This window comes from Phyllobates terribilis, unplaced genomic scaffold, assembly GCF_046119375.1.
Source record: "Phyllobates terribilis strain yellow unplaced genomic scaffold, ASM4611937v1 Scaffold_8__6_contigs__length_399053987, whole genome shotgun sequence".
In the NCBI taxonomy this organism is placed as follows: Eukaryota; Metazoa; Chordata; class Amphibia; order Anura; family Dendrobatidae; genus Phyllobates; species Phyllobates terribilis.
In genome coordinates, this window is record NW_027362768.1 from 51,381,709 (window position 1) to 51,525,887 (window position 144,179).

General features: G+C 45.4%; 1 protein-coding gene across 7 annotated transcripts; it reads right to left on the bottom strand.

Annotated features, from left to right (window-relative positions):
- Nucleotides 1-7,256: 7,256 nt before the first annotated feature.
- Nucleotides 7,257-51,978, bottom strand: IVNS1ABP (influenza virus NS1A binding protein). Of its 7 annotated transcripts, none has more exons than XM_073642947.1 (15): nt 51,865-51,978; nt 35,633-35,751; nt 30,836-30,961; nt 30,501-30,670; nt 28,478-28,553; nt 24,450-24,623; nt 18,028-18,153; nt 15,210-15,317; nt 12,691-12,817; nt 11,225-11,452; nt 11,027-11,148; nt 10,688-10,814; nt 9,877-10,008; nt 9,052-9,225; nt 7,257-8,224 (listed from the first exon to the last, which is right to left on the bottom strand). In XM_073642947.1, exons 3-15 carry the CDS (start codon nt 30,944-30,946, stop codon nt 7,971-7,973), a joined length of 1,929 nt encoding a protein of 642 aa, XP_073499048.1. In that variant the 5' UTR covers nt 30,947-30,961; nt 35,633-35,751; nt 51,865-51,978; the 3' UTR covers nt 7,257-7,970. The 7 variants fall into 7 exon arrangements, with proteins under 7 accessions (XP_073499048.1, XP_073499047.1, XP_073499051.1 ...); XM_073642946.1 differs by having other exon boundaries at nt 51,834-51,966; XM_073642950.1 differs by lacking the exon at nt 51,865-51,978 and adding an exon at nt 44,209-44,350.
- Between the last annotated feature and the right edge of the window lie 92,201 nt (nt 51,979-144,179).

A 144,179-nucleotide genomic window follows, 5' to 3' on the forward strand; every position in this document is an offset into this window, starting at 1 on the left:
AGAGGCATTCAAGAGATTAAAACAGGAAAACAGCAAGGAGGCACTAATGTGTTACAAGGAAAAAACGAGAACCTGCAAAAAAACAAATAAAAATAGCAAAGGAGGAAACAGAGAGATGTATTGCTAGGGAAAGTAGATCAAATCCCAAACTGTTCTTTACGTATATAAATAGTAAAAGGATTAAATCGAATAATATTGGACCGATAAAAAGTGATGAAGGCAAAATCATAGAGAAAGATGAGGATAAAGCTAATCTATTAAATACATTTTTTTCGTCAACTTTCACAAAGGAAAAAGAACTAACAGGCGAAATGAGAAGTGACAAACTTAATCCTCCACTAAGTATGACAAATCTAACCCAAGCTGGGGTACAGAAACGCCTCAGTAACATTAAAATAAACAAATCACCAGGACCTGATGGCATACACCCACGGGTACTAAGGGAACTAAGTAATGTGATAGACAGACCGTTATATCTTATATTTAAGGACTCTGTTGAGACTGGGTCTGTATTGGCGACAGGCGAATGTAGTGCCAATATTCAAAAAGGGAGCAAAAAGTAACACCGGAAACTATCGGCCGGTGAGTCTGACGTCCGTTGTGGGCAAAATTTTTGAAGGCTTTATTAATGAGGCAATCATGGAGCATCTTGATGCTAATAATCTATTAACCCCGAACCAACATGGATTCATGAGGAATCGCTCCTGCCAAACAAACCTGATTGACTTCTACGAGGAGGTTAGCTCTCGAGTAGATCAGGGGGAACCAGTGGATGTCGTGTATCTCGACTTCTCAAAAGCGTTCGATAGCGTGCCACATAATAGGTTGGTATACAAAATGAGAATGATGGGGCTGGGGGAAAATGTCTGCAAGTGGGTAGCTAACTGGCTAAAGGATAGAAGGCAGAGGGTGGTTATAAATGGAATATACTCAGATTGGGTAAGCGTCACTAGTGGGGTACCACAGGGGTCTGTACTAGGCCCAATGTTATTTAATATCTTTATTAACGACATAGTCAACGGGATAAATCGTAAAATATCAATATTTGCAGATGACACAAAGTTATGTAAAACAATTAATACAAAAGAGGATAGTGAAGACCTACAGAGGGATTTGGATAAGCTGGGTAGGTGGAGCATTAAATGGCAAATGAGGTTTAACGAGGAGAAATGTAAGGTCATACATATGGGAAGGAAAAATGGAAGTCACCAGTACTCACTGAATGGGAAACCATTGGGGAATTCAGAGATGGAGAAGGACTTGGGCATCTTGATTGATAGCAAACTAAATTGGAGTGCCCAAAGTCAGGCCGCTGCTGTAAGGGCAAACAGGGTAATGGGATGTATCAGAAGAGGTATAGCTGCAAAGGATGAGAACATTGTTCTTCCACTGTACAAAGCACTGGTCAGACCACACTTGGAATACTGTGCTCAGTTATGGGCCCCAATATATAGAAAGGATATAAATGAGCTTGAAAAGGTACAAAGGAGGGCAACAAAATTAATAAGGGGAATGGAGGGACTGCAATACCCAGAGAAGTTGGCAAAACTAGGACTATTCAGCCTGGAAAAGAGAAGGTTGAGGGGGGACATAATAAATGTGTACAAATATGTTAGGGGACAGTATAGAGACCTTGCCTGGGATTTGTTCAAAAGGAGGGATATTACGGTAACAAGAGGGCACTCACTAAGACTGGAAGAGAAAAGGTTTCAGCACCAGCATAGGAAGGGGTTCTTTACGGTAAGAGCAGTGAGAATATGGAATTCACTGAGTGAGGAGACGGTAATGTCGGATTCACTAAATCAGTTCAAGCGGGGACTGGATGCTTTTCTAGATACCAGGCAGATTTCTGCATATACTTAAAAATAGAATAAAATAGTAGGTTGATACAGGGATTTATTCTGACTGCTGGTTTCAGAGTCGGGAGGGAATTTTTCCTCAGGTGAAGATTGGCTAAATCATTTGGGGTTTTTGCCCTCCTCTGGATCAACTTTAGCAATTACAGAACTAACAGGTCGAACTTGATGGACGCAAGTCTTTATTCGGCTTTACTAACTATGTAACCACCTCCTCATCTCGCCCCCTATCTGTCGGTGTCCCCCAAGGTTCAGTTCTAGGACCTCTGCTCTTCTCCATCTACACCTTTGGCCTGGGACAGCTCATAGAGTCTCACGGTTTTCAGTATCACCTCTATGCTGACGACACACAGATCTACCTCTCTGGACCCGATATCTCCTCCCTACTAACCAGAATCCCACAATGTCTGTCCGCCATCTCATCCTTCTTCTCCGACAGATTTCTAAAACTCAACATGGATAAAACAGAGTTCATCATCTTTCCACCCTCTCATCCACATCCCCCATCCGACCTATCCATCAACGTCAATGGCTGTTCACTCTCCCCAGTCCCACAAGCTCACTGCCTTGGAGTAACCCTGGACTCTGATCTCTCCTTCAAGCCACATATCCAAGCCCTTTCCACCTCCTGCCGACTCCAACTCAAAAACATCTCCCGGATCCGTGCATTCCTCCGCAAAGACTCTGCAAAAACACTAGTGCATGCCCTCATCATATCCCGCCTCGACTACTGCAACCTCCTGCTCCATGGCCTCCCTTCCAACACTCTTGCGCCTCTCCAATCTATCCTAAACTCTGCTGCTCGACTAATCCACCTGTCCCCCCGCTATTCCCCGGCCTCTCCTCTCTGTCAATCCCTTCACTGGCTCCCCATTGCCCAGAGAATTCAGTTCAAAACCCTAACCATGGCATACAAAGCCATCCACAACCTGTCTCCCCCATACATCTGTGACCTAGTCTCCCGGTACTTACCTGCACGCAACCTCCGATCCTCACAAGACCTCCTTCTCTACTCCCCTCTTATCTCATCCTCCCACAATCGTATACAAGATTTCTCCCGTGATTCCCCCCTACTCTGGAACTCTCTACCCCAACATATCAGACTCTCACCGACCGTGGAAACCTTCAAAAGGAACCTGAAGACCTACCTCTTCCGACAAGCCTACAACCTGCAGTAAACACCACTGCACGACCAGCTCTACCCTCACCTACTGTATCCTCACCCATCCCTTCTAGAATGTGAGCCCTCACGGGCAGGGTCCTTGCTCCTCCTGTACCAGTCGCTGACTCGTTTTGTTAAGATTATGTAAATGCTTTTGTTATGTATATCCCTATCACATGTAAAGCGCCATGGAATAAATGGCGCTATAATAATAATAATACTGCCTAAAGCTTCTTTAAGTTAGAGGAATCGGATCTTTAGAGGCAGACCACAGGTGTGTACCTGTGACCATGCTACTACTGGAATGTAGGAGATTAGAGTTATTAACAGCAATATTGCCTTGTTCAGAGTTATGGCAAGACTGCTTATTAATTTTGACATATAGCAGGACTCCTTATTCTACCTTGGGAGACCACAACTCTTACTCACTGCCCAGTGAGGTTTGCAGTGCTCGATGGATCTGCTCATAATCCCGAAATAGTTGAGGTAAACTATTGTCAATGCCTCTTCCCTCGATATGAGAGTTGTCCCAACTACTATAATTCTCCATAAAGTCTTAAGGCTCATTAACATCTGAATGGAAGGACACAAACTGAAAGCCCAAATCCTCGTTTTATGCCAATAACTATTCTCAGGAAATTTTATGTTTCATGTGAATTGGAACCCGATTGTATACCTCCTTAAACACCTATACTGCTAGCAAGATGGATAGCAAGATGGAACTGCAGATTTAATAGCAGATCTTAGAGAGTCCATTTCCAATGATCTAACTCTCAGGAATCTGTACAGCCCCTTCGGGTTGTAGCAAACCCAGGTGGGCCTGGGTTAAATAATAGCTTTACAGGTTTTGATTAGGGCACCTGGAGAGCTAAGCACCAGAGCAGGCTAGGCATTCACCTTAATCAGACTGCTGGACAGCAGAGCAGACTGTATGTGTCTTGGAGCTAATCAGACACAGGCCAGATGCCACCTCAGCTGAGTCTGCAAGTATCAGTGGTTGCCCTAGATAAATATTGTTTTGTTTGATCAAGCTGAGTTAGCTGTGCTGTATATGAGTAGTCAGAGTCTGTCCTATTTAGTCAGAGCTTGGACAAGACCATAAATGTTAATGTTTATGACTTCTGTGCAACCAGTAAGAAGCAATAAAACTGCGCTTGATTAGACCAAACCCACAATGGATGTATGAGCACTACGTGATGCCTACTACCTTTAAGAGTGAAACCCTACAAGGTTTATTATTAACCTGCAAAACTAAGGAAGCGCTCTTATTGTCACTAGCCTCCAACAGGCATTCCACCAAGCCAGCTGAGCACCAGTCAGGAATACTGCCACCCTCTGTCTCAAAATAGAGGCTAGGATATTTTTCCCCCTGAATTCGGTAAGCTTGCTATGCACACTTTACAGTCGCTTAACTTGGTTTTGTCAGACAAACTTAGTTGTGCAACCAGTACCTTTACAAAGAGGGACTATGAGGCACAGGGGCGCTACAAGGCACAGAGCCAGCCTGACCGAGAAACACTATTAAGCCCCATGAGGTACTAACAGTACCTCATAGAACTTCACAGTGCCCAACAGGCGCTATACGGCACTATGAATGCACCATAAGGCACTATATGTTATGCCACGAGGCGCTATGAAGTGCTATTATGTGCTATGAAGCGCTATGAGACACTATTATGTGCTATGAAGCGCTATGAGACACTATTATGTGCTATGAAGCGCTGAAGCACTATTATGTGCTATGAAGCACTATTATGTGCGATGAAGTACTATTATGTGCTATGAAGCGCTATGAGACACTATGAAGCGCTATGAGACACTATTATGTGCTATGAAGGGCTATGAAGCACTATTATGTGCTATGAAGCGCTATGAGACACTATTATGTGCTATGAAGCGCTGAAGCACTATTATGTGCTATGAAGCACTATTATGTGCGATGAAGCGCTATGAGACACTATGAAGCGCTATGAGACACTATTATGTGCTATGAAGGGCTATGAGACACTATTATGTGCTATGAAGGGCTATGAAGCACTATTATGTGCCACGAGGCGCAAGAATGTGCCACGAGGCGCAAGAATGTGCCACGAGGCGCAAGAATGTGCCACGAGGCGCAAGAATGTGCCACGAGGCGCAAGAATGTGCCACGAGGCGCAAGAATGTGCCACGAGGCGCAAGAATGTGCCACGAGGCGCAAGAATGTGCCACGAGGCGCAAGAATGTGCCACGAGATGCTGTGCCATTAGGCGCTATGAAATGACGCACTATGATGTGCCATGAGGCACTATGATGTGCCATAAAGCGCTATGCTATGAAGCACTATGATGTGCTCTTTGTGAAGCGCAAAGAGGCTTTATGATGCACTGCGCTCAGATTTTTATTTAAAAGAGTAATTCATCTGAATGAAGGATAAACCTTTCCTTTGGATGGTAAATCTCAATTGTCAGACTAGCCCCACCCGAAGGAACCAACTGATGAGACACAGCTGGACAGCAGACCTTCACAAAGACCATGTGCTGTATTAACACCATGTGCCGCCCTATGGATGGAGTAAACAGACTGGAGGACAACAGTAAAAAACTGAGTGTTACTTTAACATTTACTGAGCAGACAGAGGCTCATTTTTGTGGTAAATTCTGAAGCCCAATCATGAGGCTCTGTGAGGCCCAGACATGTGGCTAACTTTAGCCTAGAGATCTAAGGTCCAGCTTCCGTCCTGAAGCCAAATTTCAAGCATGAGGCCCTTAGCCCAGATGGGGTCTTGCAGAGTGCGCACCCACCCATTTTTGAGTTTTGCGCCAACGTCCTTCAGCCTTTCCTAGTAACCATAACAAGGAAAGGGCCCCATAAACAAGGTAAACATTCACGAAAATCACTCACCATCAGCTGTATGGATTCGGAGGCTGGATCAAGTCACAGGCCTGTTCCTCTCCATCCAGCCATGCCTGAGCAATACTGGGGTGGTCAACCCCAGGAAGGGATGCCTCCAATAGTGTGCCGATCAAAGCTGGAGCTGCTGAGCCCAGGCAGGGGTGCAGTTCCACAGGTGCTTCCGTTGATGTGCAGAGCTGGAGCTGCTGACCCCAGGCAGGAGCGCAGTTCCACAGCTGCTGTCTCACTGACATGCAGAGCTGGAGCTGCTGACCCCAGACAGTGGCGCCGCTCCACAGTAGCTTCTCCACTGATGCACAGAGCTGGAGCTGCCGACCCCAGGCAGGGGCGCCGCTCAGTCATATTCAGATCTTCAACAGGTAAACCTGTCTAAGGTTCTCCCATCAAGGAACCTGCGGTACGCTCGTCATCAGGGCCGCAGGCTGGTACAAAACAGTAGCCGGAAACATGTTAGAAGACATGGGTCTCCGCTACTTCTTTTTTCACCGGCGTGTGTCTTAGGGAGCGATTTCCTGGATAGCGTCCTGCGCAACTGGGATGCGCAGCTGCCAGGCCACCATAAGGTAATGGTGCGGCTGCTGCTCGCGCCCGTCCGACGGGACAGGCCCCCTTGGACCCACCATGGCGCTTCCAGGTCCCTGGTGCCGGCCGCAGCAGAGACTGCACCCTGTTGGAAACCGACCGGCCCAAGTCTGGGAATAATCTTCTCTTCTTTCTTCTGCCACAGTTTTAACAAGGTTCCCCCTCAAGGACAGGAAACCAACTGAGGTGGTAGAGAGGCGCCGCCCTTTTATTCTGTAGGTTTCCTGTCCTGGAAGGGCGGATCCCCTCTCTCATTGTGGTGCTGTCATGGGTGATAGGAAAAAATGGACTTATTATTCAGATCAGACTTTCATTACAGTGTGTGATCAGTGTCCATTTTTTTTTATTGTACATAGTCAGAAAAAAAAAAAAAAAAAACACCTCCTTTCTGACACACCGTGAAAATTGGACTGCACTTGGATGTCATCTGAATACAATCAGATTTTTTCATGGACCCATAGACTTGCATCGCTGATTTTCATCTGACACTCAGATCAAAATAGAACATGTCTCCAACATTTCCCCCAGACCACTCAGTCTGAAGTAAAGAAAAAAAAATTGAACATGTGCACAGCCCTATAGAATATCATACGTACGAGTGCTTCTGTGAAAACCACAGATAGCACTTGTATGAGAAAATCGGATGCATGAACGAGCCCCTTGGGTTGATCATTTTTTTCCTCCGAATCCATCAGGTTTTAAAAATTGTTGCCAGGTCATTTTTACTACAGAAAGAAGGCTGTAATAATCGAAAAAAAACATTTTGTGAAATGTCCATTTTATTTAAAGAACAATATACATTAGCAGCGATAGAAAAGTTATTCATATTACAGAACATACAGAAAACATTTGGCTTTTAGGACACTCTAAAATGAATATTGCCAGGTGAACCTGCTGGATTTTACACAAGACACTTGCTGTGTTCCAGAAAATATCTCATAATGAAGAAGCTGCCAAAGAATAAATAGCCTATTTTCTAAAATAGTGGAAATATTCTTGATGAAACACCCCACAAATCTACAGAACACAGTTACACATCATATTAAATATACAGTATCTAAAGTACAGATTGGAACAGATTCAAAAGGAAAAGCTCCTGCGGCATAAGGTTAGTTCTGCCTTTGTTTCAAGTTTACAAAAAGTAATAAAAAGGCAATCTGAAGATAATGTTTGGCATTCCCACACCTTAGCAGTTTTGTATGAGATTTTGTAAGGCTCTTAAAGCATATTCTGTATCAAGGGAAACAATTTTCAGAAAGTTAAAAAAACATCAAATTTTAGAAATTTTGTTCAGAAAATCCACTCTACATTTCAGTGCAAGAGCAGAATGAAATATACACAGGAAGAAAAATAATCTACCTCGAAGAGAACTACAAGATCTCCAAGCTAAAGAAAGTATTTACAGTCCAATGTACACTACCAAACTGCTGGTGTAAGAACGCAAAATCTGAGGAGAGAGGCCAGATCCGGCACTTCTAGGACCTGCACATTTTGGTATATGGGCTCCATTCATCTACACTGGAGCTATAAATTTCAATAGTGTTCAGAAATTCATTGCCATCGAATCCCCCAGCAGCAAATATATGATTTCCAACAGCTACCACACCAGCATTGCTTCTTGGAGACAACATGCTTGCCACCATTTTCCACTCATTTTTGGCAGGGTCGTAGGATTCCACACAGCTTAAAGCATGAGAGCCATCAAAACCACCTCCTACATAGATTTTACCTGTGAAGAGAAAATACAGATAAAGAGTTAATAAGATTGTCCATGCAGTGTCCCTCACCTAGAAGGCAGTCTATTCCAAAGCTTTTTTTCCTCCTTTGCTCATACACACGTTGTCTGGTTTGGATAAACCACTAGTACAAAGCAGGCCCCCTGAATATGGTCCGAGTGCTCAGGACACAGGTGTATTTGCAGCCAATAATGAAATACAAGTATGATTTTGAGGAGGGAAGTAGGAAAAACCTACAAGTTATCGTTACCAGACAGATCCTCTCTGCTAAGGAGTAGTGTTGAACAAATTTTTTCGGATTTCAAATTCGGGTTCGTGTTTGGGGTTTCCGGCTTGTTCGCGACAAAAAAAAAAAAAATCGGTTCCGCCCATGAACATCCCCGATTTGCCACGCTGTCACGCAGATAACATCTGCCAAACAAATTCGCTCAACACTACTAAGGAGTACTGGCACTCTGACAATTCATATTGGCATTTTGCTGAACTATCACAATAGTGATGCACAACTTAGATTTACAGTTAAGTACTTACAAGTGAAGGTGTTTATTCTAAAGAAGAAACTAACATTTTGGCCCCAATTCATCAAGACGTTTTGCACATCAGTCTTGATGAACAGTGCACTGGAGCAAGATGTGCCAAAATTATTAAAAGGCTCCACCCACTTGAAAAAGTTAGCAAAGCCTCCAGGATAGGTTTACAGATGCAAACGGTTGGAGAATTTCTCTGTAACATTTTAAGCAGATTTACACCAGAAGCACACATTACATGGCTTGTTGAATCAGGGGCTTTAATCTTTATATAATCAAAGTAGTGATCTCACCATTAAACACGGCGACGCCAGCCCCACGCCGAGCTACATTCATAGGCGCCACCACAGTCCAGGTGTCATTTTCAGGATTATAGCGCTCCACCGAATTCAAGCAGTTCCAGGATTCTGCTCCTCCAATGATGTACATATGATTGTCCAACTCACAGACCGCAGGCTGGTGCCTCCCTGCAAGAAAACAGACTCTTCACAATAAGTCTTTTCCTTCTGCAAAAAACACATGCCAGGAAATCTCCAGACGAATACAACGGACAATACGACTCCCATCCTCTGGTTATGTAAAAACATACATTGCACTGCATACTTTTTTACTGTACGGAATAGTCTGCTACACTATTCCATACAACCAAAAAAGGAAGATCTGATTCATACTGCCAAAGGGTACAGTCGGTATGGGTACAATCTAGAAGCTTCCCAGCGATGATAAACAGAATTGACCTCAACACAAATGTATTAACCAATTTGTTTTAGATCATCATCAGAATGGTCAGTGTGCAGGCAGACTATTAATGTTGCCTGTTTTACCCACTATTTTAGATACAGTAGGCAATTGGAGTCTTACTTCTATGTCTGAGCACTACTAACCCAACAGATTCCATAGAAACAATATTAGGACTACTTATGCTCTGCTTACATGACAGAGCCACCATTGAATGTATTTGCCCCCTACATGTCTGTTAAATGGCACATTTGTTAATTTGGTTTTCAAAACCCCATCCTCCTGTATTTCCTTGCACAATGAAAACCCCCAGTGTTTCTGCAACGTCTAGACGTGAACTTCACGAATAACAAACATGTATATATGACCAAGATACTCACGAATATTTAGGGGCGCACAACTTTTCCATGACTTAGTTAACGGTTCAAACATATCAAAGTTTTTGAGACCCTTCTGGCCATAAGGATCAGAGCCTCCAACAACGTACAGTTTTCCATTAAGGGCGCAAACGCCTTAAAAAAAAAAAAGAATAAAACATGTATATATAAAGACTTTTTAAGCTGTGCTTTGACTGTATTTCATCTGTAACGCAAGGCCACTAACAGGTCTTAAAGGGAATCTGTCAGCAGGTTTTTGCTATTTATTCTGAAAGCACATAAATTTGTAAAATGTGAGTTGGAAATATATAATTAAAAGTTATGTGCTAATTATTGAAATAGTTGCAGAAGCATTTAGTCCACAAATAATTAAGTAAAATCGTCTAGCAAGAAGACAAACCAACGAAAATCAATGCTTATTATACAAAAAGTGCCCACTATTGTAGTCCAAATAGAAATAAGCAAAAGCATCTATTTGTCTACATGGATCATAGGTGACTGACAGTGATCGGTTTTAAATAGGTGGTCCACAAACGAAAAACCCACCCAAATTATTAGGAAGACAATACACGAACAGTGCTCTTATGTGGTCTTACAAAATCAGGGATGTGGGCAGGGTCATACACAGCCCCGCATTCTGACCACTGCTACATCTAAAGCAGAGAAAACAAGGATTCCAGAAAAATTACAGCAAGTAGCCCAGTAAGTGATACACCGCTGAAATAAGGCTCTCTGCCCCTACATCATGGTCTGAGATCATATAGCAAAAAATCTGGTGGCAGATGCTTTTTATATACAAAAAAAGTCAGGCTACCTGCATTGCAACGATTTGTTCGGAGCTCAGGAACAGGGGTCCATGTGTTGGCTTTAGGGTCGTACTTTTCACCACAGCTTAGATCATCGGAATGACCATTCGATCCTCCAACAACATATAACTCACCCTGCAAAGTTGACCATAATGACATCAATTCATGGTTTTTGTATTAAAAAAAATTATCAGCCTGCTCTATTGAAATGGCTAGTACTTCAGAACATGTCTAGCCAAGTGCAAGGCTGGATTCACACAGCAGGTAACCATCTGCAAATTTTTTGCCTTGGATTAAAATAAAATGAATAAAATATAAATATGGCTATAAACATAATTTGCACATACCATCAAAACTGCCATTTGAAAGCGTGCTCTAGGTGTCTTCATGGGAGACAAAAATGCCCAAGTGTTAGAGTCAGGATCATAGCACTCCACGGTACGCAGGCACTCTTCTCTATTGTAACCACCTAGAGGGGACAGAATTGTATTTCTATACACAATGCAAACTGATGGAAAACAATATACATAAATGATATCAGCTACCTGCTGCTATAAGCTTGCCATTCAATTCAGCTGTTCCCAGGCCTGAGCGAGCATAATGCATAGGTGACATGACTTTGTCATTGGAGTCATCTGGCTGCTGGATTTCAAGGCTTAGGCTCTTCATTAATCGAGGAGTACTTGAAGGTGAATTCAGGGGACTATTACGACCATGCAGGAAGATGACGCACAGTGTGCTGTTCAGGACAGCCAGACATAAGTAGGTTTTTTCTGAAAGAGTTAAAATACTTCTTAGGTTCCACTTTTCAGTTATTAATGCAAAATATTAAAAAAATAGTTTTTGTTGCCATATTCCTAGCTCTTATTCTGCCCATGGGGAAGCTGTCATTTTTATTAGTAACATAATGGTGTACAAATGGCTTAATGAGAAATATATATATATTAGATAGATATATATGATTCAACTCACAGGTACATGCTCTTCTCCTGCCTAATTCCTCTGCTTGCTGTATATGCCACCATCTAATGCTCTGCTCTCCTGATTCAACTCACAGATTTCTCCCGTGCATCCCCCCTACTCTGGAACTCCGTACCCCAACTCATCAGACTCTCGCCTACCATGGAAGCCTTCAAAAGTAACCTGAAGACCTACCTCTTCTGACAAGCCTACAACCTGCAGTAACCCTTGCTCCACCACATTACTGCATGACCAGCTCTACCCTCACCTACTGTATCCTCACCCATCCCTTGTAGACTGTGAGCCCTCGCAGGCAGGGTCCTCGCTCCTGCTGTACCAGTCGCTGACTCGTTTCGTTAAGATTATGTAAATGTTTCTGCTATGTATATCCCTATCATATGTAAAGCGCCATGGAATAAATGGCGCTATAATATATATATATTTTTTTTCTTTTAGCGTAAAACTACTGTATTGCAGCTGTCAGATTTCTTCTATTAAGGGTCCAACAGGAAAACTAAAACGACTTTCATTACACCCCAGCTGCTGTGATCATCTATGCTCAGAGTTCAATAATGGGAGATAACCCCCAAGATAACTGCTTAGATGTCACAAATGCTCTTGATATCCAAGTGGTTGAGCAAAGGAGACAAGAATCATCCCACTTGGCCGCTGCTGTGCACACAAAGTCAGCTCTGGACTCAGTGCCATACATCCTCTGCCATATACACTTGATGTCGCCAAGGGGTTAAATCAGTCCGAACAGGATGGAGACAAGCCTCAATGGTCAAACCAGAAGGTAGACTAGCAGTTTTTAATATTCTTCGGTATTCTGCACTTCAAATGAACTATGTAAAAGCTGGATCTGCCAGGGTCTAATGCCCACCCGCAGCCCTGGCTGATGAGCGAGCGCTGTCAGTAGAACCCTTCTATCTGTCCTTACGGGGCACAAGGAAAGGGATGGCCTTCACAAATACTTTATAATCTTAAAAAAAAAAATTGTAAAAAAAAAACAAAAAAAAAAAAACGATGGACGGGCCGATTTATCACTTACTTGACTTCTTTTCTGAAGCAATTATTTTCCACTCATGTTTAGGGTTTTGCGCTGGAAAACCAGATGGTGAAAGGGTTCCAGAACTACTGCTGCTTAGGTTCCTGTTACTTTCACGTGGTGATTTCTTCTACAAAAATCAAATTAATATATGAAATACAGAGGAAGACTACATCTGCTGGTGTGAAATATGTTCATATGCTCTGCTCTTCCAATCTTTACTTGTACAAGGGAACCTGACAGCTGATGCATGCTGCCCAGACCGTGGACAACATGCATCAGCCACTGACTAATATCCCAGCCTGTTATGTTTGATTCTAAAAAGCTGCTGCCACTAGCCAGATGGACAGGTCCCCTGCGGCTTCTGCCCATCTGCTGACAGTGACTGACCGGTCTCTTCCTATAATGGGCACCTAGGCAGAGACCTATCAATCCCGGGCAGCGGGTGGGGAAAAGCAGTCAGGGACCCACCTCCCCGACTGGTGCACAGAGCGGTCTAGGTGCCAGGTGGCTATTAAAGTATGTTATTTGTTACGTCACAGTGATTCAGACACAAACCATACCTGGCTGGGACACTACAGCCAGTGGCTGATACATGCTGCCCACGGTTTGGGCAGCACGTATCACCTGTCAGGTTCATGTTAAGAGTATTTTCTTGCCATCATTGAATTGTAAGATTCTCTATTACATACACAATACTTGTGTCAGGCAAGAGCTTACTACAATGTAAGATAAACCAGGACATCAGACTCAGCTGGACATACATATTAAAAGGATTATCTGGTGAAAACAAGCTCTCATTTATCCACAGTATAGGTGATAACTTATGGATCGGTGGGGTCTCACTGCTAGGACCTGCACCGATCGGCAGAACAGGGGACTTTGATCCTTATTAAAATAGGGTGGCAGTGTGCATGCTCAACCTCCACTTCACTCATTACTTATGGGGCTGCCGAGCACTGCACTCTGCTTTATCCTGCAGCCCCACAGATGAAACAATCTGTCCAGGTCCCAGTGGTCAGACCCTCACTGATCAGCAAGTTACTATCCAGCAGATAAATTAATTGGACAGACCCTTTAAAGCCAGCCCTAAACAAGCAGCAGACCAGCTCAATCGAAGGGATGTGTGCAAGCAGAGAAATACAGAATGTATTGATACGACAGCCCAGATACTATGCAGTCTACCTGTGTGCTGCAGAGAATATGTAGGGGTGGAGGACACACAGACACCTGAAGTGAGAAGAGAGGAACAGATACAGGCTGGTGTGCGGATGTAGTTATTTAGATGCATGATCACAAGCAGAAAAACATTCATCTATCTCAGAAAATTTGATGAGTCAAGTCGTGATATTTTCATATACTGTATAAGGCTTTATCGCCCATTGTCTTGCCTCAGAGCCAATATTGCTGTATTAAACATGTCTCAGTTTCCAGTTACAATATATGTATCTATATGGCCTCATGGCAGTCATCGACTAAATTAAATCTGCTATGTTTTTTAGAGGCACAGAAAAGGTTTTCCAGAAAGAAATATGACTTTTAGGAGTATTTTATGGGAGTTCTGAAATGACTTACCACACCACCCATAATCCCTTACATATTTATAGCCAGTAACTTAAGATAGTTATAGCATATGCTTTTAATAGGCTATAAACTTCATTGCAGCCCAGAAAGTGATTACATTTTACAATGACTCTCAGAATTGCTATTTTTACGCCGTGCCTAAGGGTTAAGCCTGCATGTAAGCAAGTTCAACTCGAGAAGAGGTATTTCCCATGCGGTTTGCCAAGATGTTCACCCCAGCGCTAGCTGTCTTGGCCAGCACAGGCTAGAGCTGAGGCCAAGTGCAGGGTTTCCCAACTCCAGCCCTCAAAGCCCACCAACAGGCCATGTTTTCAGGATTTAGTTACTATTACACAGGCCATAATTCCATCACCTGTGTAATACTAAGGAAATCCTGAAAAAATGGTCTGTTGGTGGGCTTTGAGGGCTGGAGTTGGGGAACACTGGCTTAGTGGAAGAAAACAGATCATTCAATAAGAACGCAGTACTTCAATAAAACTGAGTGCACACTCCTGTTGGATCTATTCCTCAGGAGTGTAGACGCCTAACAGAGGTAAGAAAAGCATTGAGGGAAGCAGGGGCGCTTTCCTCATGACCAGACTCGCTAATGTGTCTGTTGTTTTCTTTTAATGCTCCGATTAGCCAAAACAGTACAACCTTTTGTGCCATTTTGGATACAAGCACCATAGTTATGACACGCAGACTTTACACAGATCAGCTATAGGAGAGGTCTTTTAGATTTTCTCAGGGGTGCAGGTGAGGTTACAGGAAAGACCAGTCAGCATATAGAGGAAAGTAGTTTACTAATTACAGCACCCGTAAACAGGACTTAAATATACCGCACTATCTGGGCTTATTATATATTGCAGCATGACTGGATTAAGAAAATCGCAAAACTACATTTAGGCTAGATGCTCTATAACTGAGTGAGGTTAATACTCCAGGTGAGGGAACTGTACCTGAACCAACAGTATACCATCTTCATCAGCAGAAAATAGGTCATTGTTGCCACCAAGGACTTTCCCATCAAGCAGCTTGTGATCAGCTGAGTAATACAAAGTTTGCACCTGTAAAACAATAAAAGATATACCCATATGGATACTGTTCCTTTAACAAAGGTGCTTTTATACTGCAGAATTTCCACTTCCTGCCATCTTCACTTTCTTTACTCTCCAATTTGAGGGGAAAAAAACACTTTGGCGGCACAAGTTCTCCCAAAGCCTCAGGTCAGCTTCACTTCTATATCTTCCTTGTCCAAAACTCAATAAAAGGGTATGAAGGGAAACATGATAGAAAAGGATATTCTAGTGTAGGATAATATGATGGGGCACAGAGGAAGAAGAAGAAAACATCAAAAATAGCAATACACAAAGAGCTTAAAAATAATGCATCTTGGTACAGAACAGTAAAAAAGTCTACAGATAAAAGGAAAAGTTACATCTAAACAAAGTCTTAAAAATAAGGTAAAAGGAAATCTTACTGGTGTGAAAATATAAATGTATATGACAGTACTGAAAGCACTGATGCATGACGTACATCGAGTGATCGGGAGTGGATACAAGCATTTTTTTTTCTTTTTTACAGGTTATGGTAATTTTACAACAGTTTAACAGAATGGAATTTCTACTTTGTGACAGTGGCATGCAGGAACATGGCGGCAGAAGGGGTGTACACAATTATTTCATGCAGTTGAGAAAAAAAAATAAACTATAATATCCTCTGGCTGTATGCAAAGACTGCTCATTAATCTGGTGGGCTCTACACAACCAAGCAATAAGCCTCACACCCACTGCAAACGCACAAAAAAAATCTCCAACAAATTAGAAGACAATAAGTGACTAGAGCTCAGAACTCTGTTCACTTACAAGAAAAACAAATCGGCACAGATTTGGGGGCATCTACCCTAGCGGCTTTATTGCAGATGTCGGTAAATAGACCCCTTAAACTTGTGAGATGTGGTAACCTATTGGTTTTTCTCCATTCTATACACTATAGACAACCTTTTACCACAGAATTTGCAGACATTATACAGCGAGTCCCAGGTTGTACTGCAGATAAGAAAAAAACAACTGCATTTAAATCATCTTCGATAGAGAGTGTGAAAGAGCTTGCGAGTGATTTGCTTTTAAGTGTGATTTGGCTTAATTGTGTGACTTGTGTTTCAGTGACTTTGAATTCAGGGAGTTTACATGGGAGTAATTTGTACTGAATCACTGTGTGTATTTACAGGTTTCTTTACTTAATCTGTCTTGTGCAATCCCCATTAGGAAAATGTGTTCTATTATTAACAATACTGTCCATTGTACATCTTTTCGCATGTATGATATCTTTAACTAGCATTTTAAGGGTGCATACTGTTGTGCGAGATGTGTGCATGTTGTACATTTGGAATTCCTGGTACTGGATCTATATGAGCAGCTTGCAACACCAATCTATAGACAATATGCAAAAGAGTTGATCTGGTACAACCCAAGAAGTCTACTAAGTTGGCTGATGAGGGGGGTGTCAGCACAGGAGTAGCACTACTGCAGCAAGACATGTCCTCTGAAAGATGGGGGAGTGTCTGCTCCAGTCAGGAGCGCAGGGCAGACCAGATAGGGACTCCATTATTACTGGAACAGATAGATTACCCTATCACAAAGACAGATTGCCAAACGGTGGGAGCTCGAGTTCAGCACATTGCTGATTGGGTTGAGAGGGACTGGTGAGGACCCATCGATCATGGTGCACATTGGCAGCAATGACAAAGTTAGAAGAAGTAGGTGGAAGGTCCTTAAAGATTTTTTTCATGGAATTAGGCCGTAAGCTTAAGTGAGGACATAAAAAGGGTACTATTTTCTGAAATACTGCCTGTACCATGAGCCATGGCAGAGAGGCAGATAGGTGGCTCAGGAACTGGTGTAGGAAGGAGGGTTTGGGTTTTCTGGAGATCTTGGCTCTAGCCAGCAGAGAAGAGAAATCAGAGGAACCATATAATGGAAAGGGTAGACACGCTATAGTTCCGGAAATCAAGAGTGCCAAAGCTCACAGACACAGATGATCACTTTTGTAATATTCTAATGAAAATGTTAAATTGAAAGAACAGGCATACGGAAACAGCATTAGGAATAATTGTGCATCACCCTTCTTAAGCCGCGTTCTTGCATAATGTTTCTACACATACAAGGAGTGCTACGTAACTAGGATGTTCCTTGCAATGCTTCAGTATTATTAGAAGCCGCCTCTGATTATAAAGTTCAGACATTTGCAATCTAACAATGGACTGTGGTACAATGCACACTGATCCTGTAAAAGGAGTAAACACTGTTAAATCATCATCATGGTTCTCTGCCCACAGCGGATTTTCTTAGAAGGGCTAGGGCAGACTGGTGCTTCATTACGTTCTATTAACCTTGATGAATCTTCGTTGTTCTTCAGTCTTGGGTATCCTACTTTTGTTAAATAACCTACGGAAAGATAATCAATGGGGAGGAAAATCTGTTAGAAAGTTTTATCATAATGGAGTCAAGTTCAAGCAAACCTGTAAGAAAACATTAGAAGACTAGTGATTTAAGACAAACAAAACCCTCAGCACTTACACAAACTGAAAAAGAAGATAAAATTAAAGTATTGTAAAAAAAATAAGAATTCTTCTCACCTTTAAACCTACCAGATCTCTACTGAAAACAGAAAGTCTCTTTATTTTGGGCTCTGATTATCATAAAAGGACAATTTCAATTAGTTTTAAAAAGTTCTGCTACCATGCTATGCACCTAAAACCACTTATGTAGGACTAACCTCATCCATCAGGGATTCCAAACTTTCTCCATGTTCCCATATACTGCGCTGGACCCAGTTGATTACCTTTGTGTACAATTTGCCATTGCTCGGAAGGGAAACATTTTCCTCAATCATTATTTCCAGCTATGTAAAAAAGAAAAATGCATACATTATAAGAGGTGAGGCCCAAGTAAATGAGTTTATCAGAAAGGACTCCCTTTTCCTCAAATTTTATGGAGGTCAGAACAGCATAGTCAAGATTTGTTATGCTAATGTTCTGATCTTTTCAAAATGGATCAAACAAAAAGCAGATGTGTTATCGACTTTATAGCAACTAAATAGGCAGAAAAAAATTTAAATTGTTCATACATTTGCCCATAACAGCAATGTGATCTCACAGGCAACTTTTCCTTATATATTAAGTTAAAGATTCCTCCAGCTGTATTCCAGACAAAGATAATAATCTTTATTCCAACAGAATTAAAATAATTGACGTCCTTAACCCCTTTAAAGCCTGGGGCGTATTAGTACGCCCCAGGCCATCACCCTCGGTTCAGTGACTGCTCTGGCGCTGAGCCCGCACTGAACCAGGCACATGTCAGCTGATTCGTACAGCTGACATGTGCCCGCAACAGCCGTGGGTAGAATCGCGATCCACCCGCTGCTGTTAACCAGTTAAATGCCGCTGTCAATCTCTGACAGCAAATAAGTAAAAAGATAGGGGAGCAATAGCGCTGTTATCCAACAACAACCAAGTAGGTAAAAGAAAATGTGTTCACCTTTATGAGTTGTGTAATGCACAACTCATGTAAGAAATGTAACGAAGGGCTGCAGCCAGCACAGAATCCCTAGGGATCTTGTAAGGTTGTCTGTAATAGGATGGAGTTAGTGCCGGGAATAAAAACAGCGCTCCTCCATGGTGAAGAAATTTGACGAGAGATTGTTAATTATACAATCTTGTAGTTTATTACTAAAAGCTACGATTACTACGGGTTTCGTGGACGTCCCCCTTTCTTTACTGACAAACACCACATACCTAATACACTAAAAGCAGGCTTGCACCTTTATACAGAGAATATGTTGCACTTTCTTCCATTCTTTCAGCTCTCGGTTTTCTGCCCGTCAGCCGACGAGGTGTGAGGTCTGGCATAGCGGTCTGGACTCTCTGATCTTTCACACATGATACAAAAGAGCCAGGAGTTTGGGATCCATGGTCAACTACAATAGTTTATCCAATGTGCTCAAATATAAATGTAATTATATTTTGTATTTGGATGAGTCCATTCCAGAGGTTATATTTGTTTTATGGTTTTCATTATATATCCATAAGAGTGTAACTAGTCGATCAACATTGATAAATGGATTAAATAAAAATAATTCAATTTTTTTTTTTCTGTAAACCATTTGTTGTTTTTGGCGCCAAGAATAACAGCGGGCTTTTTTACCACGTGTGGATTTATGTATATAAGACCGTTTGATGAATCGGTCTACATCAGCTATGTACCTGAAGAAGTGGAAGGGACGTCCATGAAAAGCGTAATAGTAGCTTTTAGTAATAAACTACAAGATTGTTAATTATACAATCTCTCGTCAAATTTCTTCACCACGGAGGAGCGCGGTTTTTATTCCCGACACAAACTTCATCCTATTACAGACAATCTCCGACAGTGGCATTTAACATCGCCGTGCCAGAAGCGCGGCATTAGCCCCGCCCATCTGTGCCCCCATCACATGATCGCAGGTCACCGATGCGTGAGCATGACAACCTGGGGTCTGCAGCAGACCCCTGTGGTTGTTATGTAAAGATTGCTATTAACGCCACCTGTATGCAGTAGAAGCAATCAGACAATTGCTTTTTCACCACTTAAAAAGAACCAATACATGTTTGGTATCTATGAGCTCGCAATGACCTGGAGAATCATAATGGCGGGTTAGTTTTAGCATTCAGTGAACGTGGCAAAAAAACAAACAAAAAGAAAAAAACACAACTGTGGTATTGCACTTTTTTTGCAATTTCACCACACTTGGAATTTTTTTCCCGTACACGATATGGTAAAACCAGTGATGTCGTTCAAAAGTACAACTTGTCCCGCAAAAAAGCCTTCACATGGCCATATTGACCAAAAAATAAAAAACGCTATGGCTCTGGGAACAAAGGGAGCAAAAAACTAAAATTCCAAGGTACTTAAGGGGTTAAGTACATCCAAACATTGTATGTCCTTTCCTACGCGTTTCAGACTGCACCTCAGTCCTTAGTCCTTTATCCATGAATAAGGACCAAGTTGCAGTCTGAAACGTGTAGGAATAGAACACACAGTATTTGGATGTACTTGGACGTCAATTATTTTAATTCCGTTAGAATAACGCTTACTATTTTTCCTAGTATACAGCTGGAGGACTCTATCTTGACCTTCATTGTGCCACATCGGGTAGGAGTGTTTTTTTCCTCGAGACGAGGATCGTTGCAGCCTTATCTAGGGTGCGCTGGTTTCTATGTTAACTTTTCCATATACACAATTTGGCTATGTGAAAACACTACCTAGAATCGATTACTCTGAGTGAGCAACTACTGCCCAGAGAAAAGAATACTTAACGATTTAATTGCATGTAGAGAAACGTCGCTATCGAGAGCACAACCAACCAGAATAGAGATATTCCCATCTTGTATTATTAGGGTAAGCCAACCCTATGATCAGTCAGATTACAACCTCTAGGACCTCTACCAATCCTGAGAATGACAGGGCACCAAAATTGGTGTAACCCCTTGTAAGCCTTCCCTGCAGAGCAGTGCTAGGGGGTTTCCTTCTCAGCTCCAGCAATGTGCCCTATTAAGAATTGCATTCAGCTCCCTGCGTGAACTCATCTTACAGATCAGCGAGGCAATGAACTGCTGCAGAATGCTCTCCATTATAGAAGGCTGAACGCCATGGACACAAAGCAGACCGCATCCTCTTGTCCTGGTCAGATGATTCTGTATAGGGCCGTAAGAGAGAAAGTCCCTGTGATGTGGCGGAGCCTGGATGTATGCTCCTATGTGGACTACAACATGGATACACTTATTAAGAAGGTTCTCTTTTCTTGCTATAAAGTGCATATAATAAATGACATGATGATCGCCTCCCCCAAGCATAATCTTTCCCCAGTTACTACCAGCTAAGCTTGCTGGAGTGATGGTGATTTTTTTCATCCATAATCACCATATACCTCCATGATTTATTTTACACCTGTACAAACCTGGTTAGTAATTGATGTCTGTGCTGTCCACTATAATGAGATCATGCATGCACTGATGAATGTAATCTGTCAGTGTTGTTGGATGCCTGCGCCACCAGTGCCCAGGGGTAACGTCACTAGACAGAGAAATGAACGCATGCACAAAGAAACTGTTCTTTCTGGGACTTTGGGCGCCTGCATAATTGTGTCATGTAACGACGCGGCCGGGTAATTAACTAGACAATGCGCAGTCCAACCGCGTCTCCTGGGAATTTAGGACGCCTGCACAACACGGACCACACAGTGATGTGCCAGGTAATGGACTACACGCTTGCGTGGTCTAGTGGTGCCTTGTGGAGATCGAGGACATCAGCGCAACCTGAGCTACGTAGTGACGCGTGGAGGTAATTAAACAATCACATGCACCCATGCTTGTAAATACCTCTAGCGTTTAACTGCTTGACATGCGCATTATACGTCTATGAGACACAGTGGATAGTGATTAACAGGTGGACCTTATTTTTCTTCTATGCCCTCCCATTGATACTAATTATCAATGGGTGGGGTATTTAAATGTTCCAAAAGCATCATACACTCAGACCTGAGCACATTACAGATGTCAAGTCTCTGACACTGTTCCATGAGCCTCCTGAAGAACTACATAAGGGAGGGGAAACGCGTTGAGGCCGCTTTTCATTCAAATGGAGGCAGCAGATAAGGAGCAGTTCTTTCCTCTGTTCGCCCTGCAACTTTCTGTGTTAGTTATGTCCGAGGCTGTCTTGCGGTTTGCTAGGCATGAGAGGGGCTAGAAATAAGCAGTATATCTAAATCTGTCTCCCCAGTTATCCACAAAAACATATCTGGTATCTTTACATATATTCTGTCTTGTGTATAAGGGTGAACAATAGTGATGAGCGAGCATGCTTGTCACTGCTCGGTACTCGCCCAAGCATCTCCAGGATGCTCAGGCAGGAGCTCGAGTCTCCTCCCAGCATGTTTGGCACTCTTTAGAGAGCCAATTAACATGCAGGGATTGTCTGCCACTCACTGTAATGCCGTAGCCATGATGGTTGTAGCATTACAGTGACTGGCTGGCCACAGAGTCATCAAGTCTATATAAGACCTGGTGACCCTATGCTGGTCACAGTGTACTCCAGAAACAAGCAGTACTCCATTTTTCTGCTCCATTTGCTTGTTCACAGAACACGGCCAGATTTTTTTAGTTTATACATATTTTTTTGAATAATATCTATATATCTATATATATCGTACAGACCAAAAGTTTGGACACACCTCATTTAAAGATTTTTCTTTATTTTCATGACTATGAAAATTGTGCATTCACATTGAAGGCATCAATACTATGAATTAACACATGTGGAATTATATACTTAACAAAAAAGTGTGAAACAACTGAAAATATGTCTTATATTCTAGGTTCTTCAAAGTAGCCACCTTTTGCTTTGATGATTGCTTTGCACACTCTTGGCATTCTCTTGATGAGCTTCAAGAGGTAGTCACCGGAAATGGTTTTCACTTCACAGGTGTGCCCTGTCAGGTTTAATAAGTGGGATTTCTTGCCTTATAAATGGGGTTGGGACCATCAGTTGTGTTGTGCAGAAGTCAGGTGGATACACAGCTGATAGTCCTACTGAACCAACTGTTAGAATTTGTATTATGGCAAGAAAAAAGCAGCTAAGTAAAGAAAAGAGAGTGGCCAACATGACTTTAAGAAATGAAGGTCAGTCAGTGCGAAAAATTGGGAAAACTTTGAAATTGTCCCCAAGTGCAGTTGCAAAAACCATCAAGCGCTACAAAGAAACTGGCTCACATGAGGACCGCCCCAGGAAAGGAAGACCAAGAGTCACCTCTGCTTCTGAGGATAAGTTTATCCAAGTCACCAGCCTCAGAAATCGCAGTTTAACAGCAGCTCAGATTAGAGACCAGGTCAATGCCACACAGAGTTCTAGCAGCAGACACATCTCTACAACAACTGTTAAAAGGAGACTTTGTGCAGCAGGCCTTCATGGTAAAATAACTGCTAGGAAACCACTGCTAAGGACAGGCAACAAGCAGAAGAGACTTGTTTGGGCTAAAGAACACAAGGAATGGATATTAGACCAGTGGAAATCTGTGCTTTGGTCTGATGAGTCCAAATTTGAGATCTTTGGTTCCAACCACCGTGTCTTTGTGCGACGCAGAAAAGGTAAACGGATTGACTCTACATGCCTGGTTCCCACCGTGAAGCATGGAGGAGGGGGTGTGATGGTGTGGGGGTGCATTGCTGGTGACACTGTTGGGGATTTATTCAAAATTGAAGGCATACTGAACCAGCATGGCTACCACAGCATCTTGCAGCGGCATGCTATTCCATCCGGTTTGCGTTTAGTTGGACCATCATTTATTTTTCAACAGGACAATGACCCCCAAACACACCTCCAGGCTGTTTAAGGGCTATTTGACCAAGAAGGAGGGTGATGGGGTGCTAAGCGAGATGACCTGGCCTCCACAGTCACCAGACCTGAACCCAATCGAGATGGTTTGGGGTGAGCTGGACCGCAGAGTGAAGGCAAAAGGGCCAGCACGTGCTAAGCATCTCTGGGAACGCCGTCCAGATTGTTGGAAGACCATTTCCGGTGACTACCTCTTGAAGCTCATCAAGAGAATGCCAAGAGTGTGCAAAGGAGTCATCAAAGCAAAAGGTGGCTACTTTGAAGAACCTAGAATATAAGACATATTTTCAGTTGTTTCACACTTTTTTGTTAAGTATATAATTCCACATGTGTTAATTCATAGTTTTGATGCCTTCAGTGTGAATGTACAATTTTCATAATACAGAAAAATCTTTAAATGAGGTGTGTCCAAACTTTTGGTCTGTACTATATTTATGTTTTACTCTAATATAGATGACTGATATTGTTCTCTTACATATGGCATTTTCTCTTAGCCATTTTGGTTATACTGTGCTTGGTTGGGCACTGAATATTTTGTCTGTACTGGGTATTTTTAAGAATTTTAATAAAGTTTAAATTTTAGCTGGTATTTGTTGATAAGCCAATTTCTACTAACCTGAAAAACACATTTTTGTAAGCCCCTTCCCCAGTTAACCATGCTGGAACTATATTATTAGCTATAGTGGTTCCAAGTGCTTTAAAATAACCAGGAAAGCTAAAGCTCAACAAGATCCTCTTCAAGACTAAACGTAACATTCACAAATCTAAACTCACCTTAAGACGCGGAAGTTTAAGAAAATCGTCTTGTTCAGATATTTCAAGAAGATGCTCCTGAATATAAGAGTCAATTTTACTCAGCAGGCGCCAGTCTCCCATGGAGTTCACAAAGTTGCGGTAAGATATACAGCTGGGCATATCCATTTTGGATATTAAATAATCTCCACAAACCTATTGGAAAAGAAACAATCTTATATTTAACTTTTTAGTACATATTTTCACTTGAGGTTGCCAAAAGTGCGGAGAAGATTATGATATTTTTTCAATGTTATTTCAAGTTGACAGTCAATCCATTAAAGGGGATCCAATAATGCTGTCATTTCACATCTTTAGTCCAACATTTACATTAGACAATGGTGAGACAGAGTGCCATTGTTGAAGAAATAATGTCAGCATGATCTGCAACATTGTCTCCCTGCACAGCAACTCTACAGTTTTTTTTGAAAAAGTATTCATACCCTGTGAACTTTTCCATATTTTTTTCACAGCACACCCAAAGTAGCAAGTATTTGTGAAGAATAAAGGAAATGATACATGGTTTTCTAATTATTTTAAAAATATAACTCTGAAAATTGTGACCTGGATTTGTATTCAGCCCCTTGTAGCCACGGCTGTGGAGTCGGTAAGCAAAACCTCAGACTCCTCAATTTCCACGACTCCCTCATACATGGCTCATGTTTAAGTGATAAATTTACCGTACCACAGATTCATCTCCGCTAAAAGTCTAGACCCTTAGATCAGGAATAGGACATTTCATAACTTTCCCAAATTCTTATGAAAAAAATATTCCCCACAAACTGCATTGAACTACTGTACCCAATTTATTATTTTAGAAGTTGGAGTTGGTCCATTTCATACCGACTCAGATTCCGATTCAGACTCCACAGCCCTGCTTGTAGCATGATACCCCTAAATAAAATCTTGAGTGACCAATTGCCTCCAGAAGTCAGATAATTAGTAAATTGAGTGCACCTGTGTAATTTATTCTCAGTATAACTACAGTTGTACTGTAAAGGCCTTAGAGGTTTATTTGAGATGTTAAGGATTAGGGTTGAGCGAGTATGTTCTGTCCGAGTATGCTGGGGCCGAGTATTTATAGCTGCTAGGTGCTATGTTTGAATCGCTCCCGTGTGCATGATTTGCAACTGTTTGACAGCTTTATTTTCCTCACATGTTAGCAAACTGTCAAACAGTTGCAAATCATGCACACGGGAGCGATTCAAACATAGCACCGAGCAGCTATAAATACTCGGAGCTCGGCCCAAGCATACTCGCTGAAAGGGTTAACAGAACATACTCGCTCAACACTATTAAGGATCAAACCGCATCATGGAAACCAAGGAACATACCAGACAATCAGATAGGTCAGCGATAAAGTTGTGGTGAAGAATAAAGCAGGGTTAGGTTATAAAATATAGCCCAAGCTCTGAACATCTCACAGGGCACTGTTCAATCAACCAAAAATAGGAGCATGGCACAACTGTAAACCTAGCAAGACATGGCCATCCACCTAAACCGACATGCCAAGCATTGAGAGCACTAATTGGAGAAGCAGCCAAGAGGCCTATGGTCACTCTGGAAGAGCAGCAGAGATCCACAGCTCAGGTGAGACACAAATGAGGCCACATGTACATGTTGAGTTTTTGGTGAGTTTTTACTTCAGTATCTACAAGGCAAAACCAGGAGTGAAACAATCAGAGGAAAAGTATAATAGAAACACGTCACCACTTCTGTATTTATCACCCACTCCTGGTTTTGGCTTACTAATACTGATGTAAAAAAGTCACCAAATACTGAACATGTGCATGTGGCCTTAGTGATACATTCCACAATTCTTTATGGAAGAGTGGAAAGAAGACAGACATTTTTGAAAGCAAGCCTGTTCCAGTTTGCAAAAAGCCATGTATCGGACACAGCTAGCATGTGGAAGAAGGTGCTCTGGTGAGACTAAAGTAGAACTTTTTAGGCTAAATGCAAAACGCCATGTGTGGCAGAAAAAGTACACTGCACATCACCATGAAAACACTATCTCCACCATCAAACATGGTGGTAACCGCAGCATGCTGTGGGGATGATTTTCTTCAGCAAGGACAGGGAAGGTGGTCATAGTTGATGTGGAAATGGATGGAGCTAAATACAGGGCAATCCTGGAGGAAATCCATAAAGGCTTCAAAAGACGAGCGTGGGGTGTAGGTTCACCTGCCAGCAGGACAATGACCCTGAACATACTGCCAGAGCTACAATGGATGGTTTAGATCATAGCATATTCGTGTGTGTGAATGGCCCAAAGTCCAGACCCAAATCCCATTGAGAATGTTAGGAAAGACTTGAAAATTTCCATTCACAGACGCTATCCATACAATCTCACTGAGCTAGAGCTAGTTTGCAAAAGAGGAATGGGCAAATATTTCAGTCTCTAGATGTACAAAGCTGGTAGACACATACTGCTGCAAGTCTTTTGGGGTAATTGAAGCGAAAGATGGTTCTACAAAGCAAGGATGTGGAGTCAGTCTGTGACCATTTTGGTGGAGTTGGTAAAAATGAACAGACTCTGAAAATATGTAATAAATTGGGTACAGTAGTACAATGCAGTATGTGCTGTAAATGTTTTCATAAGAATTTGGGAAAGTTATGAAATGTCCTATAGATATCTGTTCTGTTCCTGATCTAAGGATCTAGGCTTTTAGTTGAGATGAATCTGTGCTGCACTTTATGTACATGCTGAGTAGTGAAGCAGTGCTGTGAAGTCCGGAGTCAGGGAAATTGAGGAGGCGGAGGTTTGTCTTACCAACTCCACAGGCCTGCTACAAAGTATTGCCTCAGGGAGGCTAAATACAAATGCATTTCACAATTTTTAAAATGATTAGAAATCCATGTATTATTTCATTTACACATCACAAATACTTGTATCACATAAAAGCCCAATAAAATACATTAAAGATTGTGGATGTAACGTGAAAACATGTGCAAAAAGTTAATAGGGTATGAATACTTTAAGGCACTTTAAGCCCCACCAAGAAAGACAGTAGCATTTATTTATTTTATTCACTTATATAGTGCTATTAATTCCACAGCATTTACAGACATCATCCCTGTTCCCTTTGGGGCTCGCAATCTAGATTCCCTATTATTAAGTCTTTAGAGCGTGGCAGGAAACCGGAGTACCCAGAAGAAACCATACAAACTCATTGCAGATGTTGTCCTTGGTGGGATTTGAACCCAGGACCCCAGAGCTGTAAAGCCCCGGTCTCACATAGCGAAATCGCTAGCGAGATCGCTGCCGAGTCAAGGTTTTGGTGACGCAACAGCGACCTCACCAGCGATGTGGCTATGTGTGACACTTTGCAGCGATCAGGCCCCTGCTGTGAGGTCGCTGATCGCTGCAGAATGTCCTGGACCTTTTTTTGGTCGTTGCCCTCCCGCTGGTCAGCACACATCGCTGTGTGTGACCAGCGGGAGCAGCGATCAGGTTGGTAACCATGATAAACAGCGGGCTACTAGGGGCGCACGCGCACTTAGTAACCCGCTGTTTATCATGGCTACCACTCTGCTACGGTGAGCGGTAACCTCCCGCTCACCATAGCAGAGTGGTAACCATGATAAACAGTGGGTTACTAGGTGCGCGTGTGCCCCTAGTAACCCGCTGTTTATCATGGTTACCAGCCAGCTCCTGCTTCAGCAGGCTGGTAACCAGGAGCAGGACATCGTGGAAAGATTCTTTCCACGATGTCGCTGCTCCCCTGATCGTTGGTGAGCCTGCCTGTTTGACCGCTCACCAGCGACCACATAGTGACGCAGCAACGATCCCTGACAGGTCGTATCGTTGTCGGGATCGCTGCAGCGTCGCTAAGTGTGACGGGGCCTTAAGGCTACAGTGCTAACCACTGAGCCACCATTGGAGGCACTCATTCGCTCTAGCACATTGCAACACTGAGATGCAAAAGTCTAGAATCATTAAGCGGGAAGTGAAATTTGAGGTAACCAAGTGGAGACACCAAAGTTGTGAGCACCGATAATAGCTTTACCTGTTTCACACGGTCAACCTTAAGTTTTTTGGCAGCTGAATAAACATCTTTTACCAGATCTGTTTCAGCTTTAAGTCTGAAAAAACATGCAGAAGTTAATGACGATTCCATGATTAGTGGTATAAATATTAGCCATTTAGTTACAAAACACACACAATGCTATAAATCACTAGGAATTTCAGTAGTAGTTGTCACTTAAAGGGGTTTTCCCATGAACAAAAGTTCATTTTAATCAATAGATCTTTGAATAATAATAAGTTCCACAATTGGATGTGATTATATAAAATGTCCCTGTACTGAGATAATCTTATAAATGTGCCCCTGTGTAACGGCCGTGTCTGACCATGTACGGAACATGGTCTAATCATACCACAGCTCCTGGGCAGGGGAGGAAGCAAAAGAGTATACAGACAGGACAGCACAGCTGATTCTTTTTGTGAGGAAAAACATTTCTCTGCCTTTTTTTAAATAATGTTTTACTTCAAAGAAAGAATCAGTTGCAATCCTGTGCTGTAATATCTGTATACTGTCTTTTGCTCCCCTTCCCTGCCCAGGATCAGCCCATGTTCCTGTACGGTCAGACACAGCCATTACACAGTACACAGCAGGGGCACATTTATAAGCACAGGAGTGTTTTATTTAAATACATTCAATTGTGGAAGTTATTATTATTCCAAGATCTATTGATTAAAATCAACGTTTGTGGGAAAACCCATTTAAAAAATAAATATGTTTTTAGTGTAAATCTGTCAGCAGTATTTGAAATTTTATTAAAGTTAGTATATTATAAACTATGTGCAGACGACATTCAGGAAATGTTATCTTTCTAGTGTGCCTTTTCTGACATTTTTCAGTAGCCTTTTCAAGTGGTCAAAGAGATGCATTTTCCAAGTCAGAGACAAGCGGAGTGGCGCATGGCTGAGAGCAGGTACTAATGGTGTACTGTGTGACCATCTCCGGAGCCCCCGTGTATGGGCCGAATAAGGGACATCTGGCCTATATGGCACTCTAGAAACTAGCAGAAGAGTTAGCTGCTCTCATGCATGTTCACTGTAGTTTATACTGTAGTAGTGAAACATTTCTGTTTTACTAACTCCAATGGAGAGAGCTTCATGCATGATATTTTGCTATGTGGCATGCAAGCAGGGGAGAAGGAGACCACCATAATCCTGATAGGTGGGACACCTGGAAATGGAACAGTCACCCATGAGACTTTTATGGCATATACTTTCAACAAGTCATGAAGGGCTCTGGTGGTAATACCCCTTAAGTTTTATTGAGGTAATTGCTCAAGATGAAAATGGGGCTATAGGACAAGAAAAGGTTATACAAGTGTCCGGCGCTTTTGTCTGAATGAGTCCAAAGGTTGGAGCTGCACGGATGGTTCTGACTAGAGATGAAGGGACTTGTGGACAATCGGGTTTGACCGAACTTTAAGTCCAAAGTTCGGGAACCCAAACCCCATAAAAATGAATGTGGACCAGGACTTTGGTTTTGTAAAATGATTGCCGTAAGTGCTAGGGGGCTGCCAAAGGAAGCAGATTACCCCCACAGAATCAATCTCTCTCCTCCCGGACCTTGCCATCGAACTGCGAACACAATCGGATTTCCGGGAGAAGTCCATGTTCGGAGTTCAGCACCGGACACCTAGTGTACGGTACAAACCCAGGAATTTACAGTTCGGATTCGCTTCTCTCTAGTTCTGACTAATCAAGATCAGTATAGCTCAGCAGACCGACCAATAAACTGGCGAGATTCTGAGCTTCAAGGACTGGACAAGAGGGCACAGCATCTAATAAGACATTTATCAGCAGGTCTGTTGCGAAATGTTAGGACATTTATTACACAGATTAAAAGTAATTATTTTGCCATGTTTCACCAAGATGCTGATATATCCATCATTAGGCCATTGAGTCGTTATGGATGACTTGAGGCTCAATGTGACAATATAACAGGAATAAAACTAAACAAGAAGTTGGAGGAATGTCATTTCTTTATAAAGCCTTGTTACGGGCATACTTACTGTGAAGTGTATGCATAATTTAACAACACCTCCACCGCCTCTGGGTTCAAATCATCAAGTTTTACATGAGACATTCCATGCGTCTCGCTGTCATTATTGAAGATTTCAAACAAAAAGGGACTACAGCAAGCAAGAACCGCTCTGTGTGCCAGCATCTCATGCCCACAAACCTGGAAATGGACAAAGAAGTAAGCAAAGCGTGATCATAGGGATTGCACATTAAATGACACTGCGGCCTAAAACCAGAGGCATGAGCATTATACAAAATGGCAGGGTGCTACAAGTTACATAAACCGCACGCTAGATGTCTTGTAATATAGTATATAGAAAAATACCTGGAGCTTCACATCGCAAAATTGTCCACTTTTCCGTAAGGCATTCAGTTTGGCTACAGATGATTCTATAAACTGCTCATCCTCAAAACTGAGATAGCCGTTTGGAACCATTTTTTCAGTCTGGGGCTGTGAAACAGATGTGCAATGACAATTCACTGTATACACAATAAAATTCCTAGTGTAACCATTGAGAAAGTAACACAGAGGAAGAGAAAAAAAAGCCTGATGTCAAAGGCTTCGAATGCATAATGCATCTATTAGTGCGGAGCTAGGTAAAATAGGAGGCAGGTCAGTGAAGGCACAGAGAGCTGTCATAAGAGCATATAGCTGAATATGTAAGCAGAGAACCAGATAGAGCGCCCCTCCACAAGCCGCCCCAGAGCACAAGCATATCATTAACTCCAAACTGAAAGTAAAGCTTACACAAGAACCACAGGACGGATTTCATCAACCAAGGTATCATATTAATCAGTGTAATGGCGCCCACCTGACAGTGTATGTAGTTTACTGAGCACAATCCTGCTGACAGGTGCACTTTAAAAGGAGTTGTCCAGCCTTATGGTTAATGACCTTTCTTTGGGTTAGGTCATCATTATCAGATCGGTGGGAGTTTAACCGGCACCTCTATTGATCACTGGTTTTCAACTTTGGCCAGATGTAAGCCATAAATAGGTTAGCATATTGTGGAGACATTTTGCTTCCCATGGCGCTGCCCATACACTGTTGGTATAACATGTTACCAAAGGAAGGACAGTAAAGGACAGAAAACTACAGCTGCTATCACTGAGGAATTCATTCCTACAATAAGGTTACCATCTACTGGTAATAAATGTACAGATCCACAAAGCTACAAGAATCCCAAGCAGCAGCCTCCTGGATTACAGACAGAGAGAGAGGACAACAACAGGGCGCCTCTTGTGGTCACATATAACCCCCACATGAACATGCTAAGAAAAATTGGTGCCGATTTCCAACCCATATTCCACAGGGACCACAGACTGAAAGAAATATTCCCAGAACTACCACTTATCTCCTACAAACAGCCCCCTAACTTAAGGAATCTCCTTGTCAGAAGTGTCTTCTCATCACCATCAGTGACGGGCACATTCCCATGTGAAAACAAAAAATGCAAAACTTGTACCCATATATTACCCACAAATACAGTCTGCATACCTAACACAAATCAGGACTATAAGATCACTAGATGGTGGCCCGATTCTAACGCATCGGGTATTCTAGAATATGTATGCGGCCGACCGGGCGCAATCAGCAGAACGTTGTTTAAATTTGGCACCAAAATTGCTGATTGGTCGCGGCCGGCAACCGCGACTAATCAGCAAAACGGTGTTTAAATTTGGCGGCAATATCAGTGATTGGTCACGGGTGGCGGTCGCGACCAATCAGCAAACTGTGTTAGTGAGGACTGGAGAGCTTGTTTCAATTTGGCGATAAAATCGACCAATCAACAGAGCGTTGTTTAAATTTGGCAGCAATCTCGCTGATTGGTCTCGGCCGGCAGGCGGCCGGGACCAATGAGCAGTGCGGTGTTTAAATTTGGCGACAAAATCGCTGATTGGTAGCGGTCGCCGACGGCTGCGACCAATCAGCAGAGCGGTGTTTAAATTTGCCGCCGATATCGGTGATTGGTCGCGGTGGCTGGCCGCGATTAATCAGCAGAGCGACGTTTAAATTTGCCGCCCATCTCGCTCATTGGTCGCGGTAGCCAGCCACCGCGACCAATCAGCACAGCGGCGTTTAAATTTGCCGCCCATCTCGCTCATTGGTCGCGGTGGCCGGCCGCGATCAATCAGCAGAGCGGCGTTTAAATTTGCCGCCCATCTCGCTCATTGGTCGCGGTGGCTGGCCGCGATTAATCAGCAGAGCGACGTTTAAATTTGCCGCCCATCTCGCTCATTGGTCGCGGTAGCCAGCCACCGCGACCAATCAGCACAGCGGCGTTTAAATTTGACGCCCATCTCGCTCATTGGTCGCGGTGGCCGGCCGCGATCAATCAGCAGAGCGGCGTTTAAATTTGCCGCCCATCTCACTGATTGGTCACGGCCGGCCACCGCGACCAATCAGCGTCGTATTAGTGTGGGCGCGGGAGCGGCGCTGCTTGTGCGGCTCCGTATTAGAGAGGACCGGCGCTGCCTGTGCGGCTCCTTCTGCTGAAAGAAGCCGGGAGATGAGCGGCTGCTCGCAGCAGAAGCATCCCGACCGGCGGCGCCGCTCCCCGGTCCTCCGTTCACACTTGCTGTCAGGACATCAGCGGGCCAAGCCGCTGATCTTCCGACGTTAACCTCCGTCCGCCAGATGAGCCGCTAACGGCTGCCATCTTTTTTCAGAAATCCCACGGCGCTGATTGGCCGCTGCCGGACCAATGAGCGACGCGGGATTTCCAAGACAGACGGGCAGACGGACGGACAGGATAAGACAATTATATAGTAGATGGATGTCTATTCATATACATCCTCCAAAGTGGTGTACATGATACAATGTACAAGGTGCCCTGGAGGTATCTATTTGAGGAAACCATGCAAAAACTGCAAACAAGAATGAATCTACACAGACACAATGAAGAATGAACTGGACCTGGACACTGTATGACAGATTTAAAAGTCTTAATACTAAAGGTAATTTTAACGACGACAGAATTTAGAATTCAAACTGATAAGGATGTTTAATTCTAAGAAAATAGGACTCAATTTAACACCTTGATTTAGGACTTGGATACAATTCACACCTCCACCAGACTGGACTCCATGTATCTAAGAAACTCCATTTGTAACAAAATCCCTAATAGGATTTCCTTGGCTTCACCTCTTCCACCTCATGAATAAATGTTGTGTTGCAGTATCTCTTAAATGTTGTGCTCCTATCTTATTAATTCATTGCTAAAGCTGCCCGAAGAAGGAGCCTCTGTGCTATGGAAGCTTGTAAATCTATATTTTGTTCTAGTTAGCCAATAAAAGTATCAGTCTCAGAATATTTTTGTCATCTTTGGGCATAAAAGTATTTACATAATAAATGGACATGTAAAAAAACAAAATGATGTCTTGTCTCTGCTCTTTTTGTGTACAGTATATAGTTGTGTTTATTCAGATACTTTGTTATACCATGCCTGATTGAGACCTAAATAGTCTGGACTAGGACAACACCTTCTTAAACTAAATGTTCGGCCCCGATAAAATTAAAAAAAAAACAACAAACCTATACTCACATCCAGTGCTGGCTCCATTCCAGCGGTGTCGGCACTCGCGGTCCCGTGGGCTGTGATGCAATTGAATGACATGTGGTGCCCGGCGCCCAATTAGCGTTGGCATCACTGGCCCTACCTTTGGACAAATTGAACATGAAGAGGAAGTCTGGCAACAGCTGCAGCCCGGACTTCCTCTTCATGTTCAGTTTGTCAAAAGGCGAGGGACAGTGACACCAGCGCTAATTGGGCGCCAGGGTCACGTGTCATTCCACAGCATCACAGCCCCGGGACCGCGAGTGCCGACACCGCTGAAATGGTGCCGACATGGGATGCAAGTATAGGTTTTTTTATTTTATCGAGGTGAACATTTAGTTTAAGAAGGGGTTGTCCTAGTAGTGGACAACCGCTTTAAGATTATATTTCTCACAGAGCAATCCATCTTTTTTGGGGGTTGCCCTCCCATTATCACTGCACTAGGAGCAAGGAAGTTATAGAATGTATAGTACTGGCAAACTGCTCAGGATAAGTATCCTTCACTGAAAGAGTGAATGGCTGGGAAATGCCCAGCAGTCTAGGGGCTTTCTGGACCACAATAACAAAAATATGCTTGCCAAAACCAGTCAGTATATAATGAGAAGCACAAGGGCGACAAGCCCATGCATTATCTATTCTAATGCAGCTGGGATCCAGACAATAGAAAATAAAACGCAGTATGAGGGGGCACCACATGACTAGGATTACACCTCTGGTACTTGATAAATCCATGTCCCATGCATCCGTCGTCTCAAGGAGTCAGAGAAAAAGGCCTGCCACCTCCAGGACATTTGGGTTTGGTTCTGCACTACAGTCAAGCAGACTTGCACCTGCACAGTTATCTGTTAGGAGGTGGTGATCGACACTTATCCGTAAAGGTGTCACAGATGGGCATTACTGTGGCCTTTGGGAGAAGCAACCCGTCCATATCGTCTCCATATCAAAATAAAAAAATACATCCTTGGCATATACGCCATGACTAGTGAAACATAAGCACGGATATTGAAAAGGTGCAGGAAAAATGCGACAAAAAATTAACGTTTCGACCCTGTCAGGGTCTTATTCATACTGTCGCTTTAACTGGAGTGTGGATGACACACATGATGAAGGCGTGGGAGTGCTCATCCGCACTCCACTTAAAGCGATGACTAAGACCCTGACAGGGTCGAAACGTTAAAATTATTTTTGTCGCATTTTTCCAGCACCTTTTCTATATCAGTGCTTATATCGTACTCGCTATATGTGAAATAAATGGTTTACAATTTCAAAAAGTGTGCGGTGAATCACCATCTACGAGTGACAGGGTTTCATCCCACTTCACCAGCAACTTGAATTACCCAAAAGGAGGAGTGCACGCCAATTCACTCTTCTACATGACCAGTGAACGGTCCAGCTGACAGACTGCTGAAGGCCACCATCAGGTCTGAGGCAATGAATGACCTGGGAACGCAACCTGTAAATTATACTAAATCCTAGAGTATTCCATGTTAATATGCTTCTCCTGATTAATAAACTGGCACAAAACAGTAGATGTTTTACAGATAAAAAATAATGGAAGCACCTACCTTTAAAGAATAGATGAAAAGAACTGGGTAGAAGTTAAGTTCTGGGACACATTAATCATAAATGCATTCCTCTGAGGGTATCAAAGCTCAATGTCTCAAAAAGGTAGAAGAGGTTGAACCTAGACAAAAAGGAAATTCCCCATAAGTAAACGTATGTGCTGGAGCCATGTTAATCCCAAACACCGCAATTACGGGATTCTACAAGCAGTATTAGTCACTGCAGTAGTGAGCCAGCTCCCTACCACAAGGCGACAGTGCGGGCAGACATTAGGTCATGGGAAAATTACATGCACATGCTCCTGGGCCACGAGCTAGAATGACTCTAAAGCTGTGGGTATCTTAATAGGATTACTGGTAAAGGTCATTTCCAGTATGATATTAGGAATTTTTGAGTGGTTGTCTAAAAAATAAAACAAAAAGAAGAAAACCAAAAACCCACATGAATGAACATAGTTTCTGAAATCCCCGGTGATAGCAGCGATACTCAGCGGGGACCTGGACACAAGTTGTCCTATTGTAAGGATTCCTTTAATAGGCAAGAGTTTTTCATTTAATAACCTCACTAAAGGGGATCTTTCATCAGGTTAATTCTATGTAATCTGAGAGCAGCATTAACTAGGGGCCGAGGCCCTCATTCCAGCAATGTGGCACTTACTGGGTTCCTTGCAATTTTGAGAAAATCACTTATCTGCTGCAGATGTAGCAGTTCTCTGAATGCTGAACTCTGTTTAACCCACCCACATCATTCATTGGCAGCTTTCTGCCTATTCAGTGTGCACACAATCTGTCAGACTTGGGGGCAGCGTTATACAGAGCTCATGAGTATGGAAGACTACATGGCAGCAGGTTTACTAGTCCTCTAGTGATTATCCCCTGCTGATAAAACAGGGATTTTATCATAACTACAGCGAGCAGCCCAGTAAGTTACATGACTGGAATCCAGGTATCTGTCTCTACATTATGCTGCTCTCAAATTAGGTAGCAAAAAGCTGGTGACATTCTCTTTAAAGGGAACCTGTTATCAGGATTTTGTTAGGTAAACTACAGGCTGCGTCAGGTTGGCGCCTTTACACTGATTAAAATGATACCAGAGTTGATTAAATCCGTCCTGTGGTTCTTGTGTAACCTTTATTTGAAGTTTGGAGATAATGATATGCTCGTGCTCCAGGGCGGCCTGTGGGGAGCGCTCTATCCAGTGCTCTGGCATTCTCTTCATCATTGTGGCTTATTAGATAGACGGCACGCACGCCAAAACGTGCGTAGGGGCAGTGGCATCATCAGCTGGCACACACAAGTAAGTTGTCTTGTAGCTTTATGCTTGATTGACCCTCCTTTAGTTAGATGGTTGTGCACATGACATCTATTGTCTATGATACTATTACATGCACAGTGCACTTTAGGATATATTACAGTCATTGACTAATCCTGATACTAGTTATTTATTAATTGATTCACAGCCATCCTCCTGGAGGTGGATTCCTTATAGTATATATTTGTCTTTGCTGCATCTGTGTGTGCCTCCTGGTGGTGCCTGTTATGGTGTTCACTATGGTTTATCCTTGCCACTTTGTATTGTAGGTGTGTTTTTTATTATCTAATAAAATATATATTTTTTTCTTGTTCTTGACACGTCTTTTCTTATTGGTGAGGATAAACTACGACGTTGATCTAATGGAGATAGTCCGTAAAATGCCTACCTTGTGATTTGTCAACTGTATTATGACTATGTTATGGCATTCTCTCAGGGGTTAGCATTTGCTTTCTGATCATTGTGGCTTAAGTGACAGGTCACTGATCCGTCAGTCACCTGCCTCCTATGTTAAAAACTGCGCTTGCGCAGTTCATATTGTGGTCTTGTAAAAAAAAAAAAAAAAAATAATAATTTTTTGAACGCCAGCAAAACGGCCAATAGCAGCTACCGCTGGCCAATAGATGCTGCCGTGCATGCGCCGCGGCCATTTAGCTCGAGCTACATTTTTTTTCTAACAAAATGGCCACGGCGCATGCATAGTAGCATCTATTGGCTAGTGGCAGATGCTACTGCGCAGGCAACAGTTTTCTTAGAAGACGACAATATGAACTGCCCAAGCCAAGGTTGTGGAGTCGGTAAGCCAAACCTCCGACTCAATTTCCATGACTCCGGCTCCCTCATACATGGCTCATGTTTAAGTGATGAATTTATTGTAGCACAGATTCATCTCCGCTAAAAGTCTAGACCCTTAGATCAGGAATAGGACAGACATTTATAGGACATTTCATAACTTTCCCAAATTCTTATGAAAAAATATTCCCCACAAGCTGCATTGAACTACTGTACCCAATTTATTATATATTTTAGAAGTCGGAGTCTGTCCATTTTATACCGACTCCACCAAAATGGTCTCCGACTCCACGGCCCTGGCGCAAGCGCAGTATTTAAAATAGGAGGCAGGTCAGTGAATGCACAGTGAGCTGTCATAAGAACATACAGATGAATATGTAAGCAGAGCACCAGATAGAGCGCCCCACACAGGCCACCCCGAAGCACGAGCATATCATTATCTCCAAACAGCAATCAAAGATTACACCACAACCACAGCACGGATTTCATTAACCAAGGTATCATTTTAATCAGTGTAACGGCGCCAACCTGACAGTATGTGTAGTTTACTGAGCACAACCCTGCTGACAGGTCCGCTTTAATTAGTAGGTCTCTCAAGGACTTTGCACGCCCCAGCATAACATAGGCATCATGTAGTGCTTCATCTTCCCTATGGTGTCATCAAACTTTTGCTGCCAGGTTTCTGCACAGATTAAAGAATTTGTTCCGTCCTCTGATGAAAGTCTCCAGTTACTCTGACTGCAGACTTTGAATCTTGACAGCATGTGGTGCAGTCAGGATTCGTTATTGCCAGCAAGTGCAGGTGTTCACGTAACCTGAAGTGTGCGATCAGTATACATACGACCATGTGCCGATCAGATGTGATCGGTTTCTCTATTTTCTCTTGTATCAAGAGAAGCCAGGCAGACACGTCTAGTTGGATTGTGTCTGGAAGTATGCAAATCGTATACCTGCAGTCACGTGACTGCCTGCTCTCACCAGCAATACTGTTGAATCCTGACAGCACGCGCATCACAATCTGTCAAGATTCAATAGACAGGACAACCCATTTTAGGGCTCTTTCACAAATAATTATATTTTGTACATGTGCTATCCTTTGTTTTTGTGGATAGATCAATGAGGCTTTTCATCACAAAAAATGTTGTGGATCAAACAGGTCAATCGATGCAAGTCGATGTCCGTATGGGAAAATAAAAATGGATGGCACATTGACGTAATCTGGTGTAGTACAGAGACTGTCTAGAGCAGACAGCTCTTTAGTAAGCAGCAATGTACCAGTAAGATTCCACTTCACACAGAAACTAAACACATGGAAAGAAGAGGAGGCGGGTGAGCACTGGGGTGTCACCGCGTCCTGTGACAGCTAACAGAAACCACAAATATTATGAGTGGAAATCTCCAGAATGGAGCAGGGGATGCAGCTCGCTCCAGCCACACCTGGCTCACAGCAGAGCTACACTTCTAGATCTGGCTGATAAACTAGCTGCCACCAGAAGAGATGGTATCGCAGCGCTCAGATCAGTTCATTAGTCACAGCTAGATCAGATTGAGCCCTTCACCGGGAAGGAAAAGAAGAATTATTAACAGCTTGTGACCTTGAGACTCCGCAAAGGACACAGCACCAAAGGCTAATGAAAGAAGTGAGCTATAACATATGCTGCTCCTACAGCGAGACATAACATACCCCAAACTACTGCACACAGGAAACACAAACCGGCAGATGGGAAAGCCCACAGCCCTTCTCATTCACTTCACCAGGGAAACAACCCCACTCTACACACTTCCATTATACCAGAATCAGGCTCTGTCATGGCGGGGGAAAGACAATTCATTGTGTCCTTTGTAGTCTCAGATCTGGAGGCTCACACGCGTGGCAGGATCACACACGCGTAGATAGAAAATCCATCAGTTTCATCCAGAAAAGTAGGACAATTTTATCACTTGTCATCCATGTGCAATCTGTGTATAGTCCGTATACAATCCATATTTTACAGCAGCTATCATTTACAGTTTCCTATGTTACAGAATTGTAATGAGTCTTTAAAACTCAGATGCTGTACTGCTGCACCCCATGGTTTTTTTTGCACATCCATAGACTTGAATGTGTGAGTCTCAGCAGATTTACGGAGGAAACTAGTGCATGCTGCGATTGGTTTTGCACACAGATTCTGTCATCTCATCTGCACGGCCCCACTTAACATAGGCGCAGCCGGGTTTTCTTCACGGACAGCACTCGGACTGAAACCACGTGAACGAGCCCTTACACGGAGTAAAAAAAAACATAAATTAGAATTAATGGTTTCTTCCCAGGAGGAGATAGCACAGAGTCCAGCTCCATCCACTGGAGCTACTAATCAACCGAGCTATGCTGGTTCTGTAACTCCCATTGAGATTAATGTTTCCATAACTCCCATTCATTTCTATGGGACTTTCAGAACAAGCATAGCTTTGCTGATTTCATAGATGCAGCTCGAGTGGTGGGAGCTAAAAGGGGTTATTTCTGTCAGACACATGAAATGCTTACTATGTTGACAATGTACCCTAAATCTGATACTGATGACCTATCACCGGCAGAGGCCAGATACAATTAGTTAATGGTGCTGAATAGAACAGCTCCATTCAGTGGCTGCCTAAAGGTATTGCAGCTAGTCTCCTATTGAAGTGAATAGGAGCTGAGCTGCAACACATGGCAATGGCTATTACACAGTGAACAGAGCTATGCTTTTTGCTCCATTCAACATTTACATTCAGCCTCTACTGAAGCTGAACGGTGGGGGTGTTGGACCACCACCAATAAGATACTGACAGGTCATCAATATCATAAGCCTGGGAAATCCCTTTAAATAACTGCACAGTGCTGAGCATTAAAGGAGTTGTCCCACAAACAAAAGTGCTGTCTAATCAATAGATAATGAATAGATGATGGAAAATTAAGCATTTTTACAACTGGATGTGTTTAAGAAAGATTCTGTGCAGAGATAAACGGACAATCCTATGTAAGGCCTCTGGCTGACCACGTAGCGGAGCTTCAGCTGCTGATCAACACGTGCTGTTTGTACTGATCCGACAGAAGGAGGGAGAAGTGAATATTCCCTACTGATGGCGCTGGCAGAGGCTACTCCATGCCTTGTGCTATGGCAGAGAACCTTTGCGCTCACCTCCATAAATCACACCAGTGCAGTACAACATGCTCAGTGGCCAGACATGCACATGGTGTTCTTCAGTTTATATGTTTGGCCACTGGGCTCCTTGAACCGCACAGGTGTGATTCACTGAGGTGGGCTCAAACATCCTTAGGTTGGGCAGAGGCCTTAAGGCCCCGTCACACTAAGCGATGCAGCAGCGATCCCGACAACAATACGACCTGTCAGGGATCGTTGCTGCATCGCTAATACATCGCTGGTGAGCTGTCAAACAGGCAGGCTCACCAGCGATCAGGGGAGCAGCGACATCGTGGAAAGAATCGTTCCACGATGTCCTGCTCCCGTTCCCAGCCTGCTGCTTAAGCAGGAGCAGGCTGGTAACTATGGTAAATATCGGGTTACTAAGTGCGCGTGTGCCCCTAGTAACCCGCTGTTTACCATGGATACCACTCTGCTACCGTGCGCTGGAGCCTCCGCTCACCGTAGCAGAGTGGTATCTATGGTAAACAATGGGTTACTAAGTGCGCGCGTGCCCCTAGTAACCCGATGTTTACCATATTTACCAGCCAGATCGTTGGTCCCGCTGGTCACACACAGCGATGTGTGCTGGCCAGCGGGAGGCCAACGACCAAAAAATGGTCCAGGACACTTTGCAACAATCAGCGACCTCACAGCAGGGGCCTGATCGTTGCAAAGTGTCACACATAGCGACTTCGCTGGTGAGGTCGCTGGTGAGTCACCAAAACCGTGACACAGCAGCGATCTCGCTAGCGATATCGCTTAGTGTGACGGGGCCTTTACACAGAATACAGCAGGGCCACCATTATCAGCTTATCTCTGTACAAAACATCCTATTGTGAAAAAATGTTGTTTTCCATTATCTATTGACTAGACAGCACTTTTGTTCTTGGGACAGCCCCTTTAACAGATGAACGTGAAAAGTTAAAAACTGGTTACACACGCCAAACTGAACCGGTGTTCACCAGCGTGCAGCAGCCGCTAGCCCCTAAGGCAAGCTGGGCGTCTTCTGGCACGAGTCTGGTACACACCTGAAGTACATGGACTAAGTGTACTTATTCTAATTTGGGTTAAAGAATTTCTTTTCCAATATATGAAAGTACATGAAACTAATTATATATATATATATATATATATATATATATATATATATATATATATATATATATATATATATATATATATATATATATATATAAAAGTGGATTCTCCCTCCCCTGCCAGCATCTCTCTCTGCCTATCCCTAAAGATACATGGATGTTATAGAGCAAGTTAACTGATAGGGACTTCGTCTATCAACTAGAGCTGAAGAGATCTGCTGCCAACTCAGAGCACCATGTGTCCATATACTGAGATGGGCATCATACAGTCATATGCACGGCTGTGATACACATACAGTGAGGGAAAAAAAAGTATTTAGTCAGCCACCAATTGTGCAAGTTCTCCCACTTAAAAAGATGAGAGGCCTGTAATTGACATCATAGGTAGACCTCAACTATGAGAGACAAAATGAGAAAACAAATCCTGAAAATCACATTGTCTGATTTGGAAAGAAATTTTTTTCAAATTTTGGTGGAAAAGAAGTATTTGGTAAATTACAAACAAGCGAGATTTCTGGCTCTCACAGACCTGTAACTTCTTCTTTAAGAGGCTCCTCTATCCTCCACTCATTACCTGCAGTACTGGCACCTGTTTGAACTTGTTATCAGTATAAAAGACACCTGTCCGCAACCTCAAACAGTCACACTCCAAACTCCACTATGGTGAAGACCAAAGAGCTGTCGAAAGACACCAGAAACAAAATTGTAGACCTGCACCAGGCTGGGAAGACTGAATCTTCAATAGGCAAGCAGCTTGGTGTGAAGAAATCAACTGTAGGAGCAATAATTAGAAAATGGAAGACATACAAGACCACTGATAATCTCCCTCGATCTGGGGCTCCACACAAGATCTCACCCCGTGGGGTCAAAATGATCTCAACAACGGTGAGGAAAAATCCCAGAACCACAAGGGGGGGACCTAGTGAATGAGCTGCAGAGAGCTGGGACCAACATTACACAGAATACCATCAGTAACACACTATGCCGCCAGGGACTCAGATCCTGCAGTGGCAGACGTGTCCCCCTGCTTAAGCCATTACATGTCCGGGCCCGTCTGAAGTTTGCTAGAGAGCATTTGGATGATCCAGAAGAGTATTGGGAGAATGTCATATGGTCAGATTAAACCAAAGTAGAACTGTTTGGTAGAAACACAACTCGGCGTGTTTGGAGGAGAGAGAATGCCGAGTTGCATCCAAAGAACACCATACCTACTGTGAAGCATGGGGGTGGCAACATCATGCTTTGGGGCTGTTTCTGTGCCAAGGGACCAGGACGACTGGTCCGTGTACATGAAAGGAATGGGGCCATGTATCGTGAGATTTTGAGTGCAAACCTCCTTCCATCAGCGAGGGTATTGAAGATGAAACGTGGCTGGGTCTTTCAGCATGACAATGATCCCAAGCAGACCGCCAGGGCAACGAAGGAGTGGCTTCGTAAGAAGCATTTCAAGGTCCTGGAGAGGCCTAGCCAGTCTGCAGATCTAACCCCTATAGAAAACCTTTGGAGTGAGTTGAAAGTCTGTGTTGCCCAGTGACAGCCCCAAAACATCACTGCTCTATAGGAGATCTGCATGGAGAAAAGGGCCAACATACCAGCAACAGTGTGTACCAACCTTGTGAAGACTTACAGAAAACGTTTGACATCTGTCATTCCCAACAAAGGATATATAACAAAGTATTGAGATGAACTTTTGTAATTGACCAAATACTTATTTTCCACCAAAATTTAGAACACACGTATATTACTTACCGGTAATGTGGTTTTTCGGAACCCATGACGGCACAACGAGAGAGGGGATCCGCCCTTCAAGGACAGGAAACCTTCAAGATAAAAAGGGCGGCACCTCTCTCCACCTCAGTGGATTACAGAGCATGAGAGGACTCTCCAGTTAGACACATAATTTTATTAACCATAAATGAATTTCACCCATGTGAATACTCAATACCCACCAACCGGAAGGTGAACACCATAGTGATAGGGAAGGAATGTAAAGGTGCCGTCATGGGTTCCGAAAAAACACATTACCAGTAGTAATATACGTGTTTTTCTGTCACCCATGACGGCACAAATAGAGAATTACAGAGAACTAGGTATGTAAGGGAGGGACCACAGCCTGCAGAACCCCTCTTCCAAATGTGAGATCAGAGGAGGCAGAAAGGTCAAGCCTATAGGGATTATAGAAAGTGGACGGAGATGACCATGTGGCCGCCTTACATATTTGCTCAATGGGCACGTCCGCTCTTTCTGCCCAGGAAGCAGCCATGCCCCGTGTAGAGTGGGCCTTCAGATTGTTAGGAGGATCTCTGCCTGATCCCGTATAGGCCATCGTGATGGCTTCTCGGATCCACCTTGATAGAGTGCCTTTTGAGACCTTTGATCCCTTTCGGGAGCCCTGAAAGGAGACAAATAGAGCCCTATTCTTACTCCATGAGCTTATGGATGCTAAATAATGTATAAGGCATCTACTGACATCCAAGGCATGAAATCTTTCCTCCTTGCTATTTTTTGGTTCAGGACAGAAGGATGGTAGGGCTATCTCCTGAGACACGAAACTTAAACACAATCTTAGGTAGGAAAGCAGGGTCTGGTCTCAAAACTACCCTATCGTCTAGCACTAAAGTAAAAGGTGGATCTGCAGATAAAGCCTGTAACTCACTAACCCTCCGTGCTGATGTTAAGGCCACAAGAAGTATCGTTTTTAGGGTGAGTAATTTTATGGACCCTGAGCTAAGGGGCTCAAAGGGAGAACTTGTTAACACGTTTAGCACCAAGTTTAAATCCCAAGAAGGGACCCTTATTATACGGGCTGGCTTGGCTCTACTGCATGCCCTCAAGAACCTGGAAATCCATTTGTTACCAGCCAGATTATAATTATACAAAGCCCTTAAGGCAGAGATTTGGACCTTCAGGGTGCTAACCACTAGGCCTTTTTTCAAGCCCTTTTTGAAGAAATTCCAAAATGGCCTTTTTGGGAACCCCCCCCCAGGGAGAATCCCTGAGATGACAAGAACTTCTTCCAGACTACTGTAAATTTTAGTAGTGATTGGTTTCCTACTACCTGGAAGAGTAGTAACTAGATTCAATGAGAAACCCCGACCCTCTAGCAACGACGTCTCAAGTTCCAGGCCACTAAGTGCAATCCTTTCACTTGAGGATGGAATATAGGACCTTGAGCAAGAAGGTCAGGAATCTCTGGAAGAATCTAGGGGTTCATGATTGACATGCTCTTCAGCCAAAAGAACCATGGTCTCTTGGGCCAGAAGGGGGCTATGAGGACCACTCGAGCCTGATCCTCCCGGATCTTCCTCAACACTGCTGGAATTAGGCACGATGGGGGAAAGGCATAGACCAGACTGAAATCCCATCTGCACTGGAAGGCGTCTACTACTAGAGGGTGTTCCGTGGGATTCAGTGAGCAGAACTTTTTTTAATTTGCTGTTCTGACGAGTCGCAAACAGGTCGACCTCTGGAGACCCCCACATGGTCACTAGCTGGCGGAAGACTGAATGATTTAGAGTCCATTCTCCCTGCAATAGTGGCCTGCGACTTAGAAAGTCTGCCTTTGTGTTGTCCTCTCCTCTGATATGAAGGGCCTTTAAAGAGAGAACTTTTCCTTCCACTAGAGAAAATATCCTCCCGGCAACTTGCATTACTGATTTTGAGCGAGTTCCCCCCTGGTGGTTCACATATGCCACAGTGACCTGGTTGTCAGACAGAATTTTTATGTGATGTCCTCGTAGAAGGGGTAAGAAACTGATTAGTGCCTTCTCTACTGCTCGTAGTTCCCACATGTTGGAAGACTCCAGACTCTCCTCCTCTGACCAAGTCCCCTGTATCGGGTGGTTGTCTAGGTGCGTCCCCCCACCCCCTGGGGCTGGCGTCCATAGTAATGACTCTGGTAATCTGGGAAACCAGGGGACGCTTGTCCGGAACGTGTTTGTCTTTAACCACCAATACAGTGACTGAATTACATTGTGAGGGAGTGTTAATCTGCCCTCCAGATGCCCCCTGAGGATGATTTTGTTCTTTAGGACGTCCCATTGTAATTCCCTTGAATAAAATTGGGCCCAGCATACTGCTGGGATGCAGGAGGTGAGGGACCCCAACAGAGACATGGACCCCCCCCCCCCCCCCCGAGAGTCAGTACTGGGTCTGTTATGGCTGTCAAAACTAAATTTTTTATTTTCTCTCTTTTCTGCTCGGGCAGGCGGTATTCCTGTCGAACCGAATCCAGAGTAAGGCCTAAAAAGATCTGAGTTGTATGCGGGATCAGTCTTGATTTTTCTAGGTTTAAACACCATCCTAAGTTTTTTAAGATGGTGCACACCTGATCCACTTGGGCCAGGCAGTGATCGTGAGTTTTCCCCACTATTAGGAAGTCGTCCAGTCGCCGATGGGCAGGGTAAGTGACGCGCTTCCGGCGGGGCGCTGTTAAATGCCGCTGTCAGAGACTGACAGCGGCATTTAACATGTTAACAGCCGCGGGTGGATCGCGATTCCACCCGCGGCTGTTGCGGGCACATGTCAGCTGTAATAAACAGCTGACATGTGCCCGGTTCAGTGCGGGCTCAGCGCCAGAGCCCTCAATGAACCGGGGGATTACAGCCTGTGCGTACTAATACGTCATAGGCTGTAAAGGGGTTAAATTGAGGATCCACTTGCTGGAAGAGATCCTTTCCCAGGCTGGAAGGAAGAGCGAGAGCCTCCCTCCCACCTGGGATAGTGTGTCATTTTGGGGGTTTGCGACTATTCTGGGAGGGCCCGCCGAACAAAAATCCTTTCCCTTTTCTGGAACGATCCTCCCATCTAAATTGTTCTGTGGATGTCCTTCTGCGGCAAAATTTCTTCCTCTGAAAGGACTGCTTAAAAGTTGAGAAGGAAGATTTAGGAAATCCTTTTTTGTCACCTGCTTTCTCAAGAATGGTGCCAAGAGAGGCACCGAAAAGAAAATCTCTCTCCTGCACACAGAAGAGAACATAGCTTTCCTTTCGTTTGTATGTCCCCTGGGCAACATTTCAGCCAGACCACTCTATGACCAGCATTAGACAGGGCCGCAGATCTTGCCGCTAATCTGGCGGAATCCGCAGAGGCGTCAGATAAGAAGGCCACAGCTCTTTCAATACAGGTAGAGAGGCCAGAATGGAGTCCTGTGACTCGTTCTTAACCTGGTCTTCTAACCTGTCTAACCAAACCATGAGGGATCTTGCTGTACAGGTTGCTGCTATGGCTGGTTTCAATGCCCCCGCTGACGACCAAGTACCCTTAAAGAAGGTATCTACCTTCCGGTCCAGTTGGTCCTTCCGCATCCCTGTGTCTTCAAAAGGGAGAAAAGATTTTTTCGAAGCTTTGGACACCGCAACATCCAGCTTCGGGGCTTTATTCCAGGAAGCGGTATCTTACTCATTAAAGGGATATTTCCTTTTGAAGGAGGATGGAAGGGGACCGTTTTTCTCCAGCCTATTCCACTCCTTCTTGATAAGTCCCTGCAACTTATCGTTAATCGGAAAAACTCTGTTTTTACCAATCCAAGGTACCGAACATAATATCCTGTACCGATTTTTTTTGCCTTCTGGTCAACTAACCCCATTGTGGACCTGAGGGCTTTTACTAAACTATCAACACTTTCCAGGGGAAAACAATGACCTGTGCCTGCCTCACTATCCGAAGAGGAAGAGTCAGTGGAGTCATCCAGCATTCCCTAGTTGGATTCAGAGTCTGAAAGGGTGGGTGGGGTTTTTGCTCTATGGGTCTGGGATGCTTTTTTTGCCTGGGAAAACGATTTTAGTGATTTTTCCACCACAGACCTAATAAGGGTTTTTAGATTTGAAGCAAAATCCGGGGTTCCCGCCAAAATTGTTTCCTCAATACATGGCTGGCATAACTTTTTGGGCCAATCTCTAATCAGACCCCGTTCACACAGGGCACATACTCTGTACTTGGATTCCCCGTACATTTCTTAGGGACATCCTGACTACTTTCACAAAGCTCACTCACCACCCAGTAGAAAAAAACAGGGTACCGGAACGGGAGGCAGGACGGTATCCGACACTTATCCTTGGGAGACCGCAGAATCATCGATCCTGCATGAGCTATGCCGGCTGGACCTTGAATCCTTGGTGCTGCGTGTCCCAGAAAGCCCACTGCTCCTGCTCTGTGGTGGACGCTGCTCCTGGGTGCGCTTCTGGCGCCGAGGCTGCTGCGGTTGCTCCATCTCCTCGGGCTGCTGCAGCATGGACTGCTGCTCTTGCTGCTGATGCGGTGGGGAGGGCAGCTGTGAAGCCATTAAGGTGCACTGCGCCCCTGCCTAGCCGGTGATCTACCCTTAAGTACCCCCATTGTGCCAGGGAGATCACGGGCCGGCGTTCCCGCAGCTTCCGGTACCTCCCCCGAAAATTACATCCGGGGGTCAGAGGTCCCGGCGTGCGTCATCGGGGCGCAACTTCCGGTCGCGCCCCGTGACGTCACATCCGGGACGCGGGGTTGCCGGCTACCATGCTGTGTAGGTGCCGCAAACCTCCGCCCGAACGCGAGAAGACCACATGTCGGCGCCCTCCGCGGCGCTTCCAGGACCCACGGGACCGGCCGTAGCAGAGACTGTGCCCTGCCACAACCAACGGCCCCGGCAAGATGATCTTGCTGCTGTCGCCGCTGACGAGTAGGAAGGTCCCCCATCAAGGACAGGAAACCACTGAGGCGGATCCCTTCTCTCGTTGTGCCGTCATGGGTGACAGAAAAAAAATTCTTTCCAAATCAGACAATGCGATTTTCAGGATTTGTTTTCTCATTTTGTCTCTCATAGTTGAGGTCTACCTAGGACGTCAATTACAGGCCTCTCTCATCTTTTTAAGTGGGAGAACTTGCACAATTGGTGGCTGACTAAATACTTTTTTTCCCCACTGTAGGTGCCATATCTAAGTAACACCAAAAACTGCAAAGGAAGAACAAGATCAGTCATATCAGCACATGTGAAGTGGATTCTTCTCTAACACTTGATGGGAATTTTCCAGAGTAACTGGTTAGGAGTGGCTGTAAAAGAGGAAACCGGTTCTCGCCATCTGGTGGGGATTCCTAAATAAAGACACATCCTACTAATATGATGCAGACACTTGTGGACAAGTGACATACGTCACATGCGGGGTGTAAGCAGAGCCCGCTCTGCACCTGACAAGTGCCGGCAGTATTATACAGATGACACATTTCTGTAGCTGCACTGACGCTATACAGGACCAGTCCAAGTGGTATAACCCTTTAGATACCGCAGTCCATAACAAATAGGACAATAGTGTATATACAATAAATATGAAATAGTAAAATCTTATATAGTAATAAATAAAAATTGATGGACAATAACCTATAAGAAAATGAAGTTCAAATGCACGCTAGTATAGAATGAAAATATATATTTTAGTACAAAACATGATTAAAATGAGAGTGGGATGATTAAAAACAAAGCAATGATCAGCATGGACAAGACACCAGAAATAAAGTAAAGTAATGGAAACAATATTGGTATGCAGGATGGACATACCCACACACACATCAGCGACCAATTACAATGTGCCAGATCAGTAGCACATGTGGTATAAATAAAGTTTGTAGTGTCGCAATGTGGATCACCTTTCGAATGCACACAGAACATAAAAGTGCTAGGGCAAGTGCAAAGGCCAGGGATGAATGCTGGAGCAAGATCACCTAGCGATCATGAGCAGTAAGACCAACAGATTTAAATAAGCCTCTGTGGAGAGTGACACAGTGCCTAGTGCAGTACAGGACCTTAAACTGTGCACACTAATCTCAAGAGATCCTACCCCTGTATAACGTCCCTGTGGTGGTGTCAGTCCCAAAGCACATTTCGGTGCAGCCTTCTTCAGGGGTTAACGCCAACATGGAAGGGGCACACATACATTTTCAGGAAAATGTCATGTTCACCATGTGAACAAAAACGCCACCCACCATCTCATCACAATCTCCATCATCGGCATTATGTGGTTAAAGTGACCCACTTTGCAGTATTCACATTTGTCTTTATCTGGTGGCCGTCAGAGTTAGTAGCAACTGACTGGTGGGGGTGCCGCTAATCAAACTCCCACTGATCGGATATTACCTATTCTGTGGGTAGTTCAGCAATGTGTGGTGACTGAACAGCTCTTTTAAAGGGAATGTGTCACCCCCTGGACGATATCAGACCTCTACTATGGCCATACAAGGTATAGAAAAGTAAATCTATACATACCCGTATGGCCCATAGCAGAGGTCTGATTGCAGAGAAAAGCGCTTTAATCAATTCTGTTTTCCACAGGCTTGGCATCCAGGGGACGCCAAGAAATCCCTGCCTATCTGCTTATTATTCCCCCAAATCCCCGCCTATATGCTTAGTTACCACATCCCCCCCTCCCCTGCACGTAACAGGGCCCTGTGACGTGCACTGTGCTCCCTCTTGTGCTGGGTATGCGCAAAGCACCGCTCGCATAGAGCACGCTCTGCTTCATCCCGGCCCGTCTCTCCGTGCACTGCGCCGCAGGGTTCTATTGCGCAGGTGCCAGGGAGTAATTGTCACTTGCTGCGCAATAGAACCCTGCGGCGCAGTGCACGGAGAGACGGGCCGGGATGAAGCAGAGCGTGCTCTACGTGAGCGGCGCTTTGTGCATGGCTGTAAGTCAGGGAGCACAGTGCATGTCACAGGGCCCTGTGACGTGCAAGGGGGGGGGGGTTTATGATAATTAGAGGCGCAGGGATTTGGGGGAATAATAAGCAGATAGGCAGGGATTTCTTGGCGTCCCCTGGATGCCAAGCCTGTGGAAAACAGAATTGATTAAAGCGCTTTTCTCTGCAATCAGACCTCTGCTATGGGCCATACAGGTATGTATAGATTTACTTTTCTATACCCTGTATGCCCATAGTAGAGGTCTGATAGTGCCCAGAGGGGTGACAGATTCTTTTTAACATACATTTATGGGTATGGCATCGTTCACATGCAACTGTGTAATAGATACAGAGAGGTTAGAGCCTATGGGTGATGGATCCAGTAAACAGATACCGAACCGTCAGTCACCCAGCAGCTATAGGGACATCTGATAGATCTATCAGGAAAAAGCCTGTGACAGATCCTCAGAAGGATCCTATGTGCGTCTGTGCTACATGCACTGATACAGGAAAGATCACTGTGCTGTACCCTAGTTACAAGGTAAGAGGAGCCGGCGGCGAGCAGTGCAGGCTGTGTGCCCACGATCCGGACGTAGCAGCACTTTGGACGCAGCATATTTTTCCTGCATTCTATTAAACAGGTAAATTGCATGTGTTCACTGACCCATGTGGATTTACCGCATTCAATACATTCTAGTGGTCAAGTTTCTGTTGTGGAGATGAGCGACTCCACTAGAGAAACTGACGTCCTGAAAGACGCACAACATGTCAGTGTCCACGGGTGAGCCACAGACGCATAGTGGACGTGGGATTCCTAGAGATCACATCCACTATGCTGTAACATCTGGATGCCACACACACTACGCACACACCCAGCGTGAAACCCGCAGCATTTGCTGATTGTGGGCACAAGTGAAAATAACGCCAGGCCCGTATGTAACACAGCAAACGCCACATGCAGTATACAAATCTATACAACCGATGCTCCCTACTGACTATCAGCGACATCTCTGTGTAAGAGATCCCGGGGTGTCACCGAGTAACGTGCTGAGAGCGATGAGAACAAGGAGAAAGTGAGAAGTGACTGAGAAGGGAGGATCCGGGCAATGAGGGGATGTGGAGCAGAAATGGGGGAGGTGGGTGAAGAAACAGAACAGATAGATGTAGAAAAGCCGCAGCAAAGAGCTAATACTGACCACAAGCTGCACAGCGCCGGGATGCACGAACCTGCGCGACGTGGGGAGAAGGCTGCGCGGCCGGAGGTGACCGCGTGACCGCCAGACTGCGACTAACAGGCAGGAAGCACGTACCGGAAGTGACGGGGAACGTCTCTAGGGGGCGTGTCCGGACAGCGTGAGGTTGTGGGACGTGCAGGGAGGCAGGAGCCGTGTCACGGGGGGGCGTGTACCTGGGGGGAGGGCGTGTACCGGGGGCGTGTACAGTTAGCATCGTGTTGCCAAGGTGACCAGTGTTAGAAGGAGTGTACTATAGCTCAGCAATATAAGGGACTGTGGGAAAAGAGCAGTGCCGACTAGTGATGGGTAAAATGCGATTTTTTGGTGAGCCGGCTCTTTTGGCTCCGAAAACGGCTCTTCATTTCCTATTACCTTTGGCTTTAAATTTGAAGCCAAATTCTGGTATGTTTTAACCTTTTAGTAAAAATCTACACATGTGCCAATTTATGACATACAACAGAATAGTTTCCAGAATAACCAGATTTTAGATTATTTGCTGTAAAAACTTTAACAAACACAAAATGAACATGCAAAATACCAACAAGATACTAATTATCAGTGCCACATTTTAAAGCTACCTTCACACTTGGCGAGTTCGCTGTGGGCTGTCTGCAGTGTCAAATGTGGCATCTGCATCCAGGCGGATTTAGATAAGGAATTTGCTGCGGAATTCACCCGTCCATTGACTGCAATGAATTTCGCATCTCGGATATTCGGCACACATTCACATGCTGCTGCTGAATCCAATTTCACACCTCATGTCAGATTCTGAATTTTTCCACAAAGTGAGAATGTGTTTTGGATAAAAACCATTGCCACTGTTGGCTTCTGTAAATGCCATGGAATTTCCACGCTGATGATCTGCATGGAAACTCCGCTGCAAATCCACAAAGTGTGAAGGCAGCCTAAAATTGTCTTTAGGGCCCATTGGATAGATAAACTAAGTGCCATAGCTTGGATGGACTGATTCAGTTTATTTCCTCCGTTATTATCTGTTTTTGAAAAGACTGTTTTTTTGGTGTCCCATCAAGGACCAATGTCTTTTGCCATCACTAATATAATGTCATTAACCCCTTAACAACATCTGACGTACTAATACGCGTCTGTGCCCTGGGACTTAAGAGCCAGACCCGTATTAGTACGTCATGGCGATCGCGCGTGCACACAGGCTGTGTGGGCGCGATCGCCACCGGGTGTCAGCTGATTGTCACAGCTGACACCCGGTACTATGTGCAGGGAGCGGTCCTGCACCGCTCCCAGCACATTAACCCCTGCGATGCTGCGATCGAAGTCGATAGCGGCATTGCGCGGGCAAGGGGAGGTGATCGCCGATACTCACCTCCTCTTCCGGCTTCCAGCGCAGTCTGCAAAGGCTTCCCGGGTGTTGCCATGATGACCCGATGTCGTCATGACAACATCCGGGTCACCAGACAGCAGGAAGATTGTTTGGACATGCGCAGTGCATCTCCAAACAATCTTCACACTGTGCACCGCTGACAGCCTGCATGGCATAGGGATGGTGCTCCATTCCTATGCCATGCAGGCGATCAGAGAAAAAAAAGTGAAAGTCCCAGAGTGGGACAAAGTAATAAAGTGTATAAACTGTCTGAAAGTGGAAAAAAAAAAAAAAAAAAAAATATAAAAAAAAATAAAAAAAATAATCCACCAAAAATAAAAATATAATGAACCCATCAATAAATATTATTTTTAAAAAAAAAAAAAAACCCAATAAAAGTACACATATTTGGTATCGCCGCGTCCGGGACAACCTGACCTATAAAACTGTCCCACTAGTTAACCCCTTCAGTGAACACGGTAAAAAAAAAAAAAAAAAACGAAGCAAAAAACAATGCTTTATCACCATACTGCCAAACAAAAAGTGGAATAACACGCGATCAAAAAGACGCATATAAATAAAAATGGTACCGCTGAAAACGTCATCTCGTCCCGCAAAAAACAAGCTGCCAGACAGCTCCATCAGCCGAAAAATAAAAAAGTTATGGTTCTCAGAATAAAGCGATGCTAAAAAATATTTTTTTCTATAAAATAGCTTTTATTGTGTATAAGCGCCAAAACATAGAAAAGTGATACAAATGTAGTACCGCTGTAAACGTACTGACCCAAAGAATAAAGCTACCTTATCAATTTTACCACACGCGGAACAGAATAAAAAAAAAAAAAAAAAAAAACAATTCCTGAATTGTTGGTTTTTGTTTATTCTGCCTCCCAAAAATCGGAATAGAAAGCGATCAAAAAATGTCACGTGCCTGAAAATGGCACCAATAACAACGTCAAGTCATCCCGCAAAAAACGAGCCATCACATGACTGTCTGCCAAAATCTGGAAAAATTATAGCTCTCAAAATATGGCGATGCAAAAACTAGATTTTACAAAAAATGCGTCTTTTAGTGTTTGACAGCTGTCAGTCATAAAAACCCCATATGATTCTGGCATTGCTGTAATCACACCGACCTGAAGAATAAAGTCGTCTAATCACTTATACCGCACAAGGAACGGAGTCAAAAATAAACTCTTGGGTTAGGATTGGGCTAGGGTTAGGGCTGGGTTTGGGGCTAGGGTTGTGCTGGGGCTAGGGTTGTGCTGGGGCTAGGGTTGTGCTGGCGCTAGGGTTGTGCTAGAGCTAGGGTTGTGCTATGGTTAGGGTTGTGCTAAGGTTAGGGCTGGGGTTGGGATTTTTTTCAAAAGTAAGAAAAAAAGATGACGATATGGCGACTAGTGTTGAGCGCAAGTGCTCGCTACTTGAGTTTGCATCGGGTGCTCTGGTATGCATTGAGTATCATGGGTATTTGAGTGACATGCTCGAGTCTCTGTTCCATATGCTTCGCGGCCAAAAAAACTTTACGGGGATTGCCTGCCATGCACGAGCGATCCCCGCATGTTTTTTTTTGGGTGTCTAATAACCGTGAAACATGCGGAGCAGGGACTCGAGCATGTCACTCGAGCACACGCTGTACATGGTGCATACCTGAGTACCCGATGCAAACTCAAGTAGCGAGCACTTGCGCTCAAGAATAATGACAACTTATTCAATATGATAACCTAATGTAAACAAATTCTGTGCCGTACCTCTGGGTTCAAAATGTTCACTATACACCTTAATAAAATCCTTGAGGGGTATAGTTTCCAAAATGGGGACACTTGTGGGGGAGCACCACTGTTTAGGCACATCACGGGCTCTCCAAACGCGACATGGTGTCCGCTAACGAATTGAATGGAAAATCGGCTCAAATTGTTAGCGGACACCATGTTGCGTTTGGAGAGCCCCTGTGTGCCCAAACATTGGAGCTCCCCCACAAGTGACCCCATTTTGGAAACTAGACCCCCCAAGGCACCTATCTAGATGCATAGTGAGCACTTGGAACCCCCAGGTGCTTCACAAATTGATTCGTAAAAATGAAAAAGTGAAAAAAAAAACACTTTTTCATTTTATGAATCAATTTGTGAAGCACCTGGGGTTCCAAGTGCTCACTATGAATCTAGATAGGTGCCTTGGGGGGTCTAGTTTCCAAAAAGGGGTCACTTGTGGGGGAGCTCCAATGTTTGGGCACACAGGGACTCTCCAAATGCAACATGATATCCGCTAACAAATTGTCGGCTCAAATTGTTAGCGGACACCATGTTACGTTTGGAGAGCCCCTGTGTGCCCAAACTTTGGAGCTCCCCCACAAGTGACCCAATTTTGGAAACTAGACCCCCCAAGGCACCTATCTAGATTCATAGTGAGCACTTGGAACCCCAGGTGCTTCACAAATTGATTCATAAAAATGAAAAAGTGAAAAAAAAAACACTTTTTCATTTTTACGAATCAATTTGTGAAGCATCTGGGGGTTCCAAGTGCTCACTATGCATCTAGATAGGTGCCTTGGGGGGTCTAGTTTCCAAAATGGGGTCACTTGTGGGGGAGCTCTAAAGTTTGGGCACACAGGGGCTCTCCAAACGCAACATGGTGTCCGCTAACAATTTGAGCCGACATTTTGTTAGCGGATATCATGTTGCATTTGGAGAGTCCCTGTGTGCCCAAACATTGGAGCTCCCCCATAAGTGACCCCATTTTGGAAACTAGACCCCCCAAGGCACCTATCTAGATTCATAGTGAGCACTTGGAACCCCAGGTGCTTCACAAATTGATTCATAGAAATGAAAAAGTGTTTTTTTTTTCACTTTTTCATTTTTACAAATCAATTTGTGAAGCACCTGGGGGTTCCAAGTGCTCACTATGCATCTAGAAAGGTGCCTTGGGGGGTCTAGTTTCCAAAATGGGGTCACTTGTGGGGGAGCTCCAAAGTTTGGGCACAGAGGGGCTCTCCAAACGCAACGTGGTGTCCGCTAACAATTTGAGCCGATTTTCCATTCAATTTGTTAGCGGATACCATGTTGCATTTGGAGAGTCCCTGTGTGCCCAAACATTGGAGCTCCCCCACAAGTGACCCCATTTTGGAAACTAGACCCCCCAAGGCACCTATCTAGATGCATAGTGAGCACTTGGAACCCCAGGTGCTTCACAAATTGATTTATAAAAATGAAAAAGTGTTTTTTTTTTCACTTTTTAATTTTTACGAATCAATTTGTGAAGCACCTGGGGGTTCCAAATGCTCACTATGCATCTAGAAAGGTGCCTTGGGGGGTCTAGTTTCCAAAATGGGGTCACTTGTGGGGGAGCTCCAAAGTTTGGGCACAGAGGGGCTCTCCAAACGCAACGTGGTGTCCGCTAACAATTTGAGCCGATTTTCCATTCAATTTGTTAGCGGATACCATGTTGCATTTTGAGAGTCCCTGTGTGCCTAAACATTGGAGCTCCCCCACAAGTGACCCCATTTTGGAAACTAGACCCCCCAAGGCACCTATCTAGATGCATAGTGAGCACTTGGAACCCCAGGTGCTTCACAAATTGATTCATAAAAATGAAAAAGTGTTTTTTTTTTTCACTTTTTCATTTTTACGAATCAATTTGTGAAGCACCTGGGGGTTCCAAGTGCTCACTATGCATCTAGAAAGGTGCCTTGGGGGGTCTAGTTTCCAAAATGGGGTCACTTGTGGGGGAGCTCCAAAGTTTGGGCACAGAGGGGCTCTCCAAACGCAACGTGGTGTCCGCTAACAATTTGAGCCGATTTTCCAGTCAATTTGTTAGCGGATACCATGTTGCATTTGGAGAGTCCCTGTGTGCCCAAACATTGGAGCTCCCCCACAAGTGACCCCATTTTGGAAACTAGACCCCCCAAGGCACCTATCTAGATGCATAGTGAGCACTTGGAACCCCAGGTGCTTCACAAATTGATTCATAGAAATGAAAAAGTGTTTTTTTTTTCCCTTTTTAATTTTTACGAATCAATTTGTGAAGCACCTGGGGGTTCCAAGTGCTCACTATGCATCTAGAAAGGTGCCTTGGGGGGTCTAGTTTCCAAAATGGGGTCACTTGTGGGGGAGCTCCAAAGTTTGGGCACACAGGGGCTCTCCAAACACAACATGGCGTCCGCTAATTATTCAAGCAAATTTTACAATCAAAAAGTCAAATGGCGCTCCTTCCCTTCCGAGCCCTGCCGTGCGCCCAGTGTTTTTTCCCCAAATATTGGGTATCTGCGTGCCCAGGGGAAATTGCACAACAAATTTTGGGGTCCATTTTTTCTTGTTACCCCTGTGAAAATAAAAAAAATTGGGTCTAAAGTAACATTTTTGTGAAAAAAGTTAAATGTTCATTTTTTTCTTCCACATTCAAAAAATTCCTGTGAAGAACCTGAAGGGTTAATAAAGTTCTTGAATGTGGTTTTGAGCACCTTGAGGGGTGCAGTTTTTAGAATGGTGTCACTTTTGGGTATTTTCTTCATAAAGACCTCTCAAAGTGACTTCAAATGTGATGTGGTCCCTAAAAAAATGGTTTTGTAAATTTTGTTGGAAAAATGAGAAATCGCTGGTCAACTATTAACCCTTATAGCTCCCTAACAAAAAAAAATTTTGGTTCCAAAATTGTGCTGATGTAAAGTAGACATGTGGGAAATGTTATTTATTAACTCTTTTGTGTGACATATCTCTCTGATTTAAGGGCTTAAAAATTCAAATTTTGAAAATTGCAAAATTTTCAAAATTTTAGCCAAATTTCCGTTTTTTTCACAAATAAACGCAAGTGATATCGAAGAAATTTTTCCACAATCATGAAGTACAATATGTCACGAAAAAACAATCTCAGAATCAGGGGGATCCGTTGAAGCGTTCCAGAGTAATTACCTCATAAAGTGACAGTGGTCAGAATTGTAAAAATTGGCCTGGTCATTAACGTGCAAACCACCCTTGGGGCTTAAGAGGTTAAAGGGGTTGGATCACATGGGCATTAGTGCCATTAATTGAAGAGAACTTTTTAAAATAGGTATATTCTCCATATACTTATTTTAAAAATTCTGCTTCAATCCTGCTGGTATTCCATAAAAACCTATGTAACTGTTTACATGGGTTTCCATGGACGTAGCCATGTGCCGGAGCCCTATTCAGCAAAAGACACAAAGGATGCGATCATGTTGTTGGCCAGCGCTCGCTGACTGACCGCATGGACCATGCAGCACCCGTTGTGGGCCGGGCGGTGACAGCACGGAGCTGTGCGATCGGTCCCCGGAGGCCAATCACAGAGTTCTGTGCGCATGTCATGCGCGCGCACAGAACTGCCTGTCGCATCTCCGGCCCCGCCCCCTGAGGCAGGGGCATAAGAGAAAATGCAGCGCTGGAGCCGGGAAAGGTAAGAATTGAGCCTACCCCTTTAAACCTGATAATTTCCAAAATAACATTTTGTGTATTCTGTTTAGTATGAAAACATTAACAAATATAAAATGTGCAAACATATAACAAATGCTCAAAACAGCAGCAGAAAACCATTTTTAAAAGTGCAACATGTTAAGATTGTCATTAGGGCAGATTGGCATTAAGAAAGACCAAGTGCTGGAGCTTGGATGGGCTGATCCGATTTCTTCTCTCTGTTATTATTTGCCCTGCTTTGGAGAAAATCCTCTCTGAAGGGACTGATGTCGCTACGATGCACAGTCTTCTGGTCATCACCTTGACAAGCCGTGGGTATATTGAAGCCTTGCTCTCCCACCACGTCAATGGGTCTGCTGCTCTTTGGATCAAGAGTTCCTCAAGATATGATCTTACTTCTAGCATTGCATCTGCTGAGGGGTTTCTTCTTGCAGCATCTCCTGTTGCCCTTTCGTCAAAGACCCTCCAAACAGCAGACATTTGTGGTTGTTGTACTTGTGGAGCCCCTGCTCCCACTTCATCTTCATCTGATGGAGGTGGCTGGCTGGTGAGGCTGCATCTCGTTGCTGCTGCTGTTATTCTTTGCAGTGCCTCATCAACAGCTCTATTATCACTAAAGGCCAGCTTTTTGAACCTCGGTCAAGTAGTGTAGTTTCTGACAGTATAGTGTTATATTCCATCCTTTGGAACTTTCTTTCCATAGAGGCACACAGGGCAGCTACCAACTCTTTTACTTTCTCTGTATTTATTGCTCCATCTCTCTGGTTGGCTGTCACTCTCTGCAAACCCCTGCACAGCAGCAGCATTTTAGAGGCTGTAACATAGCTGCAAATGGATAAAACAGTTACTCAGAAATTTGTAATGTGAACTTTATTTATGTAGTATTACTGCCATTGACCTCTACCATACAGTTATATGATGATAATTTGCAGTATTGCATTGACAAAACAGGTTATGAAACTTGGGGTCATTCAGTCTGGAAAAAAGATGGCTTGGGGCGATCTAATCTACAGATATATAAATAGACAGTACAGAGATTTTCCTACTGATCTTTTGCCTTCTACTCCTGTACTAGTGGCATTGGCATCCTATACTTCTAGAGAAAAAATGTTTCACCATCATCAGGGGATTCTTTACTGTAAGAGCAGTGAGATTATAGATCACTCTGCCACACAATGTGCTAACTAATTCATTATCACCCGCCTAGACTACTGCAACACCCTCCTCGGCGGTCTCCCTTCCAACGCTCTAATCACCCCTTCAATCTATCCTCAACTCTGCTGCCCGGCTAATCCATGAGCAGAGAAATCGTTTGTGCAATAATTTCTCCCATCGTTTGCTTTTAAACTATCTGTTTCCATGCACAGACATCGTTTATAGTAAATCTGTACTATCCTATGAGCCGAAACAATATGGCCTCATAGGATAGCTTGGGCCTGGGGTGCAACAAGATATTTACCTTCCAGCACCTGGTATCTTGGTCCTGTCTGGTATCTGGGTCCACATGCTGGCTCTTGTCAGGTTGCCATGGCAGAGGAGAAGCCGCTGAGCCCTGCTCCTCCGACAGCTGGACCCAGATACCAGGGGAGTGCAGGGAGGTAGCGCTGCAGGTCATTACTTCTGGCTCATGAGTAATGAGCCAGCAGGAACCACTTGCCTTTACACAGAGCAATGTCCCACTGAACGATTAGTAGTCGTTCAGTCGGCCATCGTTTTATGCATTTATACAGAACAATTTATCTTTCAGTCTGGCACATTTTTGCCTGACTGAAAGTTAAACTGTGATGTGTAAAAGGGTCCCAAGATTAAATGATGGACGTGTGTCTTTTTTTTTCAACAATACAAATAATGTAACAGTAGTTGTTACTCTACCTTTCTGAACTGATCTCCACAGTGACCTGGTCAAAGGGCTCCTGAATAGTGCATGCCTCTCTCACGACTTTCCATTCTTCTCGGCTCAGATTTTCAACAGGTGCGTTGATAATGGCCAGGGTAGATATGATTACATCCTTGGACTCCAGAAGCCGTTTAAGCATATGAAATGTGGAATTCCATCTTGTGACACACTCTTGTTTGGGCCTCAGTTCAGGCATACCCATTTGCTGTTGAGTAGACTTTAGCTTCATTGTGGCTGTTGTACTCCTATGGAAAAATTCCACAATTGATTTTACTTTGTCCACAGTGGGTTTTATCTCCTTCAGAGCATATCTTACCATTAGGTTAATTGTGTGTGCAAGGCACGGGTGATCGTTCCATTTTAGGTTTTTAATGGCTTTGGTTATATTAGCTGCATTATCAGTAACACAGCAAATGACTTTGCTTTCAACTCCCCATTCTTTTACCACCCTTAGAAGTTCATCTGCCAAGTTCTCTGAAGTGTGCTTGTCAGTAAACTCAAAACAGTCCAGAAGACAAGAGACCATTTTATAATTGTCAATGAAATGACATGTTACTGACATGAAGGACGTGGTGGCTCTGGATGTCCAGCAGTCAGTTGTCAGGCAAACTGCTGCAGCCATTTGAACCTTTTCTTGTAATGAGGCACGTTCACTTTCATATAGCTTTGGAATAAGTGTTTGGCTGAGTGTTTTCCTGCTTGGAAGAACATACGTCGGATTGAGAACATGGGCAAAATTTTTAAATCCCTTGTCCTCCACAATTGTCATTGGTTGGAAGTCTTTTGCAACCATCTTAGTCAACTTTCTGTCAACTGCACTCTTTCTTGCTGGGGTCATGACTTTATCTGGCATAAATTGGAGTATAGATCTCTGGGTTGTTGCAGGTCGTGGTCTAGCTGATGCCTCAGAGGTGGTTGCAGACACTGCAGCAGCAGTTCCAGTAGTTGCAGTGGTGCTTTCATGTTCCTCAATCTGCACTGTTGGATGTACATTTCTAATATGTCTGTGAAGGTTGGTGGTAGACCCTGCTCGGTATGACAATTTTATCTTACAAATTTTACATTCTGTTTTTGTGTTGTCGATGTAATCAAAATGCGACCAAATCCTACTTCGTTTGCTGCTGTCACTCATCTTATCCACTGTACGTGCACTCCTCTTCTCTCTGCAGGCTATCAACCTCCCTCTTTATTTATTTGTGGGTATTTTAAAAATAGTCTGTGAGGAAATTAATACCCAAGTTCCTCACCGTCACCAATATGGTTGCAAAATTGGGAGGATTTGATTTGATGACACGCACCTCAATCTGCATGCACTACTGTTTGTTACACTCTGTATCCGTCCACGTCCATCCAGGGTAGGGCAGGCTGCCAGGAACACAGCGTGGGTGTTAATTTAAAAACAATCACAAGAGGGCAAGGCTTAGGATGCAGAGTACAGTACAGTCAGTGAGCTGTGACTGGCTGGTCAGTGGTCACATGCTCCTTCTTCATCTACATTAAAGGGAACCTGTGAGGTACTTTTATGCTGGTCTCAAGAAGAAGATGTGATAGCAACATTAAGAATTGACAGATACACTAATTCCAACACTGTCACCATTAGGGCCCAGTTTGGTAGTTTTTCTGAACATGTAAATGGGCAGGCAGCTTCCTGCATTGGTGAGACAGTGGTCTGACATATTAATGAGGTCCTGCATGTGATTAAAAGCCACTAAACTCACAGCACAAGCACATGCAACAGCTGCTGCACAATTGGGTTCGGCTGGGCCCACATCTTCACAAGTAATGCCAATCTATGCAGCAGAGGCTGCGTCCACACTGTAATTATGTATACGATTGTCATATCTGGCAATTAGAGATGAGCGAACATAATATTGTTCGAATCCATTATCGAATTGAATTCAAACATTGTTCGATAGCAGTTTTGCTATATTACGCTCGCAATTGCGAATGCAACAGCATGCGTTCATAATTGCGAACGTTCATAATCGCGAGCGTACATTCGCTTTGGTTCTACTAGTCTCACAGTGGCCGAGAGCCATTTTTGTACAGGTCAGTATTGAACCGCATTGCGAATAAACACAATGCGGCCGCTAAAATAGCGAATATTAGCGATTTTAGCCGCAGTATCGCGTATATTCACAATGCGGTTTAATTTAAACATTCAAATTGGACCGCACAAAGTGGTCAAAATTGCCAGCACCGCACAAAACGAGAAATGTTTGATTAAAAAAAGTGCAGAAATCAAACAAGTGCAATTCAATTAGCTCAACACTACTGGCAATTGTATGCAAAATCGGATGTGATTTGAGAGTGCTGTACTGCCTTGAATAGTACTAGTTTTGTGCATGAAGTTGGTCCCTCAGATTGGCACTGCTATTGTGTCACCCTGGCCTGGATGCCACAAGTGTAATTAAAGCTGTGTCTGAGAGCAAGGGGGAGGTTCTCTAGTCAGGGGAACATTAGCATGCAGTACCTCCTGTCTCAGGCCAGTAGGGGGAGCTGGCTGCCCCTATAAAAGCTGGTGCTGGGGGCAGGGTTAGAGAGAACTTGAAGGCCTGTCTCAGGACTGAGACTTGTCCCAGAGCAGAGCAGGGACAGACAGTTGCACTGCACCTAAGAGGAAGTGTGGCAGGAGGAGAGCCACAAGCCAGAGACAAGAGGCGAAGCAAGCCTGTCTTGGCAGATAAGAGACTTACTTTACCAGACTTTGGTGTCTGAGGCTGGGAGGATTCTACATCCCCCAGCAGAGAACCAGTCCGCAAGGGACTGTATATTCCTTGGCCTAAGAAGCCTGGAGGCTCTGCCACAACCGAAGGGACCAGTAAAGCCGTACAAGGCTGGGAGCAGAAAGGAACCCACGTCGCAGGCCATACAGGCGAGAATAAACGGAAAGCTCGGAAACGTGGGCTGTTACCCTATAACGAGGAGATAGCCAGAAGGAGCGCAGAAAGCACGGTAGGCCTACACCCTCACCCTGACCAGGGACAATTTCCCCGTTGCTCTCAGACATCCAGGTCCCCTCCTAGCCGGGACTGTTTATGGGTCAGTTTACCTGTTTTAGTAAAGACCCTGGACTGCAACTTGTTGTCTGTGTGCTCCTTGTTCCTCCAGCACTTTCGGCACCGGGACTCTCACTACCATCACTCCCACCATCCACCACACTGCCCTGGGGCCGCACTCTTCCCGTGAGGAGTCACACCATCCCAGCTGCATATATCATCAGCCCCAGCGGTCTGCCCTGCAGCGGCGGTTCCTAATGACCGCAAATCCACGGGTGGCGTAGTCAGACATAATCAATAGCACATAACGGACTACCACTGGCCTGACCACCCTGAGCCACGGAACCGGGTTGCCACTACTACCCCCATCGTTCCCTATTGCCCGGATCCGAGTGCCCCACGGCCCAGGGGGCGAGTCACTATCATGTAACAGGGGCTGCTGGGAGGTTATTCACATACCAGAAACAACATAACCATTCCAAGTTGCACTAGCTAATGGTGCATTTACACAGTCGATGCAGCACCCGAACCTGCGATCCAGTGATGCTCAATCCAGCGATGGTATGTTTGCAGAGGAGATCCTTATCTGCCCTGCCCATATGCATCGCTGGATCATTTGTTCCCTTCCATTCAAGTGAATGGGAGAGAACAAGGGACGCACATTTACATCCGCTGTTTCTCCCTCGCTCAGCGAGGATTTACAAGCTGGCGGTAAATAACTATAATCAGGCTAAATCCAGATGTCAGTGTTCCTTTAATAAAGTGCCTGACTGCCTGACTGCTGCTTGCTTGTCACAGATTGGAGGGGGGCGGGGCTGTGAGTCAGTGCTATGTGCGGCAGCAGGAGGAGCATGCATTCTCAGTCTCCTGGATAAGATCAGAGTGACTACTGCCGGGAGGGAGGGGCCGGGAGGGGCGGGGCAAGAGGTGACTGACTGGAACGTGAACTGGCAAAGAGCCGTTTAAATTTCAATTGGCTCCCTGCCAGGAGCCGACTCATATGATTCACTATAAAGAGCCGGCTCTTAGAGCCGGCTCATTCAGGAGCTACCCATCACTAGTGCCGACAAGGAACGTAAAGGAACGAGCCGGCGATGTGCCCTCAGCACCTGTGTGTACACACTGTCGATGACCTGCGTTATGTGAATACTCTAGTCATTATACTGATGGCTGGACCATACAGGACAAGTACTTTTTACCTTTTGCATCCCCTACTTCCCGATTAATGTCAGGGAAATAGTAATGTCACAGACATAGTAACAGAATATTACCCCCTTCTCCCAGGCCCTCTCCTGTAGTGTTTGTCCAGAGATGACAATTATACAGTGTCCACTGCAAATTATCACTTGTCAGCACTGAGCTGTCCCATTTTCCTCAGCACAAAAGCCCCAATTAGCACACACCTGAGAAACAGCTTATGCAAACAAGGCCAGCCAAGGAGTGTTATAACTTTGTTAGTAATCAAGCATCTTGTCTCTGAAAGACACAGGAGGTAATTAAAACGCAGGCTTGCACTAATTTGCGTGTACCCATGAGGCTGCTTCCCGAGCCTCAAAGGGAAGTTGCAGACGAACTGACTCCGATATGAACTGTGAAATATTATGAGTTACATACGTCCGACAGTAACGGGACCCATATGTGTAGTGACCAAATCAGCCCAAGAATGTATAGGTAGTTTTCCAGGGCTGTAACCAAAATTAGGGAGCTGTAGCGCAAAAACACCAGAATAGCAGACTGCAGCTATGTGATATGTGGTCTCTAACTGAAGATAAAATCATAAGGGAAAAAATGGCGTAGTTTGCAAGCTTATGCGATCAACGAGCGATGAGTTATCGCAGAAGTTAGCATTTTTAATAAAAATGTACAGGTTGGAGACCGGCCCACATGATGTCACCACAGCGGTCATGTGGACATATCTCCCCTTAGATATAAGAGAATCCAGGGGGGAATAAGAATTATAAGCAACGGGTCCTGTTCAATAACAGCATAATCCGACTGGAGCGCCCCTCCTCCACCTATACTTAATCGTCTCCGCGATCGTATACTGTAAGTAAGTTATCTTCTTTTGAGATAAGTCTGCCATCATGCTGCATTCTCTTTGTTTATCTATTAGCACAGTATGAAAATTGTATTAGAGTAGGCAGTCACTCATTACCTGTTCATAACTAACTTTATCAGGGTCTAGCAGGGAAAGTGAGGGACAGCCGCCGTTGAATGGGGGCGCCAGACTCATATACTAGGGTGCCAACCTCCATGACAGGCAGTATCAGTTGAGGCTTTTTAAGATAGGGCAGTTTTAAGTCTACATTGTATATGAATGCTTATCATGTTTAAGAGTTTACTGGCCCATGTGTGGTTATCTATTTCTATTTTTTGACTCAATGTTAAATAGTCCCTAAGGGATATTGGACGGATCTTGATATAATCATGGATCTTCTTACTCACATATCACAGGGTTTTTTTGGTGTTTTTTAAAAAGAATCAGAATAAAAATTATTATTTTAGAGTTTTTTTCATGTTTACACATATTCTAGTTACCTCTATCTCAATAGAGTTTTGGTACGTTCTAAGTTATCTTCTTTTTTACCCTGTTTATTTTATGTAACTGCGTTTGTATTTTAATGTCTCCTTTGTAACATCCTTGTACATATTTTCCTAAACACTGCCTCCCTTTTGGATTAAATATAAAATTTAATAGTCCTGTTTCTTTTGTTCTGTAATCGTTCCCTTCCCCGAAGCCATATACACTACCAAAACGCAGGCGTCCGGCCAGGCTTGTATTATATTTCAAACTCAGCCGGTGGTGGCAGAGAATAATAATAATTGGGCTATCGTGAAGCTGACAGTGACCGTACGGAGGGCATTGAACACAGACTCCAGGCTTTGGAATCCCCGGGGTGTGGCGCCATACGCCCACTGGTCGCTTACCGATACCTACGTAGAGAGTAGTATACAGACAGCGTGACGGCACGGTGAGATATTGCGTGATCTCCCCGGTGTCATCTCTCTGTGTGTGTTGGAATTCCTGACAAATTGGTGGTGGAATTCCTGACAATAATGATTATATTTCTATAGCGCCAACATATTTTGCATTACTTTACTATAAGAGGGGACATGCACAGACAATGAAGACAGTAACACTGTAACACATTTTAAGTTACAGGGGTAGTGAAGGTCCTGCTTCCAAGCTATGAGCAAAGAGGGGAGACAATAGTTAAAAAGTGCTTGTCATGTACAGTCCGCCATCATTATAAGGATGTACAGCATGATCCGGTCATCAGCCAGGGTCTCTGAGTGCAGTTGTGCTATTGGAGGTATGGAGGGTGTGGAGACATGAATAGGAGGGAGCAGATTGTGAGAGGGAAGAGTAAGGTTAAAGGGGTTTTCCAGTACTTTATATTACCCCGACAATGTATCCCCCCGGGGCCCATAAGTGTCTTTGTAATTAGTTTCTGTTGCAGGTTCTGCCTGTGAGCGGTGCTATCACTGGACGCTCACAGGCATTACGTGACCCCCGGCTGCAGCCGGCTCTGACATCCGCTGATGTAACGACAAGTGCTGGCTGCAGCCGGGGGTCTCTGTCTTCTGCGTTCCATGGTGGATGCCAGGCTGTGGGCGGGCCAACCCAGCCCATCACACCCGGCATCCACCGTGCGCTCTGCCTCTCCCCATTCATTGGGAAAGTGCGCGGTGGATGCTGGGTATGACGCGGGGGGTATCCCCGCCCAAAACCCAGCAGCCACCACATGGACCCCAGCGCTGAGTCACACCTCACTTGTCGTGATGTCAGTGCGGGGTCACATGCTGCCTGTGAGCAGCCACCGATAGCGCCGCTCACAGGCAGGGCCGACGTCAGCACCCGGGTAAGTGCCGGGACCCTGAGCAGGCGGGGGGGCCCACTCGCCATCAGGCACCCCGCCGCGCTGTGGGACCCGTGAGCGGAGGAGAGCAGTGTCAGCGCCCGCTCCCCCCCCCGCTCGCTTAGGGCCCCGGCAACCGGCACAATACTTACCTCTCCCCGTGCCTCCGCAGCAGCTCCGGTCTCTTCAGCGGCTGCTGCACTGTGACGTCCCAGGTCAGAGGGCGCGGTGACGTCTTTACATCGCGCTCTCTCCTGAGCCGTCACAGCGCAGAGTGGGAAGACTTCGGCGACGCTGGAGTCCGGAGCAGCAGGTGAGAAGTGAGGTGAGTATTTCATTTTTTTTTTTTATGTATGGAGGCATGGGGCATTATAAGGAAGGGGAAGTGACATCCAGCATGGGGCATTATATGGGGGGGAAGTGACATCCTGCATGGGGCATTATAAGGGAGGGGGGGTGACATCCTGCATGGGGCATTATAAGGGGGGTGACATCCTGCATGGGGCATTATAAGGAAGGGGAAGTGACATCCTGCATGGGGCACTATATGAGGGGGGAAGTTACATCCTGCATGGGGCATTATAAAGGAGGAGGGGTGACATCCTGCATGGGGCATTATAAGGGGGGTAACATCCTGCATGGGGCATTATAAGGGGGGTGACATCCTTTATGGGGCATTATAAAGGGGGCTGACATAATACATGGGGCATTATATGGGGGGTGACATCCTGCATGGGGCATTATATGGAGAGTGACATCCTGCATGGGGCATTATAAGGGGGGGTGACATCCTGAATAGGGCATTATAAGGGGGGAACAGCCTGCGTGGGGCATTATGTGGGGGGAACAGCCTGCATGGAGCATTATGTGGTGGCACAGCCTGCATGGAGCATTATATGGGGCCAGTATTATTTATGGAGCGTTATATGGGGGCCAGTATCTTGTATGGAGCGTTATATGGGGGCCAGTATTCTGTATGGAGCGTTATATGGGGGCCAGTATCCTGTATGGAGCGTTATATGGGGGCCAGTATCCTGTATGGAGCGTTATATGGGGGCCAGTATCCTGTATGGAGCGTTATATGGGGGCCAGTATCCTATATGGAGCGTTATATGGGGGCCAGTATTCGGTATGGAACGTTATATGGGGGCCAGTATTCTGTATGGAGCGTTATATGGGGGCCAGTATCCTGTATGGAGCATTTTATGGGGGCCAGTATTCTGTATGGAGCGATTTGCCGGTTTTTGAGCTATTGTGGAATTTACAATAGATATCAATCATGTAATGTAAGAAGTGAAATCTTTGGCCTTGTACTATATACAGGGTTGTCCAAAAGAAAGTGGACAGAAAGTGTAATAAAGTTATGAAGGGGGAGATTTAACAAACATGGTATAAAGTGAAACTGTCTCAGTTGCCCTTAGCAACCAATCAGATTCCACTTTTCATTCCTCACAGACTCTTTGGAAAATGAAAGGTGGAATCTGATTGGTTGCTAAGGGCAACTGAGCCAGTTTCACAGATCTAGTTTTCACAGATAGATCTCCCCCAAATCAGTTTTCTTTTCAGATAATTCAGATAACACATAATGGCAAATAATTTAAATACAGATCAAAGTAAATGGATTTTAACAAGAGTATTGGAAATCTCAAAATGCTGAAACTGTTAGAGCAAATTGGGTTGAAACATTTGGTACTCAAGCCTCAAAGAGACAAACCATTTACCGCATTCGTGACAAATTCAATGCCACTGGCTCAATCCTTAATGCTCCAAAAACTGGTCGACCCAAAACAGTCTGTACAGAAGATAATAAACAACTTGTTGTTGAAACATTTGTTCAGAGTCCAAAAAAGTCCACCAGAAGAGCCTCTTTGGAATTGGGAAGTTCACGAGCTTCTATCATGCGAATCCTGAAATCTATTGGGTGGAAAGCTTATCGTCCACGTCTAATTCATGGTTTATTGGAGGATGATCCAGACAGGCGGCTGCAATTTAGTGAGATTATGCTTAACGAAATTGAAGAAAATCCAGTAATTTTAGATAATATTATGTGGAGTGATGAAGCTTCTTTCAAATTATCCGGCCATATTAACAGACATAATTGTATTTACTGGTATAATGAGAACATGCATTTAACATTAGAGCAACAACTAAATGAGCCTGGTGTCAATGTTTGGGGTGGTATTTCAGGTTTTGGTGTTTTAAGACCAATATTTTTTGATGGAACAGTCACAGGAGATAAGTATCTCGAAATTCTTATAAATCAAGTTGTTCCCCAGTTACAGCAACAGCCTAATTCAAATGACCTTTATTTCCAACAAGATGGGGCCCCTCCACATTATTCAAGAGTAGTCCGCGAGTATCTTGATGAAACATTTCCTATTAAATGGATGGGCCGAAGAGGCCCACTTGATTTGCCGGCACGTTCACCAGACTTGACCCCAATGGATTTTTTTCTTTTGGGGAGTACTCAAGGACAAAGTTTATAGTCGAAAACCAAAAAGTGTCAGTGATTTGAAAAATTACATAAGAGATGCATTTCAAGAAATTAATACCCAAAGAGACTTGTGCAAAAAAGTTTGTTGAAGCGTAAGAGGCAGACTTCAAAGCTGTGCAAATTGTAATGGAAAACAGTTTGAGCACCTGCGTTGATAAAATTTAAGGGCTTTTGTATTATTGTTCTGAATAAAATTTAATTGTCAATGTTATGCTTGTGTTAGTAAATATAATTTTATAAATAAATCAAAATAAATGTTATTATTTTCTGGCCACCTACTTTTGGACCACCGTGTATATATATTTCTCTGCCGTATCTGCATCATGAATCGTAGTATGTGTTAAAGGGGCCCACTGAGACTCTTTCGCCCAGGGCCCACAAAAACCTGGAGCAGGCCCTGCTCACAGGCATTATCTGCATCGGAAGGTATTTACAAAAAGTTTTAGCGGCCCCGGGGGGATACATTGGTGGAATAATATAAAGTAATACACAACTTCTTTAAGTTCACACGTATCGTTTTTGCTGCGTTTTTCCGGCCGCGAAAAAGCTTGTTAATCGGTCTGCCATGCATAGCAATGTGAATTCAGATGTGCTGTGCACATGATGCGTTAATTAACTAGTAGTAAAATTTCTGTTCCAGAGACTAGCGACTCCGCAAGAGAATTTGACATGCTGCGGTCCTGAAAGACGCGCCGCATGTCAGTGTCCACGGGTGATCTGCAGCCTCTCATGCACGCATAGTGGACATGGGATTTCTAGAGATCCCATCTACTATGCTGTAACATCTGCACGCTGCAGGTTTGACGCTGTATAAACACGCCCGTAGCGTAAATCCTGTAAGGAAGGAAACAAACGAGAGATAACAGAAATGCATGATTATTAATTTAGATCATGAATTATAGTCTTGATTTAAATCATGGGGAAACGGTGCATAAGGTGTGAATCCAAAAATATTCACGTGTCTTTAGTTTACCATGTTTATCACCCCCTCTTGGTTGTGAGACCAGTTCAATGATTTGGAATTTAAACTGAGAAACAGTGTGTTTTTACTATAAAAAATGGTGGGGGATAGGTAATGTAACAGTGGCATCCATCTTAGAAAAGAATATTACATCCATTTTCTGTATAAAGTTCTAACACAATAGTTTTATGTTAGAATTTCTGCATGCACTAGCCTTCAGACTATTTCTGAACATTTTGTCACTATTCCACTATGTCATTATGACACCCCCTCCCCCTTGGCAGTATGCACACTATGCTTGAAATATAGCCTATAACACGTTAGTTGGAAATGAATATTCAGCTACGTAGAGGATTGAATTAGAACCAATCAGTAGTAAGATGTTAATACAAATATTTAGGCATGTCATTGGTTTGTATCTTATTTTTTTATTACGCCGAAAAAGATACTGTATAAATATGTATTAACTTTCACTAATAAACGGAGAATCTTGTTATACAGAAAACTGGTCTGTAACTTCACTCCCTCCATCAACGGCATTCATCTGTGATATGAGGCTGATCCCTGCAGGGCTGGTCCCCATAGTTGACGTGACATTTCTTTGGTGGAGAATGGCACTACAATAGCGTCACCGAACTGCAGACCCTTGGGCAGACCAGGATTCAGGAACAACCGCGGTAAGTAACCCATTGCGTTACTGCCTGCCTCCTGTATCTCTGTCCATAACGCTGTAGTCTGGTCATATGACGTTGATTCACTGCACTGTGTCACAGTGAATGCAAAATTGTTTTTCTATTTGCTGCTATTATATGTGCTTTACTGTCTACCCAGGCATATGATTCCGTGAGTAGTTGTGTGAGTGGCTGAGGTAAGGGAACTTGGAGATACCTAGTTCATTCTATCATCCAGCTATTATAACTCCTGAGGGCGTCCCTGGGAGCTGTGCGGTGAGGGGTTTATCAGACTCCGAGAACTCTGAGTGAAGTGGCAGTATATAAAGTCATCCCGAATGAATGCTAGGACCCCCGCAGTTCTTTAGATTTCTTTCTTCCCATCCTCAGGACACGACACAAGTCCCTTACCTGGATCATGCTGGTGGAGCAGCTACTGGAGACCCTGCGGATGGCGGCCACGTAACACCCCTCTGGCTGACTGGAGGAGCAAGTGGCCCAGATCGTGAGTGGAGGGCCAAGTGCTTCGCCATCGAGGGTGCGACGTCCCCGTCGATCGAGGCCGCCGGTGAGACTGTCCCCGGATGGGGCACCGAGGCCTAGGCGCCGGCGGGGGAGCCCCTCCATAGAGCCCTCAGAATCCTATTCTCCCCCAAGCCTCCATGCCCACGGTGATCAGCAGCCAGGGCCGGTGCATGGACCCAGGAACCGGCGGCCAGCATTGAATACAGCAGGGGGCAAGTCATAGCCACCCCGCTGTTCCTCCATAGCCCCTACCAAGCACTGGGTGCTTTATCCGCACCCTGGCCATCCTCCTACATGCCCCTGCATAGCCCTTACCATGTAGAGCATGTGTAGTAGTGGGGAAGAGCGTAGCTTCCCTTCGGCATTGAAAGAGTTAAAAGAGAATGCTCCCAATAGTTAGATCTCTCTGGGCTGCAGTTAGGTCCAGTTAAGGGGTTAGCTGTGATAATCCAGCCAAGTAGAGTAAAGGGGAACCCAGTGCTTTGATTAGGCATAAGATGTGAATAAATGCCTTATTGCTTAGATGTTTCCTTGTGGGCTGTAGTTTTGGTAACCAGCCACAACATGCCAATGTCTCGGGTGCAGATGACAGGTTGAGTCTGCCAACAGTATTGCAGACATTTAGGACAGTGAAGGAGTTAACTGTGTGTGAGGACAGCCCATAGAGGGTGGGCACGTTGGGAAAATCTCTGCTTAGTTTCCAGGAGTAGGAAGTGCAGGCCAGTAGTGTGTAGTACCTCGGACAGGACAGACAGGCTTCATATAACTGGCTGCTAGGGTAAACATGAGCCCCGTACTCCAGACAGTAGGATCACCACTACACAGGAGTCCCCTTAGCTGGCCGGAGAAACTCAACTGAAGTATTGAGGACCCAGGGGCACATTCTGTCTGCAGGCTGCAGAAAAAGCTAGGACTGAAGGCTAGGATGTGGGAAGAACTAGGATCCGGATATACTGTCACTGGTGAGGAAGATTCTCTAGGGCTAGAGAATAGAGCAACAGAGATGCTTCACTTAAAGAGGGAATCAGGGCTGAAGTTGTATCAAGTACCCGTGGGAAAGATGTCAACCTGTTGGGCCTTATCCATTATATCTGCCTGTAAATATTGTACATATTTCTCTTCCACAAGTAAAGTCCCAGTTATGGTTAAGAACTTCGTGTCCTCTGAATTTATTGCTGCCCTGGTTCCAAAAGAGAAATGCCTGGAAACAGACGCGACCGGATGGTCTGAAGTAAGTGGAGAGCACCACATACACCGCAGCACGTCAGGGAGAAGACGCATATTGTCTGTAGGGTGCCAGAGCGATCAGGGGCCACAGCTCGCCCACGACTACCTCGCTGGGGCACCTTACACATGCTCCTATGTCCTCCTACCCCCATCTGTATTTTACACAGGGTCCTGTGGCCCCCTCGTTGACCAACTTGTCTGCTTCCTACATGCACCATTCCTTTGCTGTAAGTCCCACAACTCACGAGACCCAATACCACACATATAACTGAGGGATCCATGTCCTATGGACACTCCCATACCAATTTTTAACAAACTTCAAGGACCCTATGCACGCATGCCCACTAGGGGCAGCCCGGGAACCCCTCCTACCCGCTAGCCACTCTCTGCCCCCTAGACCTACCCAGGGCCGGCCCAGCACGTTTTCCACCAGGGAGTCTGCTCCCTCCCCTCAAACGCGACGAGGGATGCCGTCACTGCATCAGGAACACCGGGACAGACAACAATGTGCGACAGGGAAGGACGACTGGATGCGGGATTTCCGGCCGGAGTGTCGGGACAGCTAATGCGGCCCGGTGAATATGACTCTTTGTCGTGTCCGTTTCAACCCATATTAATGTCGCAGGCCGTGGGGCAAAGTCAGAGGTCAGAAGAGGCAGATCGGGTAGTAAGGGGAGTACAGAACCTGGAAGGGGCGGGTATACACGACATGCTGACTGTCCTAAAAAAATTGGGACTCTCTGGAGGCGCACAACCTACCACCGGCTCCAGCGTCAGCCTGTGTCCCATTAGGAGGCGAGGTAGTGTGGAACGAGGGGGTAACAGTAACATAGTTTTTAAGGTTGAAGGAAGGCTAAGTCCATCTAGTTCAACTCATAGCCTAACATGTTGATCCAGAGGAAGGCAAAAAAAAATCATGTTGCAAACACTAAGCTCCACCTTGGGTAAAAAAAATTCCTTCCTGACTCCACATACGGCAATCAGACTAGTTCCCTGGATCAACGCCCTAACAAGGAATCTAGTATATATAACCTGTAATATTATACTTTTCAAGAATGGCATCCAGTCCCTTCTTAAATTTTAATAGTGAATCACTCATTACAACATCATGCGGCAGAGAGTTCCATAGTCTCACTGCTCTTACAGTAAAGAATCTGCATCTGTGATTATGATTAAACCTTCTTTCCTCCAGACGTAGAAGATGCCCCCTTGTCCCAGTCTCAGGCCTCAGAGTAAAAAAATCAGTAGAAAGGTCTTTGTACTGTCCCCTCATATACAGTGGTGGCCAAAAGTATTGGCACCCCTGCAATTCTGTCAGATAATACTCAGTTTCTTCCTGAAAATGATTGCAATCACAAATTCTTTGGTATTATTATCTTCATTTAATTTGTCTTCAATGAAAAAACACAAAAAGAATTTTTCTAAAGCCAAATTGGATATAATTCCACACCAAACCTAAAAATGGCGGTGGACAAAAGTATTGGCACTGTTTGAAAAATCATGTGATGCTTCTCTAATTCGTGTAATTAACAGCACCTGTAACTTACCTGTGGCACCTAACAGGTGTTGGCAATAACTAAATCACACTTGCAGCCAGTTAAAATGGATTAAAGTTGACTCAACCTCTGTCCTGTGTCCTTGTGTGTACCACATTGAGCATGGAGAAAAGAAAGAAGACCAAAGAACTGTCTGAGGACTTGAGAAACCAAATTGTGAGGAAGCATGAGCAATCTCAAGGCTACAAGTCCATCTCCAAAGACCTGAATGTTCCTGTGTCATCCGTGCGCAGTGTCATCAAGAAGTTTAAAGCCCATGGCACTGTGGCTAACCTCCCTAGATGTGGACGGAAAAGAAAAATTGACGAGAGATTTCAACGCAAGATTGTGCGGATGGTGGATAAAGAACCTCGACTAACATCCAAACAAGTTCAAGCTGCCCTGCAGTCCGAGGGTACAACAGTGTCAACCCGTACTATCCGTCGGCGTCTGAATGAAAAGGGACTGCATGGTAGGATGCCCAGGAAGACCCCACTTCTTACCCCGAGACATAAAAAAGCCAGGCTGGAGTTTGCCAAAACTTACCTGAGAAAGCCTAAAACGTTTTGGAAGAATGTTCTCTGGTCAGATGAGACAAAAGTAGAGCTTTTTGGGAAAAAGCATCAACATAGAGTGTACAGGAAAAAAAAAAAAGGCATTCAAAGAAAAGAAAACGGTCCCTACAGTCAAACATGGCGGAGGTTCCCTGATGTTTTGGGGTTGCTTTGCTGCCTCTGGCACTGGACTGCTTGACCGTGTGCATGGCATTATGAAGTCTGAAGACTACCAACAAATTTTGCAGCATAATGTAGGGCCCAGTGTGAGAAAGCTGGGTCTCCCTCAGAGGTCATGGGTCTTCCAGCAGGACGATGACCCAAAACACACTTCCAAAAGCACTATAAAATGGTTTGAGAGAAAGCACTGGAGACTTCTAAGGTGGCCAGCAATGAGTCCAGACCTGAATCCCATAGAACACCTGTGGAGAGATCTCAAAATGGCAGTTTGGAGAAGGCACCCTTCAAATATCAGGGACCTGTAGGTGTTTGCCAAAGAAGAATGGTCTACAATTCCAGCAGAGCATTGTAAGAAACTCATTGATGGTTACCGGAAGCGGTTGTTCGCAGTTATTTTGGCTAAAGGTTGTGCAACCAAGTATTAGGCTGAGGGTGCCAATACTTTTGTCTGGCCCATTTTTTGTGTGAAATGATCAATGATTTGATTTTTGCTTCATTCTCTTTTGTGTTTTTTCCTTGCAAGCAAATTAAATGAAGATAATAATACCAAAGAATTTGTGATTGCAATCATTTTCAGGAAGAAACTGAGTATTATCTGACAGAATTGCAGGGTGCCAATACTTTTGGCCACCACTGTAAGAGCCCAATGTCTAATATAAATAAACGGGTAATATCAAATCCTTAATGCTCCTGCAAAATGGCACAATAGTCTTGCAAGGTATTCTTATATAAAATCCCAATAATGCAAAAGGTCTCTTATTATCAATATACAGGGATAAATATCCGAAATAAATACTATCTATAGCCTATATTCAGTGTAAGGTAAGTATATCACTTGATCCGACCCATCTGCATATATTTAGATATAACACATCCGCATATACAGGATATAATACCCGGCAGAAAGAGATGTAGACGGGTGTGCCCCGTCAGTGTGGCTAGTGCTAAAGTATACCAGTCATGTAGAAAGGATGAAGGACCAGGACCCCATGCCCCACGCGTATCGCCGCGTCTCCGCGCAGCTTCGTCAGGGGAATAACGTCCACTGGTTCCTGGCTTGTCTTTATATCATGGTTAAGTAAGCTAATAGTATACTGGTGTGTTTCCTCTGCCGACATCATCTCGACCAGACTGGAAATGACATCATGGGCTGGAGGGTGGAAGTGATGAAATCAGCCAGGCAGTCTGAGTGTGAGCAAACACCTTACTGTTGCACAACTGCAAAAAAAAAACAAAAAAAAACACAACCCTCCCCTTGTCTGTGCAGCTAAGCTGCTTCCTACGGGAAGCCTTTAACCACGTTAGCCACCTTATTCACATGACAGGCTGATATGTAATTGAAGGTAATGCCCAACCACTAGAAGATGAACACAAGCACTAATATATAGATGAGGATAGGGAAAATATATACAACACCGGACATACTGATCCCATTTACACATCTCAATATATCCAGCATCAATATGAACTTTTGCTTTTTAGTTCATGCTATTCACTCTCAAACAGACCATCAGATGTGAATCAATCTCATGGGGGCCCAAAAGGTGGAGACCAATATGGTGCCTATCATAGCCCCACATAAGATGGAGGGTTTGGGAGGGAATGCATGTACATGTTTGCAAGCCAACACGGTATATGGTATGACATGATACTTCCTTACCCCATATCATAGGGATATCATACTGATACGTATTGTATACACTAAAGGCCTCCCAAAAAAAAAAATTAAAAAACTTTTTTTCTTTTTTTTGTGATGTGAATGTGTATATGCAGGAATACTTTCTATTTGTCACAAAGGCTCCCTACGCATATCACAATATCCCAATTTCGATGGTACCCGCTACTGCATGGTGAAATTTTTTAAGATTAGCTCATCTGAGAGGCAATTCAAAGGATTGACAAGCGGCTGGAGGATATCATCTGGAGGAACCCGGGAGAATACCCGTTTATCCAACAGAAGATAATCTTCGTGGAGTACCTCCAATCTACCAAGAGATTATTCCCATTCATACGTGCCACTTTCAAATCACGGACCGCATAACAGAGCAAGGACGGATTGCCAATGTTTTGATAATCATATAATATATCCAGATCTAAAATACAGTACAGACCAAAAGTTTGGACACACCTTCTCATTTAAAGATTTTTCTGTATTTTCATGACTTTGAAAATTGTACATTCACACTGAAGGCATCAAAACTATGAATTAACACATGTGGAATTATATACTTAACAAAAAAGTGTGAAACAACTGAAAATATGTCTTATATTCCAGGTTCTTCAAAGTAGCCACCTTTTGCTTTGATGACTGCTTTGCACACTCTTGGCATTCTCTTGATGAGCTTCAAAAGGTAGTCACCGGAAATGGTCTTCCAACAATCTTGAAGGAGTTCCCAGAGATGCTTAGCACTTGTTGGCCCTTTTGTCTTCACTCTGCGGTCCAGCTCACCCCAAACCATCTCGATTGGGTTCAGGTCTAGTGACTGTGGAGGCCAGGTCATCTGGCGTAGCACCCCATCACTCTCCTTCTTGGTCAAATAGCCATTACACAGCCTGGAGGTGTGTTTGGGGTCATTGTCCTGTTGAAAAATAAATGATGGTCCAACTAAACGCAAACCGGATGGAATAGCATGCCGCTGCAAGATGCTGTGGTAGTCATGCTGGTTCAGCATGCCTTCAATTTTGAATAAATTCCCAACAGTGTCACCAGCAAAGCACCCCTACACCATCACACCTCCTCCTCCATGCTTCACGGTGAGAACCAGGCATGTAGAGTCCATCCGTTCACCTTTTCTGCGTCGCACAAAGACACAGTGGTTGGAACCAAAGATCTCAAATTTGGACTCATCAGACCAAAGCACAGATTTCCACTGGTCTAATGTCCATTCCTTGTGTTCTTTAGCCCAAAATAGTCTCTTCTGCTTGTTGCCTGTCCTTAGCAGTGGTTTCCTAGCAGCTATTTTACCATGAAGGCCTGCTGCACAAAGTCTCCTCTTAACAGTTGTTGTAGATATGTGTCTGCTGCTAGAACTCTGTGTGGCATTGACCTGGTCTCTAATCTGAGCTGCTGTTAACCTGCGATTTCTGAGGCTGGTGACTCGGATAAACTTATCCTCAGAAGCAGAGGTGACTCTTGGTCTTCCTTTCCTGGGGCGGTCCTCATGTGAGCCAGTTTCTTTGTAGCGCTTGATGGTTTTTGCAACTGCACTTGGGGACACTTTCAAAGTTTTCCCAATTTTTCGCACTGACTGACCTTCATTTCTTAAAGTAATGATGGACACTCATTTTTCTTTACTTAGCTGCTTTTTTCTTGCCATAATACAAATTCTAACATTCAACACATCTAGTGGAGGGGGACACGAAGGAAAGCCTACTGGAAGTTTTGACCCATCCAATCATCTAAACCAGATACCAAGAATGCTAGGTGTAAAGTAACATATCCCCCCCTCCAGTCAACATTGGTTATTTTAGAGTTTCAAGTTTCAGGTAGTCAGGTATCCGGCTTCATTGAACATTCCACAAACTATGTCACTTTCCAAGTCCATAAAGTGCCTGGATGAGCCAATGGAGAGAGAATATATATTCTACTGTCAGTTGATACGAAGAAGTGAATTCCTATGGGATTCCGCTGATGAAGACCATTTCGAAGTAGTCATCCAGGATGGAGGAATCTTGCAGTTTGCGAGCAGCCTTTTCCAACCAGGGGAGCCCAACGTTAGGATGCAAAGAGTGCCTGGTATACCATTTTAATCCCTCAACCAATAGAGGGGAGAAGATTCTTCCATATATTCTTCCATATATACAGGCCCATCCTCACAAGAGAGAAGATCCAATATGGCTCTTGCACATCGGACCTGGTAGGGTCAGGAAGAGGGGAGAAAAAAGATTACAATGGTTAGATGTAAAGCATCCCAACGACTTAGGATCCCAAAAAAACGGTAAAAACTAGTTCCTCATTCATCCCATGGGGTGCCATCGATTGGAGTTCGTAAATCCAACGTGATTCTTGTTGGAGTAACTTCGTCTGGATGTTCTCCCCTCTTTTCTGATGCCTGATCTTTTCCAAGCCCACTATTTGCGTTTTACTACAATTCCCGTGATGATATTTCAGGTAATGTGCTGCCACCGAGGAAATTGTGTTACCTTTGTCCACGTCCGACGCAGCCAAGTTGATAGTGGAGATGTGCTTCTGAATTCTTCTTCTGATTTCTTGTGAGGTTTGTCCAACATATATCTGTCGACAAGGGCATATAATTGTGTAGATCACATTCCTTGACTTGCAATTGCAATGTCTTGTGTCGATGTGTTTTCAAATCTAAAGGGTTGATGAAAAAATCACGGGTAGGACTCATAAACTGGCATATATTGCAGTCACCACAAGGTAAAGAACCCTTCCGGGTGACCCCCCTGTTTAAACGGACCGTCGGTCTTGTGTAGTGGCTCCGTGTTAAGATGTCCCCAAAATTGGGTGCCCTTCTTGCCGTGAGGAGGGGCCGATCCCCCACCAAAGTACCGGTTTGGAGATCAGTGGTAAGGATCTTCCAATGTTCTGTCAGCACATTCCTCACCTGGCTTCATTGTGTATAGTATTCCGTGATGAAGCGCAGTTTGTTATCTTTAGGTTTAAGTCTTGTCTCCAAAAGGGTTCCCTGTGTGTGCAATTTTGCCCGCTGGTATGCCTTGGAGATGGTCCTCCTGGGATATCCCCGATTCCTGAAGCGGTCCGCAAGCAGATGCGCCTGGCTCTCCAAATCTTCGTCTTCTGTGCAGTTTCTCCTGGTTCTGAGGAACTGTCCAGTTGGTATTCCCTGCCTAATATGAAATGGATGAAAGCTGTTAAAATCCAAAAGGCTATTTGCCCCTGTTGGTATCCTATATAGGTTTGTAACCAGCCGGTCACCCTTCGTCTGGATAGTGAGATCCAGGTAGGTCGCCGTCGTTGTTGACATTGAATATGTTTAGGAAGTTCCCATTCAAAAAGTCCATAAACGCTCGGCATTCCTGTTCCGTGCCTCTCCATGTAAAAAAGATATCGTAGATATATCGTTTCCAATAACAGACTTTCTCCCAAAACCATTGCGAGGGATAAAGAATAGTCTCCTCCCACCATCCCAAAAATATGTTAGCAAAAGATGGTGCACACCGTACTCCCATAGCCACGCCCAAATTTTGTAAATAGAATGTTCTATCGAATAAAAAATAGTTGTTACGGAGAACAAAATCCAGCAAATCAATAATGAACGAGTCATGCATTCTGTCCGAGGCAATCTGCCTATCCAAAAAGTATGTGACCGCCCTCATCCCATCAGAATGGTTGATATTGGAATACAAAGATTCCACGTCACAAGTGACTAGTAAGCCATTAGTGGGAAATGTCATATCCCGACAGATAGTGATGAAGTGCGTAATATCCTTCACATAGGAGAGTAATGCTGTGACCATGGGTTGGAGGAAGAAATCTATATATGTCCCTGCCTTTTCACATAAACTTCCAATACTAGAGACAATAGGTCTCCCAGGCGGTTTGGATATGCATTTGTGTACTTTGGGGAGCATATAGAAGGTGGGTGTAACGGTATGCTCAACCCAAATATAGCTTCTTTCCTTATTGCTGATAATATTCAGCTCACATACTAAATTCAGTAATTTCTTGAATTTCTTGGAAAAAATCTCAATAGGATCCGAGGGGAGTTTACGGTTAAACCTCGGGTTATCCAGCTGTCTATGAGCTTCTTCCTGATACAAAAGGTGTGGCCAAAGGACCACATTGCCCCCTTTGTCTGCCTCTTTTATCTGGAATTCCTTGTTGTTTTTAAGGTTCTATAGTATCCTTTGTTCCTGCTGGGTCAAACTGGATCGTGGACTAGGCAGAGGGGGCATCTTGGTGATGTCCTTTTTGACTAGCTCAAAGAAGATCCTAACAGCCGGAACCAAGGATAGGGGTGGAGATATCATGGATTTGATTCTGTGTGGAAATACTTTCTTAGGCTGTGTGCCCACGATGCGTTTTTAATGCGTTTCTGCAGCGTTTTTGCAGCTGCAGAAACTCATTAAAAATGCATGGTAGAAGGGCAGCAATGTTACCCAATGATAATCCGCATGTGTTGTGCACATGCTGCGGAAATTTCCGCTGCTTATTATCATTGCGGAAAAAAACGCAGCACTACCAATTATTTTGCGGAAGTGCTGCGTCTTCGCTGCCATTGACTTGCATTGGACCGCATGGATTACGCATCACTGTATATGTAGATGCGTAATCCAAGCGTTCTAATGTGCGGATGGTACCCGGGTGTAGAGGAGAGGAGAGTCTCCTCCACACCCAGGTACCATTAAAAAATCTGTAAAAAAAGAATAAAATAAAAAATAAATGTATACTTACCTTCTGTCGGCACGCGCACCGCTCCTACTTGCTTCCCGGCACTTTGCAGTGAATTGAAGGACCTGCGCTGATGTCAGAGTCATGTGACGGGTCACGCGACGCTGTCGTCGGCAGGTCTTTTCAATTCACTGTTGCCGGCAAGGGAGAACGGAGTGAGCGGGACACCGGGGGCCATCGGAGGGTAAGTATACATTTATTTTTTTATTTTTACCACTCTCTCGGGTCACACTATATAAATCCATGCTGTTTGCATGGATTTATATAGTGTGACCTAGTTTTCACAAGCACTTTCCAAGTGATGCTAATCGCTTGGAAAGCGCTTGTCAATCCACATGCAGAAATGTCAGTGGGTAACCGCTCCATTTCCGCTTGTCCCTGGCAGGAAAACGCATGTACAATCCGCATGCGTTTTTTTCTGCCAGGGAGATGCAGAAACGCTCAGGAAAAAATCCTGAGCATTTCTGCATCGTGGGCACATAGCCTTACCCTCATTAGGCTCCGTTTCCTACAGTAGATCCAACAGATCTCGAAAGACTTGCTGGTCCGTTTCATCCATTGCGCGAATTGCCTCAGGTTTGTTATGGAGGACTCTAAGAATCAGGCTTCTACAAAAGAGAAACAAATCTTTAATGATAATAAACTTATCCATAGGTTGTGTCTGGGAGAAGGTTAATCCCTTCTGCAAAACTGATACTTCACCAGCAGATAGCTCATAAGATGATACATTTATGACTTGTAGAGTGTCCTGTGATACCTGTCTGCCAGGTGCCCCCGTTGTGTCAGATGCTGTAGATGGAGTTATCGTTTCCTGTTCCGATTGTATTGAAAGGGAGGCCTGCGGTTTGCTCCTGGTTGTTCTTGTGAAGATGTTTCTTACACTTGATGCCTCGTCTAGTCCTCCCTCTGGATCGCTTTCCGTGGATGATAAAAAATCACTCGAGGTATTATCTGCCCATGATGTATTTTGAGCATGTTCTGTCCTATCCTTACTGTATGATGTCCGGCGTCTATTTCCCCAGTGTTTCCGCTTGAAAGCTCGTTTTTGCTCAAAGTCCTCACGATCCCTCTGAAATTTGCTACATTTCTTGTTTCTAGTTTCATTGTCATATTTATCCAGATTTTCCTTTAGTTTAGCTTGAAAGGACTGTACCTGTGGTTGTTCAAATTTATTCAATTTGGTTTCTAGACTTAATTTTAATTTTGGTCTCAGCAAATAGTCCCCTGTCGTGTTCCAGCAGCATGTTGATAATTATGCTGGAACATCGGAATAATCCCTGCTCCCAAGTCAACCGAAAATTGTGGGTAGGTTCCCAGGCGGGGTAAATGGGAATCCTAAGTCCCCGTGGGACAATGCCTGTTTTGAGGTATTCCTCTAAACCGCATATGTTCCACCATAGGTGGATACCAGTTTTATGTGCTAGTGTAAGCTCTGCTGCAGTTTGCGTGAACTCTGACCGAGGAATAGGGTTTATAGCCTCTGAGAAAACATTAGTAGTCTGGGCCCGCGAAGAGGCCTCTCTCGCTTCCCAATCCAACTCAAAGAAGTCAACAGAGTGTCCACACCCAGTAGACAATTATATATTGTATTACAAATAATGCCACAATAGACAGCGTGCTACTCTCAAGAAAGATCTCCCAAAAGGAGAGACCAACAAAATGCATATATATATGGATACAGGAGTGCACAGCAAATGTGGAGTCCAATAATATTAAAGAAGGTGTTAACCCATGTGGTATAACCAAGAATGCAAGTTTTTATAATTTTTTTTTGGGAGGCCTTTAATATATACAATACGTATCAGTATGATATCCCCATGATATGGGGTAAGGAAGTATCATGTCATACCATATACTGTGTTGGGTTGCAAACATGTACATGCATTCCCTCCCAAACCCTTCATCTTATGTGGGGCTATGACAGGCACCATATTGGTCTCCACCTTTTGGGCCCCCACGAGATTGATTCACATCTGATGGTCTGTTTGAGAGTGAATAGCATGAACTAAAAAGCAAAAGTTCATATTGATGCTGGATATATTCAGATGTGTAAATGGGATCAATATTTCTGGTGTTGTATATATTTTCCCTATCCTCATCCCTATCCTCATGTGTTCATCTTCTAGTGGTTGGGCATTACCTTCAATTACATATCAGCCTGTCATGTGAATAAGGTGGCTAACGTGGTTACAGGCTCCCTGTAGGAAGCAGCTTAGCTGCACAGACAAGGGGAGGGTTGTGTTTTTTTTTGTGTGTGCAGTTGTTCAACAGCATAGTAACGGCAAGGTGTTTGCTCACACTCAGACTCGCCTGGCTGATTTCATCACTTCCACCCTCCAGCCCATGATGTCATTTCCAGTCTGGTCGAGATGATGTCGGCAGAGGAAACACACCAGTATACTATTAGCTTACTTAACCATGATATAAAGACAAGCCAGGAACCAGTGGACGTTATTCCCCTGACGAAGCTGCGCGGAGACGCGACGATACGCGTGGGGCATGGGGTTCTGGTCCTTCATCCTTTCTACATGACTGGTATACTTTAGCACTAGCCACACTGATGGGGCACACCCGTCTACATCTCTTTCTGCCGGGTATTATATCCTGTATATGCGGATGTGTTATATCTAGATATATGCAGATGGGTCGGATCAAGTGATACACTTATCTTACGCTGAATATAGGCTATAGATAATATTTATTTCAGACATTTATCCCTGTAAATTGATAATAAGGGACCTTTTGCATTATTGGGATTTTATATAAGAATACATTGCAAGACTATTGTGCCATTTTGCAGGAGCATTAAGAATTTGATATTACCCGTTTATTTATATTAGACATTGGGCTCTTATATTGCATAAACCTTGATGATTAGGTGGCCAAAAAAAAATATGTTGTGGCTATTGCTTTTTTGGTTTATCCATTACAGCGTTCATAGTCTCTCTTTTGTAAATTCTATCTGTGTATTTTGATATGCTATATACGCATGTATTTATTGCATGATATACAAAGTATTGTCTATTTATTGCACTATCTGTATTGGTGACCATCTATTAACTTGAGCAGTCATGATGGCCAGACCCCTTTGTGTCTATATACTTTTTAAATGTTTTTAAATGTTTTGTCTATGAGGTTTCTGGAATAAAATTATACCTTTTATATATAGAAGTGTGCTGCTTCGTACATGTGGTTCTTTTATCTTTTACTTGCATTCTTGGTTATACCACATGGGTTCGCACCTTCTTTAATATTATTGGACTCCATATTTGCTGTGCACTCCTGTGTGTGTATATATATATATATACACACATATATATATATATATATATATATATATATATATATACATATATATATATATATATATATATATAGTACAGACCAAAAGTTTGGACACACCTCATTTAAAGATTTTTCTGTATTTTCATGGCTTTGAAAATTGTACATTCACACTGAAGGCATCAAAACTATGAATTAACACATGTGGAATTATATACTTAACAAAAAAGTGTGAAACAACTGAAAATATGTCTTATATTCTAGGTTCTTCAAAGTAGCCACCTTTTGCTTTGATGACTGCTTTGCACACTCTTGGCATTCTCTTGATGAGCTTCAAGAGGTAGTCACCGGAAATGGTTTTCACTTCACAGGTGTGCCCTGTCAGGTTTAATAAGTGGGATTTCTTGCCTTATAAATGGGGTTGGGACCATCAGTTGTGTTGTGCAGAAGTCAGGTGGATGCACAGCTGATAGTCCTACTGAATAGACTGTTAGAATTTGAATTATGGCAAGAAAAAAGCAGCTCAGTAAAGAAAAACGAGTGGCCATCATTACTTTAAGAAATGAAGTTCAGTCAGTCCGAAAAATTGGGCAAGCTTTGAAAGTGTCCCCAAGTGCAGTTGCAAAAACCATCAAGCGCTACAAAGAAACTGTCTCACATGTGGACCGCCCCAGGAAAGGAAGACCAAGAGTCACCTCTGCTTCTGACGATAAGTTTATCCGAGTCACCAGCCTCAGAAATCGCAGGTTAACAGCAGCTCAGATTAGAGACCAGGTCAATGCCACACAGAGTTCTAGCAGCAGACACATCTCTACAACAACTGTTAAGAGGAGACTTTGTGCAGCAGGCCTTCATGGTAAAATAGCTGTTAGGAAACCACTGCTAAGGACAGGCAACAAGCAGAAGAGACAAGTTTGGGCTAAAGAACACAAAGAATGGACATTAGACTAGTGGAAATCTGTGCTTTCGTCTGATGAGTCCAAATTTGAGATCTTTGGTTCCAACAACCGTGTCTTTGTGAGACGCAGAAAAGGTGAACGGATGGATTCTGCATGCCTGGTTCCCACCGTGAAGCATGGAGGAGGAGGTATGATGGTGTGGGGATGCTTTGCTCGTGACACTGTTGGGGATTTATTCAAAATTGAAGGCATACTGAACCAGCATCTCTACCACTTGCAGCGGCATGCTATTCCATCCGGTTTGCATTTAGCTGGACCATCATTTATATTTCAACAGGACAATGACCCCAAACACACTTCCAGGCTGTGTAAGGGCTGTTTGACCAAGAAGGAGAGTGATGGGGTGCTACACCAGATGACCTGGCTTCCACAGTCACCAGACCTGAACCCAATGGAGATGGTTTGGGGTGAGCTGGACCGCAGAGTGAAGGCAAAAGGGCCAACAAGTGCTAAACATCACTGGGAACTCCTTCAAGATTGTTGGAAGACCATTTCCGGTGACTACCTCTTGAAGCTCATCAAGAGAATGCCAAGAGTGTGCAAAGCAGTCATCAAACCAAAAGGTGGCTACTTTGAAGAACCTAGAATATAAGACATATTTTCAGTTGTTTCACACTTTGTTGTTATGTATATAATTCCACATGTGTTATTTCATAGTTTTGATGCCTTCAGTGTGAATGTACAATTTTCATAGTCATTAAAATACAGAAAAATCTTTAAATGAGAAGGTGTGTCCAAACTTTTGGTCTGTACTGTATATACCATGCTTCCCAATTCAGGGCAATACACCAGTCGCTGAAGCCATTTGTTTGTTTTATCGCTCCCAAAATGGGCGCCTTTCTCATGTGCTTCTCTAGCATCCACTGACCCCATCGACATAGTGATAACAATTTGTTGTCACTGCTGCAGCTCCGCCGGGAAGTACACTCTCCGGCACAGGAGCCCTTGGACAACACTCAACCTATCCCACTGTCTCAGCAACTTCTCGCCCTCAGAACCCAGACGTGCTTTCTCCTCTGGTCGGGGCCAGACCTTAATTCTCATCCACTCTCTTACTTTTTGAATGTCTGGGCACTCACCCTGAACTCTCTCCCAATCCGACAGTGTTTTCCCCAGCATCGTCGTCATCCCGGACGCCACCCCACTTGAATGGATCACGTTCCGCAACAGGGGCAACTGACCGAGATTCGGGGTTTCAGTGTCTTCTAACTCTTTATCGACACTCTGGGTTGCTACCCCTACAGGAACCCGAGAGAGGGCGTCTGCATTGCCGTTCTCTCTCCCTGACCGGAATCGAATGCGATACTGGTACTTTGAGAGTCGGGCCAGCCATCTCTGTTCGAGGGCCCCTAGTTTAGCATTTTCCAAGTGTGCTAATGGGTTATTGTCTGTCATTACGGTCACCTCAGCACCTGTCAAGTACCCAGCGAACCGTTCTGTCATGGCCCACACCAACGCCAATAGTTCCAATTTGAAGGAACTATAGTTATCAGAATTACGTTCTGAATCCCTCAAAGCTCTGCTGCCATAAGCAATCACCCTTTTGCGACCGTCTTGTACCTGAGACAGCTCAGCCCCCAGACCATGCAAACTTCCATCAGTGTACAACAAAAATGGGGCATCAAATCGTGCATATGCGAAAACCAGAGCACTGGTCAAGGCCTTCTTTACAGCTGCAAATGCTTCTTGCTGCCGGTATCCCCATTCGATGGGCCGAGTCTTAGGTCCTCCTTTGTCGCCTCTCATCAACTCGTTTATCGGGCTGACCAGATGGGCAAACCTGGGTTCAAATCTTCGATAATACCCGGCCAGTCCAAGGAAGGCTCGCACCTCCCGTAGCGTGTTTGGATGAGGCCTGTTCAGAACTGCCTCTACTTTGCTCGTGGCGGGCTGTACCCCTTCTGAAGTGATTACATGTCCTAGGTACTCTATCCGACGTTGGAATAATTGGCACTTTTTAGGCTTGATATTAAGACCATGGTTCCGTTGTCGTTCTAGGACCTGTCGCAGCTTTTGAAGGTGATCCTCGAAGGAGGTTCCAAACACCACCACGTCGTCTAAGTATATCAATACCGACTTGAAGTTGAGGTCGCCCAAATAGTGCTCCATCAACCGCTGAAAGGTGCCTGGCGCGTTAGACAGGCCAAAAGGCATCCGATTAAACTCAAAGAGTCCCATAGGTAGGATGAAAGCGGTCTTTGCTTTGTCCTTCTCGGCGACTGGCACCTGCCAATATCCACTGGCCAAATCAAGAGTCGAGAAAAATTTTGCATGACTCAGGGCGGACAATGATTCTTCAAACCGTGGAAGGGGGTATGCATCCTGGACGGTCTGTGCATTTAATTTTCGATAATCCATGCAAAACCGGGGTGACCCGTCCTTCTTCTGCACCAAGACCACTGGGGCTGCCCAGGGACTTTGACTTTCTCGAATCACCCGATTCTCCAGCATACTCACCACCATGTCCTTCACCTCCTGATATGTTTTAGGTGGAATCTGCCGGTATCGTTCCCTGACTGGCGTGGCATCACCGGTGGGAATCTCATGCTCAATGGCGGAGGCACACCCAAAGTCTTCGTCATGTCATGAGAACGCCTCCTGGAATTCCCAAAGAGTGTCTTCCAGGAGTTTCTGTTGCCCCGGGGTTAGGGTATGCCGGTCCACTCCCATTCGACTCATAATCACGGAACCATTCCAATCTGCCGTCGGGAGCTCCTTCTGTCGAACTTCTATGGCAAAGGTCCAAGCGTTTTTCCCATTAGGCTGCAGCGTGAACTCTTCCCGTCGCATGACCTTCCCGTCGAGTACATGTACTTCAGCCAATAGTGTCCTCCTAGGAATAATCATCTCAGTGTCTAGGACATTAATGCAGCGTATGGGCATGCAGCCATCTTTCACAGTGGCGAGGGTTTGAGCCACCAGTGGTCGGGTCGGCATGTCTACTCGGTTGGCAGGCTCAATCAGGACTTCCACCCCATTCAACCGTTGTCCAGTCCCCACGGGTAGCATCAATAACTTCTCCTGTCATGGTGGAATCTTTACCGGTCCTCTAGGGGGCACTCTCACCTGTCCTACAGGCCAACCACTCCTGATGTTCTTCTGCAGCCTACAGCTCCTCACCATTTGTTGCAGAACTTTCTGAGTCGTCCGGTGTGTAGTGGCCTACTGCCAATAGTTAGGACCTTCTTTGGCATATAGACGGTGATCCAAGTCTCACAACACATTCATTCCCAGCATTACATCTAATCCCATCCGGGGCATGTGATTCACCAGCACGATCCCCTTCTTACCGATGTTCTGTCCAAACAGATGGACCCGCATCCAGACTATCCCTCGCACATTCATCTCGTGATTGTTAGCGGCTATCAGTCTAATGATACTCCCATCTTCTGGCTTCATCATGTGTCCAAAGTTTCTCTGGAAGAATTCCAGAGGCATAATGGTACATTCTGACCCAGTATCAACTAGGCAGCGCACACTTCGGCCTTCTAACTCCACTTCCATTACTGGGCTACTGGCATACAGGTCATATTCCTCAAGCACTGGGCTCGGCTTTTGGTGGACCGCTGCAGGTTGCCAATCTACTGCGACGGGCTGAAGTTTAACGCTGATTCGGGTCTCGTCAGGCTAGGACGCTCTCGAACCATGGGGCCATACTGTCTGCAGTACCAGCATTGACGTCCACAGTGGGGCCGGGCCTCTGTAGTGCCGTGTCCCGCGCGACTCCTTCCTCTTGCCGAACCTGTTATAGGGGTTCGAGGTTGCGATGCTACGGGTGGTGCTTGGGGTGGTCGAGCCCACACTTCGGCTATCTCTAGGCGGAGTTCTCGCATTTGTTCCTACAGGGTCGTGGTCAAGGCCCGGAGAGCCTCCCTCATGGCTACTGTTTCTTCTGATTCCACTCGAGGTTCTGCGATTTGGGCACTGCTCACTGATTTTTTGACCACCGGGTTGATTTCTTTTTCTCTTTCCAGAGCTGTCATGTAGCTATCATCAAACGTCATAACCGGATTGCTCCAAGTCATCTCTCTGAACTTGTCGCTCAAAGACTCACTACTAATACCTGCAATAAACTGATCTCTCAGGAGTTGGTCTAACTCCTCAGATGCGCCCGGGCCTGTGGCGCCCTTCCTCCGAATCTGTTATGATCTGCAACAAGAACTAAGGAAAGAAGGGGAAAGCTTTCCCTATAGTAAGACTAAGCTGAATCCCTACGATGTAGTGGGCTGCCTGTTCCTAGCGAATAGACCCGCCTTAGTCCTAGGCTAGTCTGAACGAAGACCTATAGAATAAAGGAAAGGGGTCCCTAAAAGAACTAAGGACTGGAATAAAAAAGGGACACCACCTGAACAGAGAAAGTTGTTGCAGAAAACAAAAGATAAACTGACAAAAAGGTACTAGAGGTTCCAAAGGACCAAGTGAACTGAGAGATAGGCACCGAAGAACCTGGCTAGCAAAAAATCAAAACAACACTGAAGTCCAGCACAGCCAAAAAGGTGGAGCTGGAATATAAAGGCAGATGGTCAAGTGACCGCAAAACACAAGATGGAGAAAACAAACAGGAGGGTTCTAACAGTACCCCCTCTTTTAAGAGGATCCTCCGGATCCTCCAGGCCCAGGCCTATCCAGAAACCTCTTGTGGAAAGCTCTAACAAGCCTAGGAACAGAGACATCATCTGCCCTTACCCAGGAGTTATCTTCGGGACCGAAACCCTTCCAGGAGACGAGATATTGTACTCTCCCTTTATGCCATCTAGAATTCAAGATACGTGAAATTTCGTATTCGCCGTCTTCCATCACAGGAGGAACTGAGACAGTGGCATCCTTATCAGATACATCTGCCTTTTTCAACAAGGAAACATGAAACATAAGATTAATCTTCCAGGAAGTAGGAACATCCAACCTAACCGCAGACGGGTTAACAACCTGAAGCACTTTAAATGGACCCACAAACTTAGGACCCAGTTTTTTAGAGGAAATCCTCAACCGCAGGTTCCTTGAGGACAACCAAACCATGTCACCCACAGTAAACAAAACCTCCTTTCGTTTCCTGTCAAAATACTTCTTGGACTTCTTGTTAGCCCCTTGAAGGTTGCAACGTACATTAATCCAAACTCTCTCCAAATCACCGGAAAAATTCTCCTCCTCCGGCACCGCCGACCCCAATTTGGAGAACAAACCAAAGACAGATGTCTCCCAGTACAACAAAAAAAAGGAGAACACCCAGCCGAGGAGGATGTATGATTGTTAAGAGCAAATTCTGCGAGAGGCAGAAATTCAGACCACACCTCTTGATTGTCCGCCACAAAACATCGCAAAAACTGTTCTGAATCCTGGTTCTTTCTTTCAGTCTGTCCATTAGACTCAGGATGATACCCAGACGAAAATGACAAATGGACTCCCAACCTGTCACAAAAAGCACGCCAAAAGCGAGCAACAAACTGAGGTCCTCTATCAGAAACAATATCCGTTGGAACGCCATGAAGCTTGACAATCTCCTTAACAAACGCCTTAGCAAGTGTCTTGGCGCAGGGTAACTTAATGAATGGAACCCAATGACACATCTTACTAAAATGGTCCATGACCACCCAGATGACAGTAAAACCCTCGGACACGGGCAGATCAGTAATAAAATCCATTGTGAGATGCATCCAAGGCGCACTAGGAACCTTCAGAGGGCAAAGCAACCCCGCAGCAAGAGTATGTGAAGCCTTTGACCTAGCACACACCGTACATTGACGCACCCACTTGATGACTTCTTTCTGTCATCCAGGCCACCAAAAACTGCGACTGAAGTCTCTTAGTCTCAGAAATTCCTGGATGACCTGCCAACCGAGACTCATGACACTCCACAAACAAGTCTCTCCTAAAGGTTCTAGGCATGAACAACCTCCCATGGGGAGTGTTAGATGGAGCATCATCTTGAGCTTTTAGAATCCCATTCTCTAAAACGGAGTCCAATGCCGCCACCACAACTCCTTTCTGTAAAATGTTCTCCTCCTCCTCGGCACCGACCGCAGGAGAGAAGCTGCGAGATAAAGCATCGGCTTTAACATTCTTAGTACCAGGGATATAGGTAACAGAAAAATTAAACTGAGAAAAAAAAAGTGCCCAACTAGCTTGACGGACATTAAAGCGCTTGGCAGCATCCAGATAGATGAAATTCTTATTATCTGTGAAAACCTGAATAGGAAATCTAGCGCCCTCCAAAAAATGACGCCAATGTTCAAACGCGAGTTTAATAGCCAGCAACTTCCGATTTCCAACATCATAATTCAATTCGGTTTCCGAAATTTTTTTCGAAAAGAAGGCACAAGGATGTACTCCATCCCTGTTCTCCTGAGACAAAACTGCTCCGATCCCCACCGATGAAGCATCGACCTTGACCAAAAAAGGCTTGGTCTCATCAGGCTGCATAAGGATAGGGGCTGAACTGAACCTCTCTTTGAGATACTTAAACGCTTCAATGGTCTCAGTAGTCCATTGGAACATATTCGCATCTTTCCTGGTGAGATGGGTTAGAGGCTTAACCATTACAGAAAAAATTCTTAATGAATTTCCTGTAATAATTGGCAAAACCCAAAAATCTCTGTATAGATTTCAAACCAATAGGCCTAGGCCATTCCTGCACAGCCTGAACCTTCACCTGGTCCATCTCAAAGCCCTCGCTGGAGACAATATAGCCCAAAAAACTAATTTTCTGCACAGCAAACTCACATTTCTCCAGCTTAGCAAAGAGTGAATTATCACTCAATAACTGCAAAACTTCATGCATACTCTGCCAATGGGACTCCAGATCCGTTGAATAAATAAAAATGTCATCCAAATACACAACCACATTCTTACTAATTAAAGGTCTCATGATGTCATTAATAAGGTTCTGAAAAAATGCAGGTGCTTTTGTAAGACCGAAAGGCATCACCAGATTCTCAAAATGACCTATCGGAATGTTAAAAGCAGTTTTCCACTCATCACCCTCCTTCACTCGTAACAAATTGTATGCCCCCCGGAGATGAATCTTAGAGAACCACTTGGTCCTCACTAACTGGTTAAACAAGACAGGAATTAACGGCAATGGGTAGGAATTGCGTATGGTAATCTTATTAATTTCACGAAAATCCAGACACGGGCGCAAACCCCCGTGCTTTTTTTTAACAAAGAAAAATCCAACTGCCACAGGCGACTTAGAAGGTCTAATGTGACCAGTAGCCAGGCTAGTCTGTATGTACTCCTCCAAGGCCTTTCTTTCAGGGATAGTTAGATTAAACAAGCGACTCTTGGGAAGAGTAGCTCCCGGAATAAACTCAATGGCGCAATCATAATCTCTATGAGGATGTAAAACTTGCGACTCCTCCTCCGAAAAAACCCTCCAAAAATCTTGAATAGTAATTCCCCTTTTCCCACAGCCGCAATGCGACCATTACAACATTTATCATAGCATTTCAGACTCCAAGACTAAATCATATTAGTAGACCAGTCCAGCAAAGGATTGTGCAGTTTTAACCAAGGCAATCCTAGAACAACCGGAGAGGGTAAATTATCTAATACAACTAAGTCCAACATTTCTTGGTGAAGACCATTCATAGTGAGGGGAAATGCAGCAACCTTGTGAGTAATACATTTCAAGGGAGTGTTATTGTAGCATCGGCGTCTCTACCCCCTGCCAGGCAGAGACGCCGTCCCCCTTACCGCCGCGGTCCTGCTCCAGCGTCTTCCGGCCTCCCTGGAGCTGCTGCTGGTGCACGCAGCTTCCCTGGCTCTGTGCTTATGGCGCGCGCGCTCCCTCCCTCTTAAAGGGGCCGCGCACGCCGTCCTAAAAAGTCCCTGGCCAATCACTGGAGGGTTTTCCCTATAAGAGGCACCTCCTCCAATATGGAGGTGCCTGTGCAAGGTTGTTGCTTTGTGATTCTTACTTTGCTTCAGCCCCCAGGTCCTCTTCAAGTCAGTCCTATTCGCCAGTCAGATCTTCTGTTCAGTCCACTAGCCTGATTTCTCTTCATCCCGACAGTCTGTCTACAGTCCAGTCTGCCAGTCTGTCTATGGGCACTGCCCACCTGCTTACCTGGAAGCACCTGCCTGTTACCTGCCGTGCCTGCCAGCCCGCTTACCTGAAAGCACCTGCCTGTTACCTGCCGTGCCTGCCTGCCCGCTTACCTGGAAGCACCTGCCAGTTACCTGCTGTGCCTGACAGCCTGCTTATCTCGAAGCACCTGCCTGCTACCTGCCGTGCCTGCCAGCCTGCTTACCTGGAAGCACCTGCCGTGCCTGCCTGCCCGCTTACCTGGAAGCACCAGCCAGCTACCTGTTGTGCCGCTAGCTTGCCTACCCGGAACACTTGCCTGACTATCTGCCTAATCAGCCTGCTTGTCTACCTGAACCCGTCAGCCTGCCAGCCGAAGCTCATCCACTGTACCAGTAAGTTCCTGCCTTCTGACCCATGGGAGTCACCTGCTCTCATACAAGGTCGGTCACAGAGTGGCACCTGGTCCCTCTTCTCGGTTCCTCCCTGGTTCACGGAGTCGACTGAGCCGCCGTGCGACCTTGGTCGGACCGAGTTGATACTTAGTCACGCCCCTCTGGCCCCTCCTTGCACCGCAGCACAGAGGTTCCACCACCCAGATCCGTAACAGTTATCAATTGCAATCACAGAAATAGGTGATGACAAAGGTTTGGATTTCAATTTAAGTTTTTCCAAAAACCCTTTATCAATCACATTAAGTGTTGAACCACAATCCACAAATACCTGAAATTCAATCAAATTTTCCAGCTCCTGTAGAGCGTAAACAAGCTATACGGGCATACCTGACCTTTTTTTTTTTCTTTACTTAAACAAAGCTCACAATACTTAATCAAATGGTCAGCTTTACCACAATAAAGACACAATCCCTCGGCGAACCTCCGGTCTCTTTCCTGAGAGTGGAGCGACATCGCACCAACCTCCATCGGTTCCTCTCCGTCTGAACAGATTTTCTGTGGACTAGGCCTTGGCATTACAGGAGTCTTTACCTCATTCTGCCTAGATCTCAGCATCCTATCCACACGAACAGCTAATTGCATGGCATCCTGCAGAGTCTCAGGTGCAGGGAATGCAATTAGCAAATCCTTAACCCTTGCACTAAAACCAGCAATAAATAGACATTTCAGAGCAGGATCATTCCATCTGACTTCAGAAGCCCACCTTTTAAAGTGTGTGCAATAAATCTCAGCATCATCTGACCCCTGATTCAAACGCCTGAGTTCTGCCTCAGCAGATGAGATTTGATAAGGATCGTCATATAATAGACCCATAGCAGAAAAAAACTCTTCTACTGACCTCAAACATGGATCATTAGGTTGAAGAGAAAAGGCCCACCCTTGTGGTTCATTGCGCAAAAGTGACATAATAAAACCAATGCGCTGGGATTCATTCCCATAGGACCTTGGTCTCAAACAAAAATATAACAAACAAGCATTTTTAAAGGAAAAAAAATCTTGCTGTTTACCATAAAAAAACATCCAGCAGTCCTACCTTGGGTTCCACAAAATGCGCTCCAGCACAGCTACTTACGTGTTGCTGGAGCTCGGACACCTCCAGAGTCAACCCCTGCAAGCGTTGAGCCAAATCCTGGACGGAAGCCATACTGATCCCCGTATCAATATTCCCTTAATTTTTTTTGGGCTGGACTTACTGTTATGATCTGCAACAAGAACTAAGGAAAGAAGGGGAAAGCTTTCCCTACAGTAAGACTAAGCTGAATCCCTACGATGTAGCGGGCTGCCTGTTTCTAGCGAACAGACCCGCCTTAGTCCTAGGCTAGTCTGAACGAAGACCTATAGAATAAAGGGAAGGGGTCCCTAAAAGAACTAAGGACTGGAACAAAAAAGGGACACCACCCAAACAGAGAAAGTTGTTGCAGAAAACAAAAGATAAACTGAAAATTGGGTCATGAGATAATTCTTCTTCAGATACTCTAGTATAGCATCTCTTAGGAAACCCTCCAGGATTTTACCCACAGCAGAGGTTAAGCTTACTGGCCTGTAATTTCCAGCTTCAGTTTTTGTCCTCTTTTTGAATATTGGCACCACATTTGCTATACGCCAGTCCTGTGGTACAGACCCTGTTATTATGGAATCTTTAAAGATTAAAAATAATGGTCTATCTATGACTTTACTTAGTTCCTGCAGTACTCGCAGGTGTATCCCACCCGGGCCCGGGGATTTGTCAACTTTAGTGATTTTTAGACGCCGCCGTACTTCCTGCTGTGTTAAGCAAGTGACATTTAATGGAGACTTTTTGTTATCACTGATCATGTTTCTGTCATGCGATTTTCTTGTGTAAATACTGTTGAAAATAATCATTTAGCATATTTACTTTTTCCTCATCCACCATTTCACCCATACTATTTTTAAGGGGACCAACACTATCATTTTTTAGTTACTTACTATTTATGTAGTTAAAGAATATTTTGGGATTATTTTTACTTTCTCTGGCAATGAGTCTCTCTGTCTCAATCTTTGCTGCCTTGATTTGGTTTTTACAGAATTTATTTTAATTTTCTGAATTTATTTAATGCCTCATCACTACCTACTTGCTTTAGTTCTCTAAATGCTTTCTTTTTGTCACTTATTGCGCCCCTTACAGCTCTATTTAGCCATAGTGGTTTCCTCCTATTTCTAGCATGTTTATTCCCATAGGGTATTTATTGTGCACAGCTCCTATTCAGGATGCTAATAAATGTCTCCCATTTGCTTTGTGTAGTTTTATGTCTCAGGATATCGTCCCAGTTTATTGCACTAAGATCATCTCTCAACCTTTGGAAATTTGCCTTCCTGAAGTTTAGTGTCCTTGTAACCCCTCTACAACACATCTTATTAGAGGATACATGAAAACTTATTATTTTGTGATCACTATTACCCAAGTGACCCCCAACTTATATATTTGATATGCAGTCTGTCCTGTTGGTTAATATTAAGTCTAGCAGTGCCCCCCTTCTTGTTGGGTACTGAACCAATTGTGAAAGGTAATTGTTTCTCATGGTTGTCAAAAACCTATTACCTTTGCTGGAACGACAGGTTTCTGTTCCCCAATGTATTTCAGGGTAGTTATAGTCCCCCATAATAATGACTTCTCCTTGAGTCGCTGCTTCATCTATTTGCTTTATGAGGATATTCTCCACTGCTTCCATTATTTTTGGAGACTTCTAACAAACCCCTATCAGTAATTTATTATTTTTACCCCCTCCCTTATCTCCACCCACAGGGACTCTACATTTTCATTAGATTCACATATATTTTCACGCAAGATGGGTTTTAAGGATGATTTTACATATAAACACTCACCCACCCCTCGCTTGTTTGTACGGTCATTTCTGAACAGACTATAGGCCTGTAAATTAACTGCCAATCATGGCTCTCGTCCAGCCATGTCTCAGATATCCCCACCATGTCATAATTATTTTCCAACAAAATTAATTCTAATTCCTCCATTAGGGCAGTGGGATAGGGATCCACAGCCATTAACGGCGACAAGTCCGGCACCTGTGTCGGAGCAAACCACAAAGGAGAAAGGGGATGAGATTCACGGCAAGGGGCGAGGTCTACGTCTGCTATGAGGATCCCCTGGAGGCACATTTAAAGAGGGAGGTAAAAGAGCAAATTTGGAAGGCCGAGTATGTTGAAATGTTTTCCCTTCTGCAGTTAGAGAAGTTTAATTTAGACAAGAATAAGAACGTTGATAATAAAAAGGAGGACGAAAAGAAACAGAGGTGGCGGTTAATCCCACAAACCTTCACAAATTGGTTGCACGCTTTCTCTATTCTAGCATGTGTCATAGGCGAGAGGGCACTGGAGAACTGCTCAGCCCTATTTTGCTACCTAGACGCCATTGGGGAGGCATATAGAGTGTACGGGGGGGGCAAATATGGCTGAGATACGACGAACAATTTTGTCAAAGAAAGGCAGTTCGACCAGCAATAAGATGTGACCAAAAATATATAGGGCTGTGGTTGAGGGTAATGGCCCCATGGGTTTAAGCTATAATGGTAACACATTTCACCATATTTGGTTATTTTGGAAGAGAACAGGGTATCACAAGTCTCATATAGTAAAATAATATAACATTATTGATAGTATACGACCCACACATGTTTCCGGGGGAACCCCCTGAGGAAGTACGGAAACACGTGTCGGGGCTTCTCCCTGACACTGTTGGTGTATTGGGTACGATTGCAATATTGAATATTACTTATCTGATTCACAATTGTGTTTTTGGAACATTTTTGTAAACTGTCTTTTGACTTATTGTTATAGCCCACATTCCTGCATATATTACTACTATGTTCGTTCTTTGTATAATTGGAAGTTTATACTAATGTGGGTCGTATACTATCAATAATGTTATATTATTTTACTATATGAGACTTGTGATACCCTATAGCTTAAACCCATGGATTGTGATGGCTTACAATTGCACCATCTGTTTCGTATCTCCCCTTTTTGCTTCATCTGTCCTATGTAACTATGTATTATTATGATCTGGATCCTGTGTTGTTCTTTATATGACTAATTATTACATTTTTTTTAATTTGCATATTAACACATGGTCTAGTGAGTTAATTTAATGGTGTATTCCTCATTACATATGAGATCCACAAAGTCCCATACTAATTTTGTTGTTAGAAACCTAAAATAGGACTACAGTACCCAGCAGTAGTTACGGAAAAGTTAAGAAAGGAAGTGTCGTTGGGCAGAATGGCAGGACCATTCAAGGAGTTGCCATTAGAAAACATAGTAGTGTCCCCACTCAGGGTCGTGCCTAAAAAATAACCCAATAAATTTAAATTAGTCCAACATTTATCATATCCAAGAGGTAGTTCAGTGAACGACGGCAAAATTAGGGAAGGGTGCGCTGATGGCCAAGACAGATATTGATGGGGAGTTCAGGTTACTGATGGTACACCCGGATAGTGTTCGACTACTAGGTTGCTTTTGAGAAGGAGCATATTATATAGATTGCTGATTACTAGTGTTGAGCGAGCACTAAAATGCTCGGGTGCTCGAAGCTCGGGCCGAGCTCACTGTGATACTCGGGTGCTCGACCCGAGCAACGAGCCCAATGTTAGTCTATGGGAGACCCGAACATTTTTGCGGCGGCTCCCCCGGCAGTCTGTAGAAAGCCTAAAAAGTGCCCAAAACGATAGTGACAGTGCTCAAATGACATGGGGACAGCATGGGGATCGCCCCTGGAAGCATTTCTGACCCCCAGGTCACTGCTGTCAACAACGTGGTCAGAGGTATTAAGACACTTTTACAGGCTCACAATAAAACGTTCAAAAACGAAAGTGAAAGTGCTTTCCTGTGAAATATGTTAACCCCTTAACGACCATGGGTCTTTCTGTTTTTGTGTTTTCCTTTTTTGCTCCCTTTCTTCCCAGAGCCAGAACTTTTTTAATTTTCGTTCAATATGGCCATGTGAGGGCTTATTTTTTTGCGGGACGAGTTGTACTTTTAAACACCATCACTGGTTTTACCATATCGTATGCTGGAAAATGGGAAAAAAATTCCAAGTGCAGTGAAACTGCAAAAAAATGCAATTCCACAGTTGTTTTTTGGGTCCTTTTTTTACCACGTTCACAGATTGCTAAAACTGACCTGCCATCATTATTTTCCAGGTCGTTACGAGTTCATAGACACCAAACATGTATAGGTTCTTTTTTATTTAAATGGTGAAAAAAAAATCCAAAGCTTGCTAAAAAAACAAAAAAAAATGACGCCATTTTCCGAGACCCTTAGCTTCTCCATTTTTCGGGATCTGGGGCCAGGTGAGGGCTTATTTTTTGCGTGTCGGGCTGACGTTTTTATTGATACCATTTTGGGGTAGATCCGATGTTTTGATCGCCCGTTATTGCATTTTATTGCAAAGTTGTAGCGACCCAAAAAAATTAATTCTGGCGTTTAAAATTTTTTTCTCGTTACGCCGTTTACTGATTGTATTAATTCTTCTTTTATATTGATAGATCAGGTGATTCTGAACGCGGCGATACCAAATATGTGTATGTGTTTTTTTTTATATATATATATATTTTATTTTGAATGGGGCGAAAGGGGGGTGACTTAAACCTTTATATATTTTTTATTTTTTTTATTTTTTTAAAAACTTTTTTTTTTACACTTTCTGCTTGCTTCTATAGTCTCCAGAGGAGACTAGAAGCAGCAGTTGTCTGATTGCTTCTACTGCATACAAGCGATGAGCAGATCGCTTGTATGCAGGAGAAATGCTCACTTGCTATGCGCGCTGACCACTAGGTGGCGCTCATAGCAATTGAGACATGACAACCACAGGCGTCTGCTGCAGACCCTGAGTTGTCATGCCCATCCATTGGTGACCCGCGATCACGTGACGGGGTCACTGATGGGCGGGGCTTAGGACTCCCGGAAGCGCGAGTTAAATGCCACTGTCATAGATTTAACATGTTAACAGCCGCGGGTGGATTGCGATTCCAATAATCAGCTGACATGTGCTCGCTTCAGTGCGGCCTCACCGCCGGAGCCCCCGCTGAACCGGCCTTCCCGACCTGGTGCGTACTATTACTGACCAGGTCGGAAAGGGGTTAAGGAACATCCTTTCCAGGGTAAAGACTTGTGTATAAGGTAAAATAAATAACCAAAAACAAAAATACTCCTCCACACCTTGGGCTATGTTCACAAGTAGCATTTTTTATGCGTTTTTGCACGTTTGTATTGCTTTCAACCATGACAAATGCATTCACCAGGAAATGTCATTTTAACATTTTACAACCTTATCTGGCCATGTGCTGTGTGACACATGCATACAGTGCTAAAAAGACATGGGAAAAGCATGGGGAAGACCCCTGGAAGCATCTCTGACACCCAGGTCACTGCCTAAAAGTGTGCCCATCAGAAGTGATCCTTGCCGCATCAGAAGATGCAGACTTGCAATTATCCCCGTGCAAGTCCTTGTCCCAGGGCAGTGTTCAATTGTACCTCCCCCATAACTTGCAATACAAGCGCAAGTATGCAGCCTGCCACCCACCCACCCCCAGGCTGCAATACCATACTGCTAGCTTGCTTGCACTTGAAATTGGGCCTTTTAGGCATGTGGAGGTGGAATCTGGCCACCACGTCATGGCTGCGTCGGTAGCCTGGTATTCATACTCAGTCCCCAGCCGCCCCGCGGCCGGGTGCCCACACACAGTCCCCAGCCGCGTGGGGGTGGCCGGGTGTCCATAAATGGTCCCCAGCCGCCCCTATTTGTCCCGGTGCGCCTTATACAAAAGCGCGCATACCAAAACATTACCTGTGCCCTCCCCAGTGCATTCAGTGGGAAGGACAGCCTAACCACAAACACGTGGACTAGTGAATGTGGCCAGGAATGGTCCATCTCACTGACGCCTTCACACTGGGTTAATATTGTGGAAGCCAGGACACAGTTGGACACTGGGATGCAACACGTCCTCCAGACATAGAGGATTGCGGGTCCTGGGTCAATCAGGCTTCAACACAAAGTTCAGAAGGTAGACAGCAGCAGTGGTCGGCCTCCTACACAACGAGTAAATTATTCATGATCATGAGGCCATCCATCTCCTTAGCTTTCTGTTCCTTGGAATGCAAGCGCATGTACGTAGTAGCAGCTAGGCCTGAGGTGGTCAGCGTTTTGGCACATATTCTATCTCCTTCGAGGATTGCTGGATGTTTTCCTGCTACTATCCCAGTTCTATGACTCCCGTTAAAACAAAGCTTCAGGTGATGAATGATGGATGAGGTGGTGGCAAAGGAGAAAGAGCAGGAGGAACAGGGACCATTCACATCAATATCAGGCCAGCCAACCACACATGTCTTGTAGGATATGTTTCTGTACCAAAAGGAGCGGTTCAGCTACACAGTTATAAGGCATACAGTGAATGCAATGCCTACCAAAAATTTCGAGGCACTCCAATGCCCCTTGGAAGTGACATGGAGGTCAGAGGGCCTTAACTAAACCGTTTTTTCCATTTATAGCAACTGGGTCTCCTGTACACTGTTGGCCTAAGCAGGGAATGGAAGGCTTTCCAAAAATTATTAGGCACTGCAATGCCCCTTGAAACAGACGTGGATTACAGCGTATTAAAAACCTTCTACCCATTATTGGGGAGTGGGTCTCCCTTAGTGTTCGCCTATGCATTGAAAAGCAAAAGCTGACAAAAATTAGGAGGAAATGCAATGCCCGTTGCAAGAGTCATGGAGGTTAGAGGTAATTAAAAACAACATGTCAATGCCCCTTGGAAGAGCTGTGGAGTTCAGAGTGGTTTAACAAGACGGTTTTAATGCCCCTTAGAAGAGACGTGGAGTTCAGAGTGGTTTAACAAGACAGTTTTAATGCCTCTTGGAAGAGATGTGGAGGTCACAGTAGCTTAACAAGATGGTTTTAATGCCCCTTGGAAGAGACGTGGAGTTCAGGGTGGTTTAACAAGACAGTTTTAATGCCCCTTGGAAGAGTGGTGGAGGTTACAGTGGAATAAAAAGACAATATCAATGCCCCATGGAAGAGACGTGGAGGTCATAGTAGCTTAACAAGACGGTTTTAATGCCCCTTGGAAGAGTGGTGGAGGTCGCAGTGGAATAAAAAGACAATATCAATGCCCCTTGGAAGAGTGGTGGAGGTTACAGTGGAATAAAAAGACAATATCAACGCCCTGTGGAAGAGACGTGGAGGTCACAGTAGCTTAACAAGACGCTTTTAATGTCCCTTGGAAGAGTGGTGGAGGTCGCAGTGGAATAAAAAGACAATATTAACGACCCTTGGAAGAGACATGGAGGTCACAGTAGCTTAACAAGACGATTTTAATGCCCCTTACAAGAGCCATGCAGTACAGCATATTAAAAACATTATTCTCATTATTGGGGAGTGGGTCTCCCATAGTCTTTGCCTATGCCTTCCAAGCAAAAGCTGCCAAAAATTAGGAAGGGGGAACTTGCAATGTCCCTTACAAGAGCCATGCAGTACAGCATATTAAAAACATTATTCCCATTATTGGGGAGTGGGTCTCCCATAGTCTTTGCCTATGCCTTCCAAGCAAAAGCTGCCAAAAATTAGGACAGAGGAACTTGCAATGCTGGCAACATGGACCACGGTCACCCTGGTGGTATAGTGGTCGTGGAGACTGAGGATAAGGAGAAGAGCAAAAAACAGCCGAAATGAGGAAGCGTATACCCATGTGTGGGTGTGAAGCGATGCATGGGAACACACCTCCCGAAATAACACAGTGGATTTGACTTTATGTTACCCTGCTGTCATTTGGTGGTGATGAGAAGTCTGGCCCAATCCAGCCCTTGTTCATTTTGATAAGGGTCAGCTTGTCAGCATTGTCAGTTGACAGGCGAGTGCGCTTATCAGTTATAATTCCCCCAGCGGCACTAAAAACACGCTTCGATAACACACTAGCGGCAGGGCAGGCCAGGACCTCCAAGGCATACAGAGTGAGTTCATTTCAAGTGTCCAGCTTGGATACCCAATAATTAAAAGGCAAAGAGGAATCACGGAGGACGCTGGTACTCCCTCACCATCTTTTGAAACTTTCCACTCCTTGTGAGAGTACTCTGCGCCTCAGGGCCTGTAAGCTGGGCAGGTCTCAGAAAACTGTCCTAGAACATTGACAGTGTTCCCCTGCCTCTGCTGGATTTGAGTTGCGTCTCTCTCGCCTGTATGCCTTAGTTGGGCAGCGAACTGTGACCTCTGCCGCTACCGTGTTCAGATGGGAATTTTTTTAATAGTTCTGCAGCAAGGGCCTTCTGGTACTGCCCCATTTTTGTAGACCTCTCCAACTCAGGAATAAGAGAGTGAAAGTTCTCCTTGTAGAGGGGGTCTAAAAGTGTCATCAACCAGTAATGACTGTCACCCAACATTTTGACAATGCGAGGGTCACGGTTAAGGCAGCGTAACATAAAGTCAGCCATGGGTGCCAGACTGGTAACGGGCAAGACTTCCGTGTCCTCACCAAGATGACGACTGATAGTGTTGAGCGATCACTAAAATGCTCGGGTGCTCGAAGCTCGGGCCGAGCTTACCGTGATACTCGGGTGCTCGACCCGAGCAACGAGCCCAATGTTAGTCTATGAGAGACCCGAGCATTTTTGCGGCAGCTCCCCCGGCAGTCTGTAGAAAGCCTAAAAAGTGCCCAAAACGATAGTGACAGTGCTCAAAAGACATGGGGACAGCATGGGGATCGCCCCTGGAAGCATTTCTGACCCCCAGGTCACTGCTGTCAACAACGTGGTCAGAGGTATTAAGCCACTTTTGGGGGCTCACAATAAAACGTTCAAAAACGAAACTGAAACGGTTTTCCTGTGAAATATGTTAAGGAATTTCCTTTCCAGGGTAAAAACTTGTGTATAAGGTAAAATAAATAACCAAAAACAAAAATACTCCTCCACAACTTGGGCTATGTTCAAAAGTAGCATTTTTCATGCGTTTTTTCACTTTTGTATTGCTTTCAACCATGACAAATGCGTTCACCGGGAAATGTCATTTTAACATTTTACAACCTTATCTGGCCATGTGCTGTGTGACACATGCATACAGTGCTGAAAAGACAAGGGATCAGCATGGGGAAGACCCCTGGAAGCATCTCTGACCCCCAGGTCACTGTCTAAAAGTGTGCCCATCAGAAGTGATCCTTGCCGCATCAGAAGATGCAGACTTGCAACTATCCTCGTGCAAGTCCTTGTCCCAGGGCAGTGTTCAATTGTACCTCCCCCATTCCTTGCAATGCAAGCGAAAATATGCAGCCAACCACCCACCCACCCGCAGGCTGCAATACCATACTGCTAGCTTTCACTTGAAATGGGGCCTTTTAGTTTGGAGGAGGCCGAAGCTGGCCACTACCTCATGGCCGCTTCGGCAGCGAGGTATCCATACTCTGTCCCCAGCCGCCCGGCGGCCGGGTGTCCACGCTCGGTCCCCAGCCGCCAGGTGGCGGCCAGGTGTCCATACTCGGTCCCCAGCCGCCCTGATTTCTCCTGTCACCTTCCCCCACACTTTTCTTAGCCTGGCCTGCTTTAGGGCAGCATTGGACGAGCCCACCAGAGAACCAGACTCCTCCGGTGGGCCCTGGCTTCTCCATCAGGGGAGTTGAGAGTGCCTAGGTGAGGAGCATGATGATGATGATAGAAGTTAGCATCTGCTTTGTTTTCTTGGAATGCAAGCGCATGTATGTAGTAGCGGCTAGGCCTGAGGTGGTCCGTGTTTTGGCGCATATCCTACCTCCTCCGAGGATTGCTGGATGTTTTCCTGCTACTATCCCAGTTCTATGACTCCCGTTAAAACAAAGCTTCAGGTGATAAATGATGGATGAGGTGGTGGCAAAGGAGAAAGAGCAGGAGGAACAGGGACCATTCACATCAATATCAGGCCAGTCAACCAGATATGTCTTGTAGGATATGTTTCTGTAACAAAAGGAGTGGTTCGGCTACACAGTTATAGGGCATACAGTGAGTGCAATGCCTACCAAAAATTTCGAGCTACTCCAATGCCCCTTGGAAATGACATGGAGGTCAGAGGGCGTTAACTAAACCTTTTTTTCGATTTATAGCAACTGGGTCTCCCGTGCACTGTTGGCCTAAGCAGTGAATGGAAGGCTTTCCAAAAATTATGAGGAACTGCAATGCTCCTTACAAGAGCCATGTGTGGCACCCCAGGGGTCTGGTCACCACAGTAATAGAGATATTATGTCGGAGAGCAAGTGGGAGGTTTCCTGGTCAGGATCCCTTAAACATGCAACATCCTCCTGCCCCAGTCCTGGGAGGGGAGAATTCTGCCCTTATAAACTGGATCTGGGGCGGGGTTGAGTGAGTCAGAGAACAGTCAGAGTCAGAGTGAGAGCAAGGGAAAGTAACAGCAAGGAGCTCTGTAGGAGCTAGGAGCTAAAGACCAGGGGCTGGAAGCTGAGCAGAGTTCGCCCTGGCAGAAGACAATAGGAACCGGACACAGGAGTCTGAAGCTGTGAGGACTTATATATCCAGCAGCAGAAACCAGCCGGCAGGGGATTTCAGGTCCTCTGGCCATAGAAGCCCGGAGGCTCAGTCACAAGCAAGGGACCAGCACTGCCGTCATGGAGCGGAGGCTAACAGAAGGCCCCAAGTCACCAGCCATACGGGTGAGCACTACACGGTACACTCAGGGACGTGGGCTACCTCTACCCGCTTACAGCAAGGTAGCCAGGAAGAGTGCAGACAGACGGGGAGGCCTACAACTACACCTGGCCAGGGGAACTCCTGCTTGCTCACAGACTGACCAGGCCTCTTATGCTAGCCAGTACTCCCGGGAGGGTCTACCTTATAATCATCAGTAAAGACCCTGAACTGCACTGCAAAGACTCTGAGTCGTTCCTGCTGCGCTCGTGAACCATCACCCCCATCATCCACACTCACTGCCCTGAGGCTATACTCCTCCTGAGGGGAGTTATCCCATTCTATGCTGCGCACACAACACCAGCCTCAGCGGTCTGCCTCGCAGCGGTGGTACTCCCTGACCGCAATCCACGGGTGGTGCAGTCGGACAATTAACCTCAAAACCTAAGAAAGACTGCCACTGGTTTGACCAGCCTGAGCCACGGGACTGGGTCACCGCCACGGAGACTACAGACCCCAGAGACCCGGCACCGGGTATCCCACACACGTGTACACACGGCCCAGGGGGCGCGTCACATGCAGTACAGCATATTACAAATATAAGTCCCATTATTGGGGAGTGGGTGTCCCATAGTATTTGCTTATGCCTTGCAAGCAAAAGCTGCCAAAAATTAGGACGGAGCAACTTGCAATGCCCCTTACAAGAGCCATGCAGTACAGCATATTACAAACATTAAATCCCATTATTGGGGAGTGGGTCTCCCATAGTATTTGCTTATGCTTTCCCAGCAAAAGCTGCCAAAAATTAGGATGGAGCAACTTGCAATGCCCCTTACAAGAGCCATGCAGTACAGCATATTACAAACATAAGTCCCATTATTGGGGAGTGGGTGTCCCATGGTATTTGCTTATGCTTTCCCAGCAAAAGCTGCCAAAAATTTGGACGGAGGAACTTGCAATGCTGGCACCCCGGTGGTATAGTGGTGGTGGAGGCTGAGGATAAGGAGAAGAAGATTAAACAACCGAAACGAGGAAGCGTATACCCATGTGTGGGTGTGAAGCGGTGCATGTGAATACACCTCCCGAAATAACACAGTGGATTTGACTTTATGTTACTCTGCTGTCATTTGGTGGTGATGAGAAGTCTGGCCCAATCCAGCCCTTGTTCATTTTGATAAGGGTCAGCTTGTCAGCATTGTCAGTTGACAGGCGAGTGCGCTTATCAGTTATAATTCCCCCAGCGGCACTAAAAACACGCTCCGATAACACGCTAGCGGCAGGGCAGGCCAGGACCTCCAAGGCGTACAGAGCGAGTTCATTCCAAGTGTCCAGCTTGGATACCCAATAATTAAAAGGCACAGAGGAATCACGGAGTACACTGGTATGATCGGCAAGGTACTCCCTCACCATCTTTTGAAACTTTCCACTCCTTGTGAGAGTACCCCGCGCCTCAGGGCCTGTAAGCTGGGCGGGTGTCAGAAAACTGTCCCAGAACGTTGACAGTGTTCCCCTGCCTCTGCTGGATTGGAGTTGCATCTCTCTGTCCTGTACGCCCTGGTTGGGCAACGAACTGTGACCTCTGCCGCTAGCGTGTTCAGATGGGAATTTTTTTAAGAGTTCTGCAGCAAGGGCCTTCTGGTATTGCCCCATTTTTGTAGACCTCTCCACCTCAGGAATAAGAGAGTGAAAGTTCTCCTTGTAGCGGGGGTCTACAAGTGTCACCAACCAGTAATGACTGTCACCCAACATTTTGACAACGCGAGGGTCACGGTTAAGTCAGCGTAACATAAAGTCAGCCATGCGTGCCAGACTGGTAACGGGCAAGATTTCCGTGTCCTCACCAAGATGACGACTGACCATGCTCTCCTCCTCCTCCTCTTCCTCCTCCCCCCTGTCCTCAGGCCCCCCACGCTGAACCGACGGTATGACACTTGTACAGGTACTACCGTCTACAACGCATGATAGCAGCTCCTGTTCTTCCTCCTCCTCCTCCTCCTCTCCCTCATTGTCCCCCAATGCATGTTGGGATGAGATGAGGCTGGGCTGTGTGTAATCGCCCGCTACGGCTTCTTGATCCATCTCATCATACTCTGGCTGCAATGCGTCCTCTTTAATTCTCTGCAGAGAGCGCTGCAAAAGACAGACAAGTGGTGGGATGCTGACACTAATGATGGCGTCATCGCCACTCACCATCTTGGTGGCCTCCTCAAAGTTTGTCAGGATGGTACATATGTCAGACATCCAGGTCCACTCCTGAGGTCTTATGTGTGGAGTTTGACCTGAATATCGACGGCCTTGTTGCAGCTGGTACTCCACAACTGCTCTCTTCTGCTCACCAATCCTTTGCAACATGTGGAGGGTAGAGTTCCAACGTGTGGGGACATCACACACCAGTCGGTGTGCCGGAAGCTGCAAACGCTGCTGCAACACAGCAAGGGCGGCGGAAGCTGTAACCAACTTGCGAAAATGAGCTGACAGGCGGCGTACTTTCACGAGCAGATCTGGCAACTCGGGGTACGATTTAAGAAACCGCTGAACCACGAGGTTAAGCACATGAGCCAGGCATGGTACGTGTGTGACCTCACCTCGCCTCAGAGCCGCCACCAGGTTACGGCCATTGTCACACACGACCATGCCGGGATGTAGGTTCAGCGGTCTCAGCCACAGATCTGCCTGCTCTTTCACAGCTGTCCACAACTCACAAGCAGTGTGAGGTTTATCACCTAAGCTTATGAGTTTCAGAACAGCCTGTTGCCGCTTGGCGGAGGCAGTACTGCAATGCTTCCAGCTTGTAACTGATGTGGTGATATCCAAGATGGAGGCTGAACATGAGGAGAAGGAGGAGGAGGAGGAGGATGCGCAGGAGCTGTACACTGTGGGGGCAACTCTGACTGACATAGGGCCCGCAATCCTCGGTGTGGGGAGGATGTGTTCCGTCCCAAGGTCCGACTGGGTTCCGGCTTCCACTATGTTTACCCAGTGTGCCGTCAGAGAGATGTACCGTCCCTGGCCACAAGCACTTGTCCACGTGTCCGTTGTCAGGTGGACTCTCCCAGTAATTGCGTTGTTGAGGGCACGGCAGATGCTTTGGGACACGTGCTTGTGTAGTGCGGGGATGGCACACCGGGCAAAATAGTGTCGGCTGGGGACCGAGTACTGAGGGACGGCCACCGCCATAAGATTGCGGAAGGATTCCGTCTCCACCAGCCTAAAAGGCAGCATTTCCAATGCAAGCAGTCGTGAAATGTGCGAATTTAGGACTGTGGCCTGTGGGGCGTTAGCTGCGAATTTCCGCTTTCGTTCAAAGGTCTGGGATATGGACAATTGAACGCTGCGGTGCGACGTGGACGTGGACGTTGATGCTGTTTCTTGAGAAACTGCCATAACAAGTGAAGACTGAGAGGAGGAGGCATCTTTACATGCAGTATGGACAGGGGATTGCCTTGCACACACAACAGGGGGTTCTATTGCACGCACAACAGTGGAAGAAGCAGTGGTGACACCCGCTGACACTGGTCGTGGACCCTGGGTTTCGCCCCCACAAAGTCGGGTGCTTTGCTGCCATGTGCCTGATCATGCTGGTGGTGGTCAGGCTGGTAGTTTTGTCACCCCTGCTGATGCTGGCATGGCAGGTGGAACATATGGCCTTTTTGGGGTTATCAGCAGAGTCTTTAAAAAAATTCCAGACTCTGGAAGACCTACCGCTTGTACTGGCAACGTCCCTCGTGTTGGTGTTATGGGGAACGGTTGCCTGCCTTCTGTCTGCGGCCACCACAATGCTTCTTCCTGCCTGTTGGGGACTCTGCCTCCCTCCCCCTGTGTGCTGCTGGCCTCACTCTGCATGTCCTCCTTCCACGTTGGGTCAGTTACTAGATCATCCACCACCTCCTCCTCTTCCACTTGCGCACCACGATCCTCCTTCTCACTTCCTGGCAATTGTGTCTCGTCATCGTCCACCTCTTGTGACAGATTGCCAACGTTGACTTCCTGTGGCCGTGGCTGTTCAAATATTTGGGCATCGCAACATGGGATCTCCTCTTCCACCACTTCAAGCGTATCAGGCGAGGGGCCCAAATATGGAAATGGACCAGTGAACAGCTCTTCAGAGTGTCGAAGTGTGGGATCACTTGCTGTCTGACGACACTCGGCATGGTGGGAAGGAGCATCAGGGTGAGGAGGAGTATGCGGTCGAAACTCAAGGCTACTAAGAGTTGACCGTGTGGAAGACAGACCGGAGGTGGTGGTGCCCAGGTAACTGGAAGTATTGTCTGCTATCCAATTAATAACCTGTTCACACTGAACAGTTCTCAATACTGGTGTTGTTCTGTGATTCCCTAGTAATTCGGTCAAGAAGTGGGAGCGAAAAGATGTGGCTGTTGGTTGTGGCACATTTTCACCTTGGCCACGGCCCCGTCCTCTGCACGAACCATCACCAGAACGTCCACTTCCACGTCCCTTGCCACGCGCCTTGCCCATTGTAAATGAAGTAAAATAGTTTACACTTGCACTATCAATGGAAAAAGGGTAATAAAGAGTAGATTAGAACCGTGGAAGAGGAAAACCACAGTTATTGTTTACTGGGGTATACCACACTTTTTTAAATAGAGATATTTGCGGCTGAACAGTGAGCGACACACTCAAACTGCTTTTTTTTTAGATACCAAAGGCCCAAAACTGGATAGTACAGCGATTTGACCCGTGGAACTGCAAAACCACACTGGGATGTCGGGCCTACACAAGACTATTTTCAACAGATATATTTTTGTGTCACAACAGTCAGGAGACACTACTGTTTTTCTTTACGGAAAAACTACCAAAACCTGAATAATAGAGATTTTTTACCGTGGAACAGCAAAACCACAGTTATAATTTACTGGTGTATACCAGGCTTTTTAAAATATATATATATTTGCGGCTGAACAGTGAGCGACACACTCACTGTTTTTGTTAGATACAAATGGCCCAAAAGTGGAGAATACAGAGGTTTGTACCGTGGAACTGCAAAACCACACTTGTATTTCTCGGGCCTACACCAGACTATTTTCAACAGATATATTTGTGTCTGAAAAATCAGGGAGACACTATTTTTTTTTTTTTTACAGCAAAAAATGCAAAAAGCAGGATAATAGAGATTTTTTACCATGGAACAGCAAAAGCACACTTCTGTCTCTCTGGCCTACACCAGACTATTTTCAACAGATATATTTGTGTCTGAAAAATCAGGGAGACACTATTATTATTTTTATACAGCAAAAAATGCCAAAAACAGGATAATAGAGATGTTTTACCGTGGAACATCAAAACCACAGTAATAATTTACTGGTGTATACCAGGCTTTTTAAAATATATATATATATTTGCGGCTGAACAGTGAGCGACACACTCAAACTGTTTTTTTTAGATACAAATGGCCCAAAAGTGGATAATACAGAGGTTTGTACCGTGGAACTGCAAAACCACACTTGTATTTCTCGGGCCTACACCAGACTATTTTCAACAGATATATTTGTGTCTGAAAAATCAGGGAGACACTATTTTTTTTTTTTTTACAGCAAAAAATGCAAAAAGCAGGATAATAGAGATTTTTTACCGTGGAACAGCAAAAGCACACTTCTGTCTCTCTGGCCTACACCAGACTATTTTCAACAGATATATTTGTGTCTGAAAAATCAGGGAGACACTATTATTATTTTTATACAGCAAAAAATGCCAAAAACAGGATAATAGAGATGTTTTACCGTGGAACATCAAAACCACAGTAATAATTTACTGGTGTATACCAGGCTTTTTAAAATATATATATATATTTGCGGCTGAACAGTGAGCGACACACTCAAACAGTTTTTTTTAGATACAAATGGCCCAAAAGTGGATAATACAGAGGTTTGTACCGTGGAACTGCAAAACCACACTTGTATTTCTCGGGCCTACACCAGACTATTTGCAACAGATATATTTGTGTCTGAAAAATCAGGGAGACACTATTTTTTTTTTTTTACAGCAAAAAATGCAAAAAGCAGGATAATAGAGATTTTTTACCGTGGAACAGCAAAAGCACACTTCTGTCTCTCTGGCCTACACCAGACTATTTTCAACAGATATATTTGTGTCTGAAAAATCAGGGAGACACTATTATTATTTTTATACAGCAAAAAATGCCAAAAACAGGATAATAGAGATGTTTTACCGTGGAACATGGAACGTGGAACAACCAGGGATTGAAGCTTGAAGAGGACAATTTGCATATTCCAGGTGCCTTCTGGGAAAAGCGAAGAGTCTCCTTCAGCTAGAAGATCGTTGGGTACAGCCGGGCACAGCTGCTTGGAAAGCATCGCCAAACCAGGGATTGAAGCTTGAAGAGGGCAATTTGCATATTCCAGGTGCCTTCTGGGAAAAGCGAAGAGTCTCCTTCAGCTAGAAGATCGTTGGGTACAGCCGGGAACAGCTGCTTGGAAAGCATCGCCAAACCAGGGATTGAAGCTTGAAGAGGACAATTTGCATATTCCAGGTGCCTTCTGGGAAAAGCGAAGAGTCTCCTTCAGCTAGAAGATCGTTGGGTACAGCCGGGAACAGCTGCTTGGAAAGCATCGCCAAACCAGGGATTGAAGCTTGAAGAGGACAATTTGCATATTCCAGGTGCCTTCTGAGAAAAGCGAAGAGTCTCCTTCAGCTCGAAGATCGTTGGGTACAGCCGGGAACAGCTGCTTGGAAAGCATCGCCAAACCAGGGATTGAAGCTTGAAGAGGACAATTTGCATATTCCAGGTGCCTTCTGAGAAAAGCGAAGAGTCTCCTTCAGCTAGAAGATCGTTGGGTACAGCCGGGAACAGCTGCTTGGAAAGCATCGCCAAACCGCACGCCTGACGGCGCGCAAATTTGTTTAATTTGTTTATCCTAGGCTATCACAAGAAAGAAGACAGACATCAAGTCAGCAGGGACAAGGAGCAGCATGGCAGATGTGACAACCTACATGGTGAGCTGCAACATGTGCTACATGTTCACAGATCGACCAGAAGCTGAAACCAACTTCACCTGCCAGAAGTGTAGACTACTGTCTCTTTTAGAAGAAAAGGTGCGGGGACTGGAAGAAAGAATTGCGACATTAAAACTCATCAAGGAAAATGAAGACTTCCTGGACAGAACAGAAGCGTCACTACTGGTCACGGAAAGTGAAGGAAGCGTCAGAGAACCTCTAGAGGCAGACAAGTGGAGTCAAGTGACCAAAAGAAGCAAGAAGACCATGGAGACACCACCAACCACACAACTGAGAAACAGATTCCAAGGACTTGTGGAGGACGAAGATGGCACACCTAAGGATGAGGAACTACCAGCAAGCAAAAAAGAAAAGAGCTCCCAGAAACACCCAGAAGCGACAAGAAAAAGGACAGCCAAGAAGGGAAGAAGAGTGGTGGTGGTGGGAGACTCACTACTGAGAGGAACAGAAGCAGCTATCTGCAGACCGGACATCACCGCAAGAGAAGTATGCTGCCTCCCAGGGGCGAAGATCAAGGATGTTACCGATAGGATACCGAAGCTCATCAGTTCCAAGGATGTCCACCCATTTCTTCTGATACATGTTGGCACCAATGACACGGCAAAGAAGGACCTACCGACAATCTGCAAGGACTTTGAAGCATTGGGGAAGAAAGTAAAAGAACTGGATGCGCAGGTAGTTTTTTCTTCTATCCTCCCAGTAGACGGGCATGGCGTCAGGAGATGGAACAGGATCCTTGATGTGAACAACTGGCTGAGACGATGGTGCAGACAACAAGGATTTGGATTCCTGGACCACGGTGTGAATTACCTCTATTACGGACTCCTTGCCAGAGACGGACTAAACCTCAACAAACCCGGGAAACACACATTTGCCAGGAGACTCGCAACACTCATCAGGAGGGCGCTAAACTAGAAGAAGAGGGGATGGGAAGAAAAACGCCGGACACGAACATGCAACCAGAGAACATACTAATGAAAGATATGAAGTGCGACAAAGAAGGTCCAAGACAAGATACTTGGAAGGGAGGTAAGAAAATTTTTAATACAATCCACAGGGAGAAGATTGGAACAAAACAAAATTGTGTAAACTGCGTGCTAGCAAATGCCAGGAGCCTGACAAACAAGATGGATGAACTGGAAGCAGAAATATCTACAGGTAACTATGACATAGTGGGAATAACCGAGACATGGTTAGATGAAAGCTATGACTGGGCAGTTAACTTACAGGGTTACAGTCTGTTTAGAAGGGATCGAAGAAGTCGGAAAGGGGGTGGAGTCTGTCTATATGTAAAGACGTGTCTAAAGCCTACAATACGGGAGGATGTATGGGAGGGAAATGAGGAGGTCGAGTCCTTATGGGTGGAGATACATGGGGCAAAAAACAATAATAAAATTATCATAGGAGTCTGTTATAAACCACCAAATATAGCAGAAGCCACGGAAAGTCTATTAATGAGACAAATAGACGAAGTAGCAAAAAATAACGAGATGATTATTATGGGGGACTTCAACTACCCCGATATAGACTGGGAAACCGAAAGCTGTAGATCTCAGAAAGGAAACAGGTTTCTGTCAATTATCAAAAACAATTATTTGTCACAACTTGTGCAGGAACCAACTAGAGGGACGGCCCTTTTAGACTTAATATTAACTAACAGGCCAGACAGAATAACTGAGGTGCAGGTCGGGGGGCACCTGGGAAATAGTGACCACAACATTATACAATTCCACATGTGCTTCAGTAGGGAGCCCAGCAAGGGAGTCACAAAAACACTGAACTTCAGGAGGGCAAAGTTTGATCAGCTAAGAGATGCCCTTCACCTTATAGACTGGGATAGTAACTTCAGTAATAGGAGCACGGATAGAAAATGGGAAATTTTCAAAACAGTCCTACATAGTCACTGTAGAAGGTACATACCATATGGGAATAAAAGGGCTAGGAATAGGAGGAAGCCAATGTGGCTAAATAAGGAAGTCAAGAGGGCAATGAAAAACAAAAAAAGGGCTTTCGGTAAACTTAAACAAGAAGGCAGCGAGGAAGCGCTAATATCTTATAAGGAAAAAAACAAAATCTGTAAGAAACAAATAAGAATAGTAAAAGAGGAGACAGAGAGACTAATTGCCAAGGAAAGTAAAACGAATCCCAAACTGTTCTTTAACTATATAAACAGTAAAAGGATTAAAACTGATGGAGTTGGCCCATTGAGAAATAACCTGGGTAAAATCATAGAGGGCGATGAGGGTAAAGCAAACCTACTCAATAGCTTCTTCTCCACTGTTTTCACAAAAGAAAACAATTTATCGGAGGAAATGCAGAGTGATAAAGTAAACCCTCCGCTAAATATCACCCACCTAACCCAGGAGGAAGTTCATAAACGCCTAAATAATATCAAAATAGACAAGTCACCAGGCACAGATGACATACACCCCCGGGTACTAAAAGAATTAAGTAATGTGATAGACAGGCCGCTGTATCTTATATTCAAGCACTCTTTATGGACAGGGACTGTCCCACTAGACTGGCGCCAAGCAAATGTGGTACCAATATTCAAAAAGGGGTATAAAAGTGACCCTGGGAACTATAGACCAGTCAGCTTAACGTCTGTTGTGGGTAAATTGTTTGAAGGATTTCTTAGAGATGCTTTTGTAGAATATCTTAATGATAATAACTGTCTAACTCCATATCAACATGGATTCATGAGGGATCGCTCCTGCCAAACAAACCTGATCGCCTTCTACGAGGAGGTGAGCTCACAGCTGGACCGGGGAGAGTCAGTGGATGTTGTATACCTTGACTTCTCCAAAGCGTTTGATACCGTGCCACACAAAAGGTTGGTATATAAAATGAGAATGCTTGGTCTGGGGGATAATGTGTGCAAGTGGGTAAATAGCTGGCTGAGTGATAGAAAGCAGAGGGTGGTTATCAATGGAGTAAGCTCAGGGTGTGTCAGGGTTACTAGTGGGGTGCCTCAAGGGTCAGTCTTGGGCCCTATATTATTTAATATATTTATTAATGATCTAGTGGAAGGGTTGCATAGTAAAATAGCAATATTTGCAGATGATACTAAACTTTGTAAAGTAGTTAATACAGATGAGGATAGGGCACAGCTACAGGAGGATTTAGATAAATTGGGGAGTTGGGCCAAAAAATGGCAAATGGGGTTCAATGCCGATAAATGTAAGGTCATGCACATGGGAAAGAAAAACAGCAGTCACCCATACATATTAAATGGGAAACCGTTGGGGAAATCTGACATGGAGATGGACCTGGGCGTCTTGGTTAATAGCAAATTAGATTGGAGTGCCCAGTGTCAGGCAGCAGCTGCGAAGGCAAATAGAGTCATGGCATGCATCAGAAGAGGAATAGGGGCATATGATGAGAACATTGTTCTTCCTCTGTATAAAGCGCTGGTAAGGCCGCACTTAGAACATTGTGCACAGTTCTGGGCTCCGGTGCTCAGGAAAGACATATTGGAGCTAGAGAGGGTACAAAGGAGGGCGACTAAGGTAATAAAGGGAATGGAGGGACTAGAATACCCAGAGAGGTTGTCAAAATTTGGCCTATTTACATTGGAAAAGAGAAGGCTTAGGGGAGACCTCATAAACATGTATAAATACATCAGGGGGCAGTACAGAGATCTCTCCCATGACCTGTTTATACCAAGGATGGTGACAAAGACGAGGGGGCACACTATGCGTCTGGAGGAAAGGAGGTTCCTGCACCAGCATAGAAGGGGATTCTTTACGGTCAGAGCCCTGAGACTCTGGAACTCTCTGGGAGAGGAAGTGGTGATGTCCAACTCACTTAAAGAGTTCAAGAGAGGCCTGGACGCCTTTCTTGAGAACAATAAAATTACATCTTATGCTTAGTTAATTAATCCTAGGATTTAATCTGACTGCCAGATTGGTGTCGGGAAGTGAATTTTTCCTCAATGATGTAAATTGGCCTATACTGCATGTTTTTTTCTTGCCTTCCCCTGGATCAACGCTGCGGAATAGCTGCAGTGCACAAGAAATAGGCTGAACTGGATGGACGCTTGTCTTTTTTCGGCCTTATAAACTATGTAACTATGTAACATCAAAACCACAGTAATAATTTACTGGTATATACCAGGCTTTTTAAAATATATATATATTTGCGGCTGAACAGTGAGCGACACACTCAAACTGTTTTTTTTAGATACAAATGGCCCAAAAGTGGATAATACAGAGGTTTGTACCGTGGAACTGCAAAACCACACTTGTATTTCTCGGGCCTACACCAGACTATTTTCAACAGATATATTTGTGTCTGAAAAATCAGGGAGACACTATTATTATTTTTATACAGCAAAAAATGCCAAAAACAGGATAATAGAGATGTTTTACCGTGGAACATCAAAACCACATAATAATTTACTGGTGTATACCAGGCTTTTTAAAATATATATATATTTGCGGCTGAACAGTGAGCGACACACTCAAACTGTTTTTTTAGATACAAATGGCCCATAGAACTGCAAAACCACACTTCTATTTCTCTGGCCTACACCAGACTATTTTCAACAGATATATTTGTGTCTGAAAAATCAGAGGCACACTTTTTTTTTTTGGGGGGGGGGGGGGGCACCAAAAGGTTAATAAGATGGGTATTTGTACATTGTGAAGGAGGAAAAAAAAAAAGAGGATTTAGATAAAAAAAAAGGATTTTTCCTGGTCCCCGGGACCTGGAGCTAAGTCCAGCAATTTCAGCAACAGGAGCAGCACCCAGGACTGTAATGCAGCGTTTGCTGGTATAACCACTGCGTCTCCTATACAGCCTGCCTGCCTGCCTGATATACCTGGGATGGATATTAGTCCTGAGAAGGACTGTTTGTTTGATCTGGCAGCCTTTCCAGACCCTACACTAACTATTTTGCAGGATATATCTCTCCCTAAATCAGCAGCGCTGTCCCTACACTGTCTGATCCAGAGCGACTGTGTCCAAGATGGCGGTGCCCGGTTTTAAATACTCGAGGTGACGCTGTGCGGCCAGCCAATCACTGTAATGCCCACAAACAACATGGCTGCGGCATTACAGTGACTGGCTGGCAATCCCTGCATGTTCATTGGCTCTGTAAAGAGCGCCAAACATGCAGGGCGGAGACCCGAGCTCCCGCCCGAGTAACCCGGAAATGCTCGGTGCTCGCCGAACATCCCGAGTAGCGTGATGCTCGGGCGAGTACCGAGCAGTGTCGAGCATGTTCGCTCAACACTACTGTTTACCCATGGGTTGTTCCATTTCCTGCTCCTTATTCAAGGCGTTCAGTTGCTTCCTTGAATGGGTCGTCAAGGACGTGTCTAGGGGGGGGACACCAATTATTCATTACCTCAATGATTTTTTGTGCTTTGGCCCAAAAGACTCACCGCAATGTGAATCCATATTGCACACCATGGAGTGGGTGACGGAGTTATTTGGGGTCCCCTTAGCACCCGGGAAAACGGAAGGCCCGGTCACGCAGATTAGTTTCCTTGGTATCATCATCAACGCTGAGAAATGGGAACTTCGGTTACCAGAGGAAAAGGTGGTGGCACTGAGGGCCGCAGTGGCAAGGGCTAGGTGACTAAAAAAGATGACGTTGAGGGAGACACAATCGTTATTAGGCAAGTTGAACTTTGCATGTAGGGTGATACCCATGAGACGCATCTTCTCCCGAAGGTTGGCAGGGGTGACGGCTGGAGTGAGGGCCTCACATCGCTACATCAGATTGCCAAAAGAACATAGAGAGGACTTGATGGTGTGGGCTACATTCCTCAAAGGGTATAATGGCTGTTCATTGATAAAGTAGGAGGTGACATACAATGTTGACTTAGATCTGTTCACGGACGCGGCAGGTAGCACAGGGTTCGGCGCTTATGTCAAGGGCCAATGGTGTGCGGGGGAATGGTCCGACAACTGGAAGGAGGTGGGTTGGGAAAAACATAGCATTGCTCGAAATTTTCCTAATCATGGTAGCAGTAACACAGCTGCGCAACAAATGGATTTGTTTCCGCTGCGATAACATGGGGGTAGTAATGGCAGTTAATAATTTGTCGGCATCGTCCCCGCCAGTAATGAGGGTATTGAGGCTGGTATTGGAATGTTTATTGATAAACGCCTATATAACGGCCTCACACATACCAGGCGAAAAAAAATTTGATCGCTGATGCCCTTTCTCATTTTCAGTGGGATTGCTTTCGGTCATTGGCCCCGGAAACGGAAGAGAAGGGGCTCTAGTGCCCACAACACTTATGGAACTTGGCATTCATGCAGCCCAACTTTTAATTAAGTCATCCTTATCCCTTAACAGATAGAATGCATATCAGACAGCCTGGGGGCTGTGGGAGGGTCGAAAAAGGGGTATAGGTAATGCTTTGTCCGAAGAGGACCAGGTAGGCTTGCTGCTTCTATGGTTAAGCGAAGGAACACGGGAGGGGTCGTCAATCGCAATGTGCCCTCTAAAAACCTTCGAGCGTTTCAAGAGGCTTAGGGGGAATTCAAGTGGTTCCCAACTATGACCCCTTTACTGGTCTGGATATTGGGCCACTCCTACGTCTACTGGGGCACGTTGCGAGCGGACACGAGGTGAGATGGAAGGCAACTCGGCATCCCAAGGGACGCAACCACTATACAGTGGCTGGCGTTTAGAGGGATGATGTGGATCAGGGTATTGGAGGAGGTAAATAAATTTGTGCATTTAGATGGGCCCCCTGGACATACTGCTGTTGCACGTAGGTAGTAATAACCTAGGTGTTCGGCCATTTAGGGAACTAGTTAGAGACGTCAGGCATGATTTTTCACGGCTATGCTCAACGTTTCCAGGGATGGTAATAGTCTGGTCAGAGATTGTTTCCCGTAAGAGTTGGTGAAAAGCCAGGTCTATAGAAAGTCTGAGCAAGGCATGGAAGAAAGTGAATAGGGCAGTTTCAGAATTTGTTTCTGGGAATGGGGGAGTATCAGTCAGACATTTCGGCTTGGAAAATGGCTTGGATGATTTTTGGCGGAGGGACGGAGTTCATTTGAACAATGATGGAATTGACATATGGTCATCAGCATTGCGAAGAGGCATTGAACAGGCGATTTCTATAAAAGGAAGTGGGGTTTTGAGTACTTAAGGTGTCAAGTACTCTCGTGGTTTCGTGCGTATGGTCCTTGAAGTTGGTGATAAATTGGTATGGGAGTGTCCACAGGACATGGATCCCTTGGTTATATGTGTGGTATTGGGGTCTGGTGACTTGTGGGACTTACGACAAAGGTATGTCCCGGGTGTGGCAGTTTCAAACCGTTTTGAATGGTGCTCCCGAACCTGTAGTGTGCGGCTGGGAGCAAGTGAAGTTGTGTCATTGAAACCATTTTGAACCCCCCTTGGTTCAAGGGGTTTGTGGTGCTCCCGAGCCTGTAGTGCGCAGCTGGGAGCAAGTGGAGTTGTGTCATTGGGATCACCAGACCGCTTCTTAGCTTCAAGGACCTTAACACGTCTTTATGTATGTACAACACTTTTTTTTATTGCGTTAATAAAAATCCACTGTGGCCAATTACATCCAAGCCTTGGTGTCTGTCATTTTTGGGGGGTTAGAGTTAAGATGGGGGACGCCAACCCACCTTGAATTGAGGATACCAACGTCAAGAAAATGCTGGAGCGATGGCCTAAGACAATAGGGCAGAAGCCGGCATGACGGGGGTGCGGCATAGGTGGAGACAGGTATAGAGAAGGTAGGGTCAGATGGGGGACAGCTTATAAGTCCACCAGGGTGTTGCCTGGTCTTTCTTCCCATCCTCAGGACACAACACAAGATCTCACCCACCCTCCCTGGTGATCGGTAGACCTCAAGGGTCACAGCGGCAACTGCCTACGATGGGCAGTTCAACCGGGGTACAGGAGATGCTTCGCTATGTATTTGCTAATGGTGTACACTACGTCATGTCTTATATAAAAAAAAAAACTGTGCTAAGCCTGAAAGCGCTATGATCAGCATCCTTCTAAGCCCAGGGGAAGGGCAGTCCATCAGCCATGGTTCCCTGGAGGTTTCCCCCACAGGGGATTTTCCTCTCCTGAGTGCTGTAGGACGACTCCTTGTGAGTCGGAGGTTTGCCCTGGCTGCCCCTAGTGGGCATGCGTACATAGGGTCCTTGAAGTTGGTAATAAATTGATATGGGAGTGTCCACAGGACATGGATCCCTCGGTTATATGTGTGGTATTGGGGTCTGGTGTTTTGTGGGACTTACGACAAAGGTATGTCGAGTCCCGGGTGTTGCGGTTTCAAACCATTTTCAATGGTGCTCCTGAGCCTGTAGTGCGCGGCTGGGAGCAAGTGGAGTTGTGTCATTGAAACCATTTTGAACCCCCCTTGGTTCATAGTGTTCGTGGTGCTCCAGAGCCTGTAGTGCGCGGCTGGGAGCAAGTGGAGTTGTGTCATTGGGATCACCAGACCCTTTTAAGCTTCAAGGACATTAACGCGTCTTTATATATATAGAAGATATACAACACGTTTTTATTATTGCGTCAATAAAAGGCCTCTGTGGCCAATTACATCCAAGCCATGGTGTCTGTCGTTTTTGGGGGGTTAGAGTTAATATGGGGGGGGCAACCCATCTTGAATTGATGATACCAACGTCAAGACTGAAAAGTTTGCTACGCATGTATCCCCTGACCCCTCTCGCATAGGCTGAGCTGGCCCTCCTAACCCTTGATTGAGAGGCCCGGCAGAATGTGATGTACCGCCCACCTGAGGACCATGATACCATGTAAAAAGTGATAAAAATATTAGAGGACATGCACGGTGATACCACGGACCTGGGGCACTTATGTTTGTGTTTATTTCAGCGGGTTCAAGGGGAAAATTAAACCATAAACCAATATGTTAATGCATTGCAGGAAGTGACGTCCCATATTGTCAAGAAGGCTTGAGATGAGAACCAAGGACTAGGGCCATTAGACGAAATGTTGCATGACCAACTGATTGCTGGCCTGAAGGACCTCTCCCTGAAACTGATTCTAAAGGAGCATCTGCGCTTGAGTCCTGATCTGGGTTTCCTGGAGGTTGGAGCCGAAGCCATGGTCCTGGAAAAAGAGGATCCTGTTCTCGAGGCCACAGTTTGGCACTCTGAAGTTACTATTCCTGAATTAACCCACAAAGAGCCCGACTGGGTACGGGAGATATGGCAAGAAATCCAGGATATCCGAGGTGAGCTGCACAATATTAAGGGGACCGCCACTGCCCTCCCTTTGACAGGCCGCACAGCCCCACGTGAACAGAGGTCAGAGCGAGAGAAGCGTTCCTACCGTACCCGCCATGTCAGGTACCCAGCCCGTCAGAGGAGTGAGGGCCAGAGTGTTAGACCTGCGGAGGTAGGGGACATATCTCCAAAGACTGCCCAAATCGAGAAAGGAGAAGATGGGGGAAACCATTAAACTAAGGTGCCCTGTGGTCGTGGAGCAGACCGTGGAGTTCCGAGCCTCAGAGCGTGGAAGGGGGAGCTTTAAGGACATTGTCTCTGAGAGGCCCATCATCTGGCCTGAATTTAATGGGTCACGGATTTGTTGCTTAATGGGCACAGGATCTGAGGTGACCACTATGCCTGAGGCGTATTTTCAAAGTTATTTCCCTGAAGTTGCTCGCTCCTGGAAAGAATCCACTTTCCGTCTGGTGGCGGCTAATCAAATACCTATTCCAGTAGCGGGAGTAGTATCGATGACTGTTCGGGCATGCGGAAAGGATCTCGGTTGGAAAGGGAAAGTGTTGACCACAGGGCCTGCCGGCGGAGGACCTTTTGTAACTTTGGGCATGAAAGTGCTGAAAGAGGTCGGGCAGTTCCTAGCCGAGGGCACCGACAAAAACAATTGGACCTGTGCCACTCGTGACTAGTGTTGAGCCACCCCCGTAGTGTTCGAGTTCGGTTCGGTTCGTCGAACACCCGTGTGTTCGCCGAACTGTTCGTCGAACACCTTCGAACACCGTTAAAACCAATGGCAGGCAAACAAAAACACATAGAAACACATAGAAAACACCTTCAAAGGTGTCCAAAAGCTGACAAACTGCTCAGAAGACATAACTAACACATGGAAAAGTGACAAGTACATATAGTCATGCGAAAATAAAAGAGGTGGAGGAGTAAAAGGAGGGGGAGACACAGATATAGGCATGTCATGCCCTTCTAAAATCCAAAAAGTGAGAAGCCGACACGGCCAGTCCGCTCCTGCCCGTGCCACCTCCGTGTCGCCGGGTTTGTGCCAGAGCCGCGGTGAACCCTGACGGCCAGCCCCCCTCTCCCAATACTGGTGCCTGTCCGCTGGTGGGTCGAGCGAGCCCCCCTGTGGTGGAGGCAGCTCTAAGCTTTTTAATTTAAATTGTCTCTCTAATTTGAATGAATACACTTTAAATCCATTTACAAGGATCTATTGGAGGGCAAGTCTCATGCCAGCAGCCGCGGTAATTCCAGCTCCAGTAGCGTCCACTAAAGCTGCTGCAGTTAAAAAGCTTTTATAAGGATCGAGCTCGGCTGTCCACCGCAAGGCATCCTACTGTCAGTCCCAGCCCCTATGCCTTGGGGTGCCTCCTGATGCTCTTCACTAAGTATCCCATGGTCCCGAAGCATTTAAAAAATTAAGTGTCTAAACCACAGGTGGTGCAGCTTGCTTAACAGCCGGGATAATCCGCTGACTAGCAGACACTGCTACTAGGCACAAAGTATTTCCTGGGCTAGATGCAGTTAAAAATTTGTAATTAGATACTCTCGTTGGATGCTGAGAAAGCATTCCATAGAGTCTCCTGGCACGCCATATATGATTCTCTTAAAAAGCTTGGGGTAGGGGTCTAGGGGACCCTTTTATAGCCAAAATCACGGCCCTGTATCGCAATACGTCACCTAGGCTGAAGATAAATGGAACTGTAGCACCCTGAGGGCTCGGTTGCTACAGACGTATTGCACCTCACCCAGAGGTGTGATATCTCACTCTCAGGTAAGGATGGAGTGTGGATCAGGACCCGACACCTGCATGCATTACACCACATTGCCGTGGGGCAGGGCGACCAATATGCCCCTGAGATGGGCACGACAGTCCCTGTCCCTGGCTGGAGTGGGGGGAGGGAACACTGAGGAAGGGGAACCCTGTAGTGCAGGAGCAGGGAGGAAGCAGTTCCTGGGTGCATTGAGAAGGGAGTATAAAAGGTGGGCACCATCTTAGTTCAGTGCAGAGAAGTCTGAGCAGAAGTGGCAGGGAGCAGGGGCTCTGCATGAGCTCTGCTCCGGAGGCGGGCCTAGTAACAGAGGCCCAGGCCTGGAAGAGGGAGAAGGAAGGAAGAGGAGTGGAGAAGGCTCCAGGAACGAGGAATGAAGGGATCCCAGGGGTGCGGACGGGCGAGTCGCCACCGCACGCCCGAATCCACCTGCGTGGAGGGGTCAGGCCAAAGGGAGAGACCGGTCCCCGAACTAGTGGAGGCAGGAAACGACCCTCAGCTAGAAACCAGAGGCTCTGACATTTTATGTGGCGCAGCCCCTCGCTACACCCGCTAGGAAGGCACCACATAGGGTCAGGGAAACTGGCGCCAAGTTTACCAAGAGGAGGCCCGAGGCAGCCGGACAGAAGTGTTGGTAAGAAAGGCCAGACAAAGGACACACAAAGGGGGTCCTGTGAAGTGCTCCAAAGTTATCTGGGAGTTGTCTGAGCCCCTCACCTGGTGAGCACAGTACGACGTGGGCAGCCGTTACCTGCAGACGTGGTCTGGATAATAAGAACTGTGAGTAAAGGCCCTGAACTGCATCACTGACTCCGTGTCGTTACTGCTGCTGCCCTGCACCATCACCCCCATCCTCCGCATACACTGCCCTGAGGCTATACTCCTCCCGTGGGGAGTTATGCTACGCTCTGCTGCACCCACAACACCAGCCTCAGCGGTCTGCCCTGTAGCGGCGGTTCACTCTGACCGCAATCCACGGGTGGCGTAGTCGGACATTTAAACATCAAAACCACATAAATAGTTCCGCCACTGGTTTGACCGCCCTGAGCCACGGAACCGGGTCGCCGCCACGAAGACTACAACCACCAGCATCCACCAAAAAGGGTCCGGCTCCGGGTGTCCCAAGGCCCAGGGGGTGCGTCAGAACATTTTCATCACCTTTCACAATCACCAATGGGACAAGGCAGTGATGTCCTCTGTCCCCTCTCTTATACATCCTAGTGACGGAGCACCTGCTCTCATCAATTCGCTATAACCCCAATATTAGGTGGATTGAGGTGGGAGGCACCGAGTACAAGTGCTCTCTATTTGCTGATGATGTCCTAGTATATATCACTCAATCACATATATCCATCCATGCTGTTATGGCTGAAATAGATCACTTTGTTACATGGTAAAATTTTAAAATCAATGCAGCGAAGTCTGAAGACCCTCGATGTCTCCCTCCCCAAATCCATATAGGATTCCATCCAGTCCAACTTTCCCTTTGCCTGGCCCTCACAGGGTATCAAATACTTAGGAATTCCTATTCATAGAGACCTCTCCCATCTATGTTATCTTAATTTTGGGCCCTTTATTGAACAACTCCATACAGACCACGGTTGGCAAGTTAGAACTGTAAGATTCACTACGTGAACCACTGGTATTTTGTGGAAAAGCACATGTACACTGCGTTCCAAATTATTATGCAAAAAGTGTTTAGGAGTGATAAGGGAAGAATTTGTTTGTTTGTCAGTTAAACTCATTGATGGTGATGTGTGTCAGGGCTCTTTATATCACTGTAAGCAATTGCAGACACCTGTGCTAATTAGTTTGGCAGGTGTGTCCAATGAAAGGCAAGACTACTTAAGAAGGCTCTCTCACATTATTAAGCAGCCTACATTTTCTGCCAAAATGGGAAAGAAAAAGGATGTGTCGGCTGCTGAGAAGCAACAAATTGTGGAGTGTTTAGGTCAAGGCATGACTACAATCAACATTGTGCGATGATCAGGATGAAGTGTCTTGGCAATCAAGAAGTATGTAGCTGATTCACAGTACACACGTGTGCGTGCTGATAAGGGCAAATTGAGGACTCTTTCCTACAGGCAATTACGTCAGGTTGAAAGAGCAGCGGCAAAAAAGCCTTGTCATAGCAGCAGACAAGTTTTTGAAGCTGCTTGTGCCTCCAACGTCCCCCGAACAACAAGATGCAGGGTCCTTCAGAGGTTTGCAGCTGTGCATGCGCCATCCTGTCGACCTCCTCTATCCACTTCACACAAGCAGAAACGGCTCCAGTGGGCCAAACATTACATGAAGACTGATTTCAAAACTGTTTTGTTCACGGATGAGTGCCGTGCAGCGCTCGATGGTCCAGATGGATGGAGTGGAGGATGGCTGGTTGATGGACACCCCACGCAAACATGGCTACAGCGCCAACAAGGAGGAGGTGGAGTAATGTTTTGGGCTGGAATCATGGGGAGAGAGATTGTCGGCCCCTTTAGGATCCCTGAAGGCGCTAAAGATGAACTCCATAATGTATGTGGATTTTCTCAAACAGCACTTCCTGCCATGGTTCAAGAAGAAGAACCGTGTATTTCACAGCAAGATCATTTTTCTGCATGATAATGCACCATCTCATGCTGCACATAAAACATCTGCATCTCTGGCTGATATGGGCATAAAAGGGGACAAACTTATGGTGTGACCCCCATGCTCACCTGACCTCTACCCCATTCAGAACCTTTGGAGCATCATTAAAAGGAGTGTCTATGATGGCGGGAGGCAGTTCACATCTAAGCAACAGCTCTGGGAGGGTATTCTGTCCTCATGCAAAACAATTGAAGCAGAAACCATCCAAAACCTGACAAATTCAATGGACGAGAGAGTTCAGAAGCTCCTTTCGAACAAGGGGTCCTATGTGAAAATGTAACATCACCTAGAATAAAGTTTTGAGTTGAAAACTGTTTGATTTCAGTTTCTAACAACCTGCTAATGCTTATAATTTCAAAAATGACCATTTTTTTGGTCTTTATTAATATGAAAAGGTTGATCGAAAAGTTTGGGGGATCTAAGAGTGTGGCAACCCAGTAGTCATGATTACTTCGAATTCTGACAATATGAGGGTCATGCTGCAGGTAGTGCAGCAAGAAGGCACTTATGTGCCTTGCGCATCTCGGAGCCCCAAAATTATTTTCCGGGCTAGATGCAGCTAAAAATTATTTTTAATTTTAAATCTGGTGAAGCTTTAGTATAGATGGCCTAATAGGATCAGTGCTGCACACTGCTACAAAGCCCAAATTATTTTCCAGTCAAGATACAGATAAACATGATTAGTAATTTGAAAGCTTAAAACGGTTGGTAGGGTGATTTTAACCAATCATCAAGCTTTTACTCTCCCCAGGATGACACAGGGGTAGAAAAGTCGTTTCGGATCCATGATTTGTTCATCTTTATGAACGTGAGTCTGTCTACATTATCAGTGGAGAGCCGCGTGCGCTTATCTGTCAGCACACCACCAGCAGCGCTGAACACACGTTCAGACAGAACGCTGGCTGCGGGGCATGACAAGATCTCCAAGGCGTAAGTGGCTAGCTCCGGCCATTTATCCAGATTGGAAGCCCAAAAAGAGCAAGGGTCCAGTGACACAGTCGTGGCTTCAATGTTTACTTGGAGATACTCCTGTACCATCGTCTCTAGGCGTTGACTATGTGTCAGACTTCTTGTCTCCTGTGGCCTTGCAAAGGATGGGCTAAAAAAGTGGTGAAATGATTCCGCAAAATTGATGTTACCAGCAGATACTGTGGTTCTGTTACGGTTTGAGTGCTGAACACTTGACGGTCCCACGGTTGGCAAGTTGGAACTGTGAGATTCACTACGTGCACCACTGGTATTTTGTGGAAAAGCACATGTAAGATTCTGCAACAGTCTCTGCTGATACTCCTGCATGCGTGCATCCCTTTCTATGGCAGGAATAATTTCTGCAAATTTACTTTTGTACCGGGGATCTAACAGTGTGGCAACCCAGTAGTCAGGATTATTTCTAATTCTCACAATTCGAGGGTCATGTTGCAGGTAGTGCAGCAAGAAGGCACTCATGTGTGTTGCGCATCCAGGAGCACCAAGTCCCTGTTGTGTTGGTGGTGAGGTAACAATCATGCTTCCTTCCTCTGTCCTCTCCCCCCAACCTCGCACAACAGAAATGTGATCAAGGTCTCCCTCATCTGATGAGTCTTCCATCAGTTCGTCCTCCACTTCTTCCTGGGCTCCTGCACCTTCCTCACTAGTTTGGCTGCTACCATGCGCCCTGGTAAAACCATCTCCCCCACCCTCACATGCCTGCCGCCTTGGTGCTGCCGACCGTCTGGACCTTGCAGATGTTAGCCCTTCCGCATACAACTCCTCCTCCTCTACTTCCTCCACCTCCTCTTGTGCCACCACCTGACTCCGAATTCTGTTTAACATGTGCTCCAGCATGTAAATCACCGGAATAGTCATGCTGATAATGGCATCGTCAGCACTAAACATCTTCGTCGCCATTTCAAAACTGTGCAGAAGGGTGCATAGGTCCCTGATCTGAGACCACTCCTCCAGCGTGATTTGCCCCACCTCTGAATCTCGTTGGCCCAGGCTATACGTCAGAACGTATTGCACCAGGGCTTGTCGGTGCTGCCACAGTCGCTGCAACATGTGCAGAGTTGAATTCCACCGGGTAGGCACATCGCATTTTAGCCGGTGAAGTGGCAGGCCCAACGACTTCTGTAGAGATGTAAGTCGCTGAGCTGCGGGATGCGAACGGCGGAAGTGAGCACACAGCGACCGTGCCCTCTGCAGAAGGCCATCTAGTCTGGGATAGTGGGCTAAAAATTGCTGGACAACCAGGTTCAACACGTGAGCCATACAAGGCACGTGTGTGACATTGCCCCGGCGAAGGGCCGCACCCAGGTTTGCAGCATTGTCGCACACGGCCTTCCCTGGTTTCAGGTCCAGTGGAGACAACCATTCATGAAATTGGTTCTCCAGAGCTGACCACAACTCCTCAGCTGTGTGACTCACATTTCCCAGACATTTCAATGTAAAAACCGCCTGATGACGTTGAGCCCTACTGCCAGCATAGTAAGGAGGTGTGCAGGATCCCTTCTGCGCAGTTAGAAAGCTTGTGGCATGACCAGACAGGCTTTGGGTGCAGGTGGAAGACCGAGAGGAGGTTGAGGAGGCAGAAGCAGTGGAGGAACTTTGACATAAAGAGGATTGACGCACAACTCGTGGGGACGGCAAGACTTGGACAGCAGCCCCTTGTCCTGCTGTCACCATAGTTACCCAGTGCCCAGTCAGCGACATGTAACGCCCCTGTCCATGCCTACTCGTCCAAGTGTCTGTGGTGAAATGCACCCTGTCACACACAGAGTTTCTCAAAGAAGCGGTGATGTTATGTGCGACATGCTGGTGGAGCGCAGGCACACCTTTCTTTGAGAAGTAGTGCCGACTGGGCATCTGGTACTGGGGCACTGCGACGGACATAAGGTCTCGAAAATCCTCTGTGTCCACCAGGCGGAAAGGCAGCATTTCTGTAGCCAAGAGCTTGCAGATGGTGAAATTCAACCTCTTAGCTTTCTCATGGCTAGGAGGAAATGGTCTTTTACTTGTCCACATCTGAGGGACCGAGGGCTGGCTATTGTGCTTAGACGGGGTTGATAAGGGTGTCCCCGGCAAACTGCCGGTCTGTGAGGAAGATGCAGGCGGACATGTTAGGTTGCCTTGATCCAAAGGTGGTGCTATCGATGTCGGACAGCGCTCAACACCAGCTGGTGTTACCACCTCCAAAGAAAATGATGACCTGCCAATCACGCTGGCTGTTGCGGGTAAAGAGGTGGCAGGTCTGCGCCCCAAAACAGGTGTGACTGCTGTCCCCCCAGTCACAGAGGATGAAGAGGCCGCGGATGCACAAGATATGGCAGATGGTGGTTGGCCCGGCCGGCTAGGCCGCATTGTAGCACACTGAGCTTCCCACTGCAACTTATGCTTCATGTCCATGTGCCGGTTCATGCATGAAGTACTCAAACTATGTATTTTTTGGCCTCTACTTAGCTTTTGCTGACAAATGTTACAGATAACATGAGTTGGGTCATCTTTATCGATCTGAAAAAATGCCCAGGCTATGCAAGGCTTAGCACCCATGCGACCTGAAGAGCCACCACGACTTGTGGTGAGAGGCAGAGTTGTGTTTGAGGATGCAGTTGTTGACGTGCTTCCAGTACTACGTCTCTGTCCAGGAAGGCGCAACCTGACCTCGTCGTCACTAGCATCTTCCTCCACCTCCTCTGCTGACCTCATCTCTTGGCTGACTGTGGGTTGACAGTAAGTGGGATCTCCGACCTCATCATCATCACCCTGTGCGTTATCACACCCGTCGTCCTCAGAGCCAACCTGTTCCTGCCCTGACAAAAAACTAAAGTTGTCGCTCCAATCAGGTATTTGAGTCTTATCATCGTCTTCCTCATTGTCTCCACCAACAGGAGTTACAGTTTGGGAATGAGGGTCTACATTATGGTCAGAACCTTCTGCGTCTGGTCCTGGATCCGACTCATAAAGATTCTGGGCATCAGTGCAGATCATTTCCTCGTCTGGATTCACAGAAGCGCTGGAGTCGACCTCTGATTCCCAGGCTATAGTATGAGTAAACAGCTCTGCAGACTCAACCATCTGTTCTACCTCATACTCAGACGGGCAGCTGGAGATTTGGGAGCTGTGAGGAAGCAAGTGCGATTTGGGTGACACCTTTGAGGACTGGAGTATTTGTGATGTTGAAGTTGATGTGGAGGAGAGCCCACTTAAAGGAGCACTTGATATCCGTTGAAGCACCTGCTGTTTTTGTGCCTCATCTGGAATTTGTAGCGATTGGCGTGGCCGTAAGAAAGGGATCTTATCACATTGTCCGCTAAAAGAAGTAGACATTTTAGTTTGGCTGGAAGATTGTCTTTCTTCTGCAGATGTTACTGTTGCTTTAACACCTACCCCACGGACACAACCTTTTTTCCCCTTCCCAACACGCCTATTCCCCTTTCCACCAGCAGCAGGCCTTTTTCCACTCATTTTGGTGGTTAACTAATTCACAACTCTGGAGTTGTTTGCACAAAAAAACAATGGATGGTAACCGAGCAGAGCTGAGTGGCCAAACTGTGGTATTAGGCCAAAACTATTGGCTGGGTTAGATGCAGAAAAAAATTATTTTGAATTTGCAACCTGATGGAGGTCAGTATAGATGGATTAATAGAACAAGACCCACACACAGCTAGAAGCCCAATATTTTTTCAGAGGTAGATGCAGAAAAAAATATATTCAGTTTGCAACCTGATGGAGGTCAGTATAGATGGACTAATACAACAAGTCCCACACACAGCTAGAAGCCCAATATTTTTTCAGAGGTAGATGCAGAAAAAAATATATTCAGTTTGCAACCTGATGGAGGTCAGTATAGATGGACTAATACAACAAGTCCCACACACAGCTAGAAGCCCAAATATTTTTCAGAGGTACTGTAGATGCAGATAAAAATTAGTTTTAATTTGCAACCTGATGGAGGTCAGTATAGATGGACTAATAGAGAAAGTCCGACACACTACTAGAAGGCCAAATATTTTTTCAGAGCTAGATGCAGAAAAAAATTATATTCAGTTTGCAACCTGATGGAGGTCAGTATAGATGGATTAATAGAACAAGACCCACACACAGCTAGAAGCCCAATATTTTTTCAGAGGTAGATGCAGAAAAAAATATATTCAGTTTGCAACCTGATGGAGGTCAGTATAGATGGACTAGTACAACAAGTCCCACACACAGCTAGAAGCCCAATATTTTTTCAGAGGTAGATGCAGAAAAAAATATATTCAGTTTGCAACCTGATGGAGGTCAGTATAGATGGACTAATACAACAAGTCCCACACACAGCTAGAAGCCCAAATATTTTTTCAGAGTTACTGTAGATGCAGATAAAAATTAGTTTTAATTTGCAACCTGATGGAGGTCAGTATAGATGGACTAATAGAGAAAGTCCGACACACTACTAGAAGGCCAAATATTTTTTCAGAGCTAGATGCAGAAAAAAATTATATTCAGTTTACAACCTGATGGAGGTCAGTATAGATGGACTAATAGAGAAAGTCCGACACACTACTAGAAGGCCAAATATTTTTTCAGAGCTAGATGCAGAAAAAAAATTATATTCAGTTTGCAACCTGATGGAGGTCAGTATAGATGGATTAATAGAACAAGACCCACACACAGCTAGAAGCCCAATATTTTTTCAGAGGTAGATGCAGGAAAAAAATATATTCAGTTTGCAACCTGATGGAGGTCAGTATAGATGGACTAATACAACAAGTCCCACACACAGGTAGAAGCCCAAATATTTTTTCAGAGGTACTGTAGATGCAGATAAAAATTAGTTTTAATTTGCAACCTGATGGAGGTCAGTATAGATGGACTAATAGAATGATGCTATGCCCAAAAGATTTTACTTCACTAGGTGCAGTAAAAAAATTGGTATTCTATACACAGGTGGTATATCTTGCAACACAGATAGGCTACTCCACTGACTATCACACTCTGCAATAGGCGAAAAAGGATTAGCTTTGCTAGATTCAGCCAAATGCTGTGAAAAAAAACTTGCACAGCACTGGCACAGACCTGCCTGGCAAAAACTGATAGGAACTGATGTAACCTAGTCCTGAAAAGGACTCCAATTACAATTAGTCTTTACTCCTACAACCTATCTATTTAAGAGCACAGACCTCCCTGATAAAAGTCGTAGGAAATGCTGTAACCTAGTCCTTAAAAGGACTGCAATCACAACTATTCCCTACTCCCAAGCTATCTGTATATTTGTGCGAAAATTGGCTTGAAATTAACAAGGTATAGCGCACACAGCAACAGCGGTGCCGTCTAACACGCAGCTGCAGCAGTGAGAAAATGGTGGCGACGGGGAAAATGGCTTGGTCTTATAGGGCAAGGACATGTGACATACACTGCCAATGACACATGCCCTTGCTTGTGTGAAAAAAAGCACTTCGCTCCGTGTGTGCGCTGCTGATAGGCTGACAGATTGCACCTCCCCACTGCAAATGCGGGAAAGAGAAAAAAAAATGGAGATCTTCATTGTTCCTGCAGAGATCCATCCCCTGCCCCTCCCCCCACCCCGCTGTACACTCAAACTGCGTATTAACATTAATTTTCATCATTACTGAGAAAAAATCCAGTTATGATTTTGGTGCACGAACAGTTATCGAACATAACCTCGAACAGCCGAATTTTTCTCAAATTGTTCGTGTTCGCCGAACGGCTCGAACACCGCCCAAAACAGCTCGAATTTGAGATTGGCGAACAGTTCGAGTAGAACAACGCTCATCTCTACTCGTGACCCGGCCAGCAAGAAAGTATTCCAACATCTCGTGCGAGTCAACCAAATTCAGAAGCTGCCCGCTGCCTCCCAGTATCTCGGTAAAGTTTCGATACCACCCGAAGCCAAATTGACACTGCCAGTGGAACAAACGGTACTCACTATAGCGTGCGGCTGGGGCGGGTGCCCGTACATTGCATCAACCTAAGCCAAGCAAGTTTACAGTTATCGCCCTGAAAAGAGGTGGCTCGAGTTTGTATAATGCCAGAAGACCTCACCAGAGCTGACACTATAGGGCTGACACCTGTGAAAGGAGAACCGTGAATCCTAGATGTGTCACTTAGTGATGAGCGAGTGTATTCGTTACTATTCGCACGGATAGTACGGTATTTGGGTTACTCGTTATATTGCGAGCATTTGTGTACTCGCCTCGCTATATTTGGATGTCCTGCCCTGCACTTTTGGCGCCTCCTTTGCAGCCACTAAACATGCTGGGCTTCTTAACCAATCACAGTAATGTCGCAGACATCTTAGTTGTTTTATTACTGTGATTGGCTGGTCGCCCAGCATCATAGGGTCTATTTAAGGCCTGCCACCACCATTTTGTGCACATTGTGTCTGAACCTGCGTTCTATAAGCATAGGGAGAGATTGCTGAGCTGCTAGGGAGAGTGCTTAAGCCTCTTGATAAAACAAAAGACGTTTTAAGGGCTACCTGCAGTGTGTACTAGTTCTGTGTTTAAAGGAGCCACTCACCAGCTCCATAATACCAGCAAAAAATAGCTCTTTTCAGAGCTGAAGACACACAACAAAGTCAGAGTACAGGGAGGGAGAGATTGTGTATTAGGTAGCGAGAGGTTAAAGTGTTCTTCCAGTGTCCATCTTAAAACAGCTCTTGTCAAAGGCAAATCAATCTTTTTGACCGCCCACTTGAATGATTCCATTGTAAAACTCTTTGGTGACTCCAAAAGGAGAGAAGGAAATTTCTCCTTGTACTGTGGATCGAGAAAGGTGGCCAACAAGTATAGGTCGCTCTTGTCACCTGCACCTTAAAAACATCTCCAGAATCCAACCTTTTCTCACCTTTGAAACTGCTAAAACTCTTACGGTCGCTCTTATTCACTGTTGTCTGGACTACTACAACTCTCTTCTGATCGGTCTCCCTCTTACCAAACTTTCTCCTCTCCAATCCGTCCTGAATGTGGCAGTCAGGGTCGTATTTCTGTCCAGCCGCTTCTTGTGCCAGTCATTACACTGGTTGCCCATTAGCTACAGGGTCCAATATAAACTCATCACTCTCATCCACAAAGCTCTTCACAGTTCTGCACCGCCTTATATCTTCTCTATCATCTCTGTCTATCGCCCTACACGTGCCCTCCATTCTACAAATGACCTAAGACTAACATCCCCATTAATCCGAACCTTGCACCTCCATCTCCAAGACTTTTCTCGTGCTGCACCAGTGCTCTGGAATGCTCTACCCCAGATGATCCGACTGATGCCTAGCCCCCACGTCTTCAAGCGCGCTTTAAAAACCCATCTCTTTAAACAAACCTACCACCTCAACTACTCAGTAAACTAACTTTCCCCTGTTCCCTCCTTCTAAATATTATTCAGTATCTGCACCCTACTATTCATCTGTCTCCACACCCTCCATGCACACAATAACTGCACTCAATACTTGATAATTGCACTTAAGCATACTGGCTGATGACCGAATCATGCAGCTTTATATGAAAATCCCTACTTATTATAATTGCCAGACCTGAAATAACAAGCATTTTTCACCTATTGTGTCCACCCATTTCCTTGTAGAATGTAAGCTTGCGAGCAGAGACCTCACTCCTAATGTAACAGTTTAAACTGTCTTACCTTGTATTGAATTTATTGCCTGTACATGTCCCCGCTTAATTGTAAAGTGCTGCGGAATATGTTGGCGTTATATAAATAAAAATTATTATTATTATTATTGTTATATAAAATGTGTATCACGGGAGGGTCTTTCCACAGACACTTACACATTAACTGTGACATATGGGCCAAGCTGCAAAAAGTCCCCAACAGTAGAAACAGTACCCATCCTCTCCTCATGCTGACTTGCCTCCGCCTCCTCCTCCTCCACCTCCTCCTCTCCAGCCCATCCAGGGTGGACAAACATGAAGCTTGGGTTGGGTGTCCCCTCTGTAGCATTACGAGTCCCCTCGGTAGCACAGAAAAACAAGTCCTCTCTCTCCTCATTCTCATCTTCCTCCTCCTCACACAGTGTATTGGCTGGGCTGGGCAGTATCACCCATTGGGAAATCTGGCTCCATACCAACATGCTGCGCACTCAAAGCTTCCTCTTTGAGATTATGCAGTGATTGTTTCAAGAGAAACAGCAGCGGGATGGTAACGCTGATAATAGCCTGATCACCGCTCACGAGGTTGGTGCAGTACTCAAAATTCTCAAGAACCTCACAAATGTCAGCGATCCACACCCACTCAACAGTTGTTATGTGTGGTGGCTGACTCTCAGTCTGACGGGCATGTTGAAGCTGGTATTCAGCTACTGCCCTCTGCTGTTCACTAATCCTTGCCAACATATGATAGAACTCAACCTACCGCGTGGGTAGGTCGCAAATGAGTCGCTGACTTGGCAAATTCAAGCACTTTTGCAGCGCTGTAAGAGCAGCACAAGCGGTAGAGGAATGGCGGAAATGGGCGCTAATATGGCGCACCTTTTCAAGTAGGTACGGCAAGTCACAATAAGTTTTCAGAAATTACTGAACAACTAGGTTCAACACGTGAGCTATGCATGGCATGTGTACCAGCTTGCCGACCTTTAAAACCGTCACCTGGTTATGCCCAGTATCGCTGACGAGCAGACCGGGTTGGAGGTGCTGCGGGGAGAGCCACTGATCGGACTGTTTTAAAGCTTACCACAGCTTTGCTGCAGTGTGTGCTTTCTGACCTAAACAGATCAGCTTCAGCAGAGCGATCTGTGCTGCTGCACAGGTCCCAGCTTGGCAGTGATGGGGAGGGTAATTAAGCAGAGGATGAGGAGCAGAAGAAGGGGAGAGAGGAAGTGGAATATGAAGAGGCGGAAACCCTGACAGAAGTTGGGCCTACTATTCTTGGCGTGGGTAGGATGTGTGATGTTCTAGTTTGCGCCTTTATCCCATCCTCCACCAGGTTCACCCAGTGTGCCGTGACAGAAATGTATCGTCCCTGTCCACAACACCTTGTCCAGGTGTCTGTTATTAGGTGGACCATCCTGGTTACGGCGTTGGTGAGAGCACGGTTCAGATTGTTTAACATGTGCTTGTGTAACACAGGGACGGCACACCGGACAAAATAGTGGCGGCTGGGAGCATTGTATCGTGGGGCAGCCACAGCTAGGAGATCACGAAAAGACTGTGTTCCCACAAGCCTTATAGGCAACTTCTCCACAGCTAGCAGTGCGGCAATGTGCGAGTTTAGTATTTGTACCTGTGCGTGCGTGGTTGGGTATTTGCGCTTTCTTTCCAAGCTCTCAGGAACGGACAATTGGACGCTTCTCTGGGACAAGGAAGTGGATGTGGTTGATGTTTGTTGTGTGTGAGCAACCGCAGCTTGTGGGCAGGAGGTATGAGCGCCTGCTTCCTGAACAACAGATTCTGAAGGACATAGCCCAGGCGACATGGCATTGGTTTGACCCGCAGACGCAGATTTGGTACCCTCGTGTTCCGCCCACCTACTGGGGCGCTTGGCTGCTATGTGGTTTTGCATACTGGTGGTGCTCAGGTTACCTTTGCCCTGGCCTCTGCTCAACTTGGTATGGCAAATGCTACTGACTATAATGTTTTTCTCTGAAGGACTTTCAGAAAAAAAATTCCACACAGCAACTGAACGCCCCCTTGCCCTGTCTTGGCGCACAGCGGGGGTATTCTTGGGAACAGTTGACCCAGTTCTCACTCTGGGCAAACCACAACCCTTTGGTGCCTGTGTTGGTGCTACATATCCATCTTCCTCTGTGTTGCTGTCATGGCTATGCGTGACAACTGTCCAGGTTGGATCAATGGACTCATCATCGACCACCTCGTCTTCCATCTCATCCTCCTTCCCAGTTGACATTGTAGGCTGACCTGATGACAACTGTGTCTCATCATCATCAGCCTCCACCTCTGGAGACAGTAAATGACGTTCCTCCAAGTGGCTTTCTTCTGGCTCTAGGTCCTCAAATACTTGAGCATCAACGCACGCCACCTCCTCTTGTCCCTCTTCAATGCTGCACGGTGATAGGCCAGAGCCAACCAAAGGATACGTACCAAACAGATCCTCAGAGTGGCCAAGCTTGGGGTCATATGTCTTCTGTGACTGATAATGGCGGGAGGAAGGAGAACCAGCTTCAGGATTAAATGGGTAAGCCTTCTGTGTATTCACAGTACACTGTGTGGTCGTGGAAGGTTTGTTGCTGCTTGACAAATGCGTAGAGGCCTTGTCTGCTATACAAGACAGAATCTGCTCTCGCTCTTCTGGCTTCCACACACATTTACGTTCCAGGAACATAGTGGATGCATCAAGCTTCTTCTGACCTGACACAGACTGAGTGCCTCCTCGCGCACCACTGAAAACACCACGTCCACGTCCCTTAACAACAGGCTTTTTGGCATTTTGGGTTTTGTTGACAGATTTTCAGATGTTGATGGCACAAGCCAAGCTAGCTGTCAGAGCCAAAATATTGAGTCAACCATGACTCAGCCCATAGGGCTAATTTTTACAAACCCTATGCACATTGTGCAGTGGACAAACCAGGATAGTATTCCTACTTCAGCCTAACTACTATTTGTGATTGGAGGCCCTTGGGATGGTGGCTTCCTGCGTCAACCATGACTCAGCCCATAGGGCTAATTTTTACAAACCCTATGCACATTGTGCAGTGGACAAACCAGGACAGTATTCCTACTTCAGCCTAACTTCCATTTGTGATTGGAGGCCCTTGAGATGGTGGTTTCCTGCGTCAACCATGACTCAGCCCATAGGGCTAATTTTTACAGATTTGTGCAGTGGACAAATCTGGAATGTACAGTGGTTCTACCAAAGTAATATTTGTCATTGGAGGCCCTTGTCACAGGTTGTGCCACATTGTGACTGAGATAAGGGATACATATTCAATAGAAATGTACTGTCAGTCACCCTATTTGGCAAAAAAACATGCCTGGATTGTGCCACATTGTGACTAATATAGGGGATACATATTCAATAGAAATTTACACTGACTGTTGATGACCGACTGATAGCCCCCTGAAAACTTGAACTGAGAGCCACAACTACTACAGTACTCCATCGTAGATAATGTTTGTCAAGGGAGGCCCTTGTCATGGAATCTTCCTGCACTTATGACACAGCCTCCAGGAGTAATTTTTGGAAATACGATGCACATTCTGCACTGGACCAAGTAGTACAGTATCAAGAAGTCTTCTCTTCCTATATAATCTGGAGAATATTGATAATCAAAATCTCTGAGCCATTTGGAGAAGCTTCTCCAACCCATCCTGGAGGGGGGCACCATATATACTTTGTCCATTGACTAGCACAAGTGATATATTTGAGCTCGTCATCCAGTTGACTAGTGCAGCTTTATTTTTCCGGTTCACAGAGTTCAGCCATACCTGAGAATCGCAGGCCGCACTCACTGCTACCTTCTAGTCCTCCATGTCTCTTGGCCTTTTTCTCTGTAGTCTCTGCCCTTAAATGAGTTAAATAATAGTGAGGGACCTACAATATGAATAAGTGAGGGCACTCTCAAATGTACACAAGAGGGACATCCAAAATTTCTAGAAGAGGGCACTTCAAAATGTATGTTACAGGGCCACACAAGGGCTATCACAAAACTTAGCTTTCATGTCTACTGCAGGCCCTCTGAACATTTGAATTTAGGGCCGCAGTATCACATGGTAGTGGAGGAGGAGGAGGAGGCTCCAATGGGCACATTATAAACTGCTATGGAATATGTATTCCACTATCTGAGTGTCAATGATGGAGGGACCGCCCAAATGTCTAAGTAACAGCTGTCCCTCCAAACCGCATGTTACAGAGCCACCTGAGGCCTCTCAGGTCAAAGATCAACATACTTACTGGTACGTTCTAGCTGTGCTTGTAAAGTGCTGGGGAATAGCAAACTAAAAATTATGTATGACAGAGGGACCTACAAAATGTATAAGTCAGGGCCCTCCCAATTGTAAAAGGCGAAAAAAAACCACAACAGTATGTGTAAACAAACACTAAAAGTGATTTTTTTTTGGTTTCTCTGGTTAAATTAGCCTTATATACAAGTGATTATGCAGGAAAAACTGTTTCTTAACCTTTTTGGCTTGTTAAATGCAATTTAGTTAAGGTTTGGTAGTTGTTCTTGTGTGTCGGTAAAAGTGGTGTAATACTGCCACAAACTTATTCCCATAAACCATATGTGAGTCAGAAATGCATGCAGGCATATTCTCCAGGCTCTTCCTATTCTGTTTCATAACTTTCTCATCCATTTTAGCTTTTTCCTCAGGCCCCCAGACCCCTTTGTAGGGTCCATCAGAAAATTACTCGCATTTGCCATTGACTTACATTGTACTCGCTATTCGGAACGAATAAGCAATTATTACAAAGTACTCGTTACGAGTATAGCAATTACAAATATTACGGTACTCGCTCATCACTTGTGTCACTTAACAGACAAGAGAATGGGAGAGAACCACCGGGTGGACGCTATCTCTTAGAGCAAATGGAGGCTAACCTCACTGAGTTCTCAGCAAGCCAAGTCAGGCAGGTTGAACAGTTACTACAGCAGTATCAGGGGGTGTTTGCACAGCATGAAGACGACTTTGGGTGCACCCAGGACATTCAGCATGAAATACCCACAGGGGGTGCTGCTCCCATTCGAGAGAGGTATCGGCAGATCCCACCTCAGATGTATCAGGAGGTGAAAGAACTGTTAGCTCACATGCTGCGAAATGGCATGATATGCGAGAGTCAGAGCCCCTGGGCAGCACCTATCGTGTTGATCTGGAAGAAGGACGGTACTTTGAGATTTTGTGTAGACTACCGGAAACTTAATGCATGCACTGTGTGGGACTCTTATCCCTTACCCAGGATCGAAGAATCTATCAGTACTCGGTAGCACCAAATTCTTCTCTTCCCTTGACCTGGCTAGTGGCTATTGGCAAGTCCTGGTAGCTGAGAAGGACCGCCTGAACACAGCTTTTGTTTTCTCTATGTGCTTGTTCGAGTTTAACCGGATGCCGTTCAGGTTGACAAATGCGCCAGGGACCTTCCAAAGATTGATGGAGAGATGCCTGGGGAATCTTAACTTTGAAGCCACTTTGATATGCTTAGATGATATAATTATCTATTCTGCAACGTTTGAAGATCACCTCCGCCCACTGGAACAAGTGTTAGAGCGGCTTCAAAGACATTGACTAAAGATCAAGCCTCGCAAGTGTCATTTATTCAAGCGGGAGATTGAATATCTCGGACACACTGTGTCCAGTGCAGGGGTGCTCCCCACCGCAGTGAAAGTAGCTGCAGTACAGAAGTGGTCCACACCCACCAACCTGAGGGAACTGCGGGCATTTGTGGGGCTTGCTGGATACTATCGCAGATTCGTGAAAGACTTCGCTAAAATTGCGGTACTGCTCAATGAGCTGCTGAGAGGAATGGCGGGGGGAGCTAAGCAGCAACCTATTCAGTGGGGCCCACGACAAGAGGAAGCCTTCCGAGCATTAAAAATGACACTAACGGATGCTCCAATACTGGCTTACGCCAATTTTTCACAGCCCTTCGTGTTGTACACTGACAGGAGCTTGCATGGTCTGGGAGCAGTGTTGGCACAAGTACAGGAAGGAAGAGAGCGGGTGATCGTGTATGCTAGTCGGTCACCTCGGGATACAAAGAAGAACCCAGCAAACTACAGTTCATTCAAACTAGAGATACTGGCATTAGTGTAGGCCATGACTGAATAATTTGCAGAGTACATGTCAGGATCAGAAGTACGAGTGCGGACAGACAACAACCCTTTGGCCCACCTGGAGAATACGAAGCTGGGCATGTTGGAACAGCAGTGGGTCGTGAAGATGTCTAAGTACCAGTACAAGAACGCCTATCGGTTTAAGGCCCTGAACAAATATGCAGATGCCTAGTCCCGAGTCACTCAAGCGGTGCCAAAGAGGAATATAGATGAAGAGCTTGAAGGTGACGACATCCCGGATTTCAGTCAGTTTGCCACTACTATAGTAGACGCCCCTCAAATACTATGATGATCAAGAGACGAGTGGATACATTTACAGCAGTCTGACCCAGAACTGGCAAAACTGAGAGAGTGGGTCGCCTTGTGGGAAAAGCTAGATCAGGAGGCCAGGGCTGCTTCACTCCCAACTACCCTGCAAATTTTGGGCCAGTGGGAAAGGCTCTTCCTGAAGGATGGTGTAACATACCTGGCAGCATCCTTGCATAGGGGTCCATCTCCCACTGTGCAAGAGCGCGCACTTAATTTCCAGTCCAGACTGCCACTCTGGCTTCTTTCCATACTGTCTGCTTTGCTCTGCTCTGGCTGCTTGGGGCGACGCCCGCCGAACTTCCTGTTTCTTGTGGCTGCTGCGGACACACCCCTAATGCGTCCTCAGCCTATTGCTGTCTGTCACCTGGTATTTAAACCAGCTCCTCCTTGGAATCCATACCTGAGCATCTTGTTCTGTCAGTTGGCTTCTTGTCACTGATGTGCCTGGTCCTGTCTATGTTTCCTGCCTTGCGGTATCAGTTCCCGTGTCTGAACTGTGTCCTGTCTGTGCACTCTAGCCAGCTGTCTTTCTGCCTTTCCTGGAGGCTGTATTTCCAGGCCCGTGTGAACACTCTCTTAGCCTGTTCGTCCCGCTCTCTGGGGGGCCACATACCCAGACTCGCTCCTGTATCTCGCTTCAGTAACAGTTCCTGTCTGAACTGTCTCCTAACCTGCTTCCTGTTTTTCTCTATGTCCGTACCTTCCCTTTCTCCTGCATTGTCTGAACCAGCACTTGGCTTTACCTTGGCTCGTTCCTGTATTTGTTGCAGTAACAGTTCCTGTCTGAACTGTCTCCTAACCTGTCTCCTGTTTTTCTCTATGTCCGTACCTTCCCTTTTTCTGCAGAGTCTGAACCTGCACCTAACTCCTACTCGTTGTCACTTTACTTCCGTTTGTGAGTTTAGAGTCCACTCGCTACTTCATTGCAAGTATCTTGTCTGTATCTGGTTCTGCCTTTCCCTTCCAGTCTGTTCCGTGTGAACAGAGCCCTGTCCCCTATGCCCTGCCTTGCTCACCGCTCCGGCGGTTCTTTCCTGCTCTGCCTAGCTCACCGCTCCGGTGGTTCTTGCCTGCTCTGCCTTGCTAACCGCTCCGGCGGTTCTTGCCTGCTCTGCCTTGCTCACCGCTCTGGCCTTTCTTGCCTGCTCTGCCTTGCTCACTGCTCCGGCAGTCTCGCTCTGCTCTGACCCTTTGCTCACTGCTTCGGCAGTCTCGCTCTGCTCTGACTCTTTGCTCACTGCTCCGGCAGTCTCGCTCTGCTCTGACCCTTTGCTCACTGCTCCGGCAGTCTCGCTCTGCTCTGACCCTTTGCTCACTGCTCCGGCAGTCTCGCTCTGCTCTGACCATTTGCTCACTGCTCCGGCAGTCTCGCTCTGCTCTGACCCTTTGCTCACTGCTCCGGTGGTCTCGCTCTGCTCTGACCCTTTGCTCACTGCTCCGGCAGTCCCGCTCTGCTCTGACCCTTTGCTCACTGCTCCGGCAGTCTTGTCCTGCTCCACTCTCGCTCACCGCTCCAGGCGGCCTCGTCTTGCTCTGCTTTTGCTCGCCGCTCCGGGCGGCCTCACTCTGCTGTGTTTGTCCACCGCATCTGCGGTTCTGTTCCTGAGTCCCAGTCTGTACTGGGTCCTATCCACTCTGTGCTTCAACCTGTCGTACCTCCCTGCCTGCATACCAGTCGTGCTTGCCTGCATCCACCCGTCTGCATACCAGCCGTGTCTGCCTATACCCACCAGTTTGTGTGCCAGCCTAACCTGCCTGTTCCTGTATTCCCTGGTGTGGGTCAACAGCCGTATCCGGGGTCTGACCTGGAGTAGCACCTGGTCCCTCTGCTCGGTTCCTCCTTGGTGCACTGGCGTCTTATGCAGTCGTGCGACCTTGGTCGGATTGGGTGGATACTTAGTTATGCCCCTCCAGGCATTCACTCTCCGGTACGGTCCAGTGGAATCACTACATATACACGCACACGCCAGTCAGTCCGGGCGTGTGCATTACAGATGGCTTGCTGTGCCGAAGGATCCAACTACCTCGAGAATTCGATGTTACCTGGCAAGTATTGGTTCCAGAAGCACTGGTAGTACAGCTAGCCAAAGAAGCTCATGAGAGTGGCGCTCACTTTGGCTTTGGTGTGGAGAAGACCTTCCGGTGGTTACAATGACTGGTATATTGGCCTCAACTGCGGCAGGAAGTTGAGGTAGTTTGTCGAAAATGTCTCCTGTGTGAGCTAAGTACGCCCCGGAACAGAGGGCTCCTGTTCAGACCATCTTAACTTCTGCGCCTTTGGAAGTCCTGATGATTGACTACCTGATTCAGAACTTCGCACAATG

What these genes read in the sequence shown, in the direction of transcription:
- IVNS1ABP (XM_073642947.1), bottom strand. Translation starts at nt 30,946, where the DNA reads ATGGTTCCAAACGGCTATCTCAGTTTTGAGGATGAGCAGTTTATAGAA. An exon ending in TTTGCGATGTGAAGCTCCAG is followed by an intron (nt 30,671 to 30,835) that starts GTATTTTTCTAT and finishes GTCCATTTCCAG; the next exon opens with GTTTGTGGGCATGAGATGCT. An exon ending in TTCAAATGGCAGTTTTGATG is followed by an intron (nt 10,815 to 11,026) that starts GTATGTGCAAAT and finishes TCAACTTTGCAG; the next exon opens with GGTGAGTTATATGTTGTTGG.